Here is a 110,250-nt window from a genome sequence, read left to right on the forward strand (position 1 = left end):
GAGGAAACAAACAGGAAGGTAAGATGAAAGGTGTACGTACTCATTAGTCATCTAAGAAACACAAAAGCAAGTAACAATCCCTTTATGTTTATTAGATGGATTAGAAATCTTTAAAGTGAAGTAACTCATGTATTGGCAGGGATGCAGAAACAATACTTGAGCGCACAGCTGGTATGAACAGACACTGTCCAGTTATCTTGGAAGGTAATTTGGCACTCCTTGGCTGAATTAAGTCTATGTACACCCTCAGACCCAGAAGTGCCACTCCTGAGGTCTATCCTAGGGCAATGATCATGCAGATCACAAAGAGGCAAACATGAAGTGTCTGTCACTCATCTCTTTGTTGTGCTGGGAATTAGAGGAAAACTAAGCACCCACTCATGGTGGGGCAGGGAGGGGGGTAGATGTCAGAAGGTGGAGAGCCCTATGGATGGCCACATGTGATCGTAATCTTAAAGGTACAGTGCTTGATACCAATCAATGGTGAAAATTAAAAAGACTGACAATATTAAGAGTTGACAAAGATATGCGGCACTGGAAGGCTTAAACACTGCTGGTGGCAATGCACAGTGGGTTAACCACTTCCGAAAACATTGGGCAATTTCTTATAGAGTTAAACATACACATCGTATGAATCCTGCAGTGCCACTCCTAGGTGTCTGGCTAAGAGAAATGAAAACATATGCCCACACAATGATGTGTGCATGCATGTTTACATCAACATTATTTGGAATAACCCGGAAACTGGAAGCAACCCAGATATCCAACAACTGGTGAATGGATGTGGGCTGTTGTACATCAGCACCGTGGGATACTGCACAGCAGTAAAAAGCAATGAACTCTTGTCAGGAAAATGCAAAAACACGGGTGATTCTGATATGCATTATATTAGTGAGAGAAGACAAACATTTATGTGATGGTCTAAAAAAGGCAAAACCACAGTGGCAGAATGTAGATCAGTGGGAGCCTGGGGATAGAGGAGGGAGGGAGAGCTTTTGCAGAAGGAGTGCAGGGTAGCCTAAGGATGGGCAGGAAGGTGAGAGGTACTGTTCTATGTTTTGATTATAGTGGAGGTTGCTTGATAGTGTCCAGTTTTTGAAATTCATCAAATGGAATGCCTGATATGAATGGATTTTAATTTAGGTAAATAATGCCTTCTTTAAAAATGAAAACAAAAGCATAGTTCTGAACTTAAAAATGAAAACCTGTATACCACAATACTGCTGAAATAAATTCAAACTACACAGAACTCTACATAGCATTTTTCACATAAAATATACTTGGTAAGAATGCATGCTAATAGAAAAAATATACAACACCGTGAATGTATTAAGTGCTACTAAACTATGCACCTTAAATTGTGAACTTTACTTGCGTGTATTTAACTTTACCTTTTTAATTTTTAAAAATGTAACATTTTATGTGACTCACATCATAGTGTTTAAAAAGTTGTGCAGTACGGGCGCCTGGGTGGCTCAGTGGGTTAAGGCCTCTGCTTTCGGCTCAGGTCATGGTCCCAGAGTCCTGGGATTGAGCCCCGCATAGGGCTCTCTGCTCAGCAGGGAGCCTGCTTCCCCCTATCTCTCTGCCTGCCTCTGTGCCTACTTGTGATCTCTGTGTGTCAGATAAATAAATAAAATCTTAAGAAAAATAAAAAAGCTGTGCAGTAAAAAACCCAAGAGCAGAAGGTACACATTAATTAAGGGTATGTAACGAAGGATACATAGTATGTATACTATATATACTATGTATCCTTAACAAAGGATATACACAAAGAATGTATACCATACATACTATGTATCCTTTGTTACATTACTATGTAATACACAGTATGTGTAGTATACATACTATGTATCAAAGGATACATAGCAACAATGATAAGAGCAAAGATACAGTAACAAGAAACAATAGCAAAGGATAGTAACAAAGACAACAGCAGTGATGTAGTTTTAGAATACAGGTGAGGTTCAGTGGCATGGAGTCTGGAACCGAACACCAGGAAAGAATTCTTGAGACATCCTTGGTGCAAAATGGTGGTTTATTAAAGCATGGGACAGGACCCGTGGGCAAAGAACTGCTGCGCTGGGGTTGTAAGGGGTGGCAGGTTATGTACAGTGGGGTTGGGGGAGGTAAGGAAAAAGGGAGGTTTCAAAAGAACTTTCATTGCTAAAGAGGACCTACAAGATACCGAGAGACCTTGAGTCCCTGTCATTGTCAAGGTCTGTCCCTCTAGCAAGGTATTAATTAACATTTAGTTGGAAGATTCCTAAAGAAGGTCACATATGTCCCACCCAGGAGTGGGGGTGGGGGAAGGTAGCTCAGGTCAGGTTTGAGCTTTGTCCTAAGACAGCCTCCTGTTCCCTCATTGGCAGGAACACACAGTACCAAAGAAACAGCAAAGACGCACAACGGTGAGGACAATAGCAGAAGGGGAAGGAGACAAAGGGAATAGGGGAATAAGGAAAACAAAGAAGGACTTGCACGTATCACTCACAGCGATGTGCCACCAGCGAATTCCTCTCTCCACACCCGAGGCTTTAGATCTAAATATATTCTTTTTTTAAATAGCACCTACACAGTGAGAGGGGTTTCGGGAGGACTAATTGCATTAATATGTGATAAGCACACAGAGCACCTGGCACTGAGCGAGTGATTACTGAGCGGTGCTCCCATTAGTGCAGTCATTGTTCTCACGGACAAAATAGTTATGATGATTTGTCTCCAAGGCCCCCGAGCCAGAGCTGCCAGCCTTGGATGACTTGGGAGCAGCCAGCTGGGGATTTGGGAAAATGGGAGGAGGCCGCCCAAATCTTTCCTGCGGAACAAAAAATAATGACATACCTGAGTTGGAGATTCTGCCTGCCAACAACACCTTCCTTAATCCGGGAAGGCTAGCCAGGTGGCCAGGCTTCTCACGCGCCCCTCCGCCTCCCTCCCTCTCCCGGGATTTTGCAGCCACTTGCCCTCCTCTTCCTGTTTTTGCTCAGGGGAATTTTAATAACAATGGGATCCCGCACGGGAGGGATTAGGAAAACCTGTGGTTGTTGAGGGAGGAGCTGGAAAAGTCTTTTGGAAAAGACTGGAGAAGGGACTGAAATCCCGGGGAGTGTGTCAGAGGCATAACCATGCTTACCAGCATTGGCCTGGCGGGCCAAGCCCCTGGTTTGGTTTTGTTTTGTTTTCCTCCCAAGGTGCCAGGTGGGGAAATGTCAGCTCCTAGACTAGACGTAGGCTAAGAAGTTCTTCCCCTCTTGTCTGAAGGGTCCAGGCCAAGCTCAGCCAGCCACTTTCCCTACTGGGATTCCTTTTATGAGGGGCTGGGCTGGACTTTTGAGCCTAATAGAGATATTGGTCTCATACCTAATCCCAGTGTGTGGGGGTGGGGTTCTCCAACACCATCAAGCAGTTGTCCCACAATTCATAGTAACTACACTATCTACCAGGAGGTAGTGTCAGATTGCACGTGTAGATGACGGGCTCAGTCAGGCAAGACTGCCCACACCCCTTGCCTTCAGATGCCAGTCTCAAATCCAAGTTCTTTACCTGTCCTGGCCAAGTGCTATACAGACTGGAGGGTTCCATGACCTCCTCCTTGAGTTTAATTAATTTGTCAGAGCGCCTCACAGAACTCAGAGAAATATTTTACTGACTTGATTATTGGTTTCTGTAGAAGGATAAAACTCAGAGCAGCCAGGTGAAAAGAGATGCGTAGAGCAAGATCTGTCAAGGAGCTTCCTTGACCTGTCTGGTGTGCCATTCTCTCCGCACCTTCAACCACCTGAAAACTCTCTGCAGCCCCCTCCTTTTGGGTGTTTGTGGGGGCATCCCTGCATAGGCACAATTAATTAACTCATTGTCTATTGGTGATTGAGTCCACCTGCAGCCCCCATCCCCTCCCATTCTTAGGTGCATTCACATGACAAAAGACACTTTTTTTTTTCTTTCTTAGGAAATTCCAAGAGCTTTAGACTTTGCTGGGAATGAGGACTTAAACCAAAAACAAACTTAAAAAAAAAAAAAAAAAGATTTTATTTATCTATTTGACGCAGAGAGAGAGAGACCACAAGCAGGCAGAGAGGCAGACAGAGAAAGGGGGGAAGCAGGTTCCCCACTAAGCAGAGAGCTCAGTGCGGGACTCTCAGAGTCCTGGGAATCTCTGAGTCTCTCAATCCCAGGAACCTGAGATCATGACCTGAGCCGAAGGCAGAGGCTTAATCCACTGAGCCACCCATGCGCCCCCAAAAACATACTTCTTATCCTGAATCACATTATCACGGGGGCAATGAGCATACAAACCCAAATTCAATGACAAGACAAAAGAAGCAGACAGACTGTGGGTGGGTAGACAGGGAGGGAGGCCCAGATCAGGATTTTTGGAGAAGAGATAGTGAAGGATAATGTTGTAGGCACCCACAGAAAGAGGATGGACTCCTCCATCTGAAGTTTGGCCCACATGTCAAGACTGACATGCTCCACACACACACCACAGGGTCCCTCCTAACTCTGTGAGGTGACCACAGTTGGCACTGTGAACAGGCATCTAGATGACCACCGCAGGGTCTTTCTCATCATGCTGTCCTGCTCACTGGCCCTGTTGTCTGCTGGCAAACATGCATTTGGAGTCATGCTGCTTGGCACTATATTTGCTGAGATCTGCGTCTGCTGTAGACATAACTGACCCAAGTCAGAAGCTTCCATAGTTGGCCTTAAGAACAGAGGTATGAGGCTGGGGGCTTCCATCAGGTGGCCCTGGGTAGCATGTCTACACCCAGACCCATCTGTGTGTCTCTTCCCAGCTCAGGAGTTCTGAGCTGAGGGTTGGGAGGTGCGGGGAGGGACCTGAAAATTACAACCGTCTAATCACACTGTTGGTTCTCTTGGCAACTAGACTGCTTTTTTCTCCACGAGTGACCAAAGCAGCATAAATTCTGGTAGGGTTAAAAGATGATTTCGACTCAGGTCACGATCTCAGGGTCTTGAGATGGAGCCCTGGCAGGCTCTGGGCTCAGCGTGGAGTCTGCTAATGTCTTTCCCTCCCCTTGCCATGCAAGACACCAATGGCTGCAGAGGGCCAGACCTCTGGATGCAGATTTGGGGGCCAGGAGCCAGGGAGGAGTTAGTGGCAGTGGCAGTGTTGGGATGGGATGTCTCAGAAGAAGGAAGGGACACTGAATCCTAGGGAGAATCAGTATCCCAAGGATCCAGAGCAGAGGACCAGATGAGTGGTGAGGATACAAGATGGAGTGAGTAGGGTCTGAGAACAGGTTGGTGGGACAGTTGGGGAGCTGTTGGATGCACAGACCTGAAGCCGGGAGAGACTAAGAACCACCCCATCCCAGGTGACATGTGAAACTGTCCTATGTATGCAGTCAGTGCCAAGAAGAAGGCTTAGGACAGGCCCCGGGGAACGCCCTTGTTTGTAAAGTCACTGGGGGAGGAAAAAAGGCCTATTCATAACTGAGAGGCAAAAAGTGGGAGGGAAACCAGAAATGCATGAAGGAGGAAGGAGCAGGCCACGTGGAAGGCTGCCTGAAGGCTGAGTAAGGTGAAGACCAGGAGACCACGGGATTGCCCAACATGGAAGTCTCCAGAGACCCAAAAGACCACAAGCCATGGGGGCAAATGGTGAGTAGATTTCCATGGATAAGTTTGGCTGGAAAGGATGGAAGAGAAAGGAGGGCAGGCTCTGAGAGGGGTGGGGGCCACTGGTTTTTATGTGACTCTGTGGTCCCAGTGTCACCCAGTAGAAAGGCACCCAGGGCATCTCGAAACGTTTGTTGAGTGAATGCATGAGTGAATGAATGGGACAGAGAAATAGGAGAGAGAGAGGTATAGAGATAGAGACAGAAGACAAAGTACAGCACCAAGCCATAACTGAGAAAAAAAGTTCTTCACAGCTGAGAACAAAAGATTCTGTCATTTAAGTCAGCTTTGAAAATTCCTTCTTCAGAAAGAAAATGGGAAAGGTAATTTTGAGACTATCTCCAGTTAATGTACCTGATATCCTCACCCATGTCTTGTTGCCTTGTTTGATAAGCCCAAGAGGAAGTGGTGTGTGGACAAGGAGCTGCCTCCCAGCCCCATCTTTCAGATGAACAAACTGACATCGAGCCAAAGCCTGATGGTCCCCCAGTGAACCATGGCATGAACTGAAGTTTCAGCCCAGTCTGTAGGATTCCAAAAGCTATCCTAATTTGGAAACTGTAGGAACATTCCTATATTCCTCTCTTCACCCCTGTACTTAGTCAGTTAACCATTCATCTGTCCATCCACATCTTTGAACAATGATTAATGATATAGGCTCTGGAGAAAGCCTGTTTGAGTTCAAACTCTGGCTCTAGCACTTACCCGCTGCGTGACTGTGGGCGAGTGATTTTAATCTAGTCCTGCCTCAGTTTCCACCTGGTGATGGTCTCCATGCTGTGGGCCCTCGCCCCAGGTGTCAGCATAGCTGAGTTCTCTCTTGGGAACAGGCTGCATGTCAAGCTTACAATGATGTCCAGGAGTCAAGTACAGAGCTCAGCACTTGAGAGCTCTGGGGGGGGGCTTCCCAGGGAAGGTGGCGAAGGTGCTCGGGGCTTGCCCTGAGTATGGGAGGTGTGAGCGTGAGGCTGTGAGCTAGTCCATGACCTCTTGAAGCCTCCAGCTACAAAAGAAGGGATTGGCTTTTTCCAGAAGCCACAAGCTGCAACTGTGTGTCAAAAGAGAACCACTAAGTAGCCACTCCCCACTCCCTAGAGCCCCGACACCACCAACCTGCCTTTTATACCATGAATGTGCCTGTTCTGGACATCTCACATCCAGGGGTTAATACGAGATGTGGCCTTTGTGACTGACCTCTTTCACTGGGTGCGCGGTTTTCAAAGTTCATCCACATTGTGGCAGCTACCAGTGCTTCACTCCTTTTTCCAGCTGAATAATATCCCATGGTCTGGAAAGACCACATTTTTTTTTTAAGATTTTTTATTTGACAGACAGAGATCATAAGTGGCAGAGGCAGGCAGAGAGAGAGAGAGAGAGAGAGAGAGAAGCAGGTTCCCTGCTGAGCAGAGAGCCTGATGCGGGACTCAATCCCAGGACCCTGGGATCATGACCTGAGCCAAAGGCAGAGGCTTTAACCCACTGAGCCACCCAAGCACCCCAGGAAAGAACACATTTTATTTACCATTCATCATGGGATAGACATCAGCCTAATGGGTATGGAGTCTCTTCTCGGGGGTGGGGGAAGAAAATGTCCTGGAATTAGATTGTGGTGATGTTGGCACAGTGTGTCGAATGCACTGGAATTCACTGAGCTGTGAACTTGAAAATGGTTCAAGGGGCGCCTGGGTGGCTCAGTGGGTTAAAGCCTCTGCCTTCAGCTCATGTCATGATCCCAGGGTCCTGGGATCGAGCCCCACATCGGGCTCTCTGCTTGGCAAGAAGCCTGCTTCCCCCTCTCTCTCTGCCTACCTCTCTGCCTACTTGGGATCTCTGTGTGTGAAATAAATAAATTAAATCTTAAAAAAAAAAAAAAGAAAGAAAGAAAAGAAAATGGTTCAAGTGCTAAGTCTTATGTTATGTGAGTTTTACTTTAAAAAAGTAGAGGCTCGGGGTGCCTGGGTGTCTCAGGGGGTTAAGCCTCTGTCTTCCACCCAGGTCATGATCTCAGGGTCCTGGGATCAAGCCCTGCAACGGGTTCCTTGCTCAGCGGGGAGCCTGCTTCTCCCTCTCCCACTCCCCCTACTTGTGTTCCCTCTCCCACTGAGTCTTTCAAATAAATAATCTAGTCAAATAAATAAAATCTTAAAAAAAAAAAAGTAGAGGCAGAAATAGTAGATGAGAAAGTGGGGGAGTGAGAGAATGAGAGGTAGAGATCTGTATGAGAGTCATAGGTTTGGGGTTTTTTGCCAATATTTTATTTTAGAGATTTCTTATTATTTGTAAGTAATTTCTATACCCAATGTGGGGTTTGCACTTCAAACCCTAAGATCAAGAGTTGGCATGCTCTACTGACTGAGCCAGTTAGGTGCCCCTGCCAGTATTTTAGAATCAGGAAATGTCTTACCATAAATTTGTATTTCCAGCTTCTCTTGAAACCTGGCAGTGCTGGTGTGTGTCCAGAGGGTAGCTCCGGACTGGAGCTGAGGGTGAATTTTATTACATGTAAATTGCTTCTTAGTAAACACACAGAGCTCCAGACATCCAGAAGTAGAGAGGGTTTGAGTTAGACGGTGTCTCAAAGCAAATCAAAAGCAGAAGACAGCACAGATTGTCTTGTCCCTGGTTCTCCCTTGGTCCCCTGTCCCTTTCTTTCTCAGTGGAAGCCTTTATGCAGGGAAAACAAACAAACAAACAAACAAACCAGAAACTTTCATGGAATGAGATAAATCGACCCCACACGGATAGTGGGATTCTCTGTAGGCAACAGGGTGGACGGACTGTGTGTTGAGAAAATTCAATTAGAATCAACCCCAGTTTGGAAACCTCTTCAGTCTCTTCCTGATCTCCAATTTCGAAATCTCTTCCTTCTCTTCCCTATCTGGGCTCTCTCTGTTCTTGCTCTCCCTGTCTCTCCCTTCCAGGGTTCTGAGCTCTTAGCCACTCACCCTCCTGCATATTCCCTGCACCAGGTGGGGAGGGGCCTGGGTGTTGGCACCCCACCCTCCCTGAGCCTTCCTCACCGGGAATGGGGATTTCTGAACCCAGCTTCCAGATCACCTTGAGTCATGGGTCTCTGGTGCTGGCTTGGACAGGAGGGTAGAAGAAGTGTGGTTGGGTTTCCCCCCTACACACACAACCATCCTGGGCCCTTACCCTGCTCTCCCCCATTTAGTTTTAAAGCTCAATTAGGTGCCATTAACTGAGAAGAGTTTCTATAGGATTAGAGGGTGCCCCACCCCATGTCTTCCTGGTCCCCTTCCCTCAACCCGGAAATTGCATGGGCTGGGACAAAGAGAGTTAAAAGCTGTGTCAGCTGCCAGTCTGGGACAGACAGACAGAAGGAGGGGGACAGGTGGGGCAGCATGACAGCTGGCTGAGAAGCCAGGTGGACAGTGGGAGAGTTGACTGGCAGTGTGGCAGGTGGATGACAGGACAGGCAGGTAGTGGACAGACAGCAGAGACAGACAGGCTGAAACTGTGACAGCTACATGGAAGACTCAGCATGCAGAGGGACAAGGTGAGGAGGGGGCAGGTGGTCACCAACGGGGTGACACCCAAGACAGACAGAGAGGGAGACAGGCAGGCATCCTGTCCTCTTGGCAGTTTGCTGGTGGGAGGGGTGGTCAAAACATGGGGTGGATTGACAGGGACAGGGCCATCTCTGAGTTTCCGCCCACATTTCCCAGGACCTGGAGGCAGGCCATCCTGGGTTCCAGCATCCTACTGCTCCTTTCTGTTACTGGTGAGTTCCCCAGGGGGACAGGGGCCCCAGCTCCCCTTCCAGGTCTGGTTCCCCCAACCCCCCCGCCTGGCACAGAGGAGGGCAGGGGGTTACCTCTGTGCCTCCTATCACCTCCAGTTTTCCAGGTCCTGTCACCACTATCTTTTGATCTGTCTCTCCTGTGTCTTCCTGTCACAATGCTTCTGTCCTTTTTCTGTGTATCTCTGTCTCTGTCTTCCTCTTAACTTTAAGTAACTCTCTTTTTCTCTTTCTCTTCCTTTCTGTGTGTCTGGGCATTGCTGGGTCTTTTCATATTTGTCACTGGGTCTGTGTCTCCCTGTCCCTAACTCCCTCAGGGGCTCTCTTTCTCTCACCTCTCTGTGTCTTCATCTCTGCATCTCTCTTCTTATCTCTGATTCCCAGTCTCTAGATCTCTGACCCCATCTCTCTGGTCCACACCCCTGTCCTCAGGGCTCAGTCAACCAGCCAAAGAGAAGATTACCAAAGGCAGGGAGTGTGTCCGTCACTCGCAGCCTTGGCAGGTGGGGCTGTTTGAGGGCACCAACCTGCGCTGTGGGGGGGTCCTCATTGATCGCAGGTGGGTCCTCACAGCGGCTCACTGCAGTGGAAGGTAAGCCCCTGTCTGGGTGGTCCCTTCCAGGGGTAGGCAAAGGAAGGATGGTGGGAAGGGGAGCCCTCAAGGTTGGGATCAGGAGAAGGCAGAGCCAAGGAGTAAGGAGATGGTCCTGCAACAAGAAGGTCTGAGGTCAAAGAGTAGGACTTCCTCAACAATGGGCCTGGGGTAGGGCTAGGCAGGGAGGGTGGGTGGAGGGCAAGAAGTGTCCTGGAGCCTACCCACCCACATGCTCCCATTCCCTTGTGTTCCCTTTCCTTTCCATCTCAGCCATGCCCAGTCTGGGCAACCTCTCTGGGTCTCAGTGGTCCCATCTGTAAATGAGGGGATTGGGCTTTCTAGGTCCGAAACTCTGAGGTTTTTTCTTTTTTCTTTTTTTTTTTTTTTTAAGAATTTATGTATTTGTTTGACAAAGAGAGAGATCACAAGTAAGCAGAGAGGCAGGCAGAGAGAGAGGAGGAAGCAGGCTCCCTGCTGAGCAGAGAGTCCAATGTAGGACTTGATCCCAGGACCCTGAGATCATGAGCCAAAGGCAGAGGCTTAACCCACTGAGCCACCCAGGTGCCCCTGAGGTTTTTTCAAAAAGGGAAGTCTCAGACATGAAGAGATGGATTGATTTGGGGACAGAACAGAGAGAGTCCCCTCGTTACGCATTCACTCCTTCCGCTGAAGTTGCTGACAGCCCAGGCAGCCTCTAGGTGGTGGGAACAGAGCAGTGAGCATGACAGTTGGATATCTCTGCCTCAGCTAAGAGAATCAAGAAGGGACAGAGAGGCATGGGCTCAGGGAGCACAAGTAGGCAAATGGGAAATGGAAAGATGGTGATAGAGGTGGGAGATAGAGCAAGCTTGTGAGAGAGTAAGGACAGATACTGAGGGGCAGAGCAGTGGAGAGAGGTTGGAGGGCCTGGGTGCCAAGGCCAGCCCACCCTCACTGAGCCATCTTGACCCCCAGCAGGTACTGGGTGCGCCTGGGGGAGCACAGCCTCAGCAGGCTGGACTGGACGGAGCAGATACGGCGCAGTGGCTTCTCTGTGACCCACCCTGGCTACCACAGAGCCCAGCATAACCATGACAATGACCTCCGGCTCCTGCGACTGGGCACCCCCGTCCGCTTGACTCGCAGTGTTCAGCCACTGCCCCTGCCCAACAGCTGTGCAGCAGCTGGCACCAAGTGCCAGATCTCAGGCTGGGGCATCACCAATCAACCATGGAGTAAGGGGGCATCAGGGTCAGGGCTCAGGATGGGCAAAGTCTGGGGTGTAGGGCCTCATGCCATTTCAGCAGAAGGATGCATGAGGGTCAAACATGAGGACTGTGGTTTGGGATCAGAGATCATGGTGCACCAGGGATCCTGGGAGTCAAAATGGTTAAGGGGTTGGGTATAGAGTCAGAAGTCATGGGTCGGGATGTGGCTGGAGGCCAGAGTGATGGCAGGGGTCATCAGACTGGAGCAAAAGACATTTATAAATAAGATCTTGGGGTCATGGGTCATAGACTCTAGTGTTAGAGGTCACTGTAGAGTTGAGGACTTGGGATCCAGATGTTGCACAAGCTGGCCATAATCTGAGGGTGGAAACTGGGATTCAATTGGGGATCATTGGCCTGGGATTGGAAGCCCTAGAGGTTAGGGGTCATGAGGTCTAGGGTCAAATAAACAGGGATAATAAGTCACTTTGGAGTTGGGACCAATGGCTTACTGCTTGAGTCTGAAAGTTTAAGAGAAGACAAGGAATGTGGGGTCTGGAAACAGAGAGGGAACATGAGGTTAAGTTCGGATCTAAGGATAACAAGATTGAAGGTAAAAGGTCACAGCATCTGTAATTTAAGGAGAAAAGTGGGTCTGGATTCGTTGCTTCTGAGGTTGGAGGGACAAAGGGTGTCTTGAGTTAAAGCACTCAGAGTCATAGGTTGGGAGACTGGGTCAATGAACTAGGGCAAGGGTCACTATTAAATGAAGTCATAAATCTGAAATTTAGACGTTTGCAGATTGTAGTGGGGGGGGTCACAGGAAAAGGGCAGGGTATAGACTCATATTTGGCTTCCTTGAGTAGAGGGAGGTGGCCCCCAAGTGGGGAACTTTGGGAAACCCTATGGGTTCTATCTTCCACTCCCAGACCCATTCCCGGACCTGCTCCAATGCCTCAATGTCTCCATCGTCTCCAGTGCGACCTGCCGGACTGTGTTCCCCGGGAGAATCACGGACAACATGGTGTGTGCCATAGGCACGGAAGGGGCGGACGCCTGCCAGGTGAGTGAATGTAGGCAATCCGTGGTCACTCAAGGGAGGACATTTGGGACAGCGCAGGGAGGATGGGGGGCAGACAGAGGTGGTCAGAAAGGGGAGGCGCAGGATAAGGCAGGGAGAGCAAGGAGATGGAGGTCAGAGAGGAGGGGTGGGTGGTGGAAAACGGAGGGAGGGAACAGAGAAGGAAAGATGGGAGGGGCACCAGGAGAGGGAGAGGAAGAGAAGACACGGGAAGGCCGAGGGTGGCAGGGACTTGGAACTGAGGTGTGTAACCAGTTGTCTCTCCCCATACCGTCCTCTAACTAATGTCGGCCCAGGCGAAAGTGAGAGGATCTAGGATGGAGGCCGGAAAGGAGGCTGGTGGACTCTTCTGCGCTCGAGTTCTGCTACTTTTCTCCCTGGGGTCCTCCAGGCTGGAGGCTGGTTGGAGGCTGCCCCACCCCACTGGCTAAGGCTCCAGCCTTTGTGCCTGAGAGAACATTTATAGCTCCCGATTTGCTGGGATTGGTCACTGATGGCAGTACTCTTTCCCTCATTGGTCAGGACACCAGCCAGTCGTCTTCTACAGAACTCCTGTTCCTCACCTCCTTTGCTGGGATTGGTCACTGAAAATAGTGTCTTCACTCATTGGCCAGAGCTCTAGGCATTGTCCTTGAGAGACCGCCCTCCCCCACCTTCCTTGGAGTCCTGCTTTCCCTGGGTTTGGCCGCCTGGGGATGGTGTGCAGTGCGTTCTTCCCTGTTGCTCAGTCATTGTTGTGGAGAAAAGACGGGGAGCACAGCAGTGGTCTTCTTTGCTAACCAGCCTTGGAACCTCTGTCTTCAAGGCCTGGGAATGGGTGTGGGGGTTGGGGAAAGGACAATGGGCACAGGATTTCTCCCTTACTCATTGGGTGTTTCTTCTCTTTCTGCATTCCAGGGCGACTCTGGGGGCCCCCTGGTGTGCGGGGGAGTCCTTCAGGGTCTGGTGTCCTGGGGGACTGTGGAGCCTTGTGGGCAAAAAGGCATCCCAGGGGTCTACACCAATATTTGCAAATATGTGGACTGGATCCGGATGGTCCTGAGGAACAACTAACCTCCCTCCATCTCCACCGCTCAGCTTGGGGGCCACACTAACTGATCCTCAGAGCACCAATGCCACCTCTGTTATCATGCCTGGCTCCCACTCTTCTTGGGCTGTGGATCTTCTTCCAAGAACTCCAACTCCAGCCAGCCCTTCTAAGTCCCATGGTTGGGGGAGGAAGGAATTAAATTCTTCCTGGAATAAATGTAACTATAGCTCTGTCTTGTCTCTTCGGTATCCCCCTGCTGGTGGACGCAGGAGGGAGGCTCATGGGTTCCCCTGCCCACAGGTGTAGGAATAGAGACCACAGGTCGAGAGTTTTCCCTTAGGGGTTACACAGGAAGTGGAGTAGAAAAGGTTACTTATAACAAAAATGGGTCCCATTTTTTTCTCCAACCAGCAGTTTGGGAACAGTGTCCATGAAGGTCCCAAGGGGGGAAATTATTGGCCCCAAAATACCAAATAAAAATTGCAAAATAAAAATTCACGACCATTTAATTAAATGTCTATAAAATGTAACATTCTGGGCGCCTGGGTGGCTCAGTGGGTTAAGCCACTGCCTTCGGCTCAGGTCATGATCTCAGGGTCCTGGGATCGAGTCCCACATCGGGCTCTCTGCTCAGCAGGGAGCCTGCTTCCTACTCTCTCTCTCTCTCTGCCTGCCTCTCTGCCTACTTGTGATCTCTCTCTGTCAAATAAATAAATAAAATCTTTAAATAAATAAATAAATAAATAAATAAATAAAATGTAACATTCTTCCACCTTCCCAATTTTAACTTGGCTTTGCTGGAGTTATTGAGCACACATTATATTTAATGTGGGATGTGGGTTTGTTTTAATATGTCTGTGATGATGGAAGGCGAGGTGTAGCCTTGGAAAGCAAGAGCACCCAGCCTAGGTCTTAAAATAGTCCTGCCCACCCCTTGGGTTCTCTGTCTTCACCGCCATCCAGAAGATGCCAAGGGAGCTTCTCCCCAGTGAATGGAAGGGAAATTTGGGATGGGAGAGTGACAGATGATGGTGACAGCGTGGGAATTCTTGGGTGCCTGCTGTGCTGGGCTCTCCTGGAGTCTTCATCCCAAACACCTGAAGGCAGGGCTGTCCCCCACCATCTCGCAGATGAAGAAACTGAGCCTCATGGGGTGGAGTTCCTCGGCTCACGTCACTGTGGTAGGAAGAGCCAGAGCCGGGGTTTGAGGCCAGGGTGGCTGCCTGAGGAACCCATACCTGGTCGTCTTGCCCCACTTCTGGTTAGGGGAGAGAGGAGGGCCAGACAGAGAGGCAGGAGATCTCTCTGATAACAAGCAGGCCTGGAGATAGAGGGATCAGCAGACAGGAAATTGAGGTGGCTCTCAGATTTGGAAGTCATCGGACCTGAGTCTCACAGCGAGTAAGTGCCACAGCTGGGTTTGGGGGGCCCCAGGGTTCCCCAGGGAGGCAGAGGCAGGAGAAGGGAGTGGAGGGAAGGGGGACAGAAGCGAAGCCCCAGAGGAGCACAAGGGGTTGGGGCCTTGCTGAGGGCTGACTCCCTTTTCCGGGCCTTGACTCCCACAGGCCCCGACCTGCCTCCCCCACCCTCTGGTCCTGCCCCTTCGGCTGGCAGCAGCCCCACCTCTGTGACGCCCCAGTTTCCCCCCTCCTTGGAATGGAGAAGGGAGGGCCCAGAGGAAGCCAGGGGCCCACCTGGGCTTGGGCTGTGAGGAGGGAGGAGGAGGGACAGGAGGAGAGACACAGAGCCTGGAGAACAAGGCGGAGGGAGAGAGAGAGAGAAGGAGGTGGAGGGAGGCAGAGACAGAGACACAAAGATAAAGAATTAAAAGAGTCCTTCAGAGAGAGACACAGATAGAAAGACAGAAAGGCATAAGCACAGAGAGGCAAGGAGAAATATGGCCACAGAGTTACAGAAAGGAAGCAACCGCCAAAGATGAAGAGAGACAGACCCAGAAGGATGCAGGCGAGAGGAGAAGCAGAGAGAAGAGGGGCTTGGAGAGGTGACAGAGGCAGGCGGGCAGGCGCACACACCCCACCCCCAGGGCAGTAAGGCAGGGCGAGGAGGCCCAGTCATCCGGGCCACCCGCACCTGCCTTCCGCCTGATGCTCTGACCCAATCTGCCTCTGACCCAAACCGCCGCAGCTGCCGCCGCCACCACCACCAGCCGGCACCCAGAGCCCCAGTCCCAGAGCCTGTGAGTCGGGGAGGGAAGGGAAAACCCTCTTGCAGGGGCCTGCGCTCCCAGAGCCGGCCAGGCCTCCTCTGCCTCTGCGCCATTTCTTCCTCTGCTCTGTCCTTCCTGGCTTGGGCGGGTGCTCTCTGCTTCTCTGTCTCTCCTACTGGCTGCCCTGCCCCCAACTTCAGTGACCTCCGATCCCTGCTTTGATAGCTGACTCCAGCCCTCCACCCCACCCCCTGCAGGCCAGGGCAGCTGAGGGCACTGGCTCTTCCCTGGACCAGCCCCACCCAGTTCCATCTGTCTGTCCTTCATAGGGGCATAGGGTTTCAGAAGGACAGGGCCCGAGCACTGTCCTTAGTAGGCTGAGCCCCCTACTGCACACCCTGGCAGCTCTTAAAGGGCCTATAGCACCCTGGGGTGGATGTGGAATGGCGCTGGGGGGTGCTGGCTAGGTCTCAGGTGGGCAAGAAGGAAAACATTCTCCCAGATGCATCTCACAGATACTATGGCTGGCTTAAAACAGGGCCAGCCAAACCCTTGCCCCAGCTAAAGACCCTCCCAGCATCAGCCACATCCTCCCTGGCTATTGCTACAGAGAAGCTTTTAGCTGAGATCGGCCCCTCCAAGGCCACCTTGATACCAGATTTTTTTTTAAAGCTTTGGAGGCTGGGACGTGGTGAGACCTTGGGCGTTCCTCCAACCCTGTTTTTTCTCCCTGGGGAGAGCCAGAGCAGGCAGGGGAGGGAGGAGAGGGCATGAACCAGTCCCTCCCCAGTCTCTCCATAAAGTGATTGTGTCCCTTGTCCCTTCTTGTTCCCAGAAGAACCTGGGGCCTGCCCTTCCCCTCTCCAGGCCATGATGATTCTTCAGTTAATCATGCTTGCTCTGGTGACAGGTATGATGGGAGATGCGGGAGGGCAAAGGTCTCCCTCTCTGGTCTCTAGGGTCCCTCAACCCTCTATGTCTGGATGGTGACCGAGCCAATGCTGAAGATACAGAATAACCCACAGGGCATCCAAATGGATATAGGAGCCATGATAAGGTCCTGAATGCCCCTCGCTGGGCCAAGCATAATCCCTTTAGATGCTAGAATGGAGAGAGGTCAAGGAGGGTCCCAAGGGAGGGGCTGGGGCAACTGTTGTGCGGCAGAATACAGACAGCACTGAACGGTCGCTACTGACCAACCAGCAGCGAAGGATTTCAGTCATTTAATACCTGGTCCAGCCAGATGATGTATTTCAGCGGGACACCAGGCTGGGGCCCAACCCCTTCTCTGTTCTCCCCACCCCCACTTCTGGGAGTTGTCTCATGCCTGAGCCCCCTCTTTTGCCCTCACTCCCCTCCAGGGCATGTAGGGGGAGAGACCAGGATCATCAAGGGGTACCAGTGCTCTCCTCATTCCCAGCCCTGGCAGGTGGCTCTGTTCCAGAAGACACGGCTGCTCTGTGGGGCAACCCTCATCGCTCCCAAATGGCTCCTGACAGCAGCTCACTGCCGCAAGCCGTGGGTGCGGGGGCTGGGGCGGGCCAGCAGGGGGCTGGAGATGGAGAGATGGATGGAGAGGGGTTTGGGGATGGGGAGGACGTGGTGGGGTCCAACATGGACATGGATGATGGACACTGAGCCGGGATGGAAGGACGGAAGGCGTCGGACCTGGGATGGCTCTGGGAAGGGGGTCGGGTGCTGGGATGGGGATACGGTTGGGAAGGAGGCTTCTGTGGGAAGTGGGAATGAGTGAGGTCAGAAGTGAAGCTATGTTGCTTTGTTCTCTTAGGTGCTCTCATCCCTTCCCCTGTCCCATGTCTCGCCCCTCCTCCCCTCTCCTGCCTCTCCCCTGCCTTCCATCTCTGACCGCCATCTCTCCCACCTCAGCCGATATGTAGTTCATCTGGGGGAACACAACCTCCAGCGGCGGGATGGCTGTGAGCAGACCAGAACGGCCACCGAGTCCTTCCCCCACCCAGACTTCAACAACAGCCTCCCCAACAAAGACCACCGCAATGACATCATGCTGGTGAAGATGGCAACCGCAGCCTTCATCACTAGGGCCGTGCGACCACTCACCCTGTCATCGCGCTGTGTCACTGCGGGCACCCGCTGCCTCATTTCTGGCTGGGGCACCACGTCCAGCCCCCAGTGTAGGGGCTCCAGATGGGGGACATGGAGGGCAGGGGTGGGTGATCCCGATTGTGGAAGGACAGAGGGAACCAGAGGAGACTTCAGAGGGGAGATTCCCAGAGTACAAGAGTACAAGAGGGGGTTCCCTGGGGGTGTCAGTGCTGGGATAAGTCAAAAAGAAGAGGGAAATCGTAAGAGCCACGTAGGGTAGAGACTAAAGTCTTAGCCTGGGGGTCAGACAGACATGATATGCCAGGCATGTGCTCATTGCAGGACCTCAGGCACGTGGCTTTGCATCTCTGAACCCTGGTTTTTTTCTCTGTAAAATCAGAATGATCTCACCCACCTACCAGGGCTGGATCAGAGATAGTGTATATAGAACGACTGCCATAATACATTTACTCACTAGCATTACCCGTGCTGTTGCTAGGAGCACAGAGATGAGTTGGGTGCAAGCAAGACGGACGGGGACTGGCTGTAGTGTGTGGGCAGAGCAGGCACTGCAGCATGGGGAACGGGGCCAGGGTCCCTCGTTTTCCACATCCCTTCATGCCGTTTCCACAGTGCACCTGCCCCATACGTTAAGATGCGCCAACATCACCATCATTAAGCATGAGGAGTGTGAGAAGGCCTACCCCGGCAACATCACAGACACCATGGTGTGTGCCAGTGTTCGGGAAGAGGGCAAGGACTCCTGCCAGGTCAGGGGACAGGGCCTGGGTCTCCAGCCGCTTCCCCGTTCCCGTCTCCTACCTCAACCATCTCTTCATCTGCAGCCACAACCTCATTCCCAACCCTGACCCTGTCTCACCCTGCCACCCCAACTCCGTGTCCACCCCTAGTTCCCATTCCTAACCTCCACGGGATCCCCAGCTCCATCCCCATTCCCACCCCTATTTCCAGCCCCAACATCCCCTAATCAACCCTAACCCCATCTTTATTGCCACCATAGCTTCAGCCTCATCCCCTAGCATCTCGCAAACCCCATCCTCAATCTCCACCCCACTCCTAACACCATCCCAGCACCACCTCCTCCCTAACACAATGCCCAACCCTGACCCCCTCCCATGACCAAGCCACTTTTCTGACTGGTTTTCTCTCTCTCCATACCTAGGGTGACTCTGGGGGCCCTCTGGTGTGTGATGGGTCTCTTCAAGGCATTATCTCCTGGGGCCAGGATCCATGTGCTGTCACCAGAAAGCCTGGTGTCTATACAAAGGTCTGCAAATATGTAGACTGGATCCAGAAGACTATGGATAATAACTAGCCAGGACCAGCCCAACACCCCTGATCTCTACTTGGCGATGTGGTTCTTACTCATTCTGTTAATAGTCAAGCCTGAACGAGGACACTTTTATGTATTTTCTTTTCAGCTTCCTGAACTATGAGAGAGGCTGTGGCTTAATAATCTGCTTGGGGTTTGGAATCAGTGAGGCCCGGGTTCAAATCTTGTCTTGTATTAATTTGTGATCTGGAAGAGATAATAGTTGTTTCATTCACTGTTGTGTCCTTGAGCCCCAAAGACAACTTCTGGCATGCACTAAGGTTTCAATAAATACTTAGTCAACAAAGGAATCTTTGGAGTGCTTTATATGCCAGACCCTGATCTAAGGGCTTTTAAACATATCAACTAACTTAATCTTCACAAAGATTCAGTGCCATTATTATGCCCATTTTGCAGATGAGGAAACTGAGCACAGAGAAACTAGCCACTTGCTCATAGTCACACAGCCAGTAAGGAGAAAAGCAAGGAATCTAAAGCAACGTCTCCTCTTTTCATTCTTTTCTTTTCTTTCTTTCTTCCTTTTCTTTTTTCTTTTATTCTTTTTTTTTTTTTGAAGATTTTATTTGTTTATTTGACAGACAGAGATCACAAGTAGGCAGAGAGGCAGGCAGAAAGAGAGGGGGAAGCAGGCTCCCTGTTGCGCAGAGAGCCAGATGTGGGGCTCGACCCCAGGACCCTGGGATCATGACCTGAGCCAAAGGCAGAGACTTAACCCACTGAGCCACCCAGGTGCCTGGACTTTTTTCTTTTTTTAAAGCGAAGTGATTTCTTAACTACCAAGCAAAACTGCCTTGACTGAGGCTCAGTTTTCTTATTTGTAAAATTGTGCACTTAAAGGAATGATAGCACAGTAGGTAAGTCAGCCTGCCCATAATTAAGAAAAGGAGCTCCCAACTGTTTTTCTTTCCAACCTTCAGGCAAGGTAGTTTCCCCAGACTTGTGCTGGTCTGTAGGACAGCCACTGTTAACCACGTGGGGCCTTCTAAATTAAAATGACCTAAAATCAAAAAAAAAAAAATCCCAAAAAACCTAAAATCAGAAAAGGAATTCTTTGGTCACACTTGCCACATATCAGATGCTCTATAGCCATCTGGCTGCTGTACTGAATAGCACAAAGAGGGTACTTCCCCTGTCGTAGAGAGTTCACCTGGATAGCACAGAGCTGGACAACCTCTGCAGTGAACTCAGTTCCCACTGGAGAAGATGCCCCACTAGTCCAGAACTCAGGATCTTTTTTTGACGCCCTACGCACCTTTCAGGGGAGGTTGCTGCCATGAGGAGTAGGAGCCTGGAGCTGGAACTGGGGCCTCCTGGTTGTTAGGTAGACTTGCTGTGTGACCTTCTGTGAGTCACTGCCTTCTCTGAGCCTCAATTCCTCACCTGAAAGGAGGGAGTTGGTCCAGGTGATACTGACGCTCCTCTATGGCCTTGGCCTCCTGTGATTCACGGCCCGTGTGTCATATGAAGGCACACCGATGGCAGGAAGGATCTGATGGGACCACACTTGGGTGTGATCCACTGCCCCCCCCAACCCGTCCCCTGCAGAAGGAAGAGGGGCGCTAGTCACTGGGACCCACAGTGAGCCCACTGCCAGGGCTCAGCACAGAGCTCCACACTGGCTCTGGGGCTCCACCTCCCTCTCTGCTCCCCTTCCATCTCTGTGATTTCTTCCTCTCCTCCTCCTCCTCCTTCTTCTTCTTTTTAAAGATTTTATTTATTTATTTGACAGACAGAGATCACAAGTAGGCAGAGAGGCAGGCAGAGAGAGAGAGGAGGACACAGGCTCCCCGCTGAGCAGAGAGCTTGATGTGGGGCTCCATCCCAGTGGGACTTGATCCCAGAACCCTGGGATCATGACCTGAGCCGAAGGCAGAGGTTTTAACCCACTGAGCTGCCCAGGTACCCCTCTGTGATTTCTTCTTTTCCTTGTCTCTGTGTGTCTCAGTCCTTAAGTCTTCTACCCTTTCCCTCCATCTCTCTTATCTCTGGGCTCCCTCTTTCCTGGCGGGCATTCTGCTTTTCTCAGTCATTAGGTAGGCATTTCCTTGTTTATTTTCCTCTCTCTTGGTGGTAATCACCTCTCTCCAATACTATCTCTGAGACCCTGAGGCTACCCAGGGACAAGGCATCCTCTCTCCCCACCTGAGAAGGCATTTTGGAACAGGAGACCTGGGGAATCCCCACGCAGTCTAGCTCCAAAAAGGGTGTTTGCGGCTCTAGAAGAAGCCTGTATTCCCGGGGCCCCTCCCAGAGCAGGAATCTGGGGGCCCAGGTTGGGTGCCAGTCCCACCCACGGTATAATTAGGGAGAGGGAAAGGAGGGAGTGAATCCCTCGGGGGAGGGTGGGGAAATTTCCGGGCTCTTTGAGGTTAAAAGGGAAGGCCAGGCCAGGGGTCCCAGGCCACAGGATTTCAGCAGCCCACTGGGCAGGGCAGAGCCACTTCTGGGTCTCCTCCTTTCTTCCCAGCATCGACTCCCAGGTGAGGTGGGATGCACCTCACCTTAGTAGGGGAGTGTTATGAGAGTATGGGTGGGGATCTTCGGGTCGCGGGCAGCCCTGGTTGAGCCTCAGTTTCCCTATCTATGGCATGCGCCTCTGAACCTCGTACCCCTGTCCACCTGTGAAGGAGGGCGGACCCCAAAGGCTGCTGGGCAGACAGTCCGGGAAAGCTCGGGCTGGGACCTCGCTCCCCCTTCGGGCGTAGGGAGGTCAGGAGGACGCCACAAGAGGCGTCATTAGGGTAATTGTGCCTGTATTGGGTGTTCCGGGCCCCAATCGCCTGTCTGTCGGTCCGCCCCTGAGGTTGTGGGCCGAAGTTTTCAGCGGGTCCGCGAGGGCTGGCTTGGCCCAGGTCGGGCAGATGGGCGAGGTGGGGTGGGTGTGGGGGTGTCTCTGACGAGGCATCTGTTTTAATTCGTCCTGCCCCCCCCCCCCCCCCCCGTCTCAGTCCTGGCCATGGGACTCCCGCACCGCCACCTGTGCACCGCCTCTAGCGCCCGGGCCCTGTCGAGGCTGCTGTTGCCGCTGCTCGTGACGCAACTGTGGGGTGAGGCGGGGAACAGGGCTTGGCGGGAGGTCCCCGGGAGAGTGCGCTCTCATCACCAGCCCTCGCGCACTGCGCCTCCTCTGGGGACCCCAGCGCCCACCAGCGGATCCAGAGGAGGCTCGGGCCTAATTCCGCCCTGCCCCTCTCCGAGCTCCTCGCCAGGGGATCCCGACCCCAGCCCTCAGCCTGGATCCCGACTCCTTTCTCCCCGCGGCTTACTTTCCCGGCCCCTTACTAACCCCGGCCCCTCTCTCAGTCCCATTCTGTCCCCACCCCTTCTTATTCCTCCCGTTTCTCCCCAGTCTTGCCCGACTGCTCTGCCCTCGCCCCTCTCTCCACCTGCTGCGCACCTCCCGCCCCTGCTCCGCAAGCTCCGTCGCGTTCTGTCGTCGCCCCCTGGTGGCCCCGTCGCGTTCCATTCCCGCTCTGCTCCGGGCGCTGCCCTCTGTCCCTTTCCCTGTCCCTCTCCCTCCAGACCCACCCAGTTCGCTCTCCTAACCCTAGTCCGCTCTGAAGGGGAAGGTCCTCTTTCCCCTTTCCCGCTGTTCTTCTCCTGCCACTTCCATTCGGCTCCTGCAGGACCTCCAATTTGCACGCCCCCAGCTTCCCTGGTTTTGGCTGCGGGCCCCCCAGCTCCGGCCCTAAACCCAGCCCTTGTCCTGCCTGCTCTGATCTCCACCCATTTTCTTTCTCCAGCCGCGGAGGCGGTGCTGCTCCCCAGAAACGACACTGGCGTGGACCTTGTGGCCTCCGGCGCTCCTTGCGCACGCGGTTCGCAGCCTTGGCAGGTCTCCCTCTTCAGTGGCCTCTCGTTCCACTGCGCGGGCGTCCTGGTGGACAAGAGTTGGGTGCTCACAGCTGCGCACTGCCGGAACAACAAGTAAGGGGAGATCCTCGGGGCAGCTACGGAAGGGCTGTGGAGGCAGGTCCCTGGGAGGGGGCGGGAAGGGCTGGGGCACTTGAGTCCCTGTGCGAGTCAGTGCTGGAGGACTTCCCGTAGGAGGAGAGGTGGGGTTGTGCTGTGGCCGCCAGGGGGCGGTGTGGTCCTTCTGGGCCTTCGGCCACCCCTGTCTTCCTGAAAACTCCTTGGGTTCTGTTGAAGTGTAGATAGTTGTACGCCACAGACAGAAGTCAGGATCTGGTGTGGTTAGTAATTTCTAACTAAGGAAATTGTTCACCTCATGAGCTGCCACTGAGGGAAGAAGGAAGAGAGGCTTACCCCAGCACTCAATTCTTGCAGCGTTCAGAGACCCAAATGCCTAATCATTCTTCTCTGTTTCCCAAGAACTCAAGCCTCCAGCTCCACCCCCACCCCCCTCCTCCCTCAGACCCAGAGTCCTCACCCTCAAACCCCTCCTCCCTCAGACCCCAGAGTCTAGACTCCTACCCTGCTACTAGTACCCTCCTTCCCAGGGACTCAGAGTCTGGTCCCAATTCCTAACAAGGCTTTGTCCCTATATATCTCTTCCCTCCCTAGTCCTCTATGGGCTCGCGTTGGGGACGACCACCTGCTCCTCCTCCAGGGCGAGCAGCTCCGCCGGACCACTCGCCATGTCATCCACCCCAAGTACCACCAGGGCTCAGGCCCCATCCTGCCAAGGCGGACAGATGAGCATGACCTCATGCTGCTGAAGCTGGCCAGGCCCGCTGTGCTGGGACCTCGCATCCAGACCCTGCGCCTGCCCTACCGCTGTGCTCAGCCCGGAGACGAGTGCCAGGTCGCTGGCTGGGGTACCACGGCTACCCGAAGAGGCAAGAGCGGGGTTCCCTGAGGCCTGTATCCCGGGGAATACCCTGAAGGCCAGTACGATGGGTCTGAGGGAGGAGGGGGTTGGGGGCGTGAACTCCTGGGTCCTGGAGGATTAAGGGCTGGCCGCTGGTTTACCTACTGTTTCCTCCCATCAGTGAAGTACAACAAGGGCCTGAGTTGCTCCAGGGTCACTGTCCTGAGCCCTAAAGAGTGCGAGGTCTTCTACCCTGGTGTCGTCACCAACAACATGATGTGTGCAGGACTGGACCAGGGTCAGGACCCCTGCCAGGTAGGGACTGGCTGGGGCGGGTCTCTGACACATGGGAGCTAGGATAGGGAAGTTATGAGAAATCAGAAGGCCCCATCGCTGTCCCCAACCCCAGCACAGAGTCATCCCCGTGTCCAACACTATCCCGTCCCTACCCCAACTTCATTCCCGTCTCTGACTCTATCTGCTCTGCTCACCTGTTTGTGCCTGGCCCTACCTACTTCCCACCCCATCCTCAACTGCATTTCCACCTTCTGGCTATTCCTAAACCCCGACCCCATCCCTACCTCTCCATCTGTCTTCATCCCCTCACTTGTCACAAGCTGTAATCCCAGTGGCATCACACTTCCATTCTCATCCCCCATCCGATAGCCACAGCCACCAGTCCAGCCCCATTCCAACCCAGCTCATACTTAATTCCAACCCCACCCCAAGCTCATCTTTACCCAAACATAACTCCAACCCTGCTCAAACCCCTTCCTTCCCTATCACTATCCCAGACCCCCAAGTAACAGCCCTTGGATCCCTGTATTTAATGGATCTCTCCCCCCACCCCCCAGAGTGACTCCGGTGGCCCTCTGGTCTGTGACAAGACCCTGCAGGGCATCCTTTCATGGGGCGTTTACCCCTGCGGCTCAGCTCAGCATCCAGCTGTCTACACCCAGATCTGCAAATACAGCTCCTGGATAGAGAAAACCATACGCTCCAACTGACCCAGAGGCCCTGCCACTCCACCAGCTGCCGTCTTGCTCCTTCCTTCACAGTTGTGGGGGCTGAATTCTCCCCCTGTTCTGTTCGAACCTCTGCTGCCCAACACCTGCTAACATCTCTCCTCATCTCCCCCTGCCTACTGCTGCTCTTTCCGCACTTTGAAGCCAAAGTGTCAATAGAGGTGGTCAAGTTTAATTCAAGAAAAGCAAGGAAGCTGGTGGTCACCCAGCATCTGAGAGAAGTCGTCACTCACTCAGCCTTCCTCCCTCTGCTACTCCCTGCTGTGTGACCTCGGGCAAGCAGAGTAACCTGTCTGGGCCTCTGTTTCTTTGTCTGGAAGATGGGGACAATGGAGTGCCTGCCTCAGAGGCATTGTGAAGAGACGATCATACACACGATCATATAGCACGAGTGCATAGATTGCTATGGTAACTGTCAGTAAAGCATTAACATAGGGGGTGGCGAGCCCTGACTGAATATTCCCTGTTGTCATGATCTGTGAGCAGGTCCTGGTGAGGATGAACGTATGTAACTTCGTGTCCTGGGGAGAGAAGCACAGGAGTAGCACCCCCAGCCTAAGCCCCCGAGCCCCATCCTCTGCATCCCCATCCCTCAGGGCTGATGGAAAATCACACTCCCCACCCTCCCCTCAAGGTCCATGAAGCACCCCTTAACCACTTCCTTCCTCCCTCCCACTGTTACCCACGTCTGGTCCACCCAGCACCAGTTCCTCCTGTCCCAGCAGGAGCTGGGCCACTTCTGAGTCATCTGGTCCCTTCTCTGCCTTCCTGGGGCCACTAGAACCCAAGGGACCTCACCACAGATCCACCTCAGCCTCCAAGACCAGAGGAACCCGCCCTGCCTTAGTTGCTAAGTTCAAGGAAAAAAGTCCTCTGAGATTTAGGGGAATGGAGATCCCTCTCCATTCTCTCACCAACCACAAGCCCCAGTCCCAGCTCCACCATATCCCAAGTCTCCTCTGATCCAACACTCACAACCCCCAGTCCACTGCCATCCCAGTCCACTCACATCCCAGTCCACTGCCATGCCAACCCCCAGTCCACCCTATCCCAAATTGGCTTGGAAATTTCGCCCTGGAAATATGGAAGGAGAAGGGTTCTTTACCTTTCTTGGAAAGTGTCGCCATGTAAATATTCCTACGCTGGGGTGTATTCTACACAGAATCCAGGCAGAGCTAACGGATGTTTGGGTACCTCCATTTAGCCTGGACTCTGGAGATGTAACATCAGCTGAACATATGCACAACAGAGATGTTCCATTTCTGGGCACCTGTTATACGGCAGGCAGGATGCTGGGCACTGAGAACATAGTGGTGACCACCACCACGAGGTCTTTGCCCCTACAGAGCCCATGGAAGACTGGGACATAGTCTCCAGCTCCCTTCCTCTGCCCCCATTAGCACACCCAGGAAACGCCAATCAGACATATCAGCTAAGTTTGTCATGCAACACTCGAAGAGGTGGGAACTTGATTCGTTTTTAAAGGCACATCACCCGTCCTTTTAGTCATCATACTACAAGTGTTTACTGAGCTGTGTCCTACTCTAGGTCCTGGAGATGAATCAACCAGAGTTCTACCCTCAAGGAGCTGCTAGTCAGGTCAGGGAGACAGGCAAGACCTCCATTCTTGTCATTCAGGTTTCTATGCAAATGTCACCTCCTCAGGCCTTCCAGGATTGCCATGGCTAAAGGGGTCCCCTGTGTCACCAGGAAAACAGTCCACTGCTGGGCTTATTTCTTTTGCAGCACTTGTTAGAGCTGGAATGACCTCATTTGTTTGTTTACTGCATAATGGTCTGTCACCTGTCTCTCCCGACTCAGTCCATGAAAGCAGGGACTCTGATTTATTCACTAGTGATTTTTCTTTCTAAAAAAAAATTATTTAAATTATTTACTTGTCAGAGAGAGAGAGAGACAGCACAAGCAGGGGGAGCGGCAGACAGAGGAAGAAGCAGGCTCTGCCAAGCAAGGACCCGGACATGGGGCTCAATCCCAGGACCCTGAGATCACAACCCGAGCCGAAGGAAGAAGCTTAACTGACAGAGCCACCCAGGTGCCGCACTAGTGATTGTTCTTTAAATACCTGGTACAGAGCCTGGCACACAGAGGCCACTCAATGCATCAATGGATTAACAACACAAATTGATCAGTGCTGTACCAGGAGGAGGCATGGGGTGCCCTAAGGAGAGGCCATGGACTCTTTCTGAAGGACTCAGGGAAGGCTTCTCAGATCAGGAGACATTTGCATGGGGTTTAAAAGGATAAGTAGGAGTGTACTGGGTAGAGAAGGAAATGTATTTCTGTCACTTTGTGACCTTGAGAAAATTACTGGAATGTTCTCTTGATCTCAGTTTTCCCCTCTGTGGAGTAGGGTTGAAGAGTGAGAATTAAATGAGATAGTATATATGAAACCTGCCAGGCATAGAGTATGGTCAATAAATGTAGCTATCGGGGCACCTGGGTGGCTCAATGGGTTAAGCCTCTGCCTTCCGCCCAGGTCATGATCTCAGGGTCCTGGGATCAAGCCCTGCATCGGGATCTCTGCTCAGCAGGGAGCCTGCTTCCCCTCTCTCTCTGCCTGCCTCTCTGCCTACTTGTGATCTTTCTTTCTGTCAATTAAATAAACAAAATTTTTTTAAAAGATTTTATTCATCCATTTGACAGACAGAGATCACAAGTAGGCAGAGAGGCAGGCAGAGAGAGAGGAGGAAGCAGGCTCCCTGCTGAGCAGAGAGCCCAACGAGGGGCTCTATCCCAGGACCCTGAGATCACGACCCAAGCCAAAGGCAGCGGCTCAACCCACTGAGCCACCCAGGCGCCCCTAAATAAACAAAATCTTTAAGAAAAAATAAATGTAGCTATCAAGGGTCACCTAGGTGGCTCAGTGGGGGGGCATCAGACTCTTGGTCTCAACTCAGGTCTTGCTCTCAGAGTCCTGAGTTTGAGCCTGGCATTGATATGGAGCCTACTTTAAAAAATAAATAATTTTTTTAAAAAAGGTAGCTATGGAGATGTTATCAGAAGCAGTTAGTATGACACATAGTGTCTCTTCAGTTTCAGTCTCTACTCTTTCATCCCTGTCCGGAGAGAGAACAAGACGCTGTATAACCACGAGTGATATATATTGTAATTGAGGCAGTGCAGGGCTCTAGAGGAGAGGGATAGACTTAACACATGTGTTGAATTCTGGCTATGTGCTGGACGCTGTTGTAAGTACTTCATGTGGGTTATTTAACTCAATCACCGCCCCCCCCCCACCCCAGCCTGGATTACTATTACTTCTTTTTTTTTTTTTTTTTTTTTAATTTATTTGACAGAGAGAGATCACAAGCAGGCAGAGAGGCAGAGAGAAGGAAGCGGGCTCCCCGCTGAGCACAGAGCCTGATGCGGGACTCTATCCCAGGACCCTGAGATCATGACCTGAGCCGAAGGCAGAGGCTTAACCCATTGAGCCACCCAGGCGCCCCTATTACTTCTTAATATATAGGTCAACTGAGAGAGGTCCAGTGACTTGCCCAAAGTCACACACTTCATAATTGCCAGCACTGAGTTCTGGACCCACGTGGTCCAGTTTCAGAGTCCATGCTCTAAACCAAGTGACACATTCCAGGGGAGCCCAGACCCAGAGTGATAATCAGGTTTACATCAATAGAAAGTGGAGGAGCCTGTGAGTGTCCAGGGCAGTAAAAGATGCATTCTTCCTCAAGAAATCAGAGGACACCTCCTGGAGGAGGGCGCATTTAGGTTGAATCTTGAAGGACGAGTAGGAGTGTACCAGGAAAAGAATATGGAGAAAGACATTCACTCATTTAATTAACATCTCCTGAGGCTTCCTGAGAGCTCAGCTCAAAATGGGTGATCTGGGGACATAGAGTTGAATCATATCTGGGCTTGGCCCTGCAGGGCTGCCTACCTGATGAGGAGGAGGGATGGGGAGAGAGGCAGGGGGGATGGACTGATGGAGAGGACCGTGGAGGCGAGGAGATGAAAAAACAGGGCAATATTCTCAGAACTTGGCCCAGATCTCGTGGTGTTAAGAAAAAAGGAAAGTGCTTAGTTCCACGCAGGCTGAGCAGTGGGTCTTGGGTGATACGGATATGAAGAAAGGCGTAGGGTGGTTCATGAGAAGAGTGAGTCAATCCGGTTTGAACCATATTTCCTCAACCTTCTAGGAGAGGCCTTTGTCCTTGCAGGAAGGGGCCCAAATGCCCAGAACAGGGAGGGCTCTGTAGGGGGTGCACACGTGCGTAGTTTCTTGTGGTCTCTGGCTTGCTCAGTCTGTGTCTCTCCCTCTCTCTCCTTCCCTCACCCTGAATCCTTCTGTACCTCTGTCCTTTTCTCTTTTCTTAATTTGCTCTCTTTCCCTGTCTTGCCCAATCAGGCCTGCCTTCCTACTGAGTCTCTGTTCTTTCTCCCAATCCTCACCTGCTTTTGTGGGGGTGGGGGTGGGGGGGGTCCTCCTACGTATCCCCAGGCACAGATCCTAGCTCACCACAGCTTCATTCAAGATAAATCTGCTTCCGTTTCAGGACCCAGCCTTAGGGATCACCTTTCTCTCCCTTTTCTTTCCTTCCTTCCTTTTTTTTTTTTTTTTTAAAGATTTCATTCATTTATTTGGCGGACAGAGATCACAAGTAGGCAGAGAGGTAGGCAGAGAGAGAGGGGGAAGCAAGCTCCCTGTTGAGCAGAGAGCCCGACGAGGACCCTGAGATCATGACCTGAGCCAAAGACAGAGGCTTAACCCACTGAGCCACCCAGGCACCCTCTCTCCCTCTTCCTCCTCCGGACCCCAGAATACCCTGCATCCAGGTCCTGCATCCTGACGTCATGGGAATGAGGTTTCCCCTCTCTGGAGATCTCAGGAAGACTCCACATCCCAGGACTCCTCCCTCATTCAGCTCATCCCTGGCCCAGCAGGCCACCAGCTCATCCAACTGGTGGGGAGGGTTCCCCTGCATTGCCTCCATTTCCAAGGCCCCCAGTCAAGGCCCCAGGGCTTCCCCCTCCCCCTGGGACGTTTCCCAACCCAGATTAATCACTGGGGCGGCCCCAGAGAGGAGGAAGGAGATGGCATGGCTTACCTTCAAGAAGCACGGCCAGCAGCCTGAACACATGCTCAAGACCCAGGCGCCCCAAGGTGATGAGGCTGGGATTCGTCTGTGCTCTGTTTTCTCTCCTGGCAGGTGAGGCTCCAGCCATCCATCCTGCTGCCTCTCCACGATCCCTGTGCCCCCGCCAGCCAGCTTGCCCTTGACCCGCCAGACTTCAGGTCCTTCCTGGTGGGCATCTAGCAGGTCTCCCCCAGCCCTCCTACCATGCTTTTCATTGACCCCTTTGCCTCCACCCCACCCCAGGGCATGGCTGGGCAGACACCCGAGCCATCGGGGCTGAGGAATGCCGCCCCAACTCGCAGCCCTGGCAGGCCGGGCTCTTCTACCTCACCCACCTCTTCTGCGGGGCTTCCCTCATCAGTGACCGCTGGCTGCTCACAGCTGCCCACTGCCACAAGCCGTGAGTGACCTGGGCACCACTGGGGTGAGGGAGAGGGACAGTGCTGAAGGTAAGGGAGGGGTGGGGGGGCAAGGGGCCTTCAGTAGAGGAGGGAGGGAGCTGTGGTTGGGAAGGATTTGGCCTTCATTTCTGTTCCCAAAAGTTCAACTCTTAGAATTAGAGTTGACCCTCCAAATTCCAGAGTCCCAAATAATCTGATTATTAGAATCTAAAATTCAAAATTCTTAGAAACCTAGGCTCAGACCCAGAAAAATCCAGAGTCACAAACTCCTAAAATCTCAGATCTGTGAGATTCGACATCAGTTTAAGTGAATTCTAGAATTGAGACTCAAACTGGTAGAATCTTAGGAGTCTAGAGCAGGGCAGCTCCGTGGGTATATATCTCCAGCCACATAGTTAAGTTTAAATTTTCTTTTTTTTTTCCTAAGATTTTATTTATTTATTTGAGGGAGCAGAGTGATGGGGAGAGAGAGAGAGTGTGTGTGTGCAAGAGTGGGGGAAGGGCAGAGGTAGAAGCAGACTCCTAACCCAAGCAGAGAACCCTGGGCAATCCCAGGACCCTGGGATCATGACCTGAGCCAAAGGCGGACGCTTAACCCAGTGAGCCACCCAGACGCCCCAAGTTTAAATTTTCTAATAGACATACTACAATAGTTTAAAAAAAGAATTAACATTAATTTTAATAATAGATTTAATTTGACATGCTCAAACCATTATTTTACTTTATTTTAATTTTTTCAAATTTTAATTCAATTAGCCAACATATAGTACATCATTCGTTTTTGATGTAATGTTCAGTGATTCATTGGTTGCGTATAACACCCAGTGCTCATCAGCTCATGTGCCCTCCTCAATGCCCATCACCCAGTTACCCCATCCCCCAACTCCCTCCCTCGTTTCCATAACCCTCAGTCTGTTTCCCAGAGTCAAGAGTCTGTCATGGTCAAACCATTATTTTAGTATGCAATCCATTTTTAAATACTTATTAATGATATAGATCAGTCTTTTTGTTTAATACTACACTTCTGAAATCAGATGTGCATTTTACACATATTGCATGTCTCAATGTCAAATGCTCAATAGTTGTATGGGAGAGCACAATCCTAGAATCTTAGGCTCAGTATCCTAGCTAGGTCCGTTGAATATAGAAGCTCATGGTCCTAGAATTTTTGATTCACAGTATCCTAGAATACTGTCACTTGCAGAATTCTAGAATCTTGAATCAATAGAATTCTAGAAGTTTATATGCATAAATGTCTTGAATCTGGTGAATTAAACAAATCTTAGAATCTTAAATCTTAGAAAGCTATCATTTCAGATTCTTAAAATCCCTAAAATTTACATTGAGAGAATTCTAGAGTCTCAAACTATTTGAACCTAGATTCCTAAATTTCCAAAATCATAGAATTACAGAATTTTAGGGATAGTTGGGTGCCTCAGTTGATTGAGCATCTGCCTTTGGCTCAGGTCATGATTCTGGGGTTCTGGGATAGAGTCCCGTGTCAGGGTCCTTGCTAGGCAGGGAGCCTGCTTCTCCCTCTGCCTGTCACTCTCCCCCTCTCTCTCTCTCTGACAAATAAATGAGTAAATAAAATCTTTAATAAAAATTTTTTAAAAAGAACTATAGAATTCTAGATTGATGAAATACATTTTATAGTCTCAGATTACTAGAATTCCAGGCTCTTTAGGTCCTTGATTTCATTCAGATAATTTTAAAACTCTAGGCTTTTGACCTAGAGAAATCTAGAATGTTAGAATGTTGGATTTATACCTGCCTCCTTAGTGCAGTAGGCAGCGCATCAGTCTCATAGAATATTGGATTCATAACATTCTAGGACGTAGAATTCTAGAATCGTGGATTCCTAGGGTGTTAGAATCTTAGAATCTACCTGATGCAGAAATCCTGAATTTCTGTATTACCTCTGGAAAGGGGTAGTCCATCTTGCTGTGATGTTTTTCCCTCCAGGAATGAAGCCCAGAATGCTGTGTGGGAATTTCCCATCATGCATTGCTCCATGACAGGACCTCTTTCAGCTCAGGTCTGTACAGAAGGCTAGAATACTCAGATTTCAGCTCCAAAGACTAAGGAGAGAAGCAGAGATATAGAGGTAGAAAAGATTCGGGCTTGAGAACAAGTTGGGGAAGACTGTTTTCCAGATATGGAGCCCAGGCAATGAGGAGACAGAGATAGAAATAATGTCTCATACTCTTCAAGTCCCGAATTCTTAGTCGTAAGTTGGGTTTCTAATGTCAGAGGTCAGAAGCTAAGGAATGGACATGCACATCCCCAGAGAGCCCCCAGCTGTCCAGGGCAGAGACCCAGAGCAGAACAAGTGGACTGAGAGCTTGAGTCGGAAGACATGCATTGAGGGTGAGGGATATGGCTGACAAGAAAAGCCTGAGGCCATGGATGACCCCAAACTTGGGAATTTTACATTTCTCATCCCCCTCCATGCACACACAAACATGGACACACACACAGAGCCACTCCCCACAGAAGCCACCAGACCTGTAGGGGTGGGAGGGTGGAGCTGTTCTTGTGTGGTAGGTGGAGCCCCCATGTGCTTGCATCGTTCCAGGGGACCCAGGTCACCATCAAGGCTCCAGGTGGAGCAGGAAGGAAGGTGGTAGTATGGGACTAGGAAGAGGTGTGAGCCTTTAGGGGAAAGCTACAAAGGTAGAGGCACACAAAGTGTTGGAGTGAGAAGCTGAAGCCCAGAGAGGGTGTGTGCCTTGCTTAAAATCACACAGCACTCTGGGTCATACAGAAATGACAGGGCCCCAGAGAGAACATGTGGCTTGTGGAGCACCTATCATCCTGGTGGACACCCAGCTTGACCTCTGAGGCCTGTCCCAACAGGTATCTGTGGGTCCGCCTTGGGGAGCACCACCTCTGGCAATGGGAGGGTCCAGAGCAACTGTTCCGGGCCACGGACTTCTTTCCCCACCCTGGGTTCAACAAGGACCTCAGGGCTCACGACCACAGTGATGACATCATGCTGATCCGTCTGCCCAGGAAGGCACACCTGGGACCTGCTGTGCAACCCCTCAACCTCAGCCAGACCTGCGTCTCCCCAGGCACCCAGTGCCTCATCTCAGGCTGGGGGGCTGTGTCCAGTCCTAAGGGTACAACCTTGCCCAGAACTCAATCCCTTGTGGCTCATGCTGAGGGTCTGAATCCCCCCTATTTCTCTGTCTCTGTCTTTTCATCTGATAGATAGATAGATAGATAGATAGATAGATAAGGAAAAAATCCAAGATGCTGTAAGTTACAAGATGCATTATTTACAACCACTAAGAATAGGGGATACAGTTCCTGTGAATCCTTGTATGACACCTTTTGCTGGAAGACACGCCCTCATTTCAGAGATGTTTAAATATGAAAATATAGACTTCATAGAATTGAAATGAGGCCTGAGTCTCTCAGAGTCACAAATCAGCCACTCATTAGCCACACTGAGCCTCCCACATCAGTCCTGGCTTTCAAAATGCCTTGAAAAAATAGTTTGAGCTTGAGAGATTTTACATAAAAGCCAAATTTCTGCAGTTACTGAGAAAATCCAAAGAGCTGACAATGCAGGACCCACATTCCCCAAACACCGACCATCGGGCAGAATCAGTGGTGGTTGCCGCCTCCAGACCAGATGTGGGTTTTCTGGGCCGCTACAGTGCCCCCTACTGGCTGCTGTGTCTGTCTGGTCCCCTTTACCCACTTTTTTTTTTTTTTTTAAAGATTTTATTTATTTATTTGACAGACTGAGAGATGGAGTGAGCTCAAGCATGGGGAGCAGCAGGCAGAGGCAAAGGGAGAAGCAGGCTCCCCGCAGAGCAGGGAGCCCGATGTGGGACTCCATCCTAGGACCCCGGGATCATGACCTGAGTCTAAGGGAGCATTTAACTGACTGAGCCACCTAGGTTCCCCCTCTCCACCCATTTCTATTTGCCGGTCAAGCCCACCTGAATCTGTGCCCCTGGATTATACACATGGGTCTATGCCTATCTATGTCCATATCTATTTTCTACATGTTGCTTCTCCCTGTCTGTTTCTCTTATCTCTTAAGTCTTTATCTCTATCTCTGTCAATGACCATGAATGTCTCCTGTCTCTCTCACTGCCTTCTCCCTTGGCATCTCGGGGCCTATTTCTTTCTCTTTTCTCTTTCTTCATGTTTCCTCTGAGAATCTCTTTCCCCTTAAGAGGTCTATCTGCTGCCATGGTCTCTATTTCTCTCTGTACGTCATGTATGTATCTCTTCTTGGCTCTTGGCTCTCTGCATCTGTTTCCCTGTTTCTCTCTTTGGCTCTCCCCATCTCCTCAACCATCTGTTTCTCTTTCACAGTATGATTCTCTCTGTCGCTGTGTCTTGTTTCTATCTTTGAGAGTCTTTTGCTGTGACTCTGTGGGTCCGAGGGTCTGGGTGGAGGGACTCTGAGTGTGATGGTCACAACTGTTGATACTATGGGTGGATCTCTTTTGCTAACAGTGCAGTATCCATTGACGCTACAGTGTGCCAACATCAGCATCCTGGATCACAACCTCTGCCGTTGGGCATATCCGGGCCACATCTCGGACAGTATGCTCTGTGCCGGCCTCTGGGAGGGGGGCCGGGGCTCCTGCCAGGTGAGAGCTACTCTGGGAAGGAGCAGAATGGATATCCTGCCGGATTCCTGGGTCCTAGGGAATTAGGGAGTTGGGGGCCCCTAGAATTCATGGATGAAAGCACGGAGGGACCCAGGACACCTGGGTTCTGGGAGAGGATGGGACTGGGGCCAGGATTCCTGGAGGCCCAGACTCCAGAATCTAAAGGAGAGGACTGGGAATACAGACTTTAAGTTCTTGGGGGAACAGAGGGGACTAGGATCCCAGAGTGCTAAGTGCAGGGGTGAGGTGAGGGCTATGAGCTCATACTCCTGGGTATGAGGGAGGAGGGACTAGCCCTAGATGTCTAGAGGCCAAGGTGTCAGGAGAGGAGGACACGGGGCCTCCTGAGAGGAAGTGGCCAGTGTAATATGAACACCTGCTTAACAGTTTCTTTCCTCTTCTGCCGCTCACAGGGTGACTCTGGGGGCCCCCTGGTTTGCGACGGGACCCTGGCGGGTGTGGTATCTGGGGGTGCCGAGCCCTGCTCCAGACCCTGGCGCCCCGCGGTGTACACCAGCGTGTGCCACTACGTGGACTGGATCCGCAAAACCATGGAGGACAACTGAGCCCTCATGCCTTGGGCGACCAAGAAAGGAGGGTGGGCTCAGGGTAGCGGGAAACAACCGGACTCCAGCCGCAGAGGTCTCAGCGGCCCCGAGACGCCTCGGATCTTGAGGCTCCGCGCCCTCAGGGCCCGCCCCGTCGGAAAGCAGCGGGGAGACACTTCCGGCCCTGTAGCCCCGCCTCTGTGATGTCACCGGAGCGGGCAACAACCCGGTGGAGCAGCTTCACCTGTGGCTCCGCGCCAGAAGCACCTCCAGCAGACTGCTCCTCCCCTTGGAACTTTGCCCAATGAGACTTCCCCTCTGGGCCCCATCTCTTGTAACCCCGCCTCCTCCGTGGGAGAGCCCGCCCCCGTGACGTCAGGGGCGCTGTAGCTTCGGGTACAAGGCTCCGAGGCTTGGTCGGGCTCCGCCCCTTGTGCCCGCGTCCCTGGGCGTTTGAATCCTGGCGGGGACCCGACTGAGAGAAATTGAGGGAGGGTCTCAATTCATCCAGAGTCAATGGATGATTTTACAATAAACGCGCGGAGCCGCGCCTTCCGTCTGCCTATGTTGTGGGATGAAGGAAGAACGGGTGGGCGGCGGTGGTAGACAGGGAACCGCCACCGTACAGCAAATCCCCCTTTACCCCTTGTAGGTCCTGCCTAAAGTCTGTCTCCATCAGCTTCTATTGCAGCAAGGCCGCTGGGTTCTGCTTGGGCTGGTCCCGTCGCCCCCAGGGGAAGGGGAAACCAGGTCACGGTGCCTCCCAAACCTGCCTTCCCAGATCCCGAACCTCTCAGGGGGCAGCGGGCGGGGCCCGATCCTCCCTCAGAAGACTCACCTTGTTTCCACTTCCAGTTAGTGGCAGCAATCCCCTACTCCCACAAAAACCCAGGCTCCAAGTCACTCCTAAAAAGACTTAAGAATTTAGTCCCTAGCCTCCTTCTTCCTCAGACCAAAAATTCAGGCCTATTCTCTCTCCACCCCAGACGCAAATGTTCAGGTCCCAACCCCATCCACCGTCGGACTCAGGAGCCCAGAACCCCATTCCTTCCCGTCCCAGGTCCAGAAGTCCAGACTTAACCTCCCTTCCCTCAATTCAGGGCTCTGGGCCCCCAGTTTCTCTTCCCCCAGCCCCCTCCTCCAGACCCAGAGTGCAGGTCCCCAGCCCCCCTCCTCTCTCAGACCCAGGATTCCGGGTTCCAGCCCCCTACTCCCTCAGACCCAGGAGTTCAGACCCCCCAACCCCTACCTCCCCTGGACCCTGAATTCAGGTCCCCAGGCCCCTCTTCCCTTGGATCCAGCTGTCCGGGTCCCTGGCCCTTTCTGTTTCAGGCCCAGAAGTCACAGCACTGATGTCCTTCTTTCCCAAGCCTGAGGAGTTCCAGATCCTAGCCACCACTCCCCACCTCAGTGTTTCCTTTTCAGCCCCTCAGCCCCTCCTCACTCTTACACAGGGTTCCAGTGCCCTGATGCTCTGTCGGCTCCAGAGCGGGAGGAGGCGGAGCAGGAGGCGGGGATTCCCAGTTAAAAGCCTCCAGAACCTAGTACCAGGCAGACAGAGCTGAAGTATTGGGGCCTCTTCCTTTGGGTCTGAATCAGTCGGTGACCCCGCCCCCTGGATTCTGCAAGGTGAGATGCCAAAGTTCCTAGACACAGGCATCAGGCCCCGGGACCCCTGCTCCTCCAGGGCTCAGGACCCCCAATCTCAGACCCCTTCCTTCCTCAAGGTTTAGGAATCTAGCCCCTGGCCCCCTCCTCCCCAAGGCTTAGGAATCTTAACTCCAAGTTCCTTCTTCCTTCAGATCCAGGGGTCTGGGACTCTTTACTCTCCCATTCCTGGGAATATAGGAATCCATCCCCCACCACCTTTCCTCAGATTCAGAAACCTGGGGTCTGTCCCTTTTCCCTCAGACCTAAGAAGCTGGGTCCTCAGTCCCCTCCACCTGCAGGATGCAGAAGAACGGCTCCAGATGCTCTGCTCCCTTACTTCAAGTTTCTCCTAGGATTTAGGGCTCCTCCCTCCTCATTTCTCAGCCCTGACTTCTCCCTCTGCCAGATCCCACCATGGGACATCCCTCACCTGCTGCGGTCTGGACCTGGATGTTCCTGCTCTTGCTGTTGGAAGCCTGGGCAGGTGAGGGGGCCTGGCGGGAGCCTGTAGGAATGCCGTGGTAGGTGCTGGTGATGGCATGCGGGGAGATGTGAAACATGCTATCATATGTGGGAACTCCTTTGGGCTTTCCTGGGTGGATGGAGGCATGCACACACGGCAGTGGGCAGGAGTGTGTCAGGTTATGCTGCATATTGCAGGAGCACACCAAGCCGGCAGGGCTGCTTGCTGAGGGGTGCAGATATGCACAGTATTCAGGGCGTGCAGACGCATGTGGGAACATGTGGAAGCGTGCTCGGGTGTGTGACTCGGTGTGACTCATGGGCATCAATGAGTGGACATGTGCCTCTGTGTGTGACAGCCTGTGCAACCTGGGGGCCTCACAGTCCCGGTGTGGACATGTGAGGAGGCAGGTGGAGAACTTGCTCAATGTCCTTTGGAACCCACAGTGGGTTTTCCTGGCCTCTGCCCTGTCCCAGGGGGGTGACGATCCAAACCCTCTCCCTCCTGCTGCAGGACACTTGAGGGCACAGGAATCCAAGGTGCTGGGCGGCCAGGAGTGTAAGCCCCATTCGCAGCCTTGGCAGACAGCCTTGTTCCAGGGTATCCGGCTGCTATGCGGGGGTGTCCTCATCGATGACAACTGGGTCCTTACAGCAGCCCACTGTAAAAAACAGTGAGTGGATGCCTGGGGCAGAGGTGGGCTGGGACCTGGGGATAGGGGGAGAGAAAAGAGCTGGAGACTGCGCCTCTGAATGCAGAGGGCCAAGGGAGGAGGGGACTGGGGTCCCAGACTCCTGCCTGGGTCCCAAATTACTCTCCACCATTACAGGAAGTACACAGTACGCCTGGGGGATCACAGCCTGAAGAATAAGGACAGATCAGAGCAAGAAATGGCTGTGGCTCAGTCCATCCAACACCCCTGCTACAACGGCAGCAATGAGGACCACAGCCATGATCTCATGCTCATCCGACTACGTGGTCGGGCATCATTGGGGCCCACAGTGAAGCCCATCAGCCTGACGGATCACTGCCCTGAAGTTGGCCAGAAGTGCACCATCTCAGGCTGGGGCACTGTCACCAGCCCCCGAGGTAGTAGGAGGGAGCAGAGGAGCTGGCCGGCCCAGTGGACCTCAAGCCATTGGCAAAGCTTTGCCTCCAGAAGGAGATAGAGAAGGGACAGTGATTGTGTGGTTGAGATGCACAAGTGGCCTGTGTTGGAAACATGGAAGGCCAGAATATTAACAGGAGTGGTGGGAGAAAGGAAGCAAAATAGCAGATCGTTAAACCAGGTTCCCCCCAAAATGGATGCGTGAATGAGTGGGTAAAGGATGCATGCCTCCTTGGGATGCCTGCATGGCTCCATTGGTTCAGTGTCTGACTCTTGATCTCAGTTCAGGTCGATCTCAACAGCCTGACTTCAGGCCTCAACTTGGGCTCCACACCCAGCTTAAAAAAGAAAAAAAAAAAAAGAATGCATGCCTCCTTCATGGTGGAGACTACCATGTTCTTTTTCTTTCTTTCTTTCTTTTTTTTAAGATTTTATTTATTTATTTGATAGAGAGAGAGAGATCACAAGTAGGCAGAGAGGCAGGCAGAGAGAGGGGGAAGCAGGGTCACTGCTGAGCAGAGAGCCCGATGTGGGGCTTGATCCCAGAACCCTGAGATCATGACCTGAGCCGAAGGCAGAGCCTTAACCCACTGAGCCACCCAGGCACCCCCTTTTTCTTTTTTCTTTTTTTTAAAGATTTTATTTATTTGAGAGACAACAAGAGAGAGAGTATGAGATCAGGGGGGAGAAGCAGAGGAAGAGAGAGAAGGAGACTCCTCACTGAGCAGGGATTCCCAACTCAGGGCTCAGTTCCAGAACCCTGGGATCATGGCCTGAGCCGAAAGAAGATGCTTAACCAATTGAGCCACCCAAGCATCCCATGGAGAGAACCATGTTATGAAATCTTTCCTTGCACAGGATTTTCTATAATCTTCTTAACAGACTTAGGATATGTGGGCTCCTCAGTGGCCCAAGAAAACAAGCTCCTAAGCATCTTCTCCCTTTTGAACCTATGATTCCTGGTGCCAGAGACTCTCTTCCTTCACAACCAAAAATCCAGTCCCTTCCCCTCCCAAGACCCAGAGTCTAGGTCTCCAGCCCCCTCCTCACTCTGGACCCAAAGTCTTGACCTCCGTTGAGGTCCTCCTTTTGGGGCTTCGGAGTCCAGAAGACCCTCACCCTCCTTCACAGCGAGAACTGAGGCTCAGCTCAGAGAGGCATGTGATTCACCAGGAAATCCAGGATTTTCCAAGCAAAGACAGGATTCAGATCCCTAGCTGTCAGAACGTACTTCTAAGGGGACAATGGAATGCTGTGGAAACCCAGCTGCTCATAAATCAGTCAGGTCAGTTCAAACCCTTTCCTCTGGGCAAGCCCCTTCCCATCTCTTGTCCCATTTGCCTCATCTGCAAAATGATAGATTTTTAAGGTTAGATCATAGATTTTATGTAATAGATAGATCATAGATTTTTAAGCTCCAAAAGGGCTCTTAAATCTATTTTCTTCGTTGTATGTTCCTAGTGATCAGGATGGTTCCTGGTACATAGTAGGTGCTTTATAAATATTTTTTGAATGAATGCATGGATGAATGAATGATGGAGCAAATGAACATACCCCTCTTTCTTAAAAAAAAAAATTCTCAATTTATTTGAGAAAGAGAGCAGGGGGAGGGGCAGCAGGAGAGGGAGAAAGAGAATCTCAAGCAGGATCCCACTCAGCTCAGAGCCCAATGTGGGGTTCGATCCTATGACCCTGAGGCCATGACCTGAGCCAAAACCAACAGTCAGATGCTTAACCAACTGAGCCACCCAGGTGTCTCTGCATCCCTCTTTCAAAAAGCTATTGTGAGTTCAGTCTTCTCACAATCAATGAGATTGTGAGTATACAGCTTCTGGAACATAGATAGAAGTTTTCCCCCCTCAAGTCTATTGCTCAAAGTTTAATAAGAAAGATTAATTCCATTTTCTTTCTTTTTTTAATTGAAGTATAGTTGCCACAACATTCTATTAGTTTTGTGTGTAAATATAATCATTGGACATTTGTAGACACTGCAAACTAATCACCACAATAAGTCTAGTTCCCATCTGTCACCATACAAAGTTGTAACAATATTATTGATTATATTCCCTGTGGTGTATCTTACGTGATTAATTCCACGTTTAGTCATCAATTCAACATTTATTTGTGAGCATCTGGTATGCCCCAGCTGCTTTACAGTTTGAAGTCTCTATCTTATGGAGTTGCATGCTAGGTGGGAAAATAAAAAATAAACAAACATGTATAAAATGAATTATTAGGTAGAGTTAAGTGCTATAATGAAATATCATGGAGAGTAAGAGGATAGGCAGTGATGGAGGGATGGTGTCTTCATTAGAGTGGTCATGGAAGGCTTCTATGATGAGGTGAATTTGGAAGAAGGCTTTAGCTGAAATTGGGGACCTGGTGGTCTGGGTTTGGGAAGATTGGAGAGACAAGGTCAGAACTGTCGTAAGGGGGCACCTCCATGTCTCCCAATCACCCGATACTTAATTTGAAAATGACAGGACAAGAAATAGAAGGTAGGGTCCAACAGCCTTTCTTTAGATGTTGGAAAGAAAACAGCAGGGTCCATGGCTTTGTTTAATGTGGTGAGAAGTGATGTGTCCTGTGAAATGTGTCAGAAAACTCTCCTGGGCAGCCATGGATATACAGAAGGGAGATTAGATCCAGACAGGGATTGAGGGGGAAATGGTTGCCCTCTCTGGGAACTTACAACCTCTACCCCCTCAGAGAATTTTCCTGACACCCTCAACTGCGCAGAAGTAGAAATCTTTCCCCAGAAGAAGTGTAAGGATGTCTACCCCGGGGAAGTCACAGATGCTATGATTTGTGCAGGCGACAGCAATGGGGCCGACTCATGCCAGGTGAGTGACTTCTGAAACCCCCTTCTTCCCTTGTCCCTCACCCCCACAGTAGAAGCTCAAGGTTTGGCAGCAGGGTGACCTCAAATAGTTAGTACCCAGAGAGGTTACTCCTATTTCTAGAGTGGGGAGCAAGTTCAGAGAAGGCCACACTCTCTCTGCAGGGTGTGCAGCACAGGATTCAGGAACGTTGAATTGTTGCTATCATTTTCCTGGGAACTCTTGCCTTCAGGATTGGGGGAAGAAAGGGGAGGAAATAAGGGGGTAAGATGAGTTATCCATGAGGGAAAGACTCTGAGGCTAGAGGGTATGCAAGCTCCCCTGCTTCCTTCCTCAGCCCTTTGTACAAATTCTACCACTGACTAGGTAGTCCGCCACTTTTCTTTAGGACCTGACTGGGTTCCCTAGCATGGCTGCCTTGATTGGTCCCTTGGGGAGCAATGTTCTCTTGCCAGCTGGCTAGGGTATGGGGCCATTGACTTTAATGGTCCCTCGAAGAGCTCCCCATACCCAAGATAACAAATCTTGGGATTTGCCATAGATATAACACTCTTGTTCATATTGACTGCAGTTTGGGTCCACAGGGCTCCCCCAGGTTTGCCCTCTGCCCCATGGAAGCCCCACCCCTTTGCTAATGATTGGTCTCTGAAGACAATGCTTTGGTGCTTTCTTCCCATTGACCAGGAATGAAGTCATTTCCATCAGTGTCCTTCCATGAAATCTAATCTTTCAGGATGGTTTCGGTTCCATAGAGACAATGATCTCTTCTCAAAAGACTCCTGCTTTTGTCCCTTGCGTGCGCATGCGTGCATCCACAAGAATTCTGCACCTTCCTTCCTCCTATGTTTCCTAACTGGATGCAAAGATCTTTTCACCATTGACTAGCAATGGAGATATCAGCTCAGTTCCTTCCATGTAATCATCACTATCTTCTTTCTGGATTGGATCTTTGAGACACCATTCTGTTCCCTCCTTGGTCAGGATGTTCCCCATTGCCCTAGGACATCCGGTCCATGTCCCTGTACATGAAGCCCCACCCCTCTCTCTCACAACTAGGCCCAGGGCACAATGCTCTCATCCCTATTGGCTAGAGGGAACCAATCATGCTACAGAACTAGTACTAACTGCTGGGTTCAACAAGGCATCTTAGGTAAAAGTATTCTACTCTCCCCATCCAGGGAGATTCCGGGGGTCCGCTGGTGTGTGGTGGTGTTCTCCAGGGCATCACATCCTGGGGATCAGACCCCTGTGGGCGGCCCGAGAGACCTGGTGTCTACACCAACATTTGCCGCTACTTGGACTGGATCAAGAAGACTATAGGCAGAAGGGGTTGATTCTAGGACAAACTTTGGACCCTCTTCAATAAAACACAACCCACTCTGGCTCCTTGCCTGTCTGTGCTTTGGCCCTGCGTGGAGGAATGGGAGGACGGGGGTCTGCGCCTTGCTGGGAGGTCTATATAGACCAGAGCCCCTATGGCCACTCTGGCTATCACCACTGCCTGCAGTGATCCCCTTTTTCTAGAAGGGCTTGGAGGAATGGGAGGTTAATTTCAGGGGAGAGGACACAAAAGGATTTCCAAGTGTCCAAATGGGCTGGCCTGCAAAAGACAGATTTGAAAGAACTTCTGTTTCATTTTTCTGAGCAGCCGAAGTGCATCTGAGTCTTGAGGGGGAGTTCCCCTCCCCCGTTATGAAATATGCAGAGTGTAGGGGGGCAGGAAATACATGAGCAGCCTAAATATACACCCGTGGAACCACCACCCAGATGAAGAAATGGAACATTGGCTGCCCGCAAAACTCTTAGCGACAGAAATCTTTCTCACAGCTCAGAGCTTTTCTGGTCTAGTGGAAGGAAATGAGTCACTGTCCAAACTGAAGTGTGGAGAAAAAAAGGTTTGGGAGCATTTTCAACAGAACAGAGGCTTGAAGTCTGGGGGAAGATGCGTTTGGAGGGGGCAGTTATTGTAAGGATATTAATGAATCACAACAGGATAGATCCTGGCTCCCCTCTATCTGTCTCTTTTCTTTCCACCTATGTTTCAATCCTTTCTTGCTACCAAACTTCTAACTCATTTATTTGACCCTTTGACGCCCTTCTCTCCTCCATGCTTCTGCATTTTCGAGGTGTTGGCTCCCTCTTGCACTATTCCAGTCTCTCTCCTTACTTCACCACCTCCTAACTTCACCTTCACTACCACCAACTACGTCACTGTCCCGGGATTTCCCAGATTATATTGTCATGCAAGAGAACCCAATTGGTCCAGGTCAATGCTTCTCCTTCAGCCGACCACACAATAGGTTATTGAATGGCCAGTGGTTTGACTGCATTCTGGTCAGGTGACCATTCCCATCCAATCAGTAGGTAGTTAGAGTCACCTGACAGGAGACCTCTCTCAGTCCTGGGCTGTGGGCGGTGGCAGTTCTCCACCAGCTGTGTGGGTATGCAAGAGGCGTCTCATGTGTCAGTCTCTGTCCTCAGTGAAAGTCCCTGAATACTAGAAATCCTAAGGAAGTCTTTCATGTCTGATAGTAAACTCCTGGAACTTTGGAAGCATTTCTGGAGATATACTCAAGGGTCATCTCACTCTAAAGAATTGTTCTAGAATTTTTACTACAAACAATTTCAACATAGGTTAAATAGTATGGGAACCCTCCTATACCACCATCCAACTCAATCAAAACCAATCCTTTCACCTATACTACACACTTCCCTAATGTCAGAATATTTTGAAAAAGATGTTGCCCATTCTATTGTTCCTAAATATTTTGTTTTATGTGTCTAAAACAGGGTATGTCAAATTAAAGCCAAGGGGCCAACTCCCAAGAGCTAAAAATAGATTTTACTACTTGATTTGATGATAGGGAGCATAAATCTTGAACTCTAATTAAGCAAGATGTTATCCCTCAAAAATAATTCCATTCTGTCATTAATAGACCTGTAGGACAAAAATTGGTAACAAACAATTATTATTGTATTTTAGGTTTCATCAATTAAAATTGGAAATTTATTTTCCAGTTTTTCTCTGTGTTGTAAGTACATAATATCCTCAATTTTATCTCATGGGCTGCAAAGCCTAAAGTATATGCTACTTGGCTCTTTATTTCCTGATTTTTAAATTTTTTTCAATTATTTTATTTTTAAGTAATCTTTACATCCAACATGGGGCTTGAACCCACAACTCTAAGATCAAGAGTTCCTTGCTCCACCTATTGAGCCAACCAGGCACCCGTGAATTATTTGATTTTTCTTTTTCTTTTTTTCTTTTTTAAAATTTCTTTTCAGTGTTCCAGAATTCATTGTTTATGCACCACACCCAGTGCTCCATGCAATATGTGCCCTCCTATTTGGCTCTTCTTTGAGAAAATTTTGCCAACTCCAGTTCTAAAATATAGGTTATTTTAAGACATAAACACCTTACATTATCAACACCTTACAGAGTTAGCAATAATTCCTTAATATCATTCAATATCCAGGTGATATTTAAATGTCCCCAATTGGGAAAAAAAAAAACAGAGAACACTTGAAGATTGAGTTATAGTATTAAGGATGGATGTGGCTGAGGTCAAGGTGGGGGAAGAGACTGGTCCAAAGTCAACCAGAAATTCAGGGATAGGATTGTTGTCTGTGGAATCTGGGAGGAAATCACAACACCAGGCATGGACAAAAGCTGGAAGAATCTACTTAGGGAACTTTTGGATAGCAATGTCAGAGCCCCAGTTAGAGCTGGCTTATATGCAAGAGGGGATGGCTGGCTTAGGTGCCTAGGAAGGTTATGGGGATGGTTCCTGATGTCAGGATATGACACAGGTACCAGAGTCTCAAGTACTTGAAATGGTGACTTAAGCCAATCAGCTCTCACACATGCTCTTGCTCTCTCTCTGCTGACACTTTCTGTCACTCTGCCTACTTCTCTCTGCCTCTGTTTTTCTTTTTGATGTGTGTGAGTTGTTTCTCATTTTGCTTGTTTCTTTCCCTCTTCTATGGATCTCATTCTAGCCTCTGTAAACAGACTTTTTCAGATGGAAGGAACATAGCAGCTACTGACACATCCAATTAAACAAACACAGCAGAAACAAAGATCTCCATTCTCCTGGCATCTTGATATTACTCCCAGAGAAGAACTGTGATTGGTTCAGTGTGAACTGAGCCCCGCCCCCTGCTTGGTTCAATCTTTGTTGTCAAGGAGGAAGCAATGCTTTTGTTGGCTTGGCCTGGGTCAGTCCCAATGGTTGGGTGTCCAGGTGGGAGGGACTGGAGAAGTATGATTGACATTTTCACCAGAACTACGCAAAATGAAAGAGCAGCTTCCCAGAAGTGGAGAGCTGTTCTTGAAAGAAGAGGGAAGGGAATCCAGGAAGTTAGAAACAATGGGCCTTCAGAACCCAAGGGGCAGAGTCAGGAGGTTCCAGGGTCAGAGTGTCCAGGATCCCTCAGGGCAAGGCGCAGCTGGCAGGATAAGCAGATGCCAGGTCTCAGGTGTGATCATGAGGTGGAGGATGAGTCATCAGGCAATGGTTCAGGACACAGGTTTGAGGGCGAGGGAGTTATGAGGCTGGGTATCTGTGTGGGACTTCAGAACAGGTGCTGGTGCTAAACTCAAAGGGCACAGGAGGGCTGGTGTTTGGCAGTCTCACCAATAAGGGGGTATGCATCATTAATAGGCCCAGAGGGTTCCAAATCCATTCTGAGCCATATGAGACTTCAAGGATGTGTGGCAGTGTCCCTGGGAAATTTTCTTCTCAGGGTGTGAATCTGTAAAACCATGATAACAAGGGCAATCCTCAGCATTTGAATTCTGCCTCTTCTGATTCCTTAGCTATATGACTTTGCTCAAGTGATTGCACCTCTTTTAAAACTCCATTTTCTTATCTATATAATGGGGAAGACAGTCCTTACTTGGACCCATATGAGGAAAAGAGATGAGTTCTGAGAAGCGCCTTACACATCACACAGCAGCCATACAAGAAATGGAAGCTGCTTCATTCTGGATGATGGGGTAAGGGGAACTAATATTAATTCAGGGTATGCTATGTGTACATTCACTTTATTTTCATAATTTTATCTTATCTCCCATTTACCTTCAGGAGTAAATTTTTCTCTCCCCTACTTTATTTTTTTAAAGATTTTATTTATTAGAGGGAGAGAGAGAAAGAGAGCACGCACACAAGTTGGGGGAAGTGGCAGAGGGCGAGGAAGAAGCAGATTCCCCCCCAAGCAGGAATATCAATGTGGTGTCTGCTCCCAGAACCTCAAGATCATGACCTGAGCCAAAGGCAGACACCCAACCAACTGAGCCACCAAGATGCCCCATTACTCACTTTAAAGAGGGGCAAAATGAAGCTCAGAAAAATGAAGTCACTTAACCTGAAATCACAGGGTGAGCAATTAGGATTCACACTTGGGTTGGTCTGACTTGTGAGACCAAGTTCTTTTGCTCACACCCCATGGCTGATTGGTGCAGAGATCAAGGAAAGACCGAGTCTAAGGTTGCCAAATCTGTGGATGACAGTGGTTTGCAAACTAGTATTTATTTAAGTACCTCCTATGTTCCCTGGTCTGGGCTGGGTGTTAAAGAAAACACCAATGAACACCAGACTCGTTCCTTCTGCTCATAAAGAAGTGTTTAGCAACAAAATCAGATTAAATAATTAAGAACACAGAGAGATAGATATGCAGAACACAGCAGAGGAGAAGTTCTGGGTTTGTTAGAATGAACAACAAGGCTCCCGAGGAGTGTAGCTCCCTTCCTCTTTCTGATAGAAGGCTGATGAGGCAGGGGGCTGAAGAGGGAGTCCAGGGATAGAGATTCAGGCAGAAGATAACAAACTGGAAGTCTTGATAAAATTCCTCTCTTTATGAAGCTGAGAGGGAAAGATACAGATTACTGACTCGTGGGGCTATGAAGTCAGGTAAACTGGGGTCTACCTCTACTTCATTTGGGAGCCCAAGTCAGGAAGATTGACACCCCTCAAGGCCAGGGACTTCCTGTGGAATTGGTGCAGTCAGGAGCCTGAGTTCTGGGGTCTCATTTTGGATTTAATGAGAGTAAATTTTGGAAACTTAGCTTGGATTTAGTCAGTATGCGGTCAATGTTAGTATGGTGTCATTTGGTAGAATTTATTTTAGAGTTTGTGTGAAGTGAAGGGTCAAGGTGGGGTGTGGAGTTGGGAAAATGAAGATGGGATGGGGAAAGAGTAGGACCTAGAAGTGAATATGAAATTTCAGGTAGAAATTGTGTTGGAGATGAGATAGAGCTGGAACTGGAGTCAGAATGTTAGGATTGGGGTGAGTTGTGGAGAACTCATAGGGAGGATGTCAGTGTGGGCTTCCTGGAATATTATTATAGTTTGTGATGGACATATGGTTTGAGTTGTGCATAGGTCAAGTTTGGGACTGAGGCTATGGTGACATTCACTTTTGGGTCAAGAATGAGTTTGATTTATATTTAGGGATTCAGAGTTTGGGTCAAGGTTTAATGTTGGTTGAGGTGTGAGTTATAGCTCGTGCTGACATTTGGAGTCAAAGACTTAGTCAAGAAATAGGTTCCAGGCTGAGGTATAAATTAGACTTGGGCAAGGATAAAGCAGAGTTAAGAGTTAGGTTTGGGTATGAATTGAGGTTTCAGGTTAAGACTTGGACTTGTGTCAAGACTGGTGTTGAGAACTGTGTCACAGTAAGGACTAGAGTTAGAATTATGCTTGAAGCCAGAGACTGAGGTCTTTCTCACCCCTCACAAGCACTTGATCATATCTGAACAGGTCTTCTCAATGAATGGCACCACCATGGCACCACCATCCTCAACAGACCTTGAAGTCTTTTAACATCTGACTCCCTTACCACATCCTACATTTAATCCATCCCAAGGCCTGTTGATTCTCTTTCCTAAGCACATACTGAATCCATCCACTTACTGCTATCTCCACATCCTAAATGGCCTTATCTAAGTGACCTAGCAATGGTCTCCTTATGGGTCCAAAACCCCTTAAAATCTACCCTTCATATAGCATGTAGTGTGACATTTTGCAGATACAAATCTTGTTATGTCACTCTTCTGACTAGAGTCCAAGTGGTTCACCATCATCCACAGGATAAAGTCAAACTCACATAGATCTTCATTGTCTGGTTCTAGTCAACCCTCAGTCTCTGAGCTCTATCCATAAGCCCCATTTCAGGACTTTTGTACATGCTATTTCTTCTAAAAGATATACTCTCCAGTCTCCTCCCATTTTATTCTAGTTAATATTTACTGCTCTTTCAACTCTTATCCTGTTGTCAACTCCTGGGTCCAACTCTCCAGGAAGTGCTTTCATAATACCCTGTGCCTATCCTTACAGCACACATTATATTGTAATTTTACATTTGCTTATGAATTATTTACCTATCTTTTGCCCTGCCCTGTCAGCGCCCTGAGAGAAGGGATTCTGTCCAGGTTTGTGTACCATTGTATCCTCAGCATCTAGCCCAGCCTGGAATATAGCTGGTGCTCAATATGTATTTCTTAAGTATATAAAGGATTGGATCTGAAAGACGGTGTGGGAGGGAGTCTGGGGAGAGTAGTTCTCTAGTTGGATTGGAGTGGTTTGTTGATTACTGTGGTTTCAAGATACAGATTCAAGTTAGAATTGGTTTGGATTCATGGTTTAGGATCAGATTTGAATTTAACTATTGAGGTCTTAGTAAGGAAGATTTTGGCTCTAGGAACCAAATACTCTGAATCAGATAGGAAACCCAAAGACGTCTTGAGATGAATAGGCATCTATAGTTGGTTAATTCGCTAGCTCAGAGACCTCACCAAAGACCCCAATTACCTCCATGTCTCTGGCCACCTTCACTGTTTTGGCTTCGTCTGCCAGCCACTTTGCTCCATGGTTCCTGGAGGGTTGCCACAGCTCCATAACTTACATCGGGGACATCATCGGACAGAAGAAAAAAGAATTCTTCAGGTGTCTCCCCAGTGATCTTCCTCTCACTCCTTATTGTCCCTCATGTCCATTTCTAAACCAATCACTGGCAAGAAGAATATGGGTTTCCTGTTTGGGGCAATAAAATTTATCATCAAGATAAGGACAAAAGATCATCCAAGCAAAACCAGGGTGTTCACAGAAAGGCAGAAGGAGTGAATGCCTGGGCAAGCAACAATAATGCCTAGTATGGGTCAGATTATGGAACAAAGGTAGAACTGGGTTTGGGTCAGCCTTGAGATAAGATTTGGGCTGATAGCTGAGGAACCTATTACATTTTGGAGATCTGATTTAGAAGTGGGGGTCAATTCCACTTTTAGGAATTTGCCTCCAAATAATAATCAGACAATGTCCCATCTTACTAAAAGCTGAAGGCCTACATTGATCTTCAAGACTCTTTGTTCTTGGAGTCCTGTTATGTCTCTGATCTCATGGCCCGCCTTTGTTTCCCTTGCTCATTCATCTCCACTCAAATTTCCTCCCTGTTAGAACATTCTAGTCACACCCCTTGCCTAATTTACCTGCCGTTTGCTTTGCCTGGAACTCACGACCCAGATAATTACATGGATCCATTTGCCACCTCCTTCAAGATTTTGCTCAAATGTTACCTTCATGTGGAATCCTTCCAGTCATCATTCCAAATATTATAACCTCAGGGATCTCTGAGAGTCGAAGGACCCAATAACTCCCTATCTCTATTCCCGCTTTTATTTTTCTCCATAGCACTTCCCACCACCTAACAAACAATATATTTTATGTACTTATTTTTGTATTTCATGGCCTCCACCCAGTAGGAGAGCCTCTGTGAAGGAATTTTTGTCTGCTTTATTGACTGCTTGCTGTGTCCCCAGGAGTAGAACAGTTTCTGGCAGAGTAAATGCTCCGTGAATACTTGAAAAAAGCAGAGGAACAAAGAGGAATGTACAAAGACGTTCATTCCAGCTTTATTACAATGAAAACTATCCAAAATACACCAGTTTGAAACACAGTACACAAAGCATGGTTCAACCATAGAATGGAATACTATGTAATCCTTGGGAAGGAAGGGGAACTTTTCTAAAGATACTAGGAGGAAAATTTGTCAAAGGTATTTTACAGAGAAAAAAAGTTCTGTTACATAATGCTAAAATAGAGAGTTCTTTGTTATAAACATAACATGGTAAAAATCTGTGTATAATATGAGAATGCAGACTAAATTGATAATAGTGAGCGTTTGGTACAGTGGGATTAGGGAAAGCGCTCTCTTTTGAATTCATATCCCTATATTAGGTCTGGGAGTGGGTTCAGGCCCAAAGACACTGTGGGGATCCAGCCTGGACAAATTCCCACAAGCCGGTCTGAATTAGGGTATAGGGTGTAGGCCACCCCTGAGAGGGAATGAGGACAAGAAAATGGCCCCAGACGAGGCCATTCCCTGAGCTCTGCAGTTCCTTGACTCTTGCTCCCACGGCCCCCCTAGGAGCCAACACCTGGTTTCATCTGCAGCAGCCACCAGACTTAGGGCCAGAATGGGCGGAGCGAACTAGCTGGGTACCGCCCGACCCCGGCCTAGAGAGGAAGGGTGGAGCAAGAATTGAGTGCGGCCAATTGCTTTCGCTGCCTCAGGGCTTCGAGATAACTGCGAGTGCAGGTTGGGGGCGTCTCAGAGCCGGCTCCTCCCGCACCCGAGGGCGCTGGGGGCGGGCGTGGGGGCGGGGGTTGTATAAGAGGGCCGCCCTCCACAGGGCTGGACACGCTTGGCTCCCAATTGAGAGTGGAGCCGAGATCACATCAGACCCTCCGGAGGTGAGAAGGGGCCTTATTCGGTGGGGGATGAAGCTTGCTCCTGCTTCTGAAAGGAGAGAGAGGCGTTGGAATCCTGGTTGTGAGAGATGAGGGACTGGAGGTCAGGAATTTGAGGTCTGTTAGGGAGAAAGGAACTGAGAATCTAGACTTGTGGATGAGGAGAGATGGGAACCCACATTTCTGAGTCCCAAGGGAAAAGGAGGTCTGGAGGCCTGGCCTCCTGGGTCTAAGTTGGGGAGGAACTGAGGATTTGGACTTTTAGGTCTGCTGGTCTGGGCTGGGGCCCAGACCCTTGGGTCTGGTGGAGGAGGGATGGGGGCTTGGACTCCTGCTTCCTGAACTCTTTGTCCTTACCAGCCCACGCAGGAGAGACCCTTGCTCTGCCTGGCAGCCCCAGGAGAGGCTCAGAGAGGTCACCATGGCAGGATCCCTTCTCTTGTCCCTGCAGTTCCTGCTACTAACCTTAGTCCTGCGATCTGCTGGCCAAGAAGGTGAGGGCTGGACTGGGAGGTTTGACTTCACCTCTGGGGCCTCCCACTGTCCACACTGACCCTTGCCAGGGCCCCCTCTCTCCAAGGACTTCCTGGGTCAGGACCCTCCTCCTGCAGCAGCTTCCTCCCAGGGAAGGCAAGACTCTTCTACTCCCTGCCCCCTTTCTTCCTGCTTCCTTCTGACTCCCAGGGTCATCTGGCCTCCAGACTATCTCCTGCACTCATTGTCATTCCTATCAGCTTCTGGAGTTGCCTTCAAGCACGATATTCCTCCTGGTTTATGACCAGGCTCCCTCTGTCTCTCTCCATCTCCATGTCCCACTTTCTCTGCACTGTTCCTCGCTTCTGCCTCTGCATTTCTCATGCCTCTCTGTCTCTTTCCATCTTAGTCACCAAATCCATTGGCTGCTTCTTCAGCCCGCTTGATGCTTGCTACCCATGTTTTCTTCCTTATCTCTATCCAACCCAAGGTGACAAGAGTGGGGAGAAGATTATTGATGGAGTCCCATGTACAAGAGGCTCTCACCCCTGGCAGGTGGCCCTGCTCAAGGGCGATCAGCTCCACTGTGGAGGTGTGCTGGTCAATGAACAGTGGGTGCTCACTGCCGCCCACTGCCTGATGAGGTATGTGGCAGGGACACTACAGTCCTCTCTCTGGGTCTCTGTCCTCCTCCCTCGAGGTCCCTGTCCCTTCTCCCAATCATAGTGTTTCTCTCTAAATGTCACTCTGTTCTTCCAGTGAATACAACGTGCACATAGGCAGTGATCAGCTGGGTGACAATAGATCCCAGAAGATCCGTGCCACAAAGTCATTCCGCCACCCCGGCTACTCCACTCAGACTCATGTTAATGACCTCATGCTTGTGAAGCTAAGTAGACGAGCCAGGCTATCATCGAATGTGAGGAAAGTCAACCTGCCCTCTCGCTGTGAACCCCCTGGGACCACATGCACTGTTTCTGGCTGGGGCACCACCACCAGCCCTGATGGTGAGGCTGCCTCTGGGACCCTGGCTCCCAGCTCCCCCCCCTCAGACCCTGGAGACCAGGAGTCAGACCCCATATCATGACTTGAGTGTTGAGCCTCCAGTCCCCTCTCACTTTGGGGTCCAAGGCTCTTCCTCTGTCCATCAGCACTCAAGGGGCTGCTGGCCCAGGCCTCTGACTGACCTCCCCCCCCCCCAGTGACCTTTCCATCAAAGCTCATGTGCACGGATGTCAAGCTCATCTCCTCCCAGGATTGCAAGAAGGTTTACAAGGACCTACTGGGAAAATCCATGCTGTGTGCTGGCATCCCCAACTCCAAGACCAACACCTGCAACGTGAGACTCCACCCATCCCTAGCCCCAGATCCCCTGCCTTTCCCTCCATCAACAATCTGGGCCCCTGACCTTGGTGCTGAGCAATTCTTTTGTACCCCCATTGCATCCCAAGGCCAGTTTTCCTAACTCTCTCTACTCTGCTCTCTTTCTGGGGCAGTAGTGGGAGCCCAGGAGGCTGGCATGACCCTGGGGATGGGGCAGAATGGTGGCAGAAAAGATGGGGTTAGGACAGGCAGAAGGTGAGTGAGGTACTGGCTTCAAGCCCAAACTTCAAGTAGATCCAAGATAAATCACATTCTACTAATGAAACATTAAAAAAAAATTAAATCCATGTGAAAAGTCCATGATGAACAAAATGCCAGAATTTTCGATGAAGAGCCATCAGTCTTACTGAATTGTTCATTTACCTCAGGCTACAGTAATGGTGCAGCACAGCACTTGCCTGACACTGTCTTTATCTGAAGTTGAGATACCGTGCTCATCATGGACTTTCTCATACTAAATCCGAGTTTTCTCAATCATTGCATTAAAATATTATTTACTGCAATTATTGAATCTTTGTGCCTGGAACTAATGTCTCCTCCACTTCATCCCAGTCCTGGTTTTAGGGAAGGAACTATCTCTCCCCCTTCTCTTTGTTCCCCCTTTCCTCATCTTTTTAACCTCCTCTCTGTATCTGAACGACATTGTCTTCCTCTCTTTGTGTGGGATCGATCTCTCTCTCTCTCTCTCTCTCTCTCTCTCTCTCTGCCCGGTCTCCGCCTGTGTCCAACTCTGCTCCTTCTTCGCCCCCTGCATTTCTGCTTCTCTCTCGCCCTCTTCCTCTTGCCTTCTCCTCTCCACCCTTCTTTCAGTATCCCACTCTCTTTGCTCACATGTACCCCTCCAGCCTTCAGGGGAGGTGGGACGGTGTGTGTGAGATATTGGGGCGGAATGGGACAGGGATGTCCGTTCTAGAGAATGGGCGGTGCGGCTCCCCTTTTTTCCCTGGTGAGGGCCGGCTTCATGAATATGCAAGCTGCGCAGTGGCATAGGACTTCACACTCGGGGAGTCCCACACAAAGGAGTTAGCGCACTTCTGTTGCTGTCTTGAATCTCTTAATAATTTTTTGAATACAGTGGCCGCATATTCATTTTGCATTGTGGTTTTTGAATTATATCACCTGTCCTGCCCTGCTTTCCAGGGCCAGTCTTTCCCCACCTTTCATGTGCAAAGGTCATGTACCCAGTCTCTGGAGATAACACTCCTTCTCCCTCTGGCTTGGCGCCAAGTCCTTAAAGGTGAAAAGTAAATGGGGCTCTGACCCCCCAGAAGCTCCACCTCCTTCCCAGTGATTGGTCCCATTGACCCGGGCTCAAGCCCAACTCTTCAGAGAGCAGGTTTGTTCTCTCCATGACAACACTAACTCCTGTTCTCCCATTGGCCCCCAGAGACCATGAATCTTTCCCATTGGCCAGGGTGGAAGTCCATGGTCTGCCCACAAAGACGTGATTAACTTCCGACAGTAGACAGGTCTGTCTGTGGTGCTTGCTCTGAAACTGAAACTAATTTGCTCTTTTTTCTCCAGGGTGACTCAGGAGGACCACTGATGTGCAAAGGTACCCTGCAAGGCTTGGTGTCCTGGGGAACTTTTCCTTGTGGCCAACCCAATGACCCAGGTGTCTATACCCAAGTCTGCAAGTATGTCAAATGGATAAAGGAGACCATGAGAAAGCATCGCTGATCTCTGCATGCCTCCCACCTCTCCATCCATACACCCTCAACCAGAAATTCACAGAAATAAGGACGTGATGAACTGTAATCATATTTGACTTTACCTTTCCTCAAGGACAAATTTAAACCTCAGCAATACGACACGTGTGTAAACCAATCAAGTTAGCAAAGACTTAAAACCAGCATGAAACACAAAAACCTCAGTGCTGGTAGAGATGCAGTGAAACCAGCACTCTCAACTAATGGAACTGTAAATCGTGCCATTTTTGCGGAAGGCCGTTTTGCAAGGTGGATTGAGACACTTGTTGATCCTGTGACTCTAGTTGAGGAAGATACTACTCAAAAAAAGAGGGGAAAAAAAATCCAAAGTGTAGAGCAAGGTTTGAATTCATCACATTATTTATCATAGCAAAACAGTGGAAACACTCAACATGTCCCAGATTAGTGGATTGTTTATGTAAACAATAGGCCTGTTTGGGGCGGGATATTAGGAAGCTGTTAAGGATAATAACTTTGCAGAATTGTTAGTGCTATGCAAGAATGTTTGTTCTATCATGGAACATGAAAAAAGAAAGATACAAATGTGTGTGTAACTCTTGCTGTGCAAAATGAAATGTTTACAGAATAAAATCTGAAATACTAACACATATGAACTGCATTTGGTGGTAGTTGGGGGTGCCTCCTTCCTTTCATTTATGTTTCTGTAGATGTGTACTTTTGTAACTTGAAAACAAAAGTGGAAAATCTCTGAAGATCTAAGGCTGGGGAGAAGGAATCTCCTGCCTAGTGACCTGTTTCTATCCATTTCCCAGATTTCAGTTTTCTTCATCTGTAAAATGGGTTGGAGAGTGGAAGAGCAGGTCAAAAGGGAAGAAGGAAGAGTGAGGGAGGAGAAAATAAGTCTGTTTCATTGGGGTGGAAAGGGATACGAAAGTGTTCTGAGATTTTCACAGGTGGCAAACCAGGAGAGAGGGATATTTTAAGGAAGGATAGGACTGGCAGGTGGATGGGACACCAGGGTCCCACAGGAGCCCACCCAGAATGAGAAAAGAGTATCCTGGGTGCTAGGGGAAGATGGGGGTGGAAATCTGGGTCGGTGGGCTCCTATTCTCAAAGAAGGCAGGGAAGGGGACTTCTGGAAGGGAGGAAGGAGGAGTCCCCTGTGACTCAGAGCCTGGCCATGTTCTTGGCTTCCTGCCATCAAAGGCTCCCTGGGCAGTCACACCTCAGACGCTGCTGACAGAGGGATCCTCTCCAGCCCAGGGATCACCCTCCTGCCTGTCTTTCCAGTTTCTCCCTCAGAATTCTCAGCCAGTGTCCTCCAGATCCTTCCACTCCTCATCTCATCTCCCTGAGAAGTCTCTCCTAGTTCTCCATTCCTCCATCCCTTCACATATTGCAGAAACCCTGCAGCCACGAACTCCCTGCACACAGGAGGCTAAGCCCCTTCCTGGCACAAAACATAGGAATCTACACCCTAGACCCTCCTCCGTCATACCTAACTTTCCTGCCCCCAGCACCTCCCCCCTCAGACTCATGGGTCCAGACCCTTGACTCTTCTTGCCTCTAGATCAGTGTCAAGGAATGTCAAGGGTTTTTAGTCATCTGTCCCCGTGAAGATCCATCAACTTCCCCTTCCCCCAGCAAACAACCTCAAATCAATATTCATCTAAAGTTCAAAAAAGTAATCAAATTACTTTTAGTACAATGCAATTGTACTAAATCAGCCTGGAGACACCTGGCCCTTCCTCTTGGCAGCTACTGCATACAAGTCTGGAGGTGGGTTGGTTTGCAATGACTTGGGATAGCACTTCTGTTGGATTTTTAAAAATAACTTCCTTTCTTTTGGGGCAGACAGTACAACATAGTAGTCAAAGACACTGACTACAGAACTAGGCTTCTTGGATTCCAGCACCACTTCGGGTACCTGTCAGCTACTTGCACATCACTTCCCCTTTCCCCTTCCTTCATCCTTGAAGTGAGAGAAGTAGCACCTATTTCCCAGGTCTGTTATGAAGGTTAAATAAATTTAATATTCAGAGAGTACTAGAACATTGCCTGACATAGAATAAGCTTTCAGTGAGTATTGGTTCTTTTCGTCTGTGATTTCCAGCACTATTTCCTGCTTACACTCTCATAAAGTTTTCTTATAACACATTTTTTTTTTATTGAAGTCTTTTGTGGAGCATGTCAGTTTGGGGGAAAATCCCTGTAAATAATAATGTGTGGTACATGGCAGGAGCAAAACCTAAAAGGACACTGACAAAAGCCTGCAGTTGGGCACTTTATTCTCTCTTAAGAGGCTCTTAGAGGTGGAGTTCCTCGCCATCTATCACCTCCCTCCTTTCCCACGAGGCTCTCAACAACTCCTCCCAAACCCTCCCATCCTCTATTATGCTAAGGGACATCCAGCTGCAGTGCCAAAAGATGGGCCATGTCCATCTCCATGCTGGAAGCTGGGTTCGAATCCAAAAGATCCCACCATTTCCTGGTGTTGGACATTGAGCAATTAACTTCCTTCTCTGAATCTCAGTGTTCTTTTTTTGTAAAATGGGAGTGGGTGTAATGAAGACATTTTAGTCATTTGGCCAACATTTCCTAAGGCTTCCTCTGGGCCAGGTCCCGTGATGGCACCTGGGACACAGGAGGGTGAGTCAGCTTCAGTGCCTATCCTCAAGGAGCTCACCACCCAGTGGGAGAGATAGATATGAATCCACATGCTCACGGTCCAGGGTGACTTGAGGGTTGCACCTGCTGTGGGAACTTGGGTGAGAGAGTGACTAACCCAACTGCAGGGGGTGGGAGTTGGGTGGTGTTCAAGGGAAGGTTTCCAGAAGGAGATGATGTCTAAGCAAAGACTTGAAGGACAAGTTGTGGTCAGGAGAAGGTGAGAAGTGCATTTGGAGAGGGGGAATAGCATGGATGAGGCCCAGAGGTGAGAAAGCAATCTTCGCAGCTGGAACACGAGACCCGTGGGCAGAGCTGGGCTGTGCACTGCGGCAGCTGCTCACCTTGGTGGCTCCTAACTTGTGGAATGTGGCAAGTTCCAGCTGACACGTGCTGTGAGGGGAAGGCATATCAGATTCCAAACATTCACTGCACACAAAATAAGAAGACAAACTATCTTTAATATGTTCTTATTTTGGTTTCACATTGCAATTTTGGATGTATTGGACTAAATTAAATACTAAGATGAACTTCTGTCTCTGTTTTTACTATTTTCTTCTTATTTTTTAAGTAGGGTTAGGGTTAGCTCAACATGGGATTTGAACTCACGACCCTGAGATCAAGAGTCGTGAGATCAAGAGTTAGACGCTTAACCAACTGAGCCACCCAGGCATCCCATCCTTTTACTATTTAAAAAAAATGGCTACTAGAAAATTTTAAAGTGCATTTGTATTTGGCAATATATTTCTATGTTGTGGATGCTGAAGGTCTTCCAACAGCCAGCTGAGGGGATGGGACTTTGTCGCAGGGGTAATGGGGGAGCCAGGGCAGTGTTACGAGCAGGAGAGGGGCACAGTCAGCTCTGGGTGCAGGAAGGGCCCTCTGGGGTCAGGTGAAGGATACAGAGAAAGGGGAAGAGCCCAAGGTGATGGTCCAGGTGGGAGAGGAGCAGGTCTGGGCTGGCGCTAGGGTCATGGCGATGGAGAGGAAGGGCTGGGCCAGGCTGTAAGGGATCCAGCTAGGTGTCCAGGAGGATGGTGGGCTCTGAGAAGATGCCCAGTTCAATGGGAACATGGGTATGAAGGACCTGGGGGAAGTTGGGGACAGAGGAACAACCGGAGAGTATGTCGAATGCCAAATATTGATTTTCATCCCCCAGTGCCAGGCCTGAGCTGGTGCTGAGATGGACATTACTGATATCAGTTGTCCTTATCTTCAGTGACTTCCTCACATTTTCCTCCTCATGCCCCATGCTCATCACATCCATCCTCCTCTCCCTCCCCACGGCTGCCACATGCCAGGCTTTCTTGCCCCACTTCTCCTCACCAACGCCCAACACTGGGCACAGCTTTCAAGGTCCAACTTCACAAGCACCTCCTCAAATCCTCCTGGGTCCCTCCACAGCTGCTGGGGCCCCCATCTCACACTCCCACATCACTCTCAAGTGTTCTTGTATTCCTGCTTATTTCCAAGCCTCTCCCTAGGTGTTGAATCTCATTGGAAACCCTCCTGTGTCCCACTGGCTTCCCCACTGCTATCTTGCTTCTGGGCAGAGGCACAGGCTTCTGATGGAAATGCAGGGGAAGCCAGGGGAGGATAAGCAAACCAAGATGTAGAGAATGTCAAGAGACTCAGAGAACTGGAAGAAAAGCAGAGAGAGATACAGAGAAAAAGATGGGGAAAGAGGGACAGAGACACAAATAGAACCTGAGATGAACACAGGAAAACAGGAGGGGCCATGGGAGGAGACATGGAGACAGCTCCACCACGGCCAGGGAGAGAGGTGGACAGTGAGATCTCACAGGTGGGCAGGCTAGGAGCAGGGGAACCAGGAGGGTCAAATGTCCTGATATCTGGCAGAAGTGGGTGGACAATGAAAGGACAGCAACAGGACTGTCAGACAGGGACAAAGGGAAGCTATTGACATAGCTGCCTGCCTGCCCGGAAGAGAAGTTGAGAAACGGAGCTGCTGGGAGCATGGCACTGGGTCCTGGGGGCGGACAAAGCCTGATTGTCTGAGGCCCCTTTCCCCATAGCGCTGGGCCTGCGCCCCAGCCCAGGGCAGGGGCGGGAGCCAGCTTGGTGACACATGCTTTCTCACTGGCTTGCTGTCTACAGTGGGGACACGGAGGTCGTCAGCAACCACAGAGGGACTTACGGGCAGGTGCGTGAATCACCCCAACCCCACTGACCCGTGCTGCCTGGTTTTCAGTGTCTGAAGGCAGCACATCCAGGAGTGAGAGTCTGCAGGCCTAAAGTGCTCACAGACAGAGGTGGGGGGGATTCCTGCATGCCAGAGGGCACTGGTCACTTGCCTGGGTATTGGTCTTCAGACACCTTGCTCAAGGACGTAGAAGTCTAGGGACTGAGAACAAGCCCCCATCTTTTCTTTAGACTCAAAAGTGCAGGTGCCCAGGTCCTTCTCCTGAAGATCTAGAATTCTAGACTCCTCCTTCAGACCCTGGATTCTGGACCCCTAGCCTCGCCTCTCTTCAGGCCCGGGAGTCCAGATCCCCAGTGCACTCAGGGACTAGTGCTCCCCTCCCTGGAAGCCCAGTCAGGGGTCACCAAGAGTAAAACCATGGGGAGATGGGGAAGTAAGGAATGTGTGTGGGAGGTCTGGGTGAGGAGGAAAGGGTGGGGCAGCCTCCTGCCTCAGGGACCTGGGGAGATAGGGGTTAAAAGGAAGAACCAGGAGTGTCTGTGGACGGAGAGCAGCCTCTTCCAGGGAGGCCAGGAAGCCCAGGTGTCTGCCTGGGCCCCACAGCCCATACATCTTCTGCTGTCTGTCTCTGCGGCTCTGGCTCCTGGGCATCCTCTCTGCTTTCAGTTTCTGGTCTCTCCCCATAACTCCCTGCCTTTCTGATTCTCTTTGCTCCTTTGTCTCTCTGCCTGTGACACGTGCTATCCCTATCCCAACCCAAGAGCACCTCGGCCAGGAGTCCTCTGGACCCTCAGGCAGCTGGCCCCCAGCAGGTAAGATCATGCTGCACCCCAGAACCTCCAGATGTGGGGAAAGCAACACAGTGAGCACAGAAGAAAAATCCCATGGGGGAGAGAAGAAGGTCAGGACTCTTCCTGGGCCATCCCCTCTTGCTGGCAGGCGGGCATGCTGGAGCCCAGAGAAATAAGAGATGCATAATGTGAGCCACAGAGCACCACGAGTGGTTCTGGGTTCTTACTTAACCTGCCTTCATGGGACCCCAGAATGGAAGATGTGGTTAGAGTGACAGGAGGCCAGGGGAAGGATGGAGGTCAAGGGTCAGGAAAGCATGCAGGTGGGGAGAGGGGGGAAATGAAGGAGGTGGGGACTTGAGAGGGGGACTGTGGAGCATTTGGTTTCCCTTCTCAGGAATGGGCATGAAGACGCTGATTGTGGCACTGGTCCTGATGGCTGCAGGTGGGAAGACAGGGGATGGGATGGAATGGGGTGGTTGGGTGGGGGGCGGGTAGGGGCTGCTGATGGGAAACTTTGGACCTTGGGGTAGGGATTCACACAGGTATGGAGGCAGGGTGGGCTTGGAGTGAGGAGGAAGCAGGAGGCTAGTTTAGGGATGGGGGTGCAGACAGAAAGGAGGTGTGAGGGAGTCTAGAAGGTGGGGAAAAAATTGAGGATGGGGTGGAGTGGAGATGACCTAGAACACTGGGATGGCATTGGGGTTCACCTTGGGGGATTCGCCTGGTGTCTCCTTCTCCCTGACTCAGACCCTTCCTCTCTCAGCCTGGGCCGAGGAGCAGAATAAGGTGTTGCATGGTGGACCCTGTGAGCAGACGTCTCACCCCTACCAAGCTGCCCTCTACATGTCAGGCCACTTGCTCTGCGGAGGGGTCCTCATTCACCCGCTATGGGTCCTCACCGCTGCCCACTGCAAAAAACCGTGAGTCTCCACTCCATGAATGAGGCCTGATTGCAATGAGACCCTGGGGGTGTCTTACAGATTTCAGGCACGAAGAGACACCTACATCCCTCTGTCCCAAACCAAGGCCATCTGATAACGAGGTTCACCTGGCCAGTACTTAACTGAGCATTACCTATCTGCCAGGCCCTGTTTGAGACCCTGCAGATACAGCAGTGAAGAAAACAAGCACAATTTCTGCTTTTATGGACTGACCTTGTAACTGGGGAATCAGATGGGGCAGGACCCTGTAGACAGCAATGGAGTGATGGATTTCAATCTAAGTGAGGTAGGGAGCCAGTGGAAAATTTCAGTCGGGGAAGCAGCAGGATCTGACTTACATTTTTAAAAAGATTTTATTTATTTATTTATTTGTCAGAGAGAGAGAGAGAGGGAGAGAGAGATAAAGACAGAGACAGAGACAGAAACAGAACACAAGCAGGGGGAGTGGCAGGCAGAGAGAGAAGCAGGCTTCTCGTTGAGCATGGAACCTGATGTGGGACACGATCCCAAGACCCTGGGATCATGGCCTGAGCTGAAGGCAGATGCTTAATGACTGAGCCACCCAGTCTTTAAGAGCATCTTGACCACCACGTGGAAAGTGGGCTGGGCAAGGGGAGATGAAGGAAGGGATGCACGAAGAATGACCTAGGATGATGGTTTGGACCAGGAGATGGAGGATAGTTGAAAACCTTGGGAGATATTTTGAGACCAGCGGGATTCAGTGATGTGGGATGGAAGAAGCAGAGCTGACCAACCTCTGGGTATTTGACTCAAACAAATGGATGTTCTGTTGTGTCTTTCTGATCCAAAGGAAAGGGAAATAGAACCAGTATGGACATGGGCGGAGGAGGGTCAGACATTTTGTTCTAGCCAAGGTGAGTCTGAGATACCAGGGAGATGTCAATGAAGCATGAGAGTAAGCTCCTGGTGCTCAGAGGAGAAGTCAGACCTGGAGGGAAACATTAAGGGGTCATCCACAAATAAGTGGTATTTAAACACAGGACGGGATGAGATCATCTAAAAAGCAAGCATAGGTTGAAAAGCATAGAGGGACTAGGACTAATCCTCAGAGAACTAATGATCACTAGTTAGGTTAACAGTTGCCATTTTGTTCAGTGCTAACTACCAGCCAGGTGCTGAGTTAAGCAGTTAATATACATTTCCTGGAAACTTCACAACAAGGGAATCCTGGTCCCATTTTGCAGATGAGGATACTGAGGCTCAGGGAAGCAGTAAGTGGCAATTGAAGTGTTTGGAAACCAACAGGTGCCACTTCCTACTGTGGGAGGAGGGGTTAATCCTGCAAGGGTATGGACTCAAGGACCCCAGGATGGTCTCCCCCACACTTGACATCACTCCCGACATTCTCTCATTCGTCCATCTGGTGCACATTGATCAAAGCATCTGCTCAGTGCCAGATTTGAGGTAGGCAGTGGGGATTCTGTAGTAGGTGAGAGAAATACACAGAGCCTCTGACCTTAGGAGCACAGAAGCAAAAAGGCACAGAATGATAATTCTTTAACAAACAAGCCCTCGAAAAATCATATAATTACGAATTACCCCAAGTCCAGTGAAGGAAAAGAATAGGGATGGCTCCCTGAGAGAAAAGAACAGAGATACCTACTTTGAATGGAGGAGGGTGTCAGGAGGGACCTTCTGATGAGATGAAGTCCAAGCTGAAGCATGGAAAATGAGAAAGGGTAGACAAATGAAGAAGGGGGACAAACATTCACAGCAGAAGAAATGCAAAGACAAAGTCCCTGAGGATGAAACTGTCTGGAGTGTTCTAAGAAAGTTACCTGTTGACAATGAGACAGGGGATGGTGGAACGAGTTTTATTCCAAGGGCAACGGGGAGCCATGGGAGAATTTTGAGCAAGGGACTGACTCTTTGATCCATTTCACAAATATTTGTTGGACATTTATTGTAAATATGATAGACATAGATGAGACACTGAGGATGCTGTATCTGAACAAAACAAAAATCCCACCTTGATATTCTAGAGCTGTGCCACCTAATATGATAGACAAAAATGGCCAATTAAATTTACATTAAGGAAAATACAATGAGATGACAAATCCAGGAGCCAAAGGACAAGTGCTCAGTAGCAGTAGTGTCTAGTGTCCACTGTATCAAACAGCTGCATGACTGAGGAAGTTCTATTGGACAGTGTTGCTATGGTAGGAAGAGAGACAATAAAATCAGTAAATATTTAACAATACATAGATAGTATATCTGATGGTGATGGTAGATTCTTGGATGACAAAAAAAAAAAAAAAACAGGAAGAAAGGACTTGCCTGTTAGGGTAGGTATTTGCATTTTAATTTGATCATCAGAGAAGGCCTCACAGAGAAGGTGACATCTTGAAGGAGGTGGGGGAGGAAGTCATGCAGATATGTGGGAGAAAGAGTTGCTGGCAGAAGGAAGAGCCAGAGCAAGGGCCCTGAGATGAGAGGATGACTGTTGTTTCAAGGAAAGGCAGGGTAGCCAGTGTGCCTGGAGCAGAAGGAGAGAAGGAGAGAGTGGGAGAAGGTAATATTTGAGAGGTGATGGGGGTAGGATGTGCAGGACCTTGTGGGCCAGAGTGAAAACTTCAACTTTTACTCTGAGTAAGATGGGAGTCATTGGAGGGTTCTGAGCCGAGGAGAGACAGGAGGAGGTGGGATATTTTATGTTGTTAAAATTTCTCTGGTTGTTTTGTGGAGGGTAAATTGTGGAGGGGCAAACACAGAAAAAGGAGTCTGGTGGGGTGCCTACTGCCATAATCCCAGTAAGAGATGATGGCTCCAGACCAAAATGGTAGCAGTGAGGGAGGTGAGAAGTGATCACATCCTGGATATACCTTGGAGAGCCAAAAAAGACTTCTGCGCAGCTTGAAACAAAGAGAGTCAAGAATAGTCTCCAAGGTTATTCTGCAAGGATGGAGTTGTCCTTTCCTGAGCTGGGAAGACTGTGAGAGGAACAGACCAGATAGCTTGTGGTACCACCAGGCTACCCCCATCTCCCATCACAGCCCTTTCCCGAGTCTCAGTGGCAGCCCAAGGACTCCAGGTAAGACCCAGCTCTCTTCTTTCCCAGGAATCTTCAGGTTTACCTGGGAAAGCACAACCTTCAGCAAAGGGAGAGTTTCCAAGAGCAGAGCTCTGTTGTCCGGGCTGTGGTCCACCCTGGCTACAATGCTGCCACTCATGACCAGGACATCATGCTGTTGCGCCTGGCTAGACCCGCCAGATTCTCTGAACGCATCCAGCCCCTCCCCCTGGAGGAAGATTGCTGGGCCAACCATGCCAGCTGCCACATCCTAGGCTGGGGCAAGACAGCAGACGGTCAGTAGGGGGAGGGTGATGGGGAAGCAGGCCGAAGCTTAGCCCATTAGGTGGGCTAATGGTGAGGGCCAGTGGGGCAGTGTGTCAGTGGGGAGGGTTGGCAAATATGGGAGTTGAGTGAAGGAGTGAACAGCCAGTGGAGAAAGTAGCCCCACAGGTGAATGGTATGGAGAGATAGGCCGTAAGATGAAGGATCAGTGAAGAGGGAGTGTCAGTGGGGAGATGCTAATCAAGAAGGAGGCCAAAAAAAGCGGGGGTGGGGGGAGGCCAGTGATGGAAGCGGACCAATCAGTATGCACAGACGACTAAAAAGCAATAATGGAGGAGGGACTAATGGAAGAAGAGAAATCAATAAAACAGGGCAGCCAGCTGAAAGATACAAATTGTGAGTACAAGTGGAGTGGAGTGAGATAATGGGGAGGAACCAATTGAGGAAAGATCAGTGATCAACAGGAGTCAGTAGAAGAAGGACTGGTGTAAGAACAAGTCTAGAAGGTCAGTAGGAACCCCGGAAGATAGGTCGGTGAGTGAAGGGCCAAAAAAGGAAGATGGACTATTGAATGAAGGGCCAATAGGAAGGGAGAATGTATAGTGGAGGGTGGGTTCATTTAGGATAGGACCAATGAGGGGGAGGTGGACCTTTGGATTAAGGACCAATAAGAAGGGAGGGCCAATGGGGGATAATGCGACCGGTTAGAAAAGAACCAATGGTCAAGTGTTGACCTATCAGGATGAACCAACAGAAAAGAAGGGTCCAATGCAGAATGAAAGGGTGGAGGAGGGACTAATTGAAGAGAGACTAGAGGTGAGCTGCGACTACTGAAGAAGGTGGGACTAGTGAAAAAGACAAGTAGAGGCAGGACCTAATAGAAAGGGCAAACCAATAAGAAACGAGGCCTAGTGGAGAAGGGACAATTAATGAGAAAGGCAGGCCAATGGGAGGAAAGGATAATGTAAAGAGGGACCAATCAGGAGCCAGGGCCAATGGAAATGGGTTTTTATGAATGAAAGACAAATAAGAAGAAGGAAACCAGTGGGGAATAGAGACCAGTAGGGGAGAGAGGACTTAACGAGATTGGAAGATTGCTGGGGAGGACCTGGGAAGGACAGACTGTGAAGTGAGCCTGGCCCTTCTCTCTCTGTAGGTGGTTTCCCTAACACCATCCAATGTGCATACATCCATCTGGTGTCCCGTGAGGAGTGTGAGCGTGCCTACCCCAACCAGATCACCCAGAACATGGTGTGTGCCGGGGATGAGAAGTACGGGAAGGATTCCTGCCAGGTGAGGCCACCAGGACCTTCGGGCTACATAGCTGAGGTCAGAGATGGGGAGAGAGAAACTCACAGACCAAAACAGAGCTTTGCAGAGACATGCTGGGAGAGAATCCCAGGGAGAGAGTCTCAGCTGGCCACTCGGAGACACAGCAAGGAACAGGCAGAGATATAAAGACAGCCAGCAGAGACAGGACATGCAGAGACAAGGAGGGTGATACAGAGATCAAGAACCAGAGAGACACTGTAAGGAGGCAGACGGTGTGAGGGGACCATCCTTCCTCAAACAGGGGCTGTCCTGTTTAGACCTGACCAAGTTTTGGAGGTGGGGGACCACAGCTGGGGAGAGACAGGGCTCCATCCCCACTCCCAAATGCCTCCTTTATCTTGGTTTTTTTTGTTTTTGTTTTTGTTTTTTTGTTTCCACTTCATCCACTGGGTGTCTCCTATTTATGCCCAAATTTACTCCAGTCCACTGAGGGACATGAAGAGACCAGTCAAGAGGGAGAACAGAGCTCAAGACGGAGCCCAGAACAGTGTTACAGAGCAACTTGGACACAGAGAAAAGACTAGCAGACAAGTCCCATTTCTGAAGCTATCTTTTCTCTCCCCAGTTTTGTGGAGATACAGTCAGCACACATACATCAGTGTAGAAGTTTCAGGTATAGAGCAGGATGTAATTCCGTAGGTGTGGAATGATCACCATAGTCAGCCCAGTTAGCACCCAACATCACCTGTGGATTCAATAAGAAGGGGAAGCAAAACAAAGAAACTGAAAAGAAAAATTTTGCCTCCTTGTGATGAGAGCTCTTAGGATGCACTATCTTAACAAGCTTCCTAGACATCACACAGCGGTGTCGACAATAGTCACTATGCTGTGCATTACACCCCTGGCACTTACCCATCTTGCAACTGGAGTGCCATTCTCTCTTTAGATGCCTTTCTCTCTACTCTTGCCTCTTTATATGTATATTTACATATATAAACATAACTATTATATGAATAGATTTATAGAAATAATGCATAAGTAATGAAATGTAAAACCATGCACACAATATATTTTATTGTATGTATGTATGTATATATAGATATTATGTGTATAATATACATATATATTTCTCTCTGTCTCCTCTTCACTCTGCACTTCCACCTCTCTCCATAACTCTCAGTCTGCCTCCTCCTCTTCCTCCTCCTTCTTCTTTTAAAGATTTTATCAATTTATTTGACAGAGTGAAAGCACAAGCAGTGGGAGCAGCAGAAGGAGAGGGAGAGGCAGGGTCCCCACCAAGCAGGGTGACCAAGACAGAGCTCTCAGTCTCTGTTCCTAATCTCTATTCTTTTTCTCTTCTTTTCTCCCCGCCTTTCTGGATCTTGATGTTCTCTCTATTTCTCCACATTTCTGAGTCTCCCTCACACTCTCCATTTCCGTCTGTGACTGTGTGTGTGTCTATCTGCCTCTTTGTCCCCAAGGCTATCCATCTCTGAGTTTCTCTCCCTCTCCTTCTCTACATGTCTCTGTGTGTCCTTCTGTTTCCCTGTGTTTCTTTCTTTCTCAAAGATTTTATTTTTAAGTAATCTCTACACCCTACAACCCCAAGATCAAGGTCACATGCTCTACAGAGTGAGCCGGCTAGGCGGCCCTGTCATTCTGTCTTTTTCTCTCTGTGTATTTCTGTATCTGATTCTCTCCCTGTTTCCCACAGGGTGATTCCGGGGGTCCGCTGGTGTGTGGAGACCGTCTCCGAGGCCTTGTGTCATGGGGTAATGTTCCTTGTGGATCCAAGGAGAAGCCAGGGGTCTACACCGATGTCTGCAGATATGGCCGCTGGATCCGAAAAACCATTCAGGGCAACTAATCCTGACATGTGACATCCAACTCTTGACCTGTGGCCCCCACTTGCTGGCTCCACAATACCCCTGACCAAGACTTTGCCTTCCCCCCACCTGCCTAGACCCAACCCTTAATGCTTAATAAAAGCAGTGACATGACAGTACAAATTCACCCTGGTTTTACCCCAGCCCCATCCTTGCATCACTGGGGACAAGTGAGGATGTGGGCTAAAGTCTTACCCCACCGGTAGGAGAATACAGGAATACCCCTTCCAAGCATCTCTCCCTCCTTGGTTATTCAGTGGGTTCGACTTCTTCCTACAGAGGAGTGGTCACGAGTCAGGCAAAACCTGAGTTGGAATCCCAGCTCTGCCCTCTGCTAGTTGTGTACCCTTGGGAAGGGCCTCCCTTCACTGTGCAGATCTCATCTGTAAAGTAAGGATAATAAGAGTATATTCCTCACAGGGCAGTGGTTGTTTTGGGGAGGATTCAAGATTTCCGAAACGTGAAACACATACAACGGTGCCTGGCACACTTGCTTAAGCAATAAAGAGTGGATTTTATTCTTAGAAGTGCTTTTTTGCTTTTATCCCACTTCAGCCTCTCTCAAGTCTAGACGTTCTTTGTTCCCTTTTATAGCCCAATTTCATTTCTCCTCCCCTCCAGGAAGACATCTGTGAGTACTCCACCTTGGACTAGACTTCCTGGTGGCTCTTTCCCCCAAACTCCTTTTGTAGCAGTGAAAGAAGTGAGGGGAGAAGGCTGGGAGACCACTGTATGTGGGTAGGGGGTGGGAGAGAAGGTGGGAGAGCAGAGCTGGGGCCAGATCCCAAAGGACCACAGATCCCAGACTGAGAGAATAAAACTTTCTCCTGAGGTCAGTGGGGAGCCATGGAAGGCTTGTGAACAAGAGCAGCACTGAGACCTTGTAGGGGATGGACCAGAGGAGAGAGACCGGAGGCCAGAGAGGAGGTCAAAGTGATGGTGCAGGAAAAGAAGAGGGATGAGCTGGGGCCAGGCAGTCTGGAGAAGGAGGCTGCATTGGAGGTCACTGTATGGAGAGGGTTGGGTGGATGATGTTCATTGTCATAAAAGGGACAACCTATAGAAAGTCATGGGGGTGTGAGAACACCTGGTGTGCCCCAGAGATGGTGAATCATCCAGAATGGTGAAGCTGGAGTTTGAGGTGGGAGAAGTGGGTGGCATGGCTGGAAGCGTAGGTTACTGGAAGATCATGTTGACCTTGAGTGCCAGGAAGAAACATGTGGCCTAGAAAGAGCTACAGGCTCAGATCTGCACACTAGAAAGATCCTGCTGCAGCCCATTTGAGGGGGACAGCAATGGGTAGGAAAGAGGAGAGATGGGATGTCCCCAGAGAAATGTGGGTTAGGCTTCTGCATGCTCTCTGGGCTGCTTCCACAGACGAGCACCATGCATGATCCCTAACTGATGTACATGCCTCTATCTCAAGTCCCAGGACTGTCCCTGTCCTCAGAGAAGCCTTTTTCTCTACAACCTTTCCTGCATCTTCTGTGAGGAAGGCAAAATAACCTCTAAGCCAGGGGTCCTCCCAGCAAAGCAAGTGGGACAGTTAGGAGCTCCCAGAAAGAGAGAAAGAGAGAGAGAGAGAGAGGGAAAAGATGGCCCTACATGGAGGTTGGATTTAAGAACAGAGAAATATTCAGGAAAAGAGGGAGAATCAGAAACAACAATTCATTTGTTTTGATATTTATTGCAACCTTATTTTGCCCAGCACAGCTTAGAATGAAATCGGACTTCATTAAACAGAGAAACAGCTAGATGTTCAAAGTCAATGGTGTGTCATTCTGTGATGGGAGAGTTATGTGGTCGGAAGACAGAGGGAGCATTTTACTGTTCTTTTTTATTTTTTAAAGATTTTATTTATTTATCGGGGGGGGGGGGAGAGCGAGCACAGGCAGACAGAATGGCAGGCAGAGGCAGAGGGAGAAGCAGGCTCCCTGCTGAGCAAGGAGCCCGATGTGGGACTCGATCCCAGGATGCTGGGATCATGACCTGAGCCAAAGGCAGCTGCTCAACCAACTGAGCCACCCAGGCGTCCCCAGAGGGAGCATTTTAAAAGAACAAAGTCCCTCGGTTGCAAAGATCTTCAGATTTGGAGAAAAAGCACATGTCTTAAGAACCAAAGCAAGGTGAAAGTTAATCAAGACACATGATGGGAGGGAGTGGCGGATCTTTATGTGTATGTGGAAATACTCAGTCATGTGAATGGCCCGCCTTGACCAATCCCTTCTAAAGATTTTGAATGATAAATAGGGCCATGAAATGCACCAGAGTCACCAGGAGGAACCAGTCAATGAATGTCCAGAGCAAAATCAACTTCAATTCATTAAGAGAGAATTATCTTCTTCAATGGATACAATGAGTAACACTTACTTAATACATGACAGGCACTGGTCTAAGGGTTTTATCTATTAACTCATTTAATCTCATAGGTGCTAAGGGTTTTATCTATTAACTCATTTAATCTCATAGCACACCTGTGAACTAAGTACCATTATTGTTCTGATGTTAGGGATGGGGAAACCAAGACACAGAGAGGCTCCATGGTTTGCCCAAAGTTTCACAGAGAGCAGATGGCCAAGCTGGAGGTTGAATGTTAGGAGATTGGTACCAGAGTCTCAGTTCCTGACTGCTTGGTTATAGGGTAGCTTTAGTTCAATTCTGGTACCTTTCATGTTTAAAGGCTTAACATGAATCTTTTTTTTTTTTTTTACAGATTTTTTATTTTTTAAATTTTTTATTTTTTGAAGAATTATTTATTTATTCATTTGACAGACAGAGATCACAAGTAAGCAGAGAGGCAGGCAGAGAGAGGGGACGGGAAGCAGGCTCCCTGCTGAGCAGAGAGCCCGATGCGGGGCTCGATCCCAGGACCCTGGGATCATGACCTGAGCCAAAGGCAGACGCCTAAAGACTGAGCCACCCAGGTACCCCGAATCTTTTTTTTTTTTTTTTAAAGCAGACTGTCTGCATGTTAAGGTGCTTGTATGTCTAAGAGAATTTTATGCATTACAGAAACCATCTCCTGACTTCAGCTTGAAATGCTGAAGGTTTTTTTTTTTTTAAAGATTTTATTTATTTATTTGACAGGCAGAGATCACAAGTAGGCAGAGAGGCAGGCAGAGAGAGAGGAGGAAGCAGGCTCCCTGCTGAGCAGAGAGCCCAATTCGGGGCTCGATCCCAGGACCCTGGGATCATGACCTGAGCCGAAGGCAGAGGCTTTAACCCGCTGAGCCACCCAGGCGCTCCTGCTGAAGGTTTTTAAGTTGACATCATACCAAATTTATAGTCCATGTTGAGATACTTAAAAGAATATCATGTTGATCATATTTACAAATGTAGTATGTCTAGATGCATAAATTTACCTAAATGTTCTGGGAGGTCTGTCTAAAAACTGAAGGGCTTCCAGAAGAGAATGAATGTGTCAGGGGCAACTGGGTGGCTCAGCTGGTTAAGCATCTGCCTTTGACTCGGGTCATCTTCCCAGGGTTCTGAGGTTGAGCCCCATGTTGAGCTCCCTACTTAGCAGTGAATCTCCTTTTCCCTCTGCCCCTACTCCTCCTTGTGCGATCTCTTGCTCTCTCTCTCAAATAAATAAATAAAATCCTTTAAGAAATAGAAATGTAGATTGAAAATGTTTGAAGAGACTTAATTAATCTAGTTTGTAAAAGGGACCAAACACTACAGTAAAGACCTATCTGGAGTAAAGAGGCATATCTAGAATTAAAAGGGTTGTAAGCCAACCTTGAAAGATTGCAGAAGAAGTGCGTTGCCATATATATCACATCCATGTGTGCAATACAAAAAGCAAATAATCAAAATAAGCCTCAGAACGCTGTTTTCCCCCTGTACCCTGAAACCAGCCTAAGGGCTCCAAAACCTCTGGTTCGTTAGGTGCCAGGTTACAGAAGTGAGCAATTCAGCTCAGTTCTGCCCTCAAGGAATATGAGTTCTATGAGGACTGCAGCATTGCCAGGAGTCCTTGTCCGTTTTGTTCATGGGTGGACCTCAGTCTGGCATGCAGGGGCTGCTCAGGAGACAGGGGCTGAGTGAGTATTTGGCTCAATGTCCCAGAGGGTTAGAAACTTGAAGACATGGGTAGAGATGAACTCAGAGAGTCGAAGCCAGACAGAAAGAACTCAAATGGAGAAGAGGTTGGGAGAGGCAGCTCCAGATGGCCCAGGGCTGGTGAGACGGAAGCCCTTTTGGGATCCCCACCCAGTGCCCCATTTCCCAAAGGGCCAGGAGCCACCCACCCCCTATCCTGGCCTCTTGGCCTCTTTCCCCATCAACAGGTGGCCTGCCCAACCCTCTCACCCACGCCTGACTGCATCAGCCCAGCCAAGTCCTTGGCAGGGGGCCCCCAGACTGGATCCCTACCCCTTTATGCTCTGTGGCCCCAGTCCCAGGGTGAAGGGCAGGAGGGAGGATGATGGGATCCCTTTGGCAAAGTGGCCTGAATCTCCTCTACCCGCAATGCAAGGGAGACAGAGAGACACAATGATGCAGAGATGCAGATACTTGGAGCCTGTGATGGGGGTGGGAGGAGGGACAGAGGGACAGAATGGTACAGATGCAGATACAGAAACAGAGGGAGACTGGGAAGGACAGAGTCACAGGGGAAAGAGAGGTAACAGAGGAGGAAAGATACAAGAGATTCTCTGAGGCATAGAGACAGAGATCGAGAATCACAGACACGTAAAGGGAGTGATGGGTATGCTTCCTATCAGTGGTGATGTGTGTCAGAACTCATCAAATCCTACACATTAAATGTGCACAGTTTATTGTACCCCAATTCCACCTCAAAGCTGTAAAAAAAAAAAAAAAGGCAGAGGAGAAGTAAAAGAAAATAAGACCAGAATCCTAAGGTATATTTGATATATGCACCATTCAGAACCATTAAAAAGAAAGAGAATCAGAAGACACAGATAAAGGGCAAGGGCTAGAGACACAGAAAAACAGAGAGGGAGGGGCAGAGAGACAGGCATTGAGACGCAGGGAGAGTGACATGACAAAGGTGGGGAGAGAGACCCAAAGCAAGATACTTGGTGGGCATGTCTCATGTTGAGAGAGACTTAGAAAGATTCCGAGGGAAGCAAACACAGAGAAAGAAGGCTGTAAGCGTTTGAGAAAACAGACAAAGATAGGAAGATGATAAAGTGGGACGGAGAGATGCAGAAGGAATGAAGAACACAGAAAATAAGGAAAAATCCAGGTATCAAGAAGACCGCCCAGAGCTGGTAAGAAGCATGAGCTCAACGCTGAGGGGAATGGGGTTCAGGGCTGGGTAGGCCAGCCCTGCAGAGACCCCTTCCTAACTCACCCCCCCCCAGTCCCCCTCCCCGCCAGGGAAGTAGGGAGTGGCCTTCAGGACTGGGTGGGGGGTGCTCTGGGGGCGGAGGTCGGGGGAAGCAGGAGGAGTGATTGTTGAGGCCTGGCAGGGCGCCTCACTCCCTGGGAATGTGCCCCGGGGATCAGTGGGTGGTTATAACTCAGGCTGAGTGCCCAGAGCCGAGGAGGAGGTGGCTGCAGGACGGCACAGACCTGAGAAGTCTGTGGCTGAGCTGGGAGCCCGTTCCCCACCCCCTACCTGGGGGACTCGGCAGGTGAGGCCTGGGGAAGACCACAGGGACAGGGGTCTGTATCTTGGATGCACCCCTACTCTCTCTTTATCCTCCCTCATTGCGTGACTGGAGAGGGCTGGATGTCTGCTCCTCTGAAGTCTATAGTCTCTGGCTTGGGGGCAATCCCCTTGTGGTTCCTTTCTGCCCTAGGAAATGGAGCAAGGAAGAAAAGGAGGTGGGGTAAGAGCTTCCCAGAATCATCCCGGCCTCCCTGCCCTCTGTCCTCCCCACAAGGTGCAGTGGCCATGGCTCCAGCAGGACACCCCTGGATGTGGATGGCCGGTGCCCTGATCACAGCCCTGATGATGGGAGTGACAGGTAACCAGAAGCCCTGTTGTGTGCCTGTAGACTAACTGGGTGGGCTATGGGTGACTCTCTGAGGGACACTGGAGTGTTAGTCCCAAGGGGACTCTGTGTGATGGGGTATGGCTCTAGGACTGGGTGACTTGTGAGTCGGTGTCCTTATTCATGTTCAGGTGATTGTGTGTGGCTGTGTGCCTGTCACTGTGTGTGTGTGGGTGGGTGGGGTGCCTTTCCCCATATCAAGTGACTGCCTGCAACAGGTGCACTAGCTTGGAGGCTGTGTGTCTGATTGTGTGACTGGGCATGTGTGCATTTAGGATCATGTGTGGCTCAATGTCTGTGCAGGTAATTGTATGAACATTATGTGTGTGGCTCTGTGTGGCTGAAGGTATCTGGAGTCCTTGTCCCTGTGTCACCGGATTGTGTGTCACAAAAGTGCTTTTTACGGTGAAAATGCATGGCCAGGTGTGTGCAGGTAACGGTTTGGGGCTGTGAGATTGCGGCTGAGTGTGGGATTATGTATGCCTCAACTCGGGCTGTGAGACCGCTTGAGGTTCTGTGTCCAGGTGTTGGTGACTGCGTGTTTATAGGGGACTGTCTGTGAGATGGGGCGGCTGCGTGGGTGGGGTTTTCATCCCTCCCCTAAGGGCTGAAGTGTCTATCACTTCGAGATGGTGACTGTGTGAGGTTGGATGATACCAGGTCACTTATTGCTGGGCTTTTGGAGTGTAGTGTTATCACCATGCCAACGTGTCTGTGTGCAGGAGAGTCTGTGCTGGTCTCTACAGGGATGCATACACGTGCCTGAGACACTGCATGGGTGCGCAAAACCTTGTAAGGCTGCCGCCCAGTGCAGGTGCTTGGGAAGTGTGTGCACCATAAGACCCAACCGTGCCTGTAGCTACTCCGGTGCAGATGATGTGCATCTCTCATGCAACTCTGTGCGTGCTTATCTGTAACAACAGTTGTGTGCGTGTTTCCTGGATGTGCACGCCAGGGCTTGGCATCTGTGGGTCATTAGCAAGAGTATGAGGTAGTGGACTGACTATGGGGGACTGGCGATGGAGTGGGGTATCTGTGTCTGTCTGAGGGTATTGCCAGGAGGATTCAGGAGGCAAGTCCTTGTTGGAGAATTCAAAATCGGTCCTACTTTCTGCCGCCACCAGGTCCCTCTAGCTGAGCACTTCCCTGGTTTTGTTCCCCCAAATCTCCCTCCGCCCAGGGGCTCTGACTCTGACCCCCTTTCGTCCTCCACATGCGAGTCCAGACTTTATCCACAGACAGGGTCCCCTTGGGCATGCACCCCCCCACCCTGCAAGCCAGGCCCCACCTAGATGGCTCTTCAGGTTTGGGGCCACGGCCCCTTCCAATCCTGTCTGCAGCTCCTAAAACTGAGCCCCTACCTCCTTGCCCAAAGTCAGGGATCTTTCTAGACTCCATCTCTCCACATGACCCTGGCCTCTCAAACTGCCCCTTCCAGCCCTGACCTCATTCTCTGAGGACTGACCACACTTCTTGAACCAAGGGCCCACCACGAAAGCTCTGCTCACCGGTCCATTCTCAGGCTCCGCCCCCTGAACTTTGGCTTTGTCTCTGGGATTGTCCAACTTTACCTTCTTGGCCCCACCCACTGAGCTCTAGCCACTCCCAGGAACCTTGAGGTACAGTCAGAGACCAGTAAACCACCTCATCCTGGACTCTGTCCTTGAGTTCGTTCTTTCTTTCTTTTTAATATTTTATTTATTTGACAGACAGAGATCACAAGTAGGCTGAGAGGCAGGCAGAGACAGAGGAGGAAGCAGGCTCCCCGCTGAGCAGAGAGCCTGATGTGGGGCTTGATTCCAGGACCCTGAGATCGCGGCCTGACCTGAAGGCAGAGGCTTTAACCCACCGAGCCACCCAGTTGCCCTGTTCTTGAGTTCTAAGCCTTGCCCTTCTTCATGGGTTTCAACCTTAGATTCCAGACCCCGCCCCTAAAGTCCTGGGCTGACCCCCTCCTCAATATAAGAGTGTTTCAGGGGTAAGACGAGCTCTGGCTGGTCCCACCTCTTGGATCTAAGACCCAACAGCTGAGCCCAAGCTCCGCCCTGAGCCCAAGCCCCGCGCGTTTTCTGCCCCCAGAACCTCTTCTTGCAAATGATGCTACCTCCTGCGACAACCCCTCTGACACCGGGCCCTCTGGAAGCACTCGGGACATTGGAGGTGGGGCCAAGGAGGACACCAGGGCAGACGAAGGCAGCAGCAGCCGCATCGTGAATGGGTCCGACTGCGAGATGCACGCCCAGCCGTGGCAGGGTGCGCTGTTGCTGCAGCCCAACCAGCTCTACTGTGGGGCCGTGCTGGTGAATCCGCAGTGGCTGCTCACAGCAGCCCACTGCCGGAAGCCGTGAGTGGGGCTCCAGGAACAGGGCTGGACAGGGCAGGGGCGGGGGGAGGGCCATGGAGGTGAGTGTCGGGCGCGGGTGAGAAAGGGGTACAGCTGAGATGGGATCAAAGATGGAGTTTGGGTGGAGAATGGGGTTAGGCTGGGGAGAGAATTGTGGTAGGGGGTGGGAGTTAGAGATGCGGTGGATTTGGGCGTGAGGAGTGCATATGTTGAGTGGTTTGGAATGGAGATGAGATTCAGAGTGACTTTAGAGTTTGGGATGGGGTAGGGTGGAGATGGAAATGGTATTGGGATTGGAAATAGCTCTGGGGTTGAAGATGGGGTTGGGGTTAGCTTTATGAATGGCACTGGAGATGGCTAGATTTGGAGTCGGGAATGCATGTATTGATGGTTTGAGTGTGGGTGAAGAATTAGGGCTAGGATCGGGGATGGGAATGGGTTGGATCTGGAGCTGGGCACGCGTCTGCGACGGTCTGGAATGGAGATACCATTAGGAGAATTGGAGATGGGTGGAGATACATGGGGATGGGTTAGGGCTGAGGGCGGGGATGGATGTAGGATTGAGGATGGGGTTGAGATTAGAGTTATGGGAGGTTGGAGGGGGTTGGATTTGAGGTTGGGGTGGTTAGATCAAGGTTGGGAATGCAGCTGTGGTGGTTTCTATGTGGAGAAAGGATTTGGGGTGGGGATGGGATGGGATGGGGTGAAGTCACGGTTGGGACTGGATTGGGGTATACTCGGCACTGAATATGGGCATAGGAATCGGGGTTGCTAATAATCTGCACTACCTTCTTTAGATTTTACAGAATTCGCCTTGGCCACCATTCCCTGTCACCCGTTTATGAAACTGGGCAGCAATTGTTCAAAGGGATCAAATCCATCCCCCATCCTGGCTATTCCCATCCTGGCCACTCCAATGACCTCATGCTCATCAAACTGAACAGAAAAATTCGTGAGACTCAGGCTGTTAAACCCATCAACATCTCCCCTCACTGTCCCACTGCTGGGACCAGCTGCTTGGTTTCTGGCTGGGGAACAACCAGCAGCCCCCACGGTGAGCGTCCAGGTCCCTCTTGATGCACACACCCTTGTCTGCCTTCTCCCCCTCTCTGCCTCTGAGCACTGCCCCTCCCCCATCTTTCTCCGTTGCTCACAGTGGCCTTGCTCTGTGTGTTTCTGACAGTTAAATTCCCCAAGGTCCTCCAGTGCTTGAACATCACTGTGCTAAGTGCTGACAGGTGCAGGAAGGCCTATCCAGGACAGATAGATTCCACGATGTTCTGCGCTGGCGATGAGGCGGGAAGAGACTCCTGCCAGGTAAGGCTCAAGACTCAGGCATTCATGCGGCAGATATACACCAGTGCCAGCTGTGTAACTTGAAACCTTGCTAAGTGCTGGGAACACAGCCCTGTCCAGTAGAAATATAATGTGAGTCATACATGTCATTTTAAATTTTCTAGGTGCTACATTTTATTTGATTATTTTAAAGATTTTATTTATTTACGAGAGAGAGCACTTGTGCACACGCCCCTATAAGCCCGGAGAGGGGAGGAAGGAGAATCAGACTCCCTGCTGAGCAGAAAGCCCTATGCAGGGCTCAATCCCAGAACCCTGGCTAGGATCATGACCTGAGCGGAAGGCAGATGCTTAACCAACTGAGCCACCCAGGCGTCCCTAGTAGCTACATTTTAAAAAGTGAAAAAGAGGGACGTCTGGGTGGCTCAGTTAGAAGAACGTGTGATTCATGATCCCAGGGTTGTGAACTCAAGCCCCATGCTGGGTATAGAGATTATTTAAAATGAAATACAAACTAAAATTATTTTTAAAACCCCAATGGTCAAGAAAATGAATAAATAAGGCAATTTCAGAGAATGATTAAAAACTATGCAGAAAATAAAATATAGTTTTATGATAGGGAGTGATGAGGGACAATATTCAAAAAGGTGGTTGGAAGGGCCTCCTCCAAGAGGTGGGTAGACACTGAATGACATAAAGGAGCCAGCCTTGCAAAGGTTAAAGGAAAGAAAACACTTGCAAAGGTCCTGCAGCAGGGAGGAGTTTGGTGGCTCAAAGAAGAGAAAAAGCCAGAGTGTTTGGGAGACTGGGTAGGGGGAGTGGATGCAGCAAGAGTTGGGCCTGGGAAGATGGGTGGGGTCCATGTTCAACAAATATTCCTTGACCCCCAAGACAGAGCTTCTCTATGTCCTCATGGAATCTCTATCTGTTGAGGATGACAGAAGTTAAAATTAAACTCTTGCAGGGATCAGGACCCTCCCCTGTATTCAGGTCCTGAAGGGTTCTAGAAGGATGTAAATTAAGGTGTTCTCTGCTGGCAGGACAAACACTTCAGTAATATTGGCAGTTAGGAAGTAAGCTCTGGCCTCAGACAGCACTCCTATCCCACTCTGATGGCTGGGAAAGGGCCCATCCCCCCAAATTTTACAAACCTGAGGATTATAGCAACTTCCCAACGTCATTTCTGTCCCCACTCAATATGGAAACACACACATCTGGATAGAGGAGTGGGCGGAGGGATTTTTATCAGAAGAAAGCACACCTGATTCAAATGTCAGCACTTTTTAAAAAGATTTTTATGTTTAAGTGATTTCAACCCTCCACGTGGGGCTTGAACTCAACCTCAAGATCAAGAGGCAGGCGGTCCACTGACTGGGCCAGGCAGGTGCCCCTCAAATGTCAGCATTTAAAACCATTTCACTTTCCTGAAGCCAAGATTTGCATCTTGTTTTTCAGTTTGCAGACCCCAGTTAGCTTTTCATACCAGCATGTGGCCAGGGTTTGGCCACTGAGAGCAAAAAGTAATAACAACACTAATACAATAATAGTAATAACACGGGACCCTGCTTTATGTGGTTCACATATATCAGCTCATTGACTCACCATTATTATTAGCTCTATCTTGCCAATGAGGAGCCAAGCTCAGGACAGTTAATGAACTGCCTCTCAAAGGAAACTCTGCAGGGATATTAAACAAAATATAATGAGAAAAATTAAACTCCAAGAAAGCTGAAATTCAGAGGTGCAGGCAGTCAGGCTCTTTTGCCTTGAAGTAGTGCCTGCTAACAGGGAAAGAAGTCAGGCTCTGGATTTCTTTATAACTGATACTAGTATCTTGCATAAACATACATAAGAAGTGACAGTAAAGAGTGGTGAGTGTTATTATAGGTAGCTGCAGGAGTTTGGGGAGCCATGGATGGGCAACCCAAAGAAGCAATCCTCAACTTGCCTCCTGCCACCCAGGGGAGATATGACAATGCCTGGTGAGCTGTGCCTGGAGGAGGAAGGCAGTGACTGGCATATAATGCATAGGGGTCAAGGATGCTGCTGAACATCTTCCGATGTGTACGACGGCCCCCACAGCAAAGAATGATCTGGCCCTCCCTGTGTCAGTGGTGCCCAGGATGAGAAAGCCCCATCTTTTAGGGGCCAAGAGCTGCCTCTCTGCAAAGGGGAAGTGTAAGTCATGTGTGCTCAGTAGGAGAAATGCAGTGTTCAAAGGTTGGACTAGAGAAAGACAAATAGGGACAGGGAGACACAGTGAGGGAGACACACATAAGAGGTAGCTTTGGGTGGAGAGGGCAAACGGAACTTCTAAAGGTGAGACTTACATGGAAATGTTAACATTTCCTCTCTCTCTCACTCTCTCTTTCTCTGTCTTGCCTGTTTCTCCCTCTCTGTCTTTGTGTCTCTTCATCTCTCTACTTTTCCCATCTCTATGTCTCTATCTCTTGCCACCCTGGCCCTTCTTCACCTGTGTGTCTCCCTCCTTCCACCTCCCCACAACTCTGCCTCTCTGAACTCCTTTCTCCTCCACAGGGTGATTCCGGGGGACCTGTGGTCTGCAATGGCTCCCTACAGGGCCTTGTGTCCTGGGGAGACTTTCCCTGTGCCCAACCAAACAGACCTGGTGTCTACACCAACCTCTGCCAATTCACTAAGTGGATCAAGGACACCATTCAGTCGAACTCATGAGGCATCCCAGGACCCAGCATTCTGGTGTGCCCCACCCACTGCCGTCATCACTCCTGCAGGGACCATGACACTCCCTCCATACCCCTGTTCCTTCTTAAGGATGTTGGGGTTGTTAATCTCTCCAGTCCCTCCCCAAGTCTCCTGGAATCTGGGTCCCCCTTCCCTAGCCCTGGGCTGACCCTGTCTTTCCAGTCAGGTCCTAGAGAGAATTTCCCAGAAAGACCAAGGTAAGGGCTGCACCTCAGTCTCCCCCATGCTTCCTTCCTCAGGCCCAGGGGCTATCCTTGTTCATCAGCTATGACCAAAATTTGATCCCAGAAATAAAGCATCTGAGGAGAAGTGAGCTCTGTATGTGGTGTCCCCACTCACTGAATGACCAGGCAGCGAGGAACAAGTCACTTCTTCCCTCTACAAAACTGTGTTTGCTCTTAGGGGGTATTTCACTTGCAAGAAACAGAGATCCACTCAAGCTGATTTGCATTTTCTTCACAAATATATTTTTTAAAGATTTGATTTATTTATTTGACAGACAGAGATCACAAGTAGACAGAAAGACAGGAGGGGGAGGGGGGAAGCAGGGTCCCCACTGAGCGGAGATCCCAATGCAGAGCTCCATCCCAGGACCCTGGGATCGTGACCTGAGCTGAAAACAGAAGTCTTAACCCACTGAGCCACCCAGGCGCCCCATTTTCTTCACAAATATTGATTATTTTGTGCCAGGAAGTTGCCAGATGCTGAGACACTACAACAGGCAAAACAGAACAATTTCCTGCCTCACAGACCTCCTGTTATCCTAGGGGAAGGCAGACAGTAAAGAGGTGGATGAATACATTACATACAATATGTATGAAATGAGCACAGAGCAGGAGGAAAGAGGACTGTTGGCGGGGGCGGGGGGGAACAGGCCTATTTATATAGGATGGTCAAGAAGGGTGTGGGAGGGCAGTATGACTCCTCACCTGTGCCCCCAAGATGTCCACAGCCTAATCCCTGGAACCTAGGAATATGTAGCTTTATACAGCAATGAGACTTCACAGGTGTGATTTTAGGATACTGAGATGGAGAGATGATCCTGGATTTTCTGGGTGAAACCATTATAACCCAAAGGGTCCTTATAAGAAGGAGTTGGGGTGGAGGGCACTTATGTGGCTCAGTTGGTTAAGCATCTGCCTTTGGCTCAGGTCATGATTCCAGAGTCCTGGGATTGAGCCCGGCATTGCACTCCCTGCTCAATGGGGAGTTTCCCTCCCCCTCTCCTTCCTGCTGTGCTCTCTGTTGCTATCCCCACCTTCTCACTCAAATAAATGAATAAAATCTTTAAAAAAGAAAAGAAAAGAAAAGAAAGAGTTGGGGGGTGGGTAGTGGAAATGAGATTGAGATCGGAAGATGCTGCTAAACTTGTTCTGAAGATGAAGGAAGGGGCCATGAACCCAGGAATGTAGGTGGTCTCCAGGAGCTAGAAAAGGCACAAGAATGGATTCTCCCTCTTAGCCTCCAGAATAATTCACCCCTGCCTGTTTATGTCTTTATTTTAGCCCAGTTTGGCAACACTTGGAACTTCCGTCCTCCAGAACAATAAGAGAGTAAATTAATGTTATTTTAAGACACCAAGTGTGAAAATCTGTTTCAGCAGAAACTAACATCAAGGGCCTCTGGGAAGAGGTGACATTTGAGCTGAGTCCTACAGAATAACAAGTGGCTAGCCCAGTGAATTTCTGGGGTCTCAGTGTTCCAGACAGAAGGACAAAGCAAAGGCTCTGATATGGGACCAGCTGGGCATTTCCCAGGAATGGAAAGACCAATGTACCTCAAAACTCTTGGTTTTCCCTAAGAGACTGGGAATTTCTGTGTAAGAAGATCATTTGCCTGCTGGTGAAGGACACAGCAGAGCTGCTTTTTGGACAGAGGAGAAAAGGGAGGTCGGTTATCAACAGAATATCCAAAACTTGGGACAGGCAGATGTCAGCCCAGAAGCAGCTGGGCTGCCTGTGGGATCTCTCTTGCTCGCTTTCCTGCAGTGTTCTTTCTTTCACATCTCCCTCTTCTCATTTTCTCCAAGGGGCATCTTCTATTTCCTCCTCAGATTTGGGGGTATGTGGCCTACAATAGCGCTCCCCATAACTAGCTCCAATTACTGGCATTTCTTTGTCCTGATTGGCTGCCTGTGAGTCAGGTGTTGACTCTGGTTCCAATCAGTTGTAGCCAAGGAGGGTGGGGCCACATTGTACACCCTGAATCCCTCTCACCCCCCTTTCACCAGCTGCAGTGGGCTGGCAGTGCCCCTAATAAGGCTGTGGGGATGGAAGTCAATGGAACAGGACTGAGTGACCTCTTAACCAGTCGTCCTCTTTCTGGACCTCAGTTTTTCCATCCATAAAATGAGAAGATTGCAATGTAAAGATCTTCACACGTGGACTCAGTCCCAGAGATACCTACTCCTGGTGGTCAGGAGTAGACACAGAAAAGTCACTCCAGGGAATATGTTGGAAATAGAGCATTTTATTAATTTTTTTTTTTTTTTAGGTAAGCTCTAGGAGCAACGTGGTGTTTGAAATAACAACTTTAAGATCAAGAGTCACATGGCTCTACTGACTGAGCCAGCCAGGTGCCCCAGAAATGGAACATTCTAGGAAAGGAATTACATTAGGGAATTTTATCAGTAACAAAACACCAAATTAAAAGTGACTTACATAATAAGGACCTTTAGTATTTCACATAACAAGAAACTCAAAGCAAGAACAGTTACACGGTCAGTGTGATGTCTTAAATGTCATGATGTCACTAGGAGTCTAGGCTCTTTCTATCTATCTTCTGTAATATTCTCTGCATTCTTTCATGCACTTAATAATATACTATGTCAGGTAATATTCTAGTCACTTGGTATAAAGTAATTAACAAAACAGATTTTTAAAAAAATCTCTGCCTTCCTTCAGCTTACATTTTAGAAAGGGGAAGAAAATATGTCTTGTTTTTTTCTTCAGGCTTGTAACCTCTTGGGTATAAAAATGACTGCCACTGTTCCAGCCATCAAGTCTGTCACAACCATGACAAAAGGCAGGAAGGAGAGCTTTTCCTAGCAGAGCTGTCTTCATAAGGAAAGAAAGTCCTTCTCTAGAGTCCCTCTCTAACTTCCCCATCTCTCTCTCTCTCTCTCTCTCTCTCTCTCTCTCTCACATACACACACACACACACACACACACACACACACCTGCTTCTGCAGACTTCTCTTTAGGTCTCAATGGAAGAGAGATGTCCACTGCTGCAAGAGAAACTGGGAAAATTGTTTTCTGGCATTTTCAGTCTCTATTGTGTCTATTGTCTTTGTCCAGAAAGAGGAGAGGGTGAGAACTGGCCTTTGGGTAGACAGTCAATGGTGTGAAGGAAGAAGATACTAATTATTGATATAATGATACTCATCATAATTATCTCTCTTTAGCTCAACTCCTCACAACAATTTGGGGGGAACATTCTACAAGGGTTGGGATGCTAGGGTTGGGGCCATTGACCTTGCCAAAGATTCATGTCTTCTTCTTGGTGGTCTAAGATAAATCTTAAGATTAATATCTAGTGTGCAGTGACCAATGTGCACTTAGCTCAGCTTCAACTGCTCTCTGTAAGCAAGCACAAGATGGGTGGTGGGACAAATAATACTGACGTAATGGCAGGTGACACAGATAGTTCAAAGTTAGAATATTAAATAATTAAAAGAATATTAAAAGTCTAGACTATGGAAAGTCTAGAGTAGAGCAGAATGCTATCTGAGGGGCAATCTTGAGTACATTCTCCAAAATGATGCTGTTAGTCAATCTGCTTTTGGCAACAAGAGAAAATTCATACTGTCTTAAATGGGTTTTGACCTTGCGTGCCAAGAAATACAGGTAAGGACAACTCTAGGCAAGAGAATGTCATGTCTCCAGTTCCACTTCCCTCTGCTTCTCTTGGTTCTCCTTCATGTGGGTTCATCATCCTCAAGATCAATGACTGTAGTGAACATGTTCTAGAGAAGGATGACACTTTCCCAGAAACGGCTCCAGCAGAATTCCCTTCTTTCTTATTAGTCAGAATTGGGTCACATGTTCTTTCCTAAACCAATTACAGGCCAGGAGAAATGGATTGACATGATTGATTTGCACCAGTCAGGGTTATTTTCTGAGACTGAGCTCAGAAAGTCTCCTGAGTACTGTAGGCATGAGGAAAGGGGCTGCTCCCTGAGTAAAAGGAAGATTGAAGAAGAAGAGAAAAATGGATGGTGGGTAAATAGCCAAGGGTGTCTGTGGGTAGGCATCCTCTTAGAAATATTTAAAATGAAATTTTCAGTGAAGTATAATGTACAAACAGAAATGTGCCCTTATCATAAATATTACAAACTCGATAAAGACACTCTTGTAACCAGCACCCAGATGTGGCCACATGATCTGACAAGCTCCCCAGAAGATCTTCTAGGGGGTCCCCCTGCAGTCACTACCCCCCGCCAAGTGTAGTGACTTTCCAGATTTTTATTAACATTCTTTGGTTTTGCCCATTTATTAACTTTGTATGAATAAATGTAAATTTATTTATATATATTTATGGAAACATGATAAATGTGTATAAATAAAATCACACAATCACCTTGTGTTTGGCTCGTTTTGCTCTGTATTGTATTTGTGTGCTTCATTCAGATTTTGTCTGTAGTTGTAAATGTCCCCTTCTCATTACAGCACCATATATTTTTCTGTGAAGGTACTCCAATTTACTGACCCATTTTTACCATAAATGGGCATTTGGGAGTTTCTAGTTCCTTGAACAACTTTAAAGGCAGTATGCTGATCTAACAGCTCCCAAAGCTATGGCGAAAATTCAGGAGCATTGTGCTTGACACAGCCTTTCGAAACTGCCCCCTCCCCTTCTTCCTCCTATTGGCAGAACCTGGAAGAATCCTGGGTCAGGTTTTGGCTCAAGGGTGGACAGGAGATCAGAAGGTAGGTGTGTGGACCAGGGGCAGAGATAGATGTGTTGACATGTTTTGATCTTGTTTGACTCAGCACAGAGCATTTTGGGCAAAATTGAGATGTACCTGTTGATTACCTCACAAACCCAACTATTGCTCAGGGTGGCGTGCAACCTGGATAAAGATGTTTATCCTCCTTGTGGGTGGCCATGGGATCCAGTTCTAACCATACATTATAAGCTGAAACCTAGTGGCTGGGTTTCCCTGGAAGTTTCAGTTTTGCTGATAAAAGGGTGGGCGTTATGTTTTACCTTACTCTCTTGCCTGGAAGTGGACCAGCCACTTTGCACTATAAGGATAGAAGCCACAGGATAAATATGGGACTGCAAGAAGCGAACGGAAGCCCACACTCTTCGTGACTTGCTGAAGCCCCTGCTCCAGGCACACACTACCAACATCGAGACATGAGAAAGAGAGAACAAAACCTCCAGTATCTGGGCCACTGTGGTTGGTTTTAAGTATGCTTATGAGGAGAAATGAAGTTTCTAGGAACAAAAACTGAGCTAAGATACTGTGCAGATTTTACTGGGCAGGTTCAGCTTTCTCTTCCTGGATGAGGATGTGCTTTTTCAGTATGAAGGCTTGCTCCAGAACCAGGAGGAAACATGTCAGCAAATGGTTCCTGTCAAGGGTGGAGAGGACCAGTGTACTTCCTGCATGGTGATGTAAGTGGTGAGGAGATGGTGCTGATGCAAGAAATAAGCTTCTTGCCCTACCAGATATTAAGAGAGGCTGCAACACAAAATAATGTATTTTTTTAAAGTGTGTTATTAGCACAAGAACAGAAGAATGGTTCAGCGAGACGGAAGAGAGAGTGCAGAACTCCATATGCTATGCTATATGGGGAGTTATAAAATACAGTAAAATAAAAAACATGGTAAAATAACAACCCAAATTAATGGGAGAAAGATGGGAAGCAGTAAACGGCTCCCTGTGTGGACAAAAATATACCTAGATTTCTATCTAACACCGCACACAAAGGTGGTCTCCAGATGTGAAAGATACTCTTATAAAGCAAACAGAAAGAAATCACAGAAATTATCTTCACATCTCTGTGACATAGAACAGCTTCTTAAGACTTCAAAAGCACAGATCCTAGAACAGAACACTCATGAGTTTGGTTATGTCAAAATTGAAAGGAGAGTAAAATGGATCATTAAGACATTTATCAGAATGGGAGAAGTTATTTGTGATACTCATAATGTGGAGGGGACTAATACCTATAATATGCAAGAAACACCTGTAAATTAATAGGAAAAAAGATGGGCACCCTTAGAGGAGAATAGGGAAAGGGTAGGAACAGGTAATTTGCAGAAGCAGAATCCAAGAACTGACATGCATATGAGGGGATGTTCAAATTCATTCATTGTCAGAGAAATGTAAATTTCAACAACAATGAGATACCACTTTACACTAATTAGGCTGGAGAAAATGAGAAGGATGGGTAATGTCTAGTGTTGTCAGGGATGTACCAGCATCCCTGAATGTTCAAGTGCTGTTGGGGTTAGTGTGGGGCCTCCAGTTCTGAGGAAGGATCTGGCACTCTTTTATTAAATTAAATATATATACTCCCTAGGACCCAGCAATTTCTCTAGTGACTATACATCCCAAAGAATTTCTTCCACACACACAGGGGGACATGCACATGGATGTGACTTGCAGTGTTCTCAGTGGTGTTCTCAGTTGGCAGCCACCATGTGTCCACCCCTAGGGGGATTGTTGACTAAATGTGTGGACGCCCATCCTGGAGTTTGATGCAATGGGGCCGTGTGACCACAGCAATGTGGTTGGGTCTTCAAAACAGTGCTGTTTGAAAAGCGAATTAGAATAGAATGAGATATATAATCCAACCCCAATTGCATAAATTAAAATTACAGGCCATAAGAACCACACTATGCATTTTGTAAGACTGAGGGAGGGTGGGAAGGGGGAAGAGAAGGAAGAAAGGAAGGGAGGGAGGAGAGAGAAAAGAAAGATTCTGTACAAACCTGTGATGATAATGATGCATTTAGCATTGAACCTCTGCACCTAAGGTCTGAAGGGAGTAAAAAATTAAGTTTGTTAAATTGCATGGACGGTGTCTAGAAGCTGAGCCCCTCTGTGGGGCTAGGAAAGCTGTGTGCATTTTGCATGTCTTGGCTCACCGTGGCCACCTTCTGATACTATTCTATATCCCTGAATTGTTAAATCGGACGCTTCATGTAACCCATTAAGTGGTGCCTGCTTGATTCCACACTCCCCTGCAATGCGCAGAATTGGCTCAGGACCTCAGAGAGGGTACGACTCAGGTACAAAACTGTCATCAGGTGTGGCTTGGAAAGTTGGTGTGTCCTCCACCCGGTGCCCTCGCTCTTGGGGTGGTTGGTCCTGGCTAAAAACCGAGGTCAGGGAGTGGCCCCAATTTTGTCAGTGGGAGGATCTTCCCCATGCATTCCACACACCAGATAAGCATCTAATTGTTGGCTACAGAGAGGCTGGCTGTGGTTTACCTTTTATTAGTAATCATAATGATGATGATGATGACAACAGCAACCAGTTATTGAGTGCCTGACACCTCACTGCATTTACTGCATGCCTCGTCTCTCCCAGCTATGACAGCAACCTCAGGAGGGAGGCCCTCAACGAATCAGGAAGCTGAGGGGCAGCCAAGTTGGGTGAATTTGGCTCAATTTCTGTAGCTGTTACATGTGGGAGCCGGGATATGAATCAAGGGAGTAGGAGGCCTGAGCCTATGCCCGAAACCACACTGTGCTCAGCCAACAGAAGCAAACACAGGGGCACTGGGCCAAAGCCAGGGTGCCTTGAGTATGACAGTGGTAAGAGAGGGAGCGGCTGAGGAGACAAAAGAAAAGAGTGGGTGGGGAAGGGGAGGGGGAGAGACTGAGCTTTACAGAAAGAGAGCAAAAGAGATTTAAAGACAAGTTCAGATGTGAAGTGACTCAGAAACAAAGGGAGCTTTGGGGAGCTTTGGAAGGAGGGGCCCTGAAAGAGAGCCATAGAGAAAGGTTCTGAAGAAGGACCTAGGGGAGATGGAGAGAGGGACTCAGTAAGATAGATAGGAAGATGGGAACAGAGAGACAGAAAGAAAGGAAGGAAGGATCCCTGCACTGACAGTTTTAAGGGGATGGTTGGGAAATCCCAGGTTCCCTTATTGACCCTTAATTTCACTCTCCCCCAACTTTTAGACGCCTAAGTGCCCCCACCCCACCCATAGGCTTTGCAGCTAGACCTCGAGAACCCTCAGGCCCTTTCCCTCAGGCCTTGGTCTGAGCTTCCCCACAACCACCCCAACCTTCCCCAGAGAATGTCCCTCCTGTGCCAAAGAGCAGACAGGCTGGCTTCAAATCTGTGTCTGTTTCCAATTCTGAGCATTAAAGGAGTGAATGCACATAAAGGCCAGGGCACAGAGCCTGCCATTGAAAGGGCGTGTAAAATAGTAGTTTCTGTGATTATTATGACATTATTACTATTGTCCTGGAGTTCCTTGAGCAGCCCGCACAGATGCAAAGAGAGCCCTTGTGCCACATCCGCAGCTTGTTTAGTGTAAATTCTTGTCCCCACCCCACCCCCAGACCAACCGAATCAACAGTTGCATCTTAACAAGATCTACTGGTGATTCGTATGCACTTTTGCGTTTGAGATGTGCCCCTAAGCACCTAGGAAGAAGGAATTTTAAACCCGTGGTGTGAGAATCCACCACCTGCTCTAGGGCGTCACCTTGAGGCCTGTTGAAGACACGACTCCGGAAAGTCGTGGACGTGGAATACCACAGCCCTGGGTGCCGGTTCCCAGGCTGCTTAACTTTGGAACTTTGGACAAGTTACTTGATCTCTCTGAGCCATGGCTAAGTGACACTTTTTACCTGTAATACTGAGATCACAATAGCACGTCATGCACGGTGACTGCTGCAGAGTTGGTGCTGAAAAAAATGTCTTATCGCTTTCAGAATGCACCACGGTTTCTGAGAAGAAGCCTGGGCATCATTTAGAGGGCAGACCACTGAATCCATAGTGTTTTGGGCTAAATTGTATTCCCCAAAAAGGTATGCTGAGGTTCTCATCCCTGGGACTTCAGAGTGTAACCTTATTTGGAAATAAGGTCATTGCAGATATAATTAGTTAACATGAGGTCATACTGGCATAGGGTGAACTCTTAAAACAATATGACTGGTGTCTTTATAAGAAGAGGGAAGACATACACACAGGGGAGAAGGTCATGTGAAGACAGAGGCAGAGATCAGGGTGATGCTGCTGCAAGCCAAGAAATGCCAAGGATTGACAGCCATTGACAGAAGCTGGAAGAAGCAAGGAAAGATTCTACCCAGAGTCCCAGAAGGAGCACAGCTCTGCTGACACCTTGATCTTGGACTTCTGGCCTCCAGAACTGTAAGAGAATACATTTCTGTTGTTTTAAGCCCACAGTCTATGGAACATTGTTACAGCAGCCCTAGGAAACTACTACACATGGGAAAGTTGATCTTCTGTGTAAGTCAGATAAGGATATTAGAACATCTCAAGAACCCTTTCCATGAGAGGAAGAAATTAAACACAGATCTACTTTACAACCAAAGATCTACAAACGGCCAACAAACACACAAAAAGATGCTCAGCGTCTTTGGTCACAAGAGAAATACAACTTAAAACTGCAATGAGACATGTGTACACACCCATCAGACTGGAAAAAAGAATTTTTTAAATCCTCCCCCCAAACTCCCAAATGTAGCAGATGATATGTAGAGCGACTCGAACTCCCACACATTGTTGCTGGTGGTGTAAATTGGTATAACCACTTTGGAAAAAGCTCCGGCAGCTTCTTACAATGCATTATCTACTCTACCAAGCAGTCCCCCAGTAGGTATTCCTCCAGGAGAAAAGAAAGCACATGTCCATACAAAGACTTTAACACAAATGTTCATAGAAGCTTTATGTGTAATAGCCCCAAACTGGAAGCAACCCAGGTGTCCATCAACAGGAGAAAGGATAAACCAATCATAGTGTATGCAAACAATGGGATATGCCTCAGCAATCACTAGGGGGAAATTGCTGCTATTTGAGGGAACTCAAGATGAAAGGAGTCTTACACAAAGAGTACACACTTACTTCTCCATCTACAGGAAGTTCCAGAACAAGCAAAGCTCTCTCTATGATGGAGAGAAATCAGAATGCTGCTTGCCTCTTGGGGTGGAGGATGGACAGAACTGATGTGAAGAAACTTGCTTGGTAATGGTGGATGTTCTGTGCTCTGCAAGGGGTTTGGTGTGTGTGTGTTGGTCAAAACTCACTGAAAGGTAACTCTTATATTTTGCGCATTTCATTGTATGTGAATTTTACCTTAAAAAAGAAACATGAAGTTTGAGTTGTAGTACATGACACATGTGTTTGAGAGTTTAAGATGAGGCATACTGAAGTCTGTGACCTACTCTGAAATGCATCAGATGTAAAATGGATAGATGGATGGGCAGACGGATGGATGGTTGGATGGATGGATGGATAGATGTATGGACAGACGGACGGATGGACAAATGGATGGATGGATAGATGGATGGATGGATGGATGGATGGATAAGTGGATGGACAGACAGATGGATGGATGGATGGATAGATGGATGGACAGATGGACGGATGGATGGATGGATGGTTGGTTGGATGGAAGATCAACAGACATGTGATAAAGCAAGTAGAGCAAATTGTGAGTGGTGGAATGTAGGTATCAGGTATATGGGTATGCTGCAAAGTCTTGTGATTTTGCTGTGTGTTTAAAAATGTTCCTAATATAAGTGTTGAGGGGGAAACCAGACATGTGTCTAGCTGAATTGCAGTAACTGATTTCTTCTCCATCTTAATTGTCATCACCTTAGCTGGAGCTGCTCTTCTTTCTCCCCTAGACATTCATTTATCCATTCAACAAACACTTACTGAGCACCTACTATTTTCAAGCACTATTCTAGGTTTCCAGATCATGGCACAGAATAAGCCAGAGAAAGTCTGTTTTTGTGTAGCTGGTTTTTTTTTTTTTTTTCCCTATAGGAGGAGAAGGACAAACATGAATAATTATGTAATATTGGGAACATTAGATACTATGAAGATGAATAAGGCAAGCTGGGTAAGAAGATAGAGGGTGCTGGCCGTAGGGGTGGGGGTGTTATTTCCCACTGGCTGGTCAGGAGAGGCTTCTTTAGGAAGTAACTAAGATCACAGACCAGAAGCAGCGAGGGAGGGAGTCATGGGGGTGATTGGGGATCCTCCAGGATGTGTGGCTGACACAGGTACACTGGACTGTTGCAAACAGTCTCTCCACTTCCCTGCACTGGTTTCTGCATTTATTTGCCCTGCTCTGCCCCTCGTCTGTTCTCCCACAGAAAACAGAGGAGGGTTAGATTGTTTACAGGGAAGGAGGCTCCTTCTGTTCTGTAGGTTGGGATGGGGACTGTGAGGCTGAGTAGGGCTTGTGGTGGAGTTTGATGGTGGATGGAAGATGGAAGATGGAAGAAGCTGGATCATTTATTTGGCTTCATAGTGAGAAGAACTGAGGGTCCCTGGGTGGGTGTCTAGCAGGTAAATGTGGAGGAGGAGAGTTGTGACAAGGAAGAGTAAAGAGGAGCGAGCAGTGCAGCTAGAAGAGGGATGGGAGATCTGGAGGGTCTTTCAGGAACCAGCATGCTGAAAGCTCAGGGCTGAAGTCCTCACTTGGAAGATGACCCTTTTTGGCAAACCCTACCACCTATAAGCTTCCTAAACTTGGGACTGCCTGGGCCAGGCTTCTGTGTGGAAATCCAAAATTGTGTCCCTTCTGGTGACAGCTGGATTCTGAGATACTGTAGATGATGGGGCTGAAACTACTCATGGGAACCAGGGGAGAACTTGGCTGAAGTCCCTTTTCCCCTCAAACACCAATGATGACTTCCCACTACTTTTAGGATATAGCCCAAACTTGTCACCAGAGCCTATGAAGGCTGACATGGTCTGGCCCTTGTTAGTGTCCCACTTTCCAATCTTGTCAGGCAGCACTCCTCTGCCCCATGCCCCAGCTGAGACCTGAGTTGGGAATCCCTTGGAGAACTGAAAATGAAGAGTGTTTGCTTTAAAAAAATAAATAAATAAATAAATTATTTATAATTGCTTTTGGTTTCACTTGCAAAGGACGAGGAGAAGAGGGGGGAGAAAGAAAAAATTTGCAAAAATGAAAAATCCTAATAAAGAACACTTCCTAGACACACACATTGAGTAAATCAAGTGGATCCATAAATTCCTGAGTCAGATTCTCTCGGATTCCAGAGCAAACTCAATATTCTCTATTAAGTATGGTTTATTATTTGCTTTTACTTTAGACCAAAGGTAAAAGAGGTTGTGTTCATCATATGGCACCTTTGCTGACACCTTATTATCAAGGCTTCTTTCTTGTTTTATTATATTATCTTATTTTATTATATAATTTCTCCAATCTATTCCCCCCCACACACATCCCCTTTCTTATTCCCTTCCTCCTCTGGACCAAAACTAGAGGCAAATGAGGTATTTTGCCTCAGAAGCAACGTTCAGGGAGTAGCCCAAAACCTCAGAAATCAAGACAAACAATATTTTTAAAAGTCAAAATGAACACAGACAAGTCCACACAGGGATCTGGCTCTGCAAGGCACGCCCTAATCCCAGGCCCGCTGGATGTGGTCTTTATTTTAAATCTTGGTGTTCAGTTCATCCTAGATTGTTGCATTAATTTTGAGTTTTTAAAACACTGCATTAGCATAGTACTTATCCTTGGTTACTGAGGCTTTTGGTGCATGCTTACGTTTATGCCCAAGACCCTCTTTCCCCCCAACTCCTGGTCTTGGGAGCTTTCCTGAAGGTAACCACCCTCTTACGCTTCATTTGTATCTTTGTGTTTTTCGTGTTTCTATTTCTGTGAGTGTGCCAAGCTACTGGATCTGCGGACAGTTCTTCACAAGACTGCCCTTGTCTCAGACACCAGCTGCAATTTGGGGTATCCACAGGGTCACCACCACCCCCCGCTGAGAGCCCAACTAGCTACAAACTTGGAGTCCCCACGGATGCCCTCAGGTTTCACAGATCACAGCCACAGGACTTAGGAAAGCACCATACTTACAAGTGCAGTTTTTTTAAAAAAAATTTATTTATTTTGACAGAGAGAGATCACAAGTAGGCAGAGAGGCAGGCAGAGAGAGAGGAGAGGAAGCAGGATCCCTGCCGAGCAGAGAGCCCGATGTGGGGCTCGATCCCAGGACCCCAAGACCATGACCTGAGCCAAAGGCAGAGGCTTAATCCACTGAGTCACCCAGGCGCCCCAAGTGCAGTTTTATTACAGCGAAAAGACAGAAAGTAGAAGACACGCATAGAGGGAAGGAGGGGATTGTTCCAAGTGTGAGGCCTTCCTCAACCTCAGGGATGTGTTAGCTTCCCAGCATCAGAGAGGTGACAGTTTCCAAAGAGTATTGCCAACCAGGGACGCTCCCTCAAGCTCTGGAGTGCAGAGTTTTTACTGGGGTTTCATTACAGACATGTGGTTGATCGAATCATGGGCCATGCGATTGAATTCAGTCCAGCCTTCTTTCCTCCCTAGGCTGATACCAAGTGGCCCAAAGCCCCAGCCTTCTAAACACTTGGTTGGTCTTTGAAGTGAGGCCCTGGGGGCCTGCCATATGTAATAAAGACACTTCTATCACTCCAAAGGTTCAGAGCTTCCTTCCCAAGAACAGGAGACAGACGCCAGCCCAATGCTATTTATTACACATTTACAAAATGTGTAAGGATGTTGGAGTTGTGCATATGTTGTTTTTTTTTTTAAGATTTTATTTTTAAGTAATCTCTACACACAGTGTGGGGCTTGAACTCACAGCCCCAAGATCAGGAGTCAGATGCTCCATCAACTTGGGCATGTGTTTTGGTTTGTTTGTTTGTTTGTTTTTAAATTTTTATCATTGTCATCATTTTTTAAAAGATTTTATTTATTTATTTGACAGACAGAGATCACAAATGGGCAGAGAGGCAGGCAGAGAGAGAGGAAGGGAAGCAGGCTCCCTGCTGAGCAGAGAGCCCAGTGTAGGGCTCGGTCCCAGGATCCTGAGACCATGACCTGAGCCAAAGGCAGAGGCTTTAACCCACTGAGTCACTCAGGCATCCCTGTTTGTTTGTTTTTTAAGATTTTATTTATTGGGGTGCCTGGGTGGCTCAGTGGGTTAAACCTCCGCCTTCCACTCAGGTCATGATCCCAGGGTCCTGGGACCGAGCCCCGCATCGGACTCTCCGCTCAGCAGGGATCCTGCTTCCCCCTCTCTCTCTGCCTGCCTCTCTGCCTACTTGTGATCTCTCTCTCTGTGTGTCAAATAAATAAATGAACTATTTTTAAAAATCTTTTTAAAAAGAGATGTTATTTATTTATTTGACAGAGAGAGAGAAAGCACAAGCAGGGGGAGCTGCAGAAGGAGAGGGAGAAGCAGGCTCCCCACTGAGCAGGGATCTTGATCTGGGGCTTGATTCCTGGCCCCTGGGATCATGATAAGAGCCGAAGGCAGACACTTAACCGACTGAGCCACTCTGGTGTCCCTCCTGTGCATGTTTTTAATGCATATACATATTGGTTATAGGCCCCAAATCACACCTTAATTTTTTTTCCACTCAAGACAGAGCCCTTAAAATCTGTCCATGATTGATATGTATACACCTAATCTCGTGTTTTTAACCGGTGCTCAGTTCCCCATGGAATGGGGGGGGGGGCACCCATCACATCCTACCCTCCACTACCCCAGGGATGGATACAGAAGTTACCTCCTACTCCTCACTTCCATGAGCAGTGCTTTTTATGTCTCCTTAGAATCTGTGTGAGAATTTCTTTGGGATCTGTGGAGATTCAAAATATATCCACAACTTCTCGACACTCTTCTCTTCAAAAGTTGGAACTGAATTCCCCTCTCTTTGAGTGTAGGTTGGACTTACTGACTCACTTCTCATGAACAGAATGTGGCAGAAGTGATATTGTATGTTAGTAAAAGGCACTGCCTCTCTCCCTCCTCTCTTTCTCTCACCCTCTCCTCTCCTCCTGCCCTCCCGCCCTTTCTCTCTCTCACCCTCTCTTGCCCTCCTGCCCTCCCTCCTTCTCTCTGTCTCCCTTCCCCTCTCAGCTCACTTGCTCTGGGGGATGCTAACCGCCATGTTTTGAGGACACTCCTCAGCCCACATGGTGAAGAACCAAGGCCTCCAGCCAACAGCCCCTGGAGTGACCCATCCAGGAAGTAGACCGTCCAGCACCAGTGGGACCTTCAGGTGACTACAGCCCTGGTTGACATCTTGACTAAAATCTAGTGGGAGACCCTAAGCTACAACCACCCAGGTAGCTGCTCCTAGATTCCTGATCCTCAGAAACTGTGTGAGATTTTTTTTTCTTAAGTTTGTTGTGTTAAGCTGATACATTTGGGATGAATTGCTACCTAGCAATGGGTGCTATCCAGCATCTAGACCCAGGAGTGGATCTACTGGGTGATAGCGTGGGCCTACAGTAATCTGAGCAAGAAGGGCCAGGTCACTCTCTTGAGTGGCTTTGTCCTCCGCATTCCATGGGCAGAACCCGAGGATCCCTGGAGTTCAGGTCACTGCTGCTTCTGGACATGACCCAGCTTCCCCAGCTTCCCCAGCAATCTAACCGGTGTGAAATAATACCCTGCGTTGCGTCTTAGACTTGCATGTCTCGAACTGTTGATGATTCTGAGCCTCTCTTCACTTGTCCGCTATCTGGAAACATAGCTCTTAACTTTCAGAAAACACGAAATATTCTAAAACAGTCACTCTAACAGCTACAACTTATCTAGAACAAACACGTCAACAAAGTTTGCATAACGTCGTCTTCTCTAATGGTTCCCATTTTGTAGATGATCATAAGAAACCTGTGGTCACCAGGGAAGTTCAAGCAAATAAACCATCCAGGGGTTAGCTCTACAAGGATGAGCTATTGCCCTCAATATACTCAGCTCAAGCCAGGAACACATCTCACTGTCCCACCAGGTAAAACTGTTATTGTTCTGCTGCTGCTGCTGCTGCTGCTGCTGCTGCTATTTTTTCTCCAAACCTTCAGAGCTGACCAGAATATATATATATATTTTTAATTTTTTCATTAAGTAAACTCCGCCCCGACGTGGGGCTCGAACTCACGACCTTGAGATCAAGAATAGCATGCTCCACGACTGAGCCAGCCAGGCACCCCAGACTATATTTTTCTACTGTTAACTTCATCTTTTCTACAAAGGAGAATGCCCACACCAGCGCTCTGTGTTCTCAAAGGCACTCGCGCACCTTTTTTCTCCTACATGTTCTCATTACGTGCTATTGTGCACATCAGCACATGGCTTTAGGTTTTCTCTCTTTGCTGCTTAACCTGGATTAGATCCTTTGGAGCTTATCATGTTTTATTCTGTTGGGAGCAAAAGGAAAGAGAACATTCCGGGCAGGAGCCGTTCCAGACACATCTGGAAATGGTACAGAAGGAAGGGGCAGGTTCCCTCCGACCTTGGCCCTGAGACCTGTGCATCTCCCTGTGCGGGGCTTATGCAAGTGCGAGAGACTGACCGGTTACCCCGAGGAACACTGAGGTGTACAAAGGAAGTGTATGAACTGTATGAAGGAAGGCTCATGAAGGAAACAAAACCATCCTGTGATCTCACCAGCCAGAGAAAACCAGTGTTGACAGTTTCCTCCATGAGGCAGGATAGCAGAATGGTAAACACAGATCCTTGCAGGAGCCAAATTGCTTGACCCTAAACATAGCTCTACTGTGCACTGAATGTGTGTGAAATGGCAATAAAACAAATAACAAAAAACAACAACAACAAACCCCCCCCCCAAAAAAAACACCCACCACCACCACAACAAAAAAAAACCCAAAACAAAATAAAAAAACCACCCATACACACACAAAAAAACAGTACAATATCAAGGGGTCATTTCAAGGATAACTGAACATAATACCCAACAAAGCTGTGAGTGTGGGCTTGGGTTTCAAAAAAAAAATTGTCGGGAAATCCCTCAACCCAACACTCCTCTGGGCCATAGACAAAGAAGAGTGAAACTGTTCATCTCCACAATTAGGAGTCTGTGGTGAGTTTTAATAGGTTTTTAAAACAATGTGCTTTAAGAAATAAGCCAGGGAGCTGCAGGGCTGTATCATTTACCTCCGCTGATAACAATTAAGAGAGTCATTACTAATTTTCACACTTAGTCATTGTTTTATAACTTATGCAATTGACTAAATGGTGTGTCACAAACTTTATAACCAACTCATGCATTAGGGGAGTCTTTTGTTAAGATTTTATTTTTAACTGTGGTAGAGAACATGGAACATGAAATTTACCATCTTACCCATTTTCCCCCCATCTTATCCATTTTTAAAAAGATTTTATTTATTTATTTGACATAGAGAGAGAAAGGGAGAGAGAGCGAGAGAAGGAATAGAAGCAGGCAGAGGGAGAGGGAGAAGCAGGCTTCCTGCTGATCGGGGAGCCCAATGGAAGGCTGGATCCCAGGATCCTAGGACCATGACCCAAACCAAAGGCAGACACTTAATGACTGAGCCCCTCAGGCTCCCTCATCTTATCCTTTTTTAAGAGTACAGTTCAGTAGTGTTAAGTCCATTCGTATTTTTGTACATTCACATTGTCTCCAGAAATTTTTCATCTTGCAAAACTGAAACGCTGTACCCATTGCACATTATAACTTCCCCATCCCCCCTCCTTGCTCCTCCCCAGAAGCCACTGTTCTATTTTGTCTGAATTTTAACTATTTTAGACACCTCCTCTTAAGAAGTGTCATGCAAGAACTTGTCTTTTTGTGACTGGCTTATCTCATTTCACATAATGTACTTTAAGGTTCATCCATACATAGCATGTGAGAGGATATCCTTTTTTAAGGCTGAATAATGTTCCATTTTATGCATACATCATATTTCGTTTATCCATTCATCCATCAATAGGTTATTTTCACCTTCTGGCTGTTGTCCATATGCTGTTATGAACAGGAAATGTGCAAATATATTTCTCAGATCCTGCTCTCAGTTCTTTCGAATATGTATAACCGTAAGTCCACAAGTGGGATTAGGGGGTCTTTGATTATATAAAAAAGGAAAAGGAGGTATCAAGTTTCATTAGTTCTAAGTGTGTGAGGGGTGTTTTGTTTTGTTTCTATGAGTGTCCCTGGAGTTAGGATGCCTGGGTTCAAATCTCAGCCCTACCTCTTACCTGCTATGTGCCCCTCGACAAGTTACTTCACTTCTCTGCCTTCAGTTTTTCCATCTGCGAATAGGAATATTGACTAGAAACTACAACCTTCAGGCTTTTGTGAAGGTAAGTGATTAGATATGCACAAAATATTTTTTAAATGCTTATAAAAGGAACAGATGATTGATACACGTAACAACCTGGATGGATCTCCAGGGCATTACGATGAGTAGGGAAAACCCCAATTTCAGAGTGGTACCTATTATATGATCCCATTTATATAACATTCTCAAAGTCACAGTGGTTGTCGGGGCCAGAGGGTGGAAGAAGGGTGTGGTCCCTAAGGGAGAGCACGTGAAACTTTTCTTCCTGATGATGCAACAGCTGTGTATCCTGAGGGTGGTGGTGGGTCAGAGAGAGATGTTAAAAATGACGGAATTCAAGTAAGATCTGTCTCCCACTTTCTATTGTTGTAGCAAAGTCAGCGTGCTGGCTCTGACAAAGGACTATGGTTGTGAGAGGTGTGATTGAGGGAAACTGGCTGCGGGTTCTGTGAGAATTCTCTGTACTTCTCCTGAACAACTTCAAAATAAAATGTTATACTAAAAACCGTGTCTGGCACACTGGAAGAGGTCAATGAGCATTAGTCATTATGGTCCTAGATCTCCCTATGTACACCTTTCATCCGGTCTTATTTGCTTTCTTTTCTTTCTTTTCTGGCAACCTCTAAGCTGGACAAAATGAATAGCAAGTTCCCTTGGGGAGGGGAAAAAAATGTTGCCTCCCACTAAATTCTCCCAGACTGAAAGACTTCCCAACCTAAAGTTTATAGTCACAGATATAATTATGATTCATCTGTAAATTTCACACCAGTCATTGTTTTACAACTTATGTAATTATCTAAACAGTATTTCACAAACCTTGAAACTACCCAGGCATGGCAGGTCTTCCATGCTTATAACAGGAAAAAGAATTAACCAAGTGTTCAGAACACCAGGAGACGCCTTACTTTGCTGGGAGCCCAGCCCAAAGGCTAAAGACAAGGGAAAAAGAAGAACCCAACTTTGCACTTGCCGGTTTATGTGCAACGAAACTTTTGAAAATGACCCAAGTAATATATTCTAGCTGAAGAAGCGGTGAAGACAGAACAGAAGGGGGATATGGTCATGATTTATCACTCTATACTTTTTTTAAAAAAATATTTTATTTATTTATTTGATGGAGAGAGACAACCAGGGAGGGAACACAAACAGGGGAGTGGGAGAGGGAGAAGCAGGCTTCCTGCCAAGCAGAGACCCTGACATGGGACTCCATCCCAGGACTCCGGGATCATGACCTGAGCCAAAGGCAGAAGCTTAATGGTTGAGCCACCCAAGTGCCCCTATAGTTTTTAAATAAACATATTTCATTTTTGTAACATGTGAGAATAGTACCTATTCAAAAAATTAAGTAGAAATGATGTTTTGCATACACACACATAGATTCTCATCCAAGTCTCTCTGGTTTTAAAGCTGGCTATTTCTGGAGCACCTGGGTGGCTCAGTGGGTTAAAGCCTCTGCCTTCAGCTCGGGTCATGATCCCAGGGTCCTGGGATTGAACCCCACGTCGGGCTCTCTACTCCGCAGAGAGTCTGCTTCCTCCTCTCTCTCTCCCTGCCTGCCTCTCTGACTACCTGTGATCTCTGTCTGTCAAATAAATAAATAAAATCTTAAAAAAATAAAAACAACAACAAACACTGGCTATTTCTTTTTCTTTTCAGAGAAAGAGAGGGAGGGGAGAGACAAAGGGAGAGGGAGAGTCCTAATAAGCAGTCTCCATGGCCAGTGCAGAGGCTGATGGTGGTGTGTGTGTGTGGGGGGGGGGTACTCAGTCTCATGACCTTGAGATCATGACCTGAGCTGAAATCAAGAGTCTGACGCTTAATGCCTGAGCCACCCAGATGCCCCCAAACCCAGTTATTTCTTATTCTGTGACCTTGGAAAATAATTTTAATGTCACTTGGCCTCAGTTTTTCCTGCTTATAATGAGGATAGCAATAGCAGCAAGGTTTATGGGAATATAAAAAAGTTAATCTGGGGGTGCCTGAGTGGTTCAGTTGACTGAGTGCCCGACTCTTGATTTTGGCTCAGGTCATGATCTCAGGGTGGTGACATTGAGTCCCAGCCCAGGCTTCATGCTCAACGAAGGGTGTGCTTGAAATTCTTGTTCTCCCTCTCCCTCCCCCCCTCCCCACTCATGTGCGCCAGCGTTTGCTCTCTCTCTTTCTCTACCTCAAATAAATAAATCTTTTTAAAAAGTCTCATGGGCGCCTGGGTGGCTCAGTGGGTTAAGCCACTGCCTTCGGCTCAGGTCATGATCTCAGGGTCCTGGGATCGAGTCCCACATCGGGCTCTGCTTGGCAGGGAGCCTGCTTCCCTCTCTCTCTCTCTCTCTCTGCCTGCCTCTCCATCTACTTGTGATCTCTCTCTATCAAATAAATAAATAAAATCTTAAAAAAAAAAATAAAATAAAAAAAAAATAAAAAGTCTTAAGGGCGCCTGGGTGGCTCAGTGGGTTAAAGCCTCTGCCTGCAGCTCAGGTCATGATCTCAGGGTCCTGGGATCGAGTCCCGCATCAGGCTCTCTACTTGGCAGGAAGTCTGCTTCCTCCTCTCTCTCTCTCTGCCTGTCTCTCTGCCTACTTGTGATCTCTGTCTGTCAAATAAATAAATAAAATCTTTAAAAAAAAAAAAGTCTTAAAAAATAAAAAATGCTAATCCATGCAAAGCCCTTAAAACAATTTTACAGAGCATTTGCTCAGCAGACGTTGGTCCATCGTCTTAACATTTCCCCCTGAATAAGTAAAAACAAAAAAGTACTTTCTTTTCACCTTCCGCTGCCATCTTAAAGAACCTGGCCAGTGAAGATTCTACTGAGAAAAAAAAAATTATTACTATTTATAATGAGAAAGTCATATTTCTTCAACCCACTGAGCCACCCAGGCACCCCTCATATTTCTTTATCTCTCTGGGTTTGTTTTTTTTTTTTTTTTTAAGACAGTTTCATGATTTAATCCCAGGAGATTAAGTACAACAACACAAGTAAAACAATGACTGTGATTGCTTGATGTATATGAGCTGTTTATTATATTATTACTATTATTCTTTTTTAAATTTTTTAAAAATTTTTAATTAACTTATAATGTATGATTAGCCCCAAGGGTACAGGTCTGTGAATCACCAGACTTATACATTTCACAGCACTCACCATACCACATACCTTCCCCAATGTCCATAACCCCACCACCCTCTCCATACCTCCCTCCCCATGGCAACCCTCAGTTTGTTTCATGAGATTAAGAGTCTCTTATGGTTTGTCTCCCTTCCAATCCCATCTTGTTTCATTTATTCTTTTCCTACCCCCCCCCCATATTGCATCTCCACTTCCTCATATCAGGGAGGTCTTATGATAGTTCTCTTTCTCCGATTGACTTACTTTGCTCAGCATACTACCTTCTAGTTCCATCCACGTGGTCGCAAATGGCAAGATTTCATTTCTTTTGATGGCTGCATAGTATTCTGTTGTAGATATATACCACATCTTCTTTATCCATTCATCTATTGATGGACATCTAGGTTCTTTCCATAGTTTGGCTATTGTGGACATTGCTGCTATAAACATTCCGGTGCACATGCCCCTTTGGATCACTACATTTGTATCTTTAGGGTAAATACACAGTAGTGCCATTACTGGGTTGTAGGGTAGCTCTATTTTCAACTTTTTGAGGAACCTCCATGCTATTTTCCAGAGTGGTTGCACCAACTTGCATTCCACCAACAGTGTAGGAGGGTTCCCCTTTCTCCACATGCTCGCCAGCATCTGTCATTTCCTGACTTGTTAATTTTAGCCATTCTGACTGGTGTAAGGTCGTATATCATTGTGGTTTTGATTTGTATCTACATGATGCTGAGTGATGTGGAGCACTTTTTCATGTGTCTGTTGGCCATCTGGATGTCTTCTTTGCAGAAATGTCTATTCATGTCTTCTGCCCACTTCTTGATTGGATTATTTGTTCTTTGGGTGTTGAGTTTGATAAGCTCTTTATAGATTTTGGACACTAGCCCTTTATCTGATATGTCATTTGCAAATATCTTCTTCCATTCTGTCAGTTGTCTTTTGTTTTTGTTAACTGTTTCCTTTGCTGTGCAAAAGCCTTTTATTTTGATGAAGTCCCAATGGCTGCCCTTGCTTCCCCTGTCTTTGGCGATGTTCCTAGGAAGTTGCTGCGGCTGAGGTCAAAGAGGTTGTTGCATGTGTTTTCCTCAAGGAATTTGTTGGATTCCTTTCTCACACTGAGGTCCTTCATCCATTTTGAGTCTATTTTTGTGTGTGATGTAAGGAAATGGTCCAGTTTCATTTTTCTACATGTGGCTGTCCAATTTTCCCAACACCATTTGTTGAAGAGACTGTCTTTTTTTCCATTGGACATTCTTTCCTGCTTTGTCGAAGATTAGTTGATCATAGAGTTGAGGGTCTGTTTCTGGGATCTCTATTCTGTTCCATTGATCTATTTGTCTATTTTTGTGCCAGTACCATACTGTCTTGATGATAACAGCTTTGTAATAGAGCTTGAAGTTTGGAATTGTGATGCCACCAACTTTGGCTTTCTTTTTCAACGTTCCTCTGACTATTCGAGGTGTTTTTCTGGTTCCATATAAATTTTAGGATTATTTGTTCCATTTCTTTGAAAAAAATGGATGGGATTTTGATAGGGATTGCATTAAATGTATAGATTGCTTTAGGTAGCATAGACATTTTCACAATATTTGTTCTTCCAATTCATAAACATGGAACGTTTTTCCATTTCTTTGCGTCTTTCTCAATTTCTTTCATGAGTAATAGTTTTCTGAGTATAGATTTTGCCTCTTTGGTTAGGTTTATTCCTAGGTATTTTATGGTTTTGGGTACATTTGTAAATGGGATTGACTCCTTATTATTACTATTAGTCTTATCAAGATCATTATTTGGGTATCTGGGTGCACAGAGGAGATGGTTCTAGAAGACAACCAAGATCACCATGACCCAAGAATAAACAAATGATAGTGATGTCTCCAACTTATTTTTTTAAAAGATTTATTTATTTATTTATTTATTTAAGAGAGAGAGAGAGGTCTCTCACATTGAGGTCCTTCAAGGGGAAGGACTGGGGGTAGGGAGGTATAGAGAGCGTGGAGCCCACCTCACAGCTCAAGCTCATAACCCTGAGGTCATGACTTGAGTGGAAATCAAGAGTCTGATGCTTAGCCAAGGGAGCCCGATTTCTCCAACTTATTAAATCATTACATTGTTGGCCATCCTTGGAGGTTCCAGTGGCTGAGCTCTGAGGCAGGAATACTCAGTCTCTCGCCCAGGGTCTGACCCCAGAGGCCATACTCTTGGCTCTTCCCTTTAAAACCTTAGAGACTCAAGGTCAGGACAGGAGCTCACAAGGGGCAAAGCTCAGGTGGCCACCTCCTTCTGTCGCTACCTGGATTACACCTGCCACTCTGTCCCCTATCTAGCACCAGAACTGGGTGCTGAGGCCCACAGTGACCACTCCGGGGAGCTTGGGGCCCCTTCTCTGTTCCTTACTTCCACAACGGGACTGTCTCCCTGTGTGTGTCTTCGGCTCCACCAGGGGTCAGTGTTGCCCAGTGGTTGGGAGCACACAGTGGGGATGGTGTGGGGACCAGGGCTCAGATCCCAGCTCTGCCACTTACCAACTTGGTCCACAAACGCCTCTCAGCTTCTCTGTGCTTCGCTTTTTTCATCTGTACAGTAGGGGAATCTAACAGTTCCTATTTCAGAGGATGTTGAGATTACGCCAGTTAACATTTGTGAGGAAGGAAGCAAGGTGAGAACTATCTGTACAACCTATAGGGAGGTTTATATGTAGGTTCTCCATAACCATAATGTCAGTGTATAACCATTACTGGTTTTTGTGGCTTGTTTTTCTCTGATCGCTTTGTGTCTTGAGTCTTTCTGCGTCCATGTGTCCTTTTTTCCTTCACTGGGGTCATGAACTCTGCTGCCTCCTAGGGCCAGGCGAGTAATGTAGATGCGGGAAGCTTCTGGGTGTGGGTCAGGAAACCCTGCAGCCTGCCCTCAGGGGGCTGGCCACTCAGAGCCGGCTGCTGATGGATAATGTCCATGGGAATGCAGACACAATGTTGATTTTCAGGAGAAGCTTGAAATCTCCTGGTCCATCAATGCTGGTGGCCAATTAAAAAAAAAAAAAAAAATGGGGATGCCTGGGTGGCTCAGTCAGTTAAGCCGCTGCCTTGGGCTCAGGTCATTATCCCAGGGTCCTGGGATCAAGTCCCGCATCAGGCTCCTTGCTCTGTGGGGAGCCTGCTTCTCTCTCTGTCTCTGACCTCTCTCTCTCTCTCTCTGACAAATAAATAAATAAATAAAATATTAAAAAAAAAAATGCCCAGGGGTGATTGGGTGGTTCAGTGGGTTAAGTGTCTGCCTTTGGCTCAGGTCATGATCTCAGGGTCCTGGGATAGAGTCCTACATCCGGCTCCCTACCCACGCGGGAGCCTGCTTCCCCGTCTGGCTCTGCCCTTCACTCCCCTGCTCCAGCTATCTCTTTTTTTTTTTTTTTAATTTTATTTATTTATTTGACAGAGAGAGATCACAAGTAGGCAGAGAGAGAGAGAGGAGGAAGCAGACTTCCTGCCAAGTAGAGAGCCTGATGCGGGACTCGATCCCAGGACCCTGAGATCATGACCTGAGCCAAAGGCAGCGGCCTAACCCACTGAGCCACCCAGGCGCCCCCAGCTATCTCTTTCTCAAATAAGTAAATAAAATCTTTTTTTAAAAAAATGCCCAGAATCCAGAGCCCAGAATAAACTCACCCATATGTGGTCCACTAATCTTAGACAGGGTGCCAAGAATAGACAAGGAGGAAAGGACAGCCTTTCTAACCAATGGTGTGGGGGAAAATTGGATATCCACATGCAAAGGAATGAAACTGGATCCCTATCTTACATGCCACACAAAAATAAATTCAAAATGGATTAAAGAGAGCCAACTGGGTGGCTCAGGTGGTCAAGCGTCTGCCTTTGGCTCGGGTCATGATCTCAGGACACTGGGACCAAGTCTGGAGTTGAGCTCCCTGCTCAGAGGGGAGTCTGCTTCTCCCTCTCCCTCTGATCCTCCTCTCTGCTTGTCTCTCTCTCTCTCTGTCTCAAATAAATAAATAAAATCTTTTAAAAATGGGTTAAAGATTTAAACAGAAGACCTGAAACTGTCCAACTCCTGGAAGAAAAAAGGGTGGAAAGAATCTTCATGATATTGATCTTGGTAATGATTTCTTGAATATGATACCAAAACACAGGCAACACAAGCCAAAAATAGACAGGTGGAGTCATATCAAACTGAAACATTTCTGCCCAGCAAAGGGAATATCCCCAGTGACAGGTAACCTATGGAGTTTGAGCAAACACTGGCAGACCATACAACTGATAAGGGGTTAATACCCAAACTATATGAGAAACTCCTTCAATTCAATAACAACAAAAAAAAAAAAATACAAAAAGCAAAAACAAAACAGAATAAAAACCCCAAATAACCTAATTTTTAAATGGGCAAAGGTAGGGGTACCTGGATGGCTCAGTTGGTTAAGGGTCTGCCTGCGGCTCCGGTCATGATCCTGGGGTCCTGGGATCTAGTCCTGCATCGGGTTCCCTGTTCAGCAAAGAGTCTTCTTCTCTCTCTCTCTACAGGTCTCCTTGCTTATGTTCTCTCTCTCTCTCTCTCTCTGTAAAATAAGTATATAAATAAAATATTTTTAAAAAGGACACGAGAACATTATACAAGATGATTATTGTAAAAATGCTCTGAAAAACAAAATGCCCTTAAAATTCTCCAGCAAAAATGGGCAAAGGACAGGAATAGACATTTCTCCAAAGGAGACATAGAAATGACAACCAGGTATATGAAACAATGATCAACATCACTAATCATCAGGGAAATGGAGATCAAAACCACAGGGAGGGGGCACCTGGATCGCTCAGGGGGTTAAGCCTCTGCCTTTGGCTCAGGTCACGATCCCAGCATCCTGGGATCAAGCCCTGCATGGGGCTCTCTGCTCTCTCTCTCTCTCTCTGCCCGCCTCTCTGTCTACTTGTGATCTCTTTCTCTGTCAGATAAATAAATAAAATCTTTAAACACACACACACAGGGAGATATCACTTCACAATTGTTAGGATGGAAGTTATTAAAGCAAAGACAACAAAAACAGAGATGAGAAGGGTTGGTGAGGATGTGGAGATATTGGAACACCTGTTCACTCTTGATGGGAACACGAATGGTGTTACTGCTGCGGGATACAGTGTGGTGGTTTCTCAAAAAATTAAAAATAGAATTGTACTGTATAGCCATATGATCAGCAATCTCACTCTGGTTATTTATTCAAGGGAAGTGAAATCAGAGTCTCCAAGAGACATTTATTTGTGTGTGGAAACAACCCAAGTGTCCACCAACAGATGAATGGATTAGAAAAATAGAGCACATCCACACAACAGAATATTATTCTGCTTTAAAAAAGGAAATCCTGACATATGTCACAACATGGATGGACCTGAGGGATGTTGTACTAAGTGAAATAAGCCAGTCCCAGAAATACTGCACAATTACACTTATATGGGATAGCTAACCACCAACACACACTTGAACAAGACTTTTTGTTTAAGAATGGATTTCGTATGTTTCTAATAGGAAATAAATTGGCAGCTGAGTTCGCTAAGCTAGGGTGTGAAGTCAAGATTCAGTTTTTGATTGAGTTCTATGTACTGTATTTTCTCACTTGGTGAGTTTCTGATGACCAAGATGAGTGCCATAAGGGTCCTCCAAGATGTTAGTGAGGTTTTTTTTTTTTTTTTAAGACTTTATTTATTTGAGAGAAAGAGAGTGAGCAAGAGAGAGAGAGAGAGAGCTCTTGCAAGCATGGGGGAGGGGCAGAAGAAGTGGGAGAAGCAGTTTCCCTGCAGATCAGGGAGTCTTACACAGAACCCAGCATGCTGGGATCAGGACTTGAGCACAAGGCAGATGCTTAACTGACTGAGCCACCCAGGCACCCCCTGAAATTGTTTGTCTCCATTTTGATCTACATAGAAACCTCCTATCTTTGGGTTAGCATCACATTTTGTGAAACACTGTTTCAGATATTTGCAAAGTAATATTAATATTAACAAGAGTGAATACTTACGAAGTACTTCCCATGTGTGCCAGGCTCAGGACTATCTGCTTTATAGGTATGAACTGAATGAAGTTTCTCAGTATTCTGTGAGATAAGTAATATGTTTGTCCCCATTTCACAGATAAAAAAGAGAGGCTCAGAGAGACTTGGTAATGTCCCCAAGGCCATTCGGCTAGTGAATGCAGAGCCAGGATTTGAACCCTGACAGCCTGGGCTCCAGAGTCTGTCTCTTAATCAGTGTAAAATCAGTTTGGAAGTTGTTTCTGTTACTGTAAATCAGTTGTTAGTAAGGGCATTAATTCCTCCCTCCCAGAGGGCATTTGTTCACTCAGTGAATATTTATTGACTACCTACCATGTTCCAGGCATTCATTTCTCTTGGCCCTGGCCATACAATAGCAAACTTGGCTGGGAAGTTTTGTTCTCATGGAGGAGCTTATGTTCCAGTGGAGGAGACAGACACCAGGAACAAATGAATCACTAAAGCGTCATGTGATTTTATGGTGGATAAAATAATGCCCACCAGCAAAGATGTCTTGTGAATATATGAGCTTACTTGGGGACTTTGCAGATGTAATTAAAGATCTTGAGATGGGGTGATTAACCCAGATTACACAAAGGCTCTTCTTTTTTTTTTTTTTTTTTAAGATTTTATTTGTTTGACAGACAGAGGTCACCAGTAGGCAGAGAGAGAGGAGGAAGCAGGCTCCCTGCCGAGCAGAGAGCCCGATGCGGGGCTCAATCCCAGGACCCTGGGATCATGACCTGAGCCGAAGGCAGAGGCTTTAACCCACTGAGCCAACCAGGCACCCCCACAAAGGCTCTTCTAAGAGACAGGCAAGGGCATCAGAGTTAGACAAGGCAATGTGACAGTGGAAGCAGAGGTCAGAGTGATGCATTGCTAGCTCTGAGTATGGAGGAAGGGACCACCAGCCAAGGAACGCAGGTGCCTCTAGAAGCTACAAAAAGCAAGGAAGTGGGTTCTCCCCTAGAGCCTCCAGAAGAAATCAGTCCAATGAGATTGCCTTATGACTTCTGGCCTTCTGAAATATAAGAGATTAAATCTGGGTTGTGTTGAGCCACTAAATTTGTGATATTTTCTTACAGCAGCAATATGAAATTGATATAGATTTATAAAACCAAAAATAAGTTTTATACTGATAATTAGGGTATATATACTGATAGTAAGGGTAGAAGAATGGAGCCACTAGAGTGGAGCTAGACAGGGAGCCATCAGGGAAGGATCCTCTGGGGAGGGGACATTTAAGAAGAAACCTGAATAACGACAGAGACAAGTAGATATGTGGGCAAAGAGCATTCTGGGTAGAAACAGCAGCAAGTGCAAAGATCCTGAGGTGGGAACATGCTTTACATATTTAAGACACAGCAAGGAGGCAGGTACTGCTGGAGTGAGCAAGGTGGAGAAGGAGGAAGATGAAGTCAAAGCAGGAATAAGAAGGGAGAGATCATGAGTGGGCCTTTGGGTCAAGGTGAAAATTCTAGCTTCTACTTTGAGTGTGATCACAAGATTTTAGGACCATGTTAAATAATTTTCTCATATAGCTAAGGGTCATTGTAGATCAGCCCAGCCAAGGATCTGTTTCTAGAGCGCTTTTTTTTCTGCTCCCACTCCCCCATCTCCACAACCAGTTTACAAAGTGCTTTGACAAGGACTCCTGGGTGGCTCAGTCATTAAGCATCTGCCCTCCTCTCAGGTCATGAGCCCAGGGTCCTGGGATCGAGTCCCACATTGGGCTCCTCGCTTGGCGGGGAGCCTGCTTCCCCCCTCTCTCTGCCTGCACACTCCCCCTGCTTGTGCTCTCTCTGTCTCTGACAAATAAATAAAATCTTAAAAAAAAAAAGTTCTCCTGGCAGTTTCCACTTAAGATCACTTGAGCACTTAAGCTTTGATCCCATTTGATTTGATTCCTATTTTCTCCAAATCAGCCCTAACCAGTGAAAATCTAACATGAGGCAAATACGTAATTTAAAATTTTCTAGTAGCCACACTAAAGAAGAGTGGGAAGCAAGTAAAAATTTAATTTTAGAGATATTTTATTTTATCCCAATATATCCAAATAATGATCACTCCAACATGTAATCAGTATACATTAATAATAAGATAGCTTACATTCCCTTTATACCAAGTCTTCAAAATCTAGCAAATATTTTACACCTACAGCGGTATCCCCACCCAAACACTAAATCTTCATCAGACATAACTGATCTCTATGCAGCCTATGAAACTTCAACTTGGAAAAGCAGATTCATGTACCCAGATTGTCCCAAATGTACTTAAAACCTTTCCAGTAACTGAAGGGAGATCCAGTATTTACATTTAAATTAGTTAAAATTGAATAGAAGTTAAAAGCTGGTTCCTCAACCACACTTGCCCTGTTTCAAGGGCTCGGGAACCACCCGTGGCTGGTGGCTGTTGTATTGGGTGAAGCAGATCTGAGTCCACCAGGCAGGAAATGTCTCAGTTACTTCTGGGGTTCCCTATCCTGCTCTGCAAAGTGGTGACAGAGAACTCAGCTTGGCTGGTGCTAGAAACATGGAGGAAAGTCCAGGCCTTTGGTCCAGGGGGGTGCCATCTTAATTTCTGCCCCTTGGATGTTTGCTGAGGTCCTTCCCAAACCCTGTTGCTGCAGAAGGGACAGGAGGGCCAGGAGGTGCCTCCCATGGTGGTCCCTGCCATCCTCCCATCGTACATATGGTCAGGATACATTTTCTGTCGCTCCCCAGGCTAGGGTAAGCTACAACTCTCTCTCTCT

The 110,250-nt window shown here is 48.3% G+C and overlaps 8 protein-coding genes across 11 annotated transcripts; all 8 read left to right on the forward strand.

Moving 5' to 3' along the window:
- The first annotated feature begins 9,131 nt into the window (after window positions 1-9,131).
- On the forward strand, window positions 9,132-13,491 carry KLK12 (kallikrein related peptidase 12). The gene is made up of 6 exons (XM_059151240.1): window positions 9,132-9,160; window positions 9,330-9,385; window positions 9,836-9,995; window positions 10,953-11,212; window positions 12,115-12,248; window positions 13,164-13,491. The coding sequence occupies exons 1-6, from the start codon at window positions 9,132-9,134 to the stop codon at window positions 13,317-13,319; spliced, it is 795 nt and encodes a 264-aa protein (XP_059007223.1). The 3' UTR covers window positions 13,320-13,491.
- Window positions 13,492-16,306: 2,815 nt separating this feature from the next.
- Window positions 16,307-18,863, forward strand: KLK11 (kallikrein related peptidase 11). 2 transcript variants are annotated; one of them, XM_059151128.1, is made up of 5 exons: window positions 16,307-16,373; window positions 16,825-16,981; window positions 17,351-17,616; window positions 18,161-18,297; window positions 18,711-18,863. In XM_059151128.1, the coding sequence occupies exons 1-5, from the start codon at window positions 16,334-16,336 to the stop codon at window positions 18,861-18,863; spliced, it is 753 nt and encodes a 250-aa protein (XP_059007111.1). In that variant the 5' UTR covers window positions 16,307-16,333. The 2 variants fall into 2 exon arrangements, with proteins under 2 accessions (XP_059007111.1, XP_059007110.1); XM_059151127.1 differs by having other exon boundaries at window positions 16,334-16,373; window positions 16,825-16,985; window positions 17,253-17,616.
- A 2,974-nt stretch (window positions 18,864-21,837) lies between these two features.
- KLK10 (kallikrein related peptidase 10) lies at window positions 21,838-24,993 on the forward strand. The gene is made up of 5 exons (XM_059151133.1): window positions 21,838-21,928; window positions 22,625-22,808; window positions 23,406-23,680; window positions 23,834-23,967; window positions 24,507-24,993. Exons 1-5 carry the CDS (start codon window positions 21,838-21,840, stop codon window positions 24,657-24,659), a joined length of 837 nt encoding a protein of 278 aa, XP_059007116.1. The 3' UTR covers window positions 24,660-24,993.
- Window positions 24,994-29,817: 4,824 nt separating this feature from the next.
- KLK9 (kallikrein related peptidase 9) lies at window positions 29,818-35,507 on the forward strand. Its single transcript, XM_059151139.1, has 5 exons — window positions 29,818-29,860; window positions 30,032-30,188; window positions 33,049-33,314; window positions 34,672-34,808; window positions 35,243-35,507. The coding sequence occupies exons 1-5, from the start codon at window positions 29,818-29,820 to the stop codon at window positions 35,393-35,395; spliced, it is 756 nt and encodes a 251-aa protein (XP_059007122.1). The 3' UTR covers window positions 35,396-35,507.
- A 1,368-nt stretch (window positions 35,508-36,875) lies between these two features.
- KLK8 (kallikrein related peptidase 8) lies at window positions 36,876-42,801 on the forward strand. The gene is made up of 6 exons (XM_059151126.1): window positions 36,876-37,006; window positions 37,434-37,511; window positions 38,004-38,163; window positions 38,320-38,579; window positions 41,308-41,441; window positions 42,617-42,801. The coding sequence occupies exons 2-6, from the start codon at window positions 37,442-37,444 to the stop codon at window positions 42,770-42,772; spliced, it is 780 nt and encodes a 259-aa protein (XP_059007109.1). The 5' UTR covers window positions 36,876-37,006; window positions 37,434-37,441; the 3' UTR covers window positions 42,773-42,801.
- An 8,747-nt stretch (window positions 42,802-51,548) lies between these two features.
- On the forward strand, window positions 51,549-55,345 carry KLK7 (kallikrein related peptidase 7). The gene is made up of 5 exons (XM_059151132.1): window positions 51,549-51,678; window positions 52,149-52,302; window positions 52,418-52,665; window positions 52,861-52,997; window positions 54,566-55,345. Exons 1-5 carry the CDS (start codon window positions 51,606-51,608, stop codon window positions 54,719-54,721), a joined length of 768 nt encoding a protein of 255 aa, XP_059007115.1. The 5' UTR covers window positions 51,549-51,605; the 3' UTR covers window positions 54,722-55,345.
- Window positions 55,346-59,436: 4,091 nt separating this feature from the next.
- On the forward strand, window positions 59,437-67,878 carry LOC131817590 (kallikrein-6). 3 transcript variants are annotated; one of them, XM_059151136.1, is made up of 7 exons: window positions 59,470-59,542; window positions 60,304-60,354; window positions 60,731-60,778; window positions 61,100-61,256; window positions 64,357-64,604; window positions 65,750-65,886; window positions 67,580-67,878. In XM_059151136.1, exons 3-7 carry the CDS (start codon window positions 60,733-60,735, stop codon window positions 67,730-67,732), a joined length of 741 nt encoding a protein of 246 aa, XP_059007119.1. In that variant the 5' UTR covers window positions 59,470-59,542; window positions 60,304-60,354; window positions 60,731-60,732; the 3' UTR covers window positions 67,733-67,878. The 3 variants fall into 3 exon arrangements, with proteins under 3 accessions (XP_059007117.1, XP_059007118.1, XP_059007119.1); XM_059151134.1 differs by lacking the exon at window positions 60,304-60,354 and having other exon boundaries at window positions 59,437-59,538; XM_059151135.1 differs by lacking the exon at window positions 60,304-60,354 and having other exon boundaries at window positions 59,442-59,542.
- Window positions 67,879-73,617: 5,739 nt separating this feature from the next.
- On the forward strand, window positions 73,618-80,051 carry KLK5 (kallikrein related peptidase 5). The gene is made up of 5 exons (XM_059151122.1): window positions 73,618-73,690; window positions 75,797-76,061; window positions 76,859-77,115; window positions 77,245-77,378; window positions 79,896-80,051. Exons 1-5 carry the CDS (start codon window positions 73,618-73,620, stop codon window positions 80,049-80,051), a joined length of 885 nt encoding a protein of 294 aa, XP_059007105.1.
- Window positions 80,052-110,250: the final 30,199 nt, after the last annotated feature.

Source organism: Mustela lutreola, chromosome 16 (assembly GCF_030435805.1).
Source record: "Mustela lutreola isolate mMusLut2 chromosome 16, mMusLut2.pri, whole genome shotgun sequence".
Classification (NCBI taxonomy): Eukaryota; Metazoa; Chordata; class Mammalia; order Carnivora; family Mustelidae; genus Mustela; species Mustela lutreola.

Excerpts from the sequence above, each read along its gene's own strand:
- KLK11 (XM_059151127.1), top strand. The coding sequence starts at position 16,334 with ATGATGATTCTTCAGTTAATCATGCTTGCTCTGGTGACAG. Across the intron at positions 16,374-16,824 it reads CATGCTTGCTCTGGTGACAG|GGCATGTAGGGGGAGAGACC; the intron begins GTATGATGGGAG and ends ACTCCCCTCCAG. Across the intron at positions 16,986-17,252 it reads CTCACTGCCGCAAGCCGTGG|GTGCTCTCATCCCTTCCCCT; the intron begins GTGCGGGGGCTG and ends TTGTTCTCTTAG.
- KLK7 (XM_059151132.1), top strand. The coding sequence starts at position 51,606 with ATGGCAGGATCCCTTCTCTTGTCCCTGCAGTTCCTGCTACTAACCTTA. Across the intron at positions 52,666-52,860 it reads CACCACCACCAGCCCTGATG|TGACCTTTCCATCAAAGCTC; the intron begins GTGAGGCTGCCT and ends CCCCCCCCCCAG. Across the intron at positions 52,998-54,565 it reads CCAAGACCAACACCTGCAAC|GGTGACTCAGGAGGACCACT; the intron begins GTGAGACTCCAC and ends TTTTTTCTCCAG.
- KLK8 (XM_059151126.1), top strand. The coding sequence starts at position 37,442 with ATGGGACATCCCTCACCTGCTGCGGTCTGGACCTGGATGTTCCTGCTC. Across the intron at positions 37,512-38,003 it reads GCTGTTGGAAGCCTGGGCAG|GACACTTGAGGGCACAGGAA; the intron begins GTGAGGGGGCCT and ends CTCCTGCTGCAG. Across the intron at positions 38,164-38,319 it reads GCAGCCCACTGTAAAAAACA|GAAGTACACAGTACGCCTGG; the intron begins GTGAGTGGATGC and ends CCACCATTACAG.
- LOC131817590 (XM_059151134.1), top strand. The coding sequence starts at position 60,733 with ATGGGCATGAAGACGCTGATTGTGGCACTGGTCCTGATGGCTGCAG. Across the intron at positions 60,779-61,099 it reads ACTGGTCCTGATGGCTGCAG|CCTGGGCCGAGGAGCAGAAT; the intron begins GTGGGAAGACAG and ends TTCCTCTCTCAG. Across the intron at positions 61,257-64,356 it reads GCTGCCCACTGCAAAAAACC|GAATCTTCAGGTTTACCTGG; the intron begins GTGAGTCTCCAC and ends CTTCTTTCCCAG.
- KLK9 (XM_059151139.1), top strand. The coding sequence starts at position 29,818 with ATGAGGCTGGGATTCGTCTGTGCTCTGTTTTCTCTCCTGGCAG. Across the intron at positions 30,189-33,048 it reads GCTGCCCACTGCCACAAGCC|GTATCTGTGGGTCCGCCTTG; the intron begins GTGAGTGACCTG and ends CTGTCCCAACAG. Across the intron at positions 34,809-35,242 it reads GGGGCCGGGGCTCCTGCCAG|GGTGACTCTGGGGGCCCCCT; the intron begins GTGAGAGCTACT and ends TGCCGCTCACAG.
- KLK10 (XM_059151133.1), top strand. The coding sequence starts at position 21,838 with ATGGGACTCCCGCACCGCCACCTGTGCACCGCCTCTAGCGCCCGGGCC. Across the intron at positions 21,929-22,624 it reads GCTCGTGACGCAACTGTGGG|CCGCGGAGGCGGTGCTGCTC; the intron begins GTGAGGCGGGGA and ends TTCTTTCTCCAG. Across the intron at positions 23,681-23,833 it reads TACCACGGCTACCCGAAGAG|TGAAGTACAACAAGGGCCTG; the intron begins GCAAGAGCGGGG and ends TCCTCCCATCAG.
- KLK12 (XM_059151240.1), top strand. The coding sequence starts at position 9,132 with ATGGAAGACTCAGCATGCAGAGGGACAAG. Across the intron at positions 9,161-9,329 it reads TCAGCATGCAGAGGGACAAG|GACCTGGAGGCAGGCCATCC; the intron begins GTGAGGAGGGGG and ends CACATTTCCCAG. Across the intron at positions 9,386-9,835 it reads ACTGCTCCTTTCTGTTACTG|GGCTCAGTCAACCAGCCAAA; the intron begins GTGAGTTCCCCA and ends CCCTGTCCTCAG.
- KLK5 (XM_059151122.1), top strand. The coding sequence starts at position 73,618 with ATGGCTCCAGCAGGACACCCCTGGATGTGGATGGCCGGTGCCCTGATC. Across the intron at positions 73,691-75,796 it reads CCTGATGATGGGAGTGACAG|AACCTCTTCTTGCAAATGAT; the intron begins GTAACCAGAAGC and ends TTCTGCCCCCAG. Across the intron at positions 77,379-79,895 it reads CGGGAAGAGACTCCTGCCAG|GGTGATTCCGGGGGACCTGT; the intron begins GTAAGGCTCAAG and ends TCTCCTCCACAG.